The 121,896-nt window shown below is 38.5% G+C and overlaps 2 protein-coding genes and 1 non-coding gene across 3 annotated transcripts; 2 read left to right on the forward strand and 1 right to left on the reverse strand.

Moving 5' to 3' along the window:
• Window positions 1-6,642: 6,642 nt before the first annotated feature.
• Window positions 6,643-18,829, forward strand: LOC138814279 (vomeronasal type-2 receptor 116-like). Its single transcript, XM_070003284.1, has 7 exons — window positions 6,643-6,884; window positions 7,243-7,296; window positions 12,436-12,724; window positions 13,839-14,645; window positions 15,332-15,559; window positions 16,458-16,581; window positions 17,913-18,829. Exons 1-7 carry the CDS (start codon window positions 6,643-6,645, stop codon window positions 18,827-18,829), a joined length of 2,661 nt encoding a protein of 886 aa, XP_069859385.1.
• Window positions 18,830-45,433: 26,604 nt separating this feature from the next.
• LOC138814363 (small nucleolar RNA SNORA29) lies at window positions 45,434-45,566 on the reverse strand. Its single transcript, XR_011367949.1, has one exon. It is a non-coding gene; the product is annotated as a small nucleolar RNA SNORA29 (small nucleolar RNA).
• A 16,544-nt stretch (window positions 45,567-62,110) lies between these two features.
• LOC138814281 (vomeronasal type-2 receptor 116-like) lies at window positions 62,111-116,294 on the forward strand. Its single transcript, XM_070003285.1, has 7 exons — window positions 62,111-62,424; window positions 84,445-84,733; window positions 86,335-86,721; window positions 92,101-92,328; window positions 93,426-93,549; window positions 94,445-95,330; window positions 116,093-116,294. The coding sequence occupies exons 1-7, from the start codon at window positions 62,111-62,113 to the stop codon at window positions 116,292-116,294; spliced, it is 2,430 nt and encodes an 809-aa protein (XP_069859386.1).
• The last annotated feature ends 5,602 nt before the right edge of the window (window positions 116,295-121,896 follow it).

Below are 121,896 nucleotides of genomic sequence, written 5' to 3' on the forward strand. Positions count from 1 at the left end.
AAAGGATGGAGTAGAATTTGTATAAACTAAGTGCCCAGTTGGCAAAGATGTCATCTGTATATTGTACATTTGATTTTTGTCTGGGAATCAAATTTTATGAGTCATGGATAGCATTATAATACAACCTGGAATGGAGCCTTTAGAACTGGTGGTAAAGCAAAAAGGAGTTCCAATATCTGAAGCTGAGATATCTCTCATCTTTGTGTGCTGGATGAAGGGATCGGGAGCTGTATAGAATGCTGATCTATTCACATGAATGATTACTTCAACTCCCTCCCAAGTTGTAGGGTGCACAATCGGGGGATCTGGCACGTAAGCCCAATGTGTCAGCATTTGTGTCATCTGAATGAGTCTCCACAATCCTAACGCAGCGTTCAGGCAACCAGCGGGCGTCATTTTCTTCCTGCGAGAAAACACAAACATGTCCTCGACCCCAAGTTAAAACCAAATCGGGCCCATGCCAAGCACCTGTTAAAGGATCCTTCCACTTTACTTGAGCAAAAGCTCTTTGCTCTCTTTTTTCCCAAAAACGCTGTGCTGCAGTAAGGCCATTACAATCTATGTTAAAAAATTTAGTACAAACAAAGCATGAGAAAGAATATTAACAGGAGAGATGGGGTATAATTCCCCACCTTTTAATTTAAAAATTTGATGTTTGAGCAAACCATTAGCTCATTCAACAATTCCTTGACCTTGAGGATTATACGGAATACCTGTAGTGTGAATAATCTGATAAGATTTACAAAAATTTTGAAAAGCTTGTCCGACATATCCCAGACCATTATCAGTTTTACTATGTTTAGGAAGTCCCATAGTGGCAAAGCAGTGTAGGGAATGGGCAATACAATGTTTGTTAGTCTTCCCGTCAAGAGGAGTAGCCATAATAAAATTAGAGTAGGCATATGGTAACATAGACAAAGCAAAGCCATCCAAAAGATGGAATCAGGCAGGAGTTTAGTCTACTTTTTCCACGGTGGAGGTGGTCAGGGTAACGATGTAGATTTTCTCCAGGTGACTGTCAGGCTGTAGCAGCAGCAGCAGCAGCAGGGTCTCTCAGTGGCTCCAAGGGACTGTCACACCTCGTGTTGGGCTGTAAATTTCTATACAGACTGGTTAAGGATACAAGTAATATATAGGCTTGGCAGGTTGTGGCCCCACTAGTCTTTAAGACTATTTAGACAATAGCCCAGGACAATTTACCAAGATGACAACTTTTTTAACTAGATAGTTCTTTTAATAAGGCTGATTTTCTAGGCAGATATAGAGGGCTCAGGCCTGTACTACTATTTTACATGTCTTTTTCTTTTGTCTATTTTGTCACCTTTTTTTTATGACTCTTGTCCCTTGTTCTAAAAAGGAGATGATGGACGAAGATTCATCTTCTGTAACTTCTTCAAGCTGACTCAGGGGTGTTGTCCTACCTAGCCAGGAACCTATAACCTTAGTCTATTTTACAAAGAGGTTACCAGGGTTAGATGTCATTAAGAACAATATTTTAACTTTTGACAAATGCACAGACTTTTTCTCTGGCTACAGCAGTGTAGCTTGTTTCACACTCTGGTTTGTAAAAGCATCTTTAGGAATGTGATCTCTAGTGACTCTAACAATGCCTAAGTCACCTGTGCAGGCCTTTAGACAGATGTTAATAGAAACACACTCTCAGGTTTTCAAACTTTTTTCTTGATCAGATAAATTTTATGTAGCTGGTGTTAGCTCAAAAGTTACTGTCAATTAAAGCTTTTGGCACATAAAGGGGTTGAGATTTAAACTATCCCCCACATTTTATAACATTAGCTTTTTACTATTATAGAGGACTGGCAAGTTTTTGTCCCTTACAAGGTAGTCATGAACATTAGGCATGCTTACAAACTATCTCCCCATGACCTCCCGGCTCTGACCAGTTTTGAAGGGCCACAGAATGACTCTAGGATCTGACATTTTTGCCATCCAAGCAGTGGCTTACTGCCTCTGCATACTCCTCCATCGCTTTTGTCCCAGGAGTGTCTTCTCCACAATGGGATAAATGCCTCATTGGCATTTTCCTTTAGCTGGTTGCTGGACTTGAACTCGGGGCTTGGGCACTGTCCTTCAGCTCTACAGCTCAAGGCTAGCACTCTGCCACTATAAGTCCCAAAGCAACTATGCTTGCTCTTTCAGCACTCTGCTGGCTGAGTAGAGGTGACAGTCTCACAGGGACCTTTTTCTGCCCGGGCTGGCTTTGAACCAGTTTGCAGATCAATGAGTCTTATAAAAGGCCACTTTACTACAATTAAAAGCAACAAGGTGGTCAACATAGAAGTAGCTATTAAGCATGCTCTTACCTGAAACTTGTTAAGAGCCAAAGTTACATCTGACAAACTTATAAGAATCTTCTGTGCTTTGCTCTTGGCTTGCTGGAAACTTAAAAAACCTATAAGAGCAAACTGGAATAGCAATTAAGCAATTATTTTAGTAATCCTGATTTTTTCACTTTGAGGCAAATGTTAAGAACAAGTTTACTTTTAAACTTTATATCCAAAAATCCATTCCTATTTTTTAAGCCTCCTATTAATCTCTTTTAATTATTTTATATTTTAGTTTTTAGTTACATTAAAAAAATCCCTTAAAATCTTGAGGCCAAGTGTCATTCATTGTCTCTTGGCTGCTTGTTTTAAAACAGATACACATTAAAACTTTTAAACTCAATTTTTTTCTAAATGCAAGAATTACAATCACCATCACTGTACCAAGAAGTTAAACTTAACACATTTATGACCTTTAAAAACATATCCTAATTATAGAACATCACTGAAAGCAAGTCACATTATACAAAAACATTTTTAACACCCTTTTTTAAGTCCAAGGGGCAGTTTTAGCAATACTAGTCAGATCATCACATCACTAATTTTTACCATCATGTTTCTAGTATTTATCTGTAGAGAAAAAGGACAGAACAAAGCTGGGCCACTTGGCCCCTCCTATGGAATGGGCACACACCTAATCTCACTCTTTAGGGTTAGATGAACTGCGTTTGTGCCAGCTTGTCCTCTTTCACCATGCGTGGACTCCTCCCATGGCCCGTCCCACCATGTATGACCAGCTGAACTGCACTTTTACCTGTTTACCCCTTACCCCTAAAGATAGGTCTTTTGTTGGCTTTAAAGTTTTTTCCTTTTCTTATCTCTTGACTTTTGAATGAAAATACACAGTTTTAGACAGACAGAACAGGTAATGTCTTTTACAATGTTAAACAAACTTTTATATTTAAACTTTTAATATTTATCCCCAAATTTTAGCCAAGAGAACTAAATTTCAAACAGTCAATGCATTTTTGTTAAGCCAGATAACTTGATTAGTGAAAACAGCCTTATGCATTTTAAAATACCAGATTTTTTTTTACGTTAAAGAATCCTTAAAAAGTCATTTAAAACAATGTGAAAATTCTTTAAAATTTTTGGTAATGTCCAAACCTCATAACCTTTTGAATTTTAAACTTAAACTCGCCCAATTGTTACAGCATGCTGATAATTTTTATCTTGAACATGTTCACAAACACATACAAAACAGACACAGATCTTAAAGCTCGCAAAAATCAAAATCAGTTGTACATACATTTAAAACTGGTACCAATTCTAAAACAGAACTAGACAAGACAACAACCAAAGGCTGAGTTGGGACTAATGGGCCCCAGTTTATCTTTATCTCTACCAGAACTCTGTGCTGTTTTCACTCAGCAAGCTGAATCCAAAGTCTCTGAGTGAGCCTGCCACGCTCACCCAGAACTTCCCTACCTCAGAAAACATAGAGCAAACAAACACACTAAAGTAAACAAGACAAACAAGTGGCCACAAAGACAAAATCAGGTCTCAGTGAGTGGGGCAACATCTCACCACCATTCACAAGTGAGACTCAAACCCACTTACCAGGGGACTCGGCCCCGGGGTCTCGGACCTCCTCTACTCACCTCCAGAGGATTTTTCTTTTAGATTCCTGCAAACATTGACCCAGGGGCTTTCCAAGGTGGAGGAGAATTCCCAGTCATCTTGGGGCAAGGGAAAGAAGTCCCTAGTGGCCGTCCCCTCAGACTGACAGGTTCTCCCTCATACTCAGACCCCCTGGACCAAGGCCCGAGGCTAAGATCATGCTAGTGTCACTTGCAGGTGGTCAGTGGCAGTTTTATCTGGCTGCGAGTTCTCCCTGCCGGCCCCTTTTAAGTTATTGTTAGATCCTCCAGGTTTTTCACCACCCATCACTCCCCTACTTCTGGATCCAGAGAGGGTGGAGGAGGTGCAGTGAAGGGTAGAAAGGGGGTCAGTTTAAAGTGTAAGTAAAAAAGAAGGAGCTAGAGAGAAGCAGATATTGAGGGGGTGTTAGCCAGTTTCCTCCAGGCTCTCGCATCAGGATGAATCTGAGAGAAGAAACATTCCAAGAATTCCAAAATACATACACAAACATTGAGAAAAAACACATTTACAGCATGCGCGTTGTAGGCTGTCAGACAGAAGGTGCCGGACTACAGACAGGCCCAAATGTCTGCACTAGTGCATAGTTTACCCTGATGGGGATCCGGGGGATGTCTCCCACCGGCCCAGTTGGCTGTCTTACAGCGCGTCCGCCAAGACTCTTGCCAACCCCAATACAGAACCTGCAGGCTACACAGATATCAGACAATTACAAAGCAGCAATGTTTTAACTTACAGGCCATTTGCATCATGGTGTCCCTGAATCCTTTTTTCCAAAAAAAAAATTTTTTTAAGTTTTAAAACTAATGGTTCCTTCCTCCGGAAACCAGGGGTATACTTCCTCAACAAAGTGAAAGAAACATTCTAACTGACTCTGTCTAACTTTCACTCCGTGAGCGTGAAGCATACCCTTGAGAGCCTGCACGTATAACGTGCGGCTGTTTCCTTGCCCCATAATTTCTTACTCCCGACTATACTATCACCCGCTCTTTTTCCGGACGCATCCTCTTACCTTAGAGGGGTCCTCTGCCTTGATCCCAGGTTTTCAGGGTCCCTGTTCAGGCACCACTTGCCGGAACCAGCCAGCAACAAAAGGGTCTCCTGATTTAGGGGGCGAGGACAGAAAAATAAAGACATAAGACAAAAGATGGGGTCGGGAGGTCTGCAGCTCAAGACTGCAGCCCCGTTTATTTTTAACTCTCCTTATTTATACTATTAGAAGTCAAGAGGTAACCTAAGGTCACCATAGTGCAGAAAAGCAAGGAAAATTTTAATAAAAACAAGGGTGCAGAAAGAAACAAGACAAAGTCAACTGATAGAAAGTAAAACAAATTCTACAGACATAGCAAGGCAAACCCGGACACCGGGTGTTATTCATGAAAGCCAGTTCCTTGTACATGCCTTCAAGTGCGCACAAGGGACAAGATGACCTTGGAGTTTTACTGTCGGCTCCCAACACCACATTACTGCCAAAGGTTTAAATCAACTCAAATAGCTTAGGTGAGGAATATGTAAGATTCTTTAAGTGCATGATCATATTGTCTGTAAAGAAGGATAGAATTACTTTTTAGCTTTTTCTCTGACAGCTTTTGGGATTGAACTCTAATTTTCATCCAGTGTGTTCTGTTAGGATTAAAGGGAGAGAGAACAATTTTTTAAATTTGCACAGGTTTGCTTTGTTACCTAACATTTGGCCTATTTTGAAGGATTGCCATGGGCTGCGGAGAAAAATATATATTCTAATGCTGTTGGGTAAGAGTCTGTAGATGTGTGTTCAATCTACTTGGTTGATTTAGTTTATAGTTCTAAGGTCGCTTTGGTGAGTTTTGCCTAGTTAATATACTCAGAGATAAGAGTAATAAGTTGAAGTCTCCAGTTATCAATGTGTTTTGACTATGTGTATTTTTAAATCAAGTACTATGTGTTTGATGAATTTGAGTGCCCCAGCCTTTGAAGATATTCAGAATTGTCATATCTTTTGTATAGTTTGTTATTTGTTTAGTTCGTGTAGTATAATCAGTGTATAGTATATACAGTATAATTGGAATATATAGTATATACTATAAAATTCATATATATATATATCAAAATACAGTATAATTGTATAGTTCTCTTTATTAGTATGTAATGATCTTGTTTCTCTTTCTTTACTGATTTTAATTTGAAGTCTATTTTAGCATATTAGGATATTAGGATTGGTACTCTATCCTCTTTATTCCAAACTATCAATTGGAGAATGCTCTGTCAGCAAGTTTTGTCTTGTGTAAGGAACAGATGGACAGATCTTGCTTTTGGATCCAAGTAGTCAGTCTATGTCTTTAATTGGAGAGTTAAGTCCATAAATATTGAGGGTTAGAACTGAGGGGTGTCTGGTAATACCTGCTATGCTATTTCCAGCTTTAGGGGTTGTGAGTTTTTCCTGTTCTTAAATAAGTAAGGATCTTAAAAAAGTAAGGATCTCTCTTCAGTGTGCTAGAGATCAGGGCTGCTCTGCATTGCAGTTTCTAGGGGAATTGCCTAAGTTGGGATGCCTTTAGAGGAAGAGCCTTATTCCCAAATTGTGATTTGACCCTTCTTGATACTGGAGCTACATTCAGCTGCTACCAGAAGTGATGCTGTGTAGGAAATGTAATAGGGGAGGTAATAGTTTTTAGCCTTCTTTCCTGTGTAGAGGTGAGTTCTGGTGTTCCCAGGTGCCTCCATGGAGGCATGTGTTCCCTATGTGTGTTGCTGTCTGCTGGTGGGAGTTCTCATCAGAGTTTGGGAGTTGAATTTTGTTGGCACAGGTGCAGATCATAGAGTTGTTTTCCCAGTTGATTCCCTGGCTACATGTAGCATTGCTACCCCCTGGCAGGAGTTTGGGAGAGATTTTGGAGTTGTAGTTTCCTGGCAGAGAGGCAGAGCTAAGTCTCAGGGGACTCCCCTAGTAGTGAATGACAAACAGTATGGGGAAAGAGTTTGGTTTCTTGCCCTCTTTAAATATGCTCCCTCCTCCTTAGGCAGGGGATTCAGTCAGGGCATTTCAGATAACCACAAGGAGCTGGTCGTCCAGGGATGGTCCCAGATGAGGATTTACCGTTTTTGGAGCCTGTTCTGAGCTGGCAAGAGCAGTCTTCATGAGGGGCCTCTGTGTCTGAATGTGGCAATCTCAATCTCCTCTTCATCCCCGCCCCCCATACACACACACTGGTCCTGTGATTTCTCTCCCTTCCACTGTGTTGTGGCAGCTGCAGCAGCCTCTCAGTAGGGGTCCTCAAAGCTGATTTCAGATCTGACCTGTGTTTCCTCTTTGTGTTCCTAGGGTTACTGCAGTGTGGTGTGATTTCTTCAGCATTACACTGGTCTTCTGTTTAAGGTGTGGCATTTCAGGCATGTCCTTCTGAGTCTCCCAGGGCTGCCTGGGGAGGCAAGGGGCCTAGGCTGCAGATGCTCAGCAGGAGTCTGCATGCTGTCTTGATGTTTTCTGCTTTTGTGTTTCTGCCAGGAGATTTCTTCTTTATTAGAATGAGTCTCTGTAACAGAGGGACCCATCAGCTGCATTGGACATTGACCAAAATGAACTAAGCAACTCAATGGCAGCAATGGGAAGGAGGGAACAAGTGGGAAAGAGGGAACAGCTGATGCTATACAAAACAAAGAAATGTACATATCACCCAATGTGGAAGAAATAACTGTATCGCAAAGATCATAGAACTCATAAATGTTATAGACCGTGATAGACAATTTGCACCAGGAAAGTTAGAATGTGTTTGTGACTTTAACTGAGTATCACAATCCCATAATGCTGTGAAATTTGGGGAATTATGTAACCACTAAATCACAATAAAAAATTAGGAAAAAAAAAAAAAGAATGAGTCTCAGGCTGGGAAGGTGGCTCAGTGGTAGAGCGCTTGCTTTGCACGCTAGAGCCCCTGGGTTCGATTCCTCAGCACCACATAAGCAGGGGAAAAAAAGATGGAAGTAGTGCTTTGGCTCAAGTGGTAGAGTGATAGCCTTGAGCTGAAGAGCTGAAGGACAGCACCCAGACCCAGAGTTCAGGCCCCAGGACCGGAGCCAAAAAATATATATATATATACATACATATATATATATATATATATATATATATATATATATATATATATAGAATGAGTCTCTCTGTAAAGTTTGATTGGAGTGCAGCTCTTAAGGTGACATATGTGCTGGTAAGCTAAGTGTCTGTTTCAGCAGATGCATAGGGAGTTGACTTGTGATGATGCACCTTCTTCCCGAAAATGTCAGGTCTGTCTTTGAAGTGCAATCATTAGGGTATTGACTTGAGATTTTCTGATGTTGATATAAGCACGTGCAGACATGAATTGTCCTGAGAACTGCCTTGTTGTGTGCCACATTTGATATTTTATGTATTCTTTTCCATTGAATCCCAAAAACAATTAAATTTCATTTCTTTTACCTGAAAAACCTACTGAAGACTATGCAATGAATTCTTCAGTTTCCATGAGCAAGTATTTTCTGTGATTGGTGTTGCTGTTGCACTCACTTTTATTGAATTCACAGAATACAGGATATACAGCCTTGTATATTTTTATTTTTCTTTTGGACTGGAAAACTTACGTTAGTATTGCTTGTAGGAAAGGTCTAGTGGAGATACAATCGCTTACCTGTGCTTCTTTGGGAATATTTTTATTCTTCCTTCATTTCTAATGGTATCTTTGCTAGATAAAATAATTTTGTTTGATAATTATTTTTTAATCTTCTGTACTATAATGATCTCCTGCCCTGTTCTTCTGACTTATATGGAATCTGCTGAAGAGTAAGCTTTTAGAAAAATGGGGGCACACCTATATAATATGGGTCCCATTTCTATTATACTTTTGAGAACCTTCCCTGAATATACATTTCAAGTGTGAGTGCTTCATCATAAGACAGCTTGCTATAATGTCATAGTCAAAAGTCTGATTATCCTTTCATGTTTAGGTCATTGAATTCTTCTCTACATTGAATTCTTCTCTACATTTGTTTTGTTTTTTTTTTCAAAATACTTTTGTCAACTTTTATCAAACCTTTTCCATACATTCTTGCTTTTTCATTCATAAATATATATGTGTTTAATTATAATTTTCCTCAACCTCACTATACTTTCCTGTTTAGAATACTTCACAAAAAATTATAGGCTTTCTTTGTGATCATTTCATATGTACCTACAGTATATGTTGACTAAGGTAATCCTTTCATTAATATTTCAAATGTGTCTTCATTGTTTCCTCTTAAACAATGCCAGTTAATTTCACTAATGTCTTTAGGATACATACAAGTGAATGGAGGCACTTGAACATGTGAACACACAAATACACACACAAACACACACAAAAGACACCAGAAAAAGGAAAAATACTTTGAGCCTATTTATTTTGCTCTCTTGGCCTCTTTTCAGTTTTTCACTCTAACTATATTGGGAAGAGAGTAATGATCACTGCATTTTTACCATGGGGGCCTTGGAACTGGGATTTGAATGTAAAGTTGTTTACAATTCTCTCTTCAACTCTCATATTGTGGGTTCTTCTCTACTTAATGAGTTCCTTGGAATTGGATGCATCCCTTTTGTTTTGTTACACAAATAAAAATAAAAATCCCTCACCAGATATTAGAGCTCTGGTTCTGCTGGTTATTGCAGTAAGAGCTGTTCAGTATGCTGGGTATATGAGCACAGCTTGCTACAGGATAGTTCACAAATAACACTTTGCTTCTGAAAGTAGCACTCAAATTGAACATTGATTGATTAGCCCAACCTGCCATATAAACACATAATATCTGGTGACAGAAATGAACCCAAAGACATATATCCATCTAATCTTCTATAAGGGAGATTAAAAAAATAGAATCAAAGAAAGACAACCTCTTCAGAAAATGGTGCTGGCAAAATTAATTAAACACTTGTACAAAACTAAAGCTAGATCCTCATATATCACTCTACACCACAATTAAGGCCAAATGGATCAAAGACCTTGGAGTCAAAGCAGAATCCTTGAAAATATTACAGAATGGAATAGGAGAAATCCTAGATCTCCTTGGGACAGGCCAAAATTTTCTTAATAGAGTCCCAGAAAGACAACAAATCAAAGAAAGGTTAGACAAATAGGTTTGCATGAAGCTGCAGAGCTCCTGTATGACAAAGGACATACCTAGCAAGATCAATAGAAGATCCAGGGATTGGGAGAAGATCTTCACTAGTCATAAAATGGACAGAGGTGTCATATCTAAAATATACTTGGAACTCAAAAAAATAAATCCCCCAACAACAAATCCTCAAAGAAACAACACCCAATAAACAACTGGGCTAAAGATTTCAGAGAAACTTTTCTGAAGAGGAAATAAGAATAGCCAATAGACACAGGAAGATATGCTCAACCTCTCTAGCCATAAAAGAAATGAAAGTCAAAACAAAGTTCATTTTTCGACATAACGTCTTGTACATCTCATTGTTGCAATGGGTCCACCTGTATCCCTATTTAAACAATCTGTTTTTTTCCCTTCCCCTCCACAAATTATACCAACATCAAATACAGTGAAAACAGGGGTTATACCATGGGGAAAGAACATACAAAGCAACCAAGAAATCATCTTATAAATATGTTGGAAACAATCCCAAGAAAGAGAAAACATTTGAGTCCTTCACTTGGGGTTCATTTCGTCTAACATCGACTTATCTGAACGTTTCTGCTTGTCTCAGACATATACTAGATATTGCAAATAAGGGAACCCATTGGACCTATGTATCTTTGGGCCTGGCTTACTTCATTTAGTATAATTTTTCCAACTCTCTCCATTTCCTAACAAATGGGGCAATGTCATTCTTTCTGATGGAGGCATAGAATTCCATTGTGTATATATACCACATTTTCTTGATCAATTCATCTACTGAGGGGCATCTGGGTTGTTTCCATATCTTAGCTATGGTAAATAATGCTGCAATAAACATAGTTGTGCTGGTAGCTTTAGTATGGTCTTGTTTGTGATCATTTGGATAAATGCCCAAAAGTCGGATTGCTGGGTCGTAGGAGAACTCTACGTGGAGTCTTTTGAGGAACCTCCACACTAATTTCAAAGTGGTTGAAGAAGCTTACACCAACAATGCAGTAGGGTTCCCTTCTGTTCACATCCCCTCCAGCATTGACATACCACCTCAACCTAGATAGAATGGCTGTAACCAGAAATAATAAGAGCAGATGCTGGAGGGCATCTTGACAGAAGGGAACCTTACCACATTGTTGGTGGGAATGTAAACTTGTTCAACCACTTTGGAAAGTAGTATGGAGATTCCTCAAAAGACTCCACATAGAGCACCCCTATGCCCAAGCAATCCCACTTATTGGCATTTACCCAAATGATCACAAACAAGACCATAATAAAGCTACCAGCACAACTGTGTTTATTGGAGCATTGTTTACCATAGTGAAGATATAGAACCAACCCAGATGCCCCTGCGTAGATGAATGGATCAAGAAAATGTGGTATATATACACAATGGAATTCTATTCTCCATCAGAAAGAATGACATTGCCCCATTTGTTAGAAAATGGAAACACTTCGAAAAAATTATATTAATTAAAGTAAGCTAGGCTCAAAGAAATATAGGTCCAATGCTTTCCCTTATTTGCAATAACTAGTACATATACTCTGAGACAAACAGAAAAGGTCATATAAGATGATGTTAACTTTAATTAACCACAAAGTAAGGACACAAGAAGTTTTTCACTTCTTGCTGTTGTTTCTAATGTATTTATAAAGTACAACTTGGTTTTTTGTTGCTTTGTATGTCCCTCCCCCACTGTATAACCCCTGTTTTCACTGTATTTGATGATCATATAATTTGTGGAAAGGAAGGGAAAAACAAATTGTTTAAACAGGGATACAGGTTGACCCACTGCAACAATGAGATGTAGAAGATGCTTTCCAAAAAATGAAATTTTCAATATTGGCTGGGAGTGGAGGGGATTTGTGGAGATGGTAGGGAAGAGATGGTAAGGGGTAAACAAATGAGGAGACAACAATTCTCGAAAAGGAATGGACTCATTGCCATGCTCATGTAACTGTAACTTGTCCTCCGTACAGTATTCTCACAATAAAAATCTTATTAAAAGTTAAAGTGGGTGACAAAAACACAAGATTTATTTTTCAAACAGGTGTAGCTAGTTGCCCTAAGATAAAGGCAACAGAATATTTCCTTTCTCATAAAAATCTATTCTACCAGATTTTGGCTGTAGTGAAGGTTTGGTGGTGGTGGGGAAGCAAGCTCTCTCTCTCTATCTACTTAACTGAGTTTCTGAATCGTATTCATGACAAATGCCCTTCATGTCTTCATCTAATTCTCTGTACAACCATAACACATTACATTCATATTCCATCCCAATTGGGGTAATAATTTAAACAATTCCTTGGCAAAGAAGCAAATATTTACTATACTAAAGTCATAAGTTTTTAATAATCCTCCTATATGTCTATGCCAATTATGCAGGTTTGTGTTCAAGAACTATCAGTTTGTGTTGGCTTTGGCTTTTGCTATTGAGGAGATCAACAAAAACCCTGATTTTTTAAGTAACTGGACCCTGGGATTTGACGTCTATGATGTTCAATTCAGAGATTGGACAATGCTTAAGAATCCCTTCATCTGGCTTTTTGGGAAGTACAAGATTCCAAACTACTCCTGTATGAAAGACAGCAGGTCTATAGCAGTACTTACAGGACCATTAGGATTCACATCTGACAAAATTGAAACATTGCTGGGACTCTACAGATTTCCACAGGTAAGAATGGTGGTGTCAAAAGTTATAAAAACATCTAGTTTGATGTCATTTCAGGTGTTAGAAGAGAATGATAGGAGAGAGACCGGATTTATAAACCTATGAAATTTTGTGGTATCAAAGAATAAGTACTTACAGATATGTATAGATATATATCCACTGTTTGAAAAAGGATATGGAAAAGTTAGAGAAGACAAATAGATAATTTATTGTTGCAAGCCTATCAATAATCTCCTTTGAAAGAATGAGTGAATGTAAAATGAATTGGCACTGTGAATATATTAAGCAGAGTACTAATGGTCCACACCAGTAATTCTAGCAATAAAGGAAACTTGTATCTAGAATTAACCAGCAACAAGCTGGTAGACCAAAATGTTGGCTCAAGTGGTACACCAGTCTTGAGAGAAAAATCCAACAAAGTGCATGAGGACATGAGTTTGTGCCCCTCTACAGGCATGTATATGCACAATCATACATACACACAAACACACACACAAAAACACACACACAAGATATTATGTTAAATGAAGTAAGCCAGGCTCAGATTGAGATGGGGAAATGTGTTCTCTCATATGGGAGAGCTAGATCTAAAATATGAACATGTAACACACACATAGCTCTCTCTCTCTGTGTGTGTGTGTGTGTGTGTGTGTGTGTGTGTGTGTGTGTGTGTATAATCAACCTGAATAAAGCATGGTATATATACAGGTAGAACTCGATGCTATCCTTTTCTTATCTACTGACAGTACAATAATAAACACCATAAACCTGAAGCATAACTGAGAAGGGTAAGTGTTGAGGGAAAACATGAGAGGAATAGGGAATAGATGGGATGGAATACACAGAACACTCACTGTACATATGTGAAAATGGAATTAGTGAGTTGGTGGGGTTGATATAGATGGGAGGAGCTTATGGAAATAGTGACAAAGATCAAGAGACATTTTACAATTTATATGTTATACAACTCCTCAAAAACAATTAAAACATTTTTTCAAAAACTAAAATGAAATCTACCTTCCACCTACTTCAACTGCTTCTTCACATATATAAAGATTCAAATTTGCTGGATGGCAATGCTCTAATTCATAAAGCAACCAATTTCCTTTCCCTTTAGCTTACTTTTGGGGCATTTTCTCATGCCTTGAGTGACCATCACAAGTTTCCTGCTCTCTATCAGATGGCTCCAAAGGACACATCGATAGTGAAAGCCATGATCTCCTTAATGCTTCACTTCAGCTGGAACTGGGTGGGACTATTGAACTTAGAAGATGAGAATGGTTTGTGGTCTCTTGCTGAATTGAAAGAAGAGATGGCCAAGAACAGAGTTTGTGTAGCCTATGAGCTAGTGATCTCAAGCCAATCAATATCACATATACTCCAAGCCATGGCAGTTTATAATGATATAAATAAATCTTCAGCAAATGTCCACATCATACATGGTGATAATGGTTTACTAAGAGCTTTAATCGTGTGCATTGAGCAACTTTTAATAAAAGGCAAGGTTTTCATTATGAACTCACAGTGGGATTTCACCATGAAAAGGAAATATTTCATGGTAGGCTCATTACATGTACCTCTCATTTTTTTACACCATCAAAAAGATGTTTCTGGATTCACAGATTTTGTCAAGGCAGTTAATCCTTCCAAATACCCAGAAGACATTTTCCTTGCTAGGATATGGTTTCTGTCTTTTAATTGCTCAAATCCTCAGTCTGACTGTGTGACATGGGACAACTGTCCTCATGATGCCTCTTTGGATTGGTTGCCTGGGCGTGTTTTTGACATGACTATGTCTGGACACAGTTACAATATATACAATGCTGTGTACGCTGTGGCCAAGGCTCTCCACGAGATGCTTCTTCATCAGACAGAACTTCAAATAATGGGAAATAGAAAAGGGACACTGCCTTCCCCTGCACAGGTAATTTCATCTATGTGGATGGCACATACTATGAGCAGAGGCACTTCCTAGAAGGTGTGTTATTCTCTGAAGTTGAATGTTTCAACTATTTTTGCAAGTCTCAAGCTTTTAAGCCCAGTCTGGTTTAAATTGTCATACTCATATCTCAGCCTCCTGAGTAACTGGGATGACAGGTGTGAGTAACCAGTAATCAGCTTATAAATTCATTTACTTATAAATAACCACAACGTGCCCATAGCTAATCTTTTGAAAACTAAATTAGGATTATCCCTATACATTTCTTCAGGAATACCAAAGGATGACATGCTGAACAGAATTTTCCATATTTTTCATATGAGCTCTAGATTCCCTCAACTTTGGTAATAAAAATGGAACATTCTCAAATTATAGACATTAATAAAAATAGAGTTTCTGATAAACTGTAGCAGTGCAACTGAGAATTGTCTCATTTGTGGCTATATAGTATAGGTTTCTCTTGAACAAAGGCTTGTACTCCTTTTCTGAGTGACCAGGATTCAGAAAATTACTTTTATTCCTCCTTAGATTGTTTAGACAGATACTTCAATCATTCTCGGTGCTATTCTTGAATTCAGAATTGCCTTTAGGTAATGAGTAGCATTTCTTAATTAAGATTTTCTGTCTTATCTTTGGGATGTACTTCACCATAATATGATGTCTCCCTTCAGTTGCTCCATTTTCTGAAGAACATCCAGTTTCACAATTCTGTTGGACATCAAGTGATTTTGGATGAGAAAAGTAACTTAGAGCCAGACTATGACATTCTGAACATTTGGAATTTTCCAGAAGGTCTTGAACTTGAGGTGAGAGTAGGAAAGTTTTCTCCCAATGCTCTATGCGGTAATCAACTGTCTTTATCTGAAGATATGGTAGAGTGGGCAACTGGAAATACAGAGGTGAGTTGGGTCTAGTCCTAATAATTTTATCAACACACAAATAAACAAAAGTCACCCTTTACATTTACACTTGACTGAGTATCAAAAACTTTCTCCCATAAACCTACCTACTCAGATATTTGAGATCTGAATATCATGATTTAAAAGTCAGCTCAAACAAGAAGGTCTGTGAGTCTGTTGTCTCCAATTAACCAACAAAATCTGGAATTTGAGCTGTGACTGAGTAATGCCATAATAACTTTGAGCAAAAAATTCTCAAGGCCAGTACCTAGACATTGGGTTCAAGCCCAGAATGGGAACTAAAAATATTACATGTGTTCCTAATTTTTGATTCAGAATATTGTCAGGTTATACTTTACTATTTCCTACACTGGGATAAAGTACCTGACACATAAATTTATGGGCTCCGAACCTTTATTGGGTTCCATTATGTAGAGTTTTCATTCAATGGTTTTAGGCATCCTTGGTGAAAGGAATGACTGAATATGCCATTATGAAGATTCATTCTTCATCACCACTGGAAACCTAAGAGGAAAATATGATGGGCCTATAAAAGGGAGGTCATCCACCAGGCTTTTCCCCTTGTCGCAGATAAGTAGGAGACAACATGTAATGACATGAGTTTAAGAAAATTCTGTAGGGTTATAAATGACAACTTATTTCCTCACCACAGGGTTCACCCTTTCAAAGATCCCATACTGTTCTATAGTTCAACGGGCTAGCACATAAGTCTTTAGAAATCATGGGATATGGAGTCTATAACACAATTCAATTTATCGACTGCACTTAGCTACATAGCAACATTATGCTGAATAACCAATTCTTTCCAACAATGGGTTTTTGGAGTTTTAGCTATGAAAGTTTGAAGAGTTATGGACAGATACCTGATTTTCCTCAGACTCCTCGCTCTGTCTGCAGTGAGCCTTGTGGTCCTGGATTTAGGAAATCTCCTCAGGAAGGAAAGGCTGCCTGTTGCTTTAATTGTACCCCTTGCCCACAGAATGAGATTGCTAATATGACAGGTAAGTCTGAGACTCTCTTCAGTTTTCCTCAACCAAACAAGTCAATGCAAAACTTGTACATTGTGATTGCAGACCCCTTTTTCCTTTTCTCTGTTAATAATTTAATTTTGAGGGGCTGGGAAGGTGGCTCGGTGGTAGAGTGCTTGATTTGCAGGCATGAGGCCCTGGGTTTGATTCCTGGGTTGATTCCTCAGCACCACATGAGCAGAACAAAAGCCAGAAGTGGTGCTGTGGCTCAAATGATAGAGCACTAGCATTGACCTGAAGAGCTGAGGGACAGTGCCCAGGCCCAGAGTTCAGACCACACAACTGGCCAAATAATAATAATAATAATAATAATAATAATTTGACAAGTGGTGGTACTGTTAGGTGAAATGTGACAGTTCATGAGCTTGAATTGCATATTTCAGTAATATTTTCTACTCTATTGCAGCAGGCAAACATAGCTCCAGAAATCCCATTTATCACTAAGAGTTAAGACAAGTATAAACCCTAAGATGAAAGTAAACATGTCTTATTGGACAGTGCTCACCTTTTTATTCACACAGGAAACATAGATCTTGCATATATTTATTTCTCTCTGCCCAGCACTGTTCATGGCACAGAAATAGTACTCGGAAAGGTGGATTTTTTTTTTTCAGTCCAGTCTTGGGGCCTGAACTCTGGGCCTGCAAGCTGTCCCTCAGCTTTTCAGCTCAAGGCTAGCACTCTACCACTTGAGCCACAGCACCGCTTCCGGCTTTTTTCTTTTTGCTTATGTGGTGCTGAAGAATCGAATCTAGGGCCTCAGGCATGCAAGGCAAGCGCTCTTCCACTGAGCCACCTTCCCAGCCCCTCAAAAAGGTGGATTGAGTTTAAGAAGTGAGCATGACTATAAAGGGCCCAAGAAGGTTTTCTCTCTTCCTATTCCTTCACAGATGAGTTGGACAGAAAAATAGGATGAGATAAATTCAGGAATGTGCAATTGGGATAAAATTAATGTTTTACAAAGACATGTAATTAAGTGTCACCCATAGTATTTATTGTGGATTGCACGAACAGGTAATAAATGTTAAGCCGTGTAGGAAATTGTTGTTAGGACATGAGAATGACCCAAAGTGCTCATTATCAATACATATGATAATGACTGAAAGAAAAAGGAATTGAATGAAAAAGTCTGAATAAACAAGTAGATGGAAATGGGAGGAGGTTATGATTTAGAAAAGATATAAATGTGCATTAATATTTACTAATGACATGTTATCATTACATCTAAGGGAATAATTTCCTAATTTATTTGAAGTAAAAGAAGTTCAAAATAAGAACTAATGATAGCTTACACTCTTTATCAGCGATGGAGCACTGTGTGAAATGTGCACATCATCAGTATGCCAACACACAGAGAAATCAGTGCCTCCTGAGAGATGAAAGTTTCCTGGCTTTTGGAGATAATTTGGGCATGGCTCTGGCCTGCATGGGTATTTGCTTCTGTATGCTAACTGCTGCTGTTTTGGGGATATTTGTGAAACACCAAGATACTGCCATTGTCAAGGCCAATAACCGGACTCTCAGCTACATCTTGCTCATCTCCCTCATCTTCTGTTTCCTCTGTTCCTTGCTCTTCATTGGCCGTCCCAACACAGTCACCTGCATCTTGCAGCAGATCACATTTGGACTTGTCTTCACTGTGGCTGTTTCCACAGTGTTGGCCAAAACAGTGATTGTGGTCCTGGCCTTCAAGTCCATTTGTCCAGGAAGAAAAATGAGGGGATTGCTGGTATCAGGGGCTCCTAACCTCATCATCCCCATCTGTACTCTCATCCTGGTGACCCTCTGTGGACTTTGGCTGGGAACCTCTCCTCCCTTTGTGGACATAGATGCACACTCTGAACATGGTCACATCATCATCCTGTGCAACAAGGGCTCCCTCACTGCATTCTATTGTGTCCTGGGATACCTGGGCTCCCTGGCCCTGGCCAGCTTCACTGTAGCTTTTCTGGCCAGGAACCTGCCTGACACCTTCAACGAAGCTAAATTCCTGACTTTCAGCATGCTGGTGTTCTGCAGTGTGTGGCTCACCTTCCTGCCTGTCTACCACAGTGCCAAGGGGAAGATCATGGTGGCTGTGGAGGTCTTCTCCATCTTGGCCTCTGGTGCAGGGCTCCTAGGCTGCATTTTTGTCCCCAAATGTTACAATATATTATTAATGCCCAATAGAAATTCTCTGCATGGCTTTAGGGAAAAACATCAACATAGTAGGAAAAATTAGCTTTCTTATGAAGAATATCCTATGTTTGATTATGGTACAGAGTCATTTTCCATTGTTTTATTACATTGTAATGTGGATTTTAACTTCAGTGAATAAGGGTATTTTTCTCATTTTTCTTTTTTTTCATTTTTTATTGCACAGAGGGGTTAAAGTTAAATGAATAGAGTAATGAACACATTTCATAGCAAGTGTTGTTACCTCCTCCTTTATTTTTCCCCTACCAAAACTTCCCTCCCTGTTTCCACAACTCATCCTACTACTCCCCACCCCAACATTGTAACATTCATTTTCAATATAGGGTCCTGTACATCTTGTCCTCACAATGGGTCAGCCTGCATCCCCATTTAAGCATTCTGCAATATCTCTTCCACTCCCCAAATTACAAAAATATATATACAAGGTACAGAATACCAGCAATAAATCCAGTGAAAACAGGGGTTATACCATAGGGGAAAAACATACAATAAATAGAAAGAAAAGGATCACATAGTGCATTGTATCTACATTAAACACACTAGCATGTAAGGAAAAAAACCTCTTATGTCCCTGTCTTTGGGTTTATTTTGCTTAACATTATCTCATGTGGTTGTATGTACATACTTTTGACTTTCTCTGCTTGTCCTAGACATGTACTAGTCACTGTAAACAAGAGAAACCAGGTGACCTATGTTTCTTTGGGCTTGGATTGCTTCACTTAATATAATTTTTTCCAAGTCTTTCCATTTCTTAACAAAAGAGGCAATATCATTCTTTCTGCTGGAGGCATAGAATTCATTTTTTTTTCTTGATTCATTCATCTACTGAGCCCATATGGATTGGGTCCATATCTTAGCTATGGTAAATAATGCTTCGATAAGTATGCTTGTGCTGGTAGTTTTGGTATGACTTTCTTTACAGTTTTTTGGGTAAATGCCCAAAAGTGTGATATGTAGGTCATGTGGAATCTTTTGAGGAACCTTCATACTGCTTTCCAAAGTCATTTAACAAGTTTACACTCCCACCAACAATGCAGTAGGGTTCCCTTTTGGTCACATCAACTCTAGCATCTGTTGTTACAGGATTTCTTGACTATACCCATTCTAGCTGGGGTGAAATAGAATCTCAACATTATCTTGATTTGCATTTCTATTATGGCTAGAGAGGTCCAGCATTTCTTCATTTGTCTATTGGTCATTCTCATTTCCTCCTCATACAAGTCTCTATTTAAGTCTTTAGCCCATGTGTTAATCGTGTAGTTGTTTCTTTGAGGATTAGTTGTTGAGAAATTGAGTTTTTGGAATTCTAAGTATATTTTAGATATGAGACCCTTGTCTGTTTTATGGCTACTAAACATCTTCTCCAAGTCTGTGGGCTTTCTGTTGATCTTGCTAGCTATGTCCTTTGTCATGCAGAAGCTCTGCAGTTTCATGCAGTCTCCTTTGTCCAACCTTTCTTTGATTAGTTCTCCTTCTGGGTCTCTATTAAGAAAATTTAGGCCTGTGCCAAGGAGCCCTAGAGTTTCTCCTATTCCTTCCTATAATGTTTTCATGAAGTCTGCTTTTATTTCAAGGTCTTTCATCCATTTGGAGTTGATTCTGGGTACGGTGGTATATACGGATCCAGTTTTAGTTTTCTACAAGTGTTTAACCAATTTTGCCAGCACCATTTACTGAAAAGACTGTCTTTCTTCTTTTCTATTTCTTTAGCTCTCTTGTCAAAGATTAGGTGGCTATAGGTCTGTGGGTTCATTTCTGGGTCTTCAGTCCTATGCCATTGGCCCTCAGGTCTGTTCTTCTGTCAGTACCAAGCTGTTTTGATTACTAGGGCTTTTTGGTAGAGTTTGAAATTTGGAATTGATATTCCTCCAGCACTATTCTTTTTAGTAAAGATTGTTTTTGCTATCCGTGGTTTTATTGTTCCATATGAATTTGTGGATTGCTTCTTCTATTTCATTACATAATGAGGTTGGAATACTGATAGGTATCACATTGGCAGTATTGCCATTTTCTCAATGTTAATCCTCCCAATCTGGGAGCATGGGGGAGAGGGGTGTTTCCACGTGCTTAGGTCTGTTTTAATTTCCTTTGTCAGATTTTTAAATTTATCATCATACAGGTCCTTCATCTCTTTTGTTAAGTTAACTGCTAAGTATTTTATTTTTTGTGGAGCTATTACAAAAGGGGTTGCTTTCTAATTTCAGCTGCACTCTTCTCATTATTGGCATACAGGAAAGCCATTGAGTTTTGAGGGTTAATTTTATCCCATGCTACTTTGCCAAAGTTTCTGATCAGCTCAAGTAACTTGGGAGTGGAGTCCATGGTGTTCTTTAAATACAAGATCGTGTCATCTGCAAAGAAGGAGTTTTACTTCATTCTTTCCTATTTGGATTCCCTTTATGTCTGCATCTTGTCTTATTGCTGTAGCCAGGCATTCTAATACTAGGTTGAAGAGGAGCTGGGAGAGGGGACACTCTCATCTCTTTCCTGAACTTAGATGAAATGGCTTTAACTTTTCATCATTAAGTATAATTCTGGCTGTAGGTTTGTCATATACAGCCTTTACTGTATTGAGGAATGTTCTATGGATTCCTATATTTTCCAGAACCTTCATCATAAAGGGGTATTGGATCTTGTGAAATGCTTTTTCTACATCTATTGAGATAACTGTGTGGTTCTTATCCTTGCTCTTGCTGGTGTGATGAATTATCCTATTTGTTTTGCATATATTCAACCAGCTTTGCATCCCTGAAATGAATCCTGTTTGATCGTGGTGTACGATTCTTTTGATGAGTTGTTGAAGTCGATTGGCCAACATTTTTTGAGAAGTTTTGAAAGATATTGAACAAAAAAAAATGTGTCTATGGTTCACGTTCTTTAATGAGTCCCTCCCTTGTTTTGGGATGAGGGTTATGCTCGTTTTATAAAAAGAATGTGGTAGTGGATTTTTGCTTTCCTTTTTATTAAAGAGAGGAAGGAGTATTGTTGTAAGATCTGCTTTAAACACCTTGTAAAATTCAGCTATACATCCATTAGTTCCTGGACTTTTGTTGGCTGGGAGCTCTTTTATTTCTGCTTCTATTTTGATGCTTGATAAGGGTCTGTTGTTTTAAATCATCTTAGTTTAGGGCATGTCAATATTTGCTACAAATTTATCCATATCTTTCAGATTCTCAAATTTATTAGCATAAATGTTTGAGAAGTATCCCCTTATTATATTCTGAATCTTGGTTGTTTCTTTAGTGATGTTTCCACTGTCATCTCTGAGTTTCATTATTTGGTTGTGTTCTCTTCTTTTTCTGATAAGATTTGCTAAGGGTCTGTCAATTTTATTCATTTTACGAAGAAGGAACGCTTTGTCTTGTTCATTTTTTCTATAGGTTTTTGTACTCGAATTGATTTACTTTGGATTTAATTTTTTTTTTTTTTGGTCGGTCGTGGGGCTTGAACTCTGGGCTTGGGTGCTGTCCCTCAGCTCTTCAGCTCAAGGCGAGCACTCTACCACTTGAGCCACAGTGCCACTTCCGGTTTTCTGGTGGTTTATTGGAGATAGGAGTCTCACGGTCTCTCTTACCCTGGCTGGCTTTGAACCGCGATCCTCAGATCTCAGCCTCTTGAGTAGCTAGGATTACAGGCGTGAGCCACCAGCGCCCGGCTTTGGATTTAATTTTAATTATTGGAGTCTGTCTAGGAGATTGGGGTTTAACTTGTTGTTGTTTTTTTCTGTTTTGGTGGTGCAGGAGCCATTCGTGAGGCCTGGGCACTGTACCTCAGCTCTTCAGCTCAAGGATAGTGCTCTACCACTTGAGCCACAATGCCACTTCTGGCTTTTTTTTGCTTATGTGGTGCTGAGGAATCGAACCCAGGGCCTCATGCATGCAAGGCAAGCGTTCTACCACTGAGCCACCTTCTCAGCCTTGTTGTTCTTTTTCAAGGAGCTTTAGGTGCTTCATTGAATTGTTCATTTCAGGTCATTGCAATTTGTTGATATAGGAACTCAGAGCTATAACCCTGCCTCTGAGTACTGCCTTTCCTGTGTCCCAGAGGAGCTGGAAATTTGTGTGATCATTTTGTTGAATATCACGAACATATGAATTTCCTTTCTAATCTCTATCACTCAAGATTCAACAGTGGGTTGTTAAGCTTCCATGTGTTACAAGATTTCCTTTGGGGCTTCTGGTGTTGAATTCTAATTTAATTCCCTTGTGGTTTGGGAGAATGCAGGGTATAATGAAGGAATTTTTATGAGGGCCTGCTGTTGAACAAATGAACATGTAAGTATACTTCATTTCCAACTTCCTCCCTATGGTAATCCAGATATGGTCAAAATACTTTGTCAGTTTCTAGAGTTTTGTCTAGCTTTCTTACTTTACAATTTCAGTATCAGATTTGATTTTATATTACTGTGTAAAATACTGAATCCTCATTGTGTTATATGAAGTGGATGGGAAAATATTTGATTTTACTGTTTGGCATAGTTTTGTGTAATTCCTGCTAATTTCATCTTAGTTGAGATTTCAGTAAATTCACACAACCCTCTTTTCTCTTAAATGAAGGAATGGAGACTATGAATACATGGATGGTTTGATGTGTTGAAGCAAGTTTTTATGGATGCCATATGGATGCCATGCAGGCAGAAAGTCAATGGCACATAAAAGAGAAGTTCAAATATAAATAGGACAGAATCGAATGAGGAAAACAGATCTACATGAAATTAGATTTCTTTTGTGCCCCAAGAAAACTTCATTCATAAAAAGCAGGCTGGATTTGACCCGTGAGATATGATTTGCCTATCTTGATTTTGTGGAGGACAGGGCATAATTGGGGGCCAAATGCTATATAAAAATTTTTATCTGCTTTTCTGTACCTTTCAAAAGCTTTAGATATATTTTATGAAAACATGAGGGATTTTACATGCATGAATAAAATAAAATGCTGCAGGCCATTAGGATCATTTAAAATAGCAGAGGAACAAAACAATGGATAAACGCATATGAGATCCAATCAATTTATGGGTCCATATAAAATTATTGCAATGAAATCCATTTTTACCATATATCCTAGAAACTTTAAAGTAATACAAAAATTACATTTAAAAGTCAATCTATTTGGAATTGAAAAAATAACTTCTCTTTTATCTGTTTGAGCAAACTTAATTTTTAACACATTAAATAAAAATAACTAAACTCGAAATCACAATTGATTTCATGAATACCTTCAAATATTGGGTATAAAAAATACCTAGCATACAAAACCTAAGAAAAGACCTGAAAAAGACCTCTATGCTAAAATAAATGCTTTGAAGCAAGAGGGACTCATCAAAGAAAGAGAATTATATACCTATTTCGTTGATGAACAGTAAAGGCTTCTCAATTAAATTCTGACCAACTGAATTTAACAACTAATCAAAAAAATCATACACGATGATCAAACAGGACTCATTCCAAGAATGCAAAGCTGGCTCAATATATGTAAGGCAATTAATGTAATTCAACACAACAACAGAAACAAGGACAAGAACTACATGATCACCTCAATAGATAACAAAAAAGCATTAAATAAGACCCACTAGCCCTTTATGGTAAAAGGTAGGGAGAAGCTAGGAAACCATGGAACATTCCTCAATATAATAAAGATTGTATAGGACAGACAGACAGAATGATAATTTACAGTGAAAAGTTAAAACTATTTCCACCAAAATCAAGAATGAGACAGGGAACACTACTTTCTCCCCTCCTCTTTAATATAATATTGAAATTCCTACCTAACTCTAGGGAAGGGAAGAGACAAACATAAAGGGGATCCAAATATGAAAAGAAGTGAAACTCTCCCTCTTCCCAGATGGCATGATCCTGTATTTAAAGAAACCCACAGACTCCTGTCCCAAGTTACTTAAGCTCATCTGAAGCTATGGCAAGGAAGAAGGGTCTGATATTAACCAACAAAAATCAGCAGCTTTTCTTCTTTTTTAATATCTTTATTATCATGTGAGGAACAGGGGGGTTACAAATACAAAAGAAAAGTAATAATTACATTTGTTCTTAAAGACTGTCACCCCCAGGCTGGGAAGGTGGTTCAGTGGTAGAGCACTTGCCTTCCATGCTCGAGGCCCTGGCTTCGATTCCTCAGCACTACATAAGAAAAAAGAAGGAAGTGGCACTGTGGCTCAAGTGGTAGAGCACTACCTTGAGCTGAAGAGCTGAGGGACAGTGCCCAGGCCCAGAGTTCAGGCCCCACGACCGTGACCCAAAAAAAAAAACTATCACCCCCCTTATTTTCTCCTGCTTACCCCTCCATATTACATTCCCCCCAATTGTATACTTCATTTCCAATAGTGTCAAGTGAGTAACACTGCTGTATTTGATCAGCCTTTCTCCTTATTTTTCTATGATTCACTTTCCTTTCCAAAGATCACATAAACTCGTTTGCAAGAGAAAGAGAACAAAAAACTAAAAAAAAAAAAAAGATAAACAAATGACTATACACAGGGCATTTCAAGAAGAACAACTTGTTTTCAATTCTTGGAGTTCATGCTGATATACTTCATTACATATGTTCCTATGCACTTAGCAATTGGGCTATTGAGATTCCGTCTTAAAAATATCATAGATATATTCTAGTTAGTACAAAGTAGGGAAGCCATGCAACCTTCAGTAGCTTTGATGAATGCCAACAATGAGAATAGCAAAGCTGAAATCAGGAAAGCATCTACTTTTGCAGTAGCCTCAAAAAAATTAGTAATTAATTTAACCAAGGATGTGAAGAACTTCTATGGAGAAAACTTTACAAACATGAACAAAAGGAAATCTAAGAAAATTTTAAAAAGTGGAAAAACTGGGCTAGGAAGGTGGCTAAGGGGTAGAGTGCTTGCCTTTTATGCATGAGGCCATGGGTTCAGTTTCTCTGCACCACATAAGCAGAAAAAGCCAGAAGTGGTCCTGTGTTTCAAGGGGTAGAACACTAGCCTTACTCTGAAGAGCTGAGGCACAGTGCCCAAGCCCAGAGTGCAGGCTCAGAGCCAGCAAAATAAGTGGAAACGCCTCCCATGTTCCTGGATTGGGAAGATTCATACCATGAAATGACAATACTGCCCAAAGCTCTCTACAAACTCAATGCAATACCCATCAAAATCCCAACAACATTCCTCATTGAAATACAAAACACAATCCCAAAATCCATGTGGAATAATAGAAGACTAAATAGCAAAAACAATCCTTACCAAAAAGAACAGTGCTGGAACAATGTCAATACAAAACTTCAAACTCTATTATGAAACTGCATTTATAAAAATACGTTAGCACTGGCACATGAACACACATCAGGATTAATGAGTAGAATAAAGGTCCAAGAAATAAATACAAAGAACTTCGGCCACCTAAACTGTGATGAGCGAACAATCAACACAGGATGGAAGAAAGCATATTCAACATATGGTGTTGGAAGAATTGACTATACAAGTGAAGAAAACTGAAGCTAAACCTTTATATTTCACCTTGCACCAGAATTCATCTCAAATTATGAATAAAACACCTCAATGTAACACCAGATACTCTGACAATATTTCTAAAGGCATAGGGGAAATAGCAGGGCACTTTGGCACAGATCAAAACTACCTAAATAAAGATCCAAAGCCACAACAAATCAAATAAAGGCTGAAATCAGAAAAACAATTCCATTTGTAATACCCCACAAAAAATAAAATACCTAGGAATTAACTTAAACAAAGAAATGAAGGACCCATATGATGAAAACCTGAAAAAGGAAATCAAAGCCAAACTTAGAAAGTGGAAATACCTCCCATACTCCTGGATTAGAAGGATCAATACCGTGAAAATAGCCACACTTCACAAGGTTATCTACAAATGGAATGTGATGCCTATCAATATCCCAACCTCATCCTTCAATGAAATAGAAAAGTGAATCCAAAAATTCATATAGAACAATAAAAGACCATGAATAACAAAAATGTTCCTTAACAGAAAGAACAGTCCTGGAGATATATCAATTCCAAATTTCAAACTCAACTACAAAGCCATCGTAATCAAAACATCTTGGTAAAGGCACAAGAAGAGACCTCAGGACCAATGGAATACAACCAAAAGCACAGAAAAGAATCCACAAACCTACAACCACCTAATCTTCTATAAGAGAGATAAAAAAATAGAATGGAAGAAAGTCAGCCTCTTCAGTATATGGTGCTGGCAAAATTGGTTAATCACCTGTAGAAAACTAAATTAGATCCTTATATATCACCCTACACCAGAATCACCTCCAAATTCATCAAAGACATGGGAGTCACAGCAGACACTCTGAAAACATTAAAGGATGCAATAGGCAAAACCCTAGGTCTCCTTGGCACTGGCACAAATTTTCTTAATATATGCCCAGAAACACAACAAATCAAAGGAAGGTTTGAAAAATGGGATTGCATGAAGCTGCAGAGCTTCTGCATGACAAAGGACATAGCTAGCAAGATCAATAGAAAGCCCATAGATTGGGAGAAAATCTTCACTACCATACAACGGACAAGGGTCTCATGTCTCAAATATACCTGGATCTCAAAAAATTAAATCCCCCAGCAACAAATCTTCAAAGAAACAACTGCCCAATAAATAAGTGGGCTTACAGAGAAAGTTCTCTGAAGAAGAAGGGTGGCCACTATTGGCATGAGGAAATGCTCAACTTCCCTAGCCATAAAAGAAATGCAAATCAAAATAACAGAGATACCACCTCAGCACAGTTAGAATGGCTGTAATCAAAAACTCTAATAACAACAGATGCTGGAGGGCATCTGGAGAGAAGGGAACCCTACTGAATTGATGAAGGGTGTATAAACTTGTTCAAGCACATTGGAAATTGGTATGGAGTTTCCTCAAAAGACAACACAGCAATTCCACTTTGGGGCATTTACCCAAATGATCACAAATAAGACCATACAAAAGCTACCAGCACAATTATGTTGGTTGCAGCTTTATTTACCATAGCTAAGATATGGAACCAACCCAGATGCCCCTCAGTAGATGAATGGTTCAAGAAAATGTGGTATATATACACAATGGTATTCTATGCATCCGTCAGTAAGAATGATATTGCCCCATTTGTTAGGAAATGGAAAGACTTGGAAAAAATTATTTTAAGTGAAGTAAGCCAGGTCCCATGCCTTCCCTTATTTTCAAAAACTACTATATGTCTGAGACAAGCACAAACGATCAGATAAGTTGATGTTGGGCAAAATGAATGCCAAGATAAGGACTGAAATGCTTTTTCTTGCTTGTTATTGTTACTAACATATTTATAAGATGATTTCTTTGTTACATTGTATGTCCCTCCACCATGGTATAATCCCTGTTTTCACTGTATTTGATGTTGGTTTAATTTAAGGAGGGGAAGGGAAAAAACAAATTGTTTAAATAGGGATGGTTTGCAACAATGAGAGGTACAAGAGACTATGTTGACAAACGAATGTTACAATTTTGGTGTGGGAGGGTTGGGGAAGCTGGTTCAATATATGCAAATCAATTAATATTATTCATCACATCAACAGGAGCAAGAATAACAACCACATGGTTATCTCAATAGATGCAGGAAAAGCATTTGACAAGACCCAACCAACCCTTATGATGAAGGTTCTGGAAAAATTAGGAATCCATGGAACATTCCTCAGTACAATAACCTATAGCCAGCATTATACTTAATGGTGAAAAACTAAATCCATTTCCTCTTAACTCAGGAATGAGACAAGGATATCCGCTCTCTCCACATCTCTTCAATCTAGTGTTAAAATGTCTAGTTACAGCAATAAGACAAGATGCAAACATAAAGGGAATCCAAATAGGGAAAGAAGAAGTAAAATTCTCCCTCTTTGCAGATGACATGATATTGTATGAGCTCTTCAGCTCAAGAGGAGCACTCTACCATTTGAGTCACAGTGCCACATGTGATTTTCTGGTGTTTTATTGGAGATAAGAGCCTCATGGAAAGCCAGGCCCCAGTGGCTCACATCTGTAATCCTAGCTACTCAGGAGGCTGAGATCTGAGGATCATGGTTCAAAGCCAGCCCGGGCAAGGAAAGTCCATTAGACTTTTATCTCCAATAAATCACTAGAAAACCAGAAGTGGTCCTGTGGGTCAAGCAGTAAAGCACTCGCCTTGAGCTGAAGAGCTGAGGGATAGCGCCCAAGCCCAGAGTTCAAGCCCCAGGAACAACCAAAAAAAAAAAAGAGTCTCATGGACTTTCTTGCCCTGGCTGGCTTTGAAACGTGATCCTCATATCTCAGCCTCCTGAGTATTTAGGATTACAAGCCTAAGCCCCCACGCCCAACTAAACTTAATTTTTAATCCATTAAATAAACTAAACACTAACTCATAATTGAACTGTCAGCTTTACGAAAAGAATATAGGATTCAAAGCCTAATGGAGGTTCTGTAAAAGACCTCTACACTGAATGTTAAAGCTTTGAAGTTAGAAATTGGAAAAACAGAAAACAGAAAGAATTCTTATGTGCACAAACTGGCAGGATTAAAACTATGAATGTGGATATGTTCCCAAAAGTACCCTACAGATTTAATGCTATTTCCCTGAAAATTGCTGGGCATTTTTTTGCTGGAACAGAAAAACAATAATCCTAATCCAAAAGCAATCAAGAACATCTATAATCATGGTAAGAATGTGAAGAGATTTGTCTGAACCCAGGAGAGGCAAAAATTTTTTGGGTGGGATGTCAGAGATCTGTCATCTCAGCTCTGTAAGAAGTAGAGATGGAAGGAATCCGAGTTCCAATCAGGCACTAACATCTTAGTGTTAGTGTCCACAGTGGTGCATGCATGAAATAACAGCTATGATAGGAATGTAAAAACGGATTGAAATTCTGGACTATGTTTGCAGTATGTGGGGCATAGCCGACTAGTGTCTTGGTCTGGTATGTGTCTGGGGTAGGCTGATGCCTACTGGGGGTTACTCAGTATGCCCCTGGTCATGAATTAGCATCTATTTCTTGAGGTGTCAGGAGCAGCCTTCCAGCACCCAGATATCATTTGATATCTGGGAAGGAAGGCACTGGTCCCCACTATGCTTTAATGGGAGATTGTCTCTGCACCAGTCCTGGGTTGGCAGATGTTGGCCTCAGAAGGGACGGGCTCCCACGGGCTGGTGCAGGAGACTGTCTTCACTTGTATCCTAGGCTGGCATCTTACTTGTCCCCAGCTAGTTTCTACTTCCCATAGAGGTAGGGGTGTGGCCCTGGACTGGCAGACTCTTGGTCCAGACGTAGCGTGCTTGCATCTGGTTGGTGACAAATAAAAACCATACACAACAAGAAAAATGGAAACAATTGATCTCCACCAAACCAGAATTACAAAAAAATACTCAGACATTCTGCATATAGAAAACCAACAAGAACACAATATTGACAGAGAAAACCGTATCAGAGAACCAGATAAATATATAAGAAAGGAGAGGGCATAGCACCTAAGAAAATGGATAACATGGCAGGAACTACTCAGTCCTAACTCTCAATATTAATGAACTTAAATCTCCAATTAAACAACATATATTGACTAGCTCAATCAAAAAGACCTATGGCCACCTAAACTCTGATAAGAGAGTAAACAACAAGACAGCCTCTTCAACACATGATGCTAGAAGAATTGACTATACACATGCAGAAAACTGAAGTTGGATCCTTATATATCACCTTGTACTAGAACCAATTCCAAATGGATCAAAGACCTCAATGTCAGACCAGATTTTTGTACAATATTACCAGAAGTGCTAAGGGAAACAATAGGGTTTTTTGGCACAGGTCAAAATTTAAGTAAAGGTCCAGAAACACAATAAATCAAAGAAAGGCCAGATAAATGTGATTGCCTTAAACTAATGAGTTTCTGCCTGGCAAAAGCTGTGTGAGTCTGCGGGGCTAAGGGCTCAGACCTCTAAAACCTTCATTGAAGAGCACATTGAGCTTCTATGCTGGAAAATGGGTGCTAATAGATTCAATTCGGCAGTAAAATCTATCAAATGTCACCCAATGCCTTAAAACTGTCACTTTCAAGAAATGGACTGAAAATTGTGCTATTTTAAAAAATAATCACAAAATCAAGTTAAACACATTCAGCCAAGTCTACAAAATAGCAAGCACCAGACGGAGGAAGAAGTCAGGAAAATCATCAACTTCCACTTGCCAACACAAAGTATCTGAAATACCTAGGAATAAACTAACCAAGGAATTGAAAGAGCTCTGCCAAGAAATCCAACAAAGCAACACATACAAAGAAATAAAATATCTCCATTGGTCATGGTTTGGGAAAAGCAATATTGTGAAAACATCTGTATCACCCAAAAGGATATATAGATTTAAAGCAATCCTTATAAGAAATCACAAAGTCACTCTTCATAAAACTGAAAATTCAGTCCAAAAATCATACAGAAGCATTAAAAAAAACCAAAACCAAAGCGATCTGAAACAAAAAGAGTAATGCAGGAGTGATTGTAACACAAATTAATAGAGAGACCTACTCACATACTCAGCATTGTACTTGCCCAAACTCAAACAATTAAAGCCAACAATACAGATCAGATGACCTCAAAATCAATTTGACAAAGGAGTCCCCCATGCCCACTCATAAATATGCACACTCAAGGGTGATAAAACTGGATAAAAGTCAGAAAACTGTAAAGCAGAACTCAAGAAGTAGAAAAACTTCCCATGCTCCGGATTGGGAGGATTTACATCATGAAAATGGCAATACTGCAAAAGGCTCTCTACAACTTCAATGCAATACCCATCAATATCCCAAACTCATTCTTCAATGAAATAGAAGAAGCAAACCAAAAATTCATATGTTGCCACGCCTACTCCGGTGGAGTCTGCTTAGCATGGAACTCCTGCTTTCAGACCTGAGAATGGGCTTCACAGACGCCTACCTCTGAGAATGGGACTTCACCGAAGTCTACCTCAGAGAACGGGGCTTCAAAGAGGCCTACCTCTGAGAATGGGACTTCACCGAAGTCTACCTCACAGAATGGGGCTTCAAAGAGGCCTACCTCCTGGAAAGGCTGGCAAGCCCCTGGGAAAGATGTGTTTCTGTTCCTGTTTTTCTTTTCTTCGCTGTATAGGAGTGCCTATTAATCTTTTACTGTTCCTGCTGCTTGCTCTACTTACTCATGCTCAATGTTCCCTTATTCAAGGCTCTTTCTTAAAAGTGTTGATGACTCCAACATCCGATGAGTGTCCTGAGAATATGCCTAACTCACCAGAGTTAAGTGCTACCCTAAAAGCCCCTCTTATGGAGGCTAGTAGACAAGTCATAAGTAAATATAAAAGTATTGGGGGTTTCATGATGTCACTTCAGCAGAAGGAATTGTTTGTAAGAAATTTACAAGAAGCTGTAGGCACGGCTAGAGCAGAAAGAGTGTATGGCTATTGAAGACTTCCCTTTAATCCTGAAGCATATACAATAGACCCATATAGATATCATGTAGATAAGAAAGATGTAGAGGGATATTTAGACCAAAAGCTAAATAAGATTCCTAAAAGGTTGGTAGATGGAAGGTGGCAATGGTTTATTAGAGGAAAATGGTTTATTAGAGGAAAATTATCTAGAGGACCCCAAAGACTTCCCCCAGATCCATAGCCTTTTACAGGTGTGTATGATAAGGAAGGCAACCGTTGGGAAAACTACTTAGGAGAAAGAACTTCCTATTACTCTCTTCCATTTACTGAGAGACTTGCTAGATCTAGGCCTCCTTGGTGCTTACTATCAAAGAAGGAACAAGAAAGATCTTATGAGACAGTTAAGGCCTCTATGAAGAAGAATAAACAATTATGTCAAAGGGTTACAGAGAAGACACTATGAGCTTAAATTTGATATATGGCCAGATTTAACTAAGTATACTGAATATCATGATTTTTAGCCACAAATTGGGGACCCTCTAAAAAATGGCAAAGAAGCACAATTGCTTAAAAAAGATTTAAAACACATGAAGTACAAAACTAAACAAAAGTAATAATAAAGTACTAGAGTTCATGCCTTTCTGTCCAGCACCTTGCCCATATGCTCTGGTTAATGGTTAATAGGTAATAAACATCGAAACCAATTGTATTTCTTAAAAATAGAAGTAAAGGGCTGGGAAGGTGGCTCAGTGGAAGAGCGCTTGCCTTGCATGCCTGAGGCCCTGGGTTCGATTTGCCAGCACCACATAAGCAAAAAGAATAAAAGCCGGAAGTGGCGCTGTGGCTCAAGTGGTAGAGCACTAGCCTTGAGCTGAAAGGCTGAGGGACCGCGCCCAGGCCCAGAGTTCAGGCCCCATGACCGGACCCAAAAAAAAAAAATAGAGGTAAAGCCGAAAACAAGTGCCTATCGTCATAACTCGTCATCCAAAAGACAAGATCAGCGACCAGCTGGTGACCACCCAAGAACAAAGCCTTGCAGCAAGATTGTGTAACCTTTTGCCCTTTCTCATGGAGACTTTTGCTATAAAAGCTTGTTGTCCTCTGCAATAAATCGCACTCAGCATTCACTCCTCTTGTGTGTGAGTTGTCTGTTTGCCATCTCCCCACCTATTCCTGTTACTTCCACTAGGTGTCCTCTGTCATCCCGACAGAGCTGGTCCCCCGCAATATGTAACAATGAAAGATCCTGAATAGTCAAAATAATCCTTAACAGAAAGAAGAGTGCTGGAGAAATATCAATACCAAACTTCAAACTCTACTACAAAGCCATAGTAATTGAAATGGCTTGATACTGGCACAAGAACAGACTTTAGGACCAATTAATAGAACTAAAGACAAAGAAATGAACCTGTAGACCTATACCCACCTAGTCTTCAATAAGGGAGCCAAAAAATAGGATGGACAAAAGACAGCCTCTTCAGTACATGGTGCTGGTAAAATTAGTTAAACATCTATAGAGAACTAAAGTGAGATCTTTATATATCATACTGCAACATCATCAATCCCAAGTTGATCAAAGACCTCAAAGTAAATGCAGACACCCTCAAAACATTATAAGAAGGAATAGGAACAAATGTAGCGCTCCACAGCACAGGTTGAAATTTTCTTAATAAAGACCCAGAAACACACACATCAAAGAAAGATTGGACAAATGGGATTGTATGAAACTACAGAGCTTCTGCATGGCAAAGGATATAGTTAGCAAGATCAACAGAAAGTTCACAGACTGGGAGAAGATCTTCGCTAGCCAGACAATAGACCAGGGATTCATAACTAAAATATATTTGGAACTCAAAAAATTAAATCCAAAAATACCCCAAAATCTTCAAAGAGACAAGCACCCCATTAATAAGTGAGCTAAACATTTAAAGAGAGACTTGTCTAAAGAAGAAATAATAATAGTCAATAGAGACACAAAGAAATGCTCAACCTCTCAGACCATAAAATATCAAAATCAAAACATCAAGATTCCACCTCACCCTAGTTAGAATGGCTATAATCAAGAATTCTAGTAACAACAGATGCTGGAGGGGATGTTACCAAAAGGGAACCTTACTGCACTGTTGGTGGGAGTGTTGGAAACCAGTATGTAGATTCCTCAAAAGACTACACATAGACCCCTACTACCCAGCAATCCCACTTCTGGGCATTTATCCAAATGATCACAAATAAGGCCACACTAAAGGTACAAGCATAACTATGATTATTGCAGAATTGTTCACCGTAGCTAAGATATGGAACCACCCAGATGCCCCTCAGTAGATGAATGGATCAAGAAAATGTGGAATGCTGTGCCTTCACTGGAATGAATGACACTGCCCCATTTGTTAAGAAATGGAAAGACTTGGGAAAAATTATATTAAGTGAAGTAAGCCAGACCCAACAAAACATAGGTCCCATGGTTTCATTTATTTATAGTAACTCGTATACATCGAGGGTAATCTTACAAGACAAGCAGAAAAGTTGAAAAGCTATGTAAATATGGCCATATAAGACGATGCTTAGAAAAATGAACCTCAAAATAGTGACACAAGAGGCTTTTTCCTTGTCGCTGTTGTTTAAAATGTACTATGTAATTTTTTTTATTTCTTTTGTATGTTCTTCCCTCATAGTATAACCCCTGTTTTCATTGTATTTGATTCTGGTGCTCTGCATCTTGCATATACATTTTTCTAATTTTGGGAGGGGAAGGGAAATAAAATGCTGGAATGAGGATACAGGTTGACCCTTTGTAGCAATGAGATGAACAAAGACACTGTGTTGAAAAAGAACTTTACAATTTCGGGTAGGTAGGGAGGAGGTGAGGCAGTGGCACAGGAATGGATGGTAGGGAACAAACAAAGGAGGGAGTAACAATGCTCAATAGGAAATATACTCATTACCTTACTCAAATAAGTGTAACCCCTCTGTACAGTATCTTTACAATAAAAATATTTAAACAACAACAATATTGAAATTCCACCACACCCCAGTTAGAATGACTATAATCAGGGAAGTGATAATAGTGCTCGAGAAGAAATGTACTCATTGTCTTGCTCATGTAATTAACTGTAAGCACTCTTACAGCATACTTACAATAAAATACATTTTAAAAAAAGAAATCTAATAACAACATATTCTGGAGGGGATATGGCCAATAGGTAACACTAGTGCACTGTTGGTGGGAGTGTAAACTTGTTCAACCACTCTGGAAAACAGTATGGAAGTTCCTCAAAAGACTCCACATAGAGCTCCACTATGACCCAGCAATCCCACTTTTGGGCATTTACCCGATGATCACAAAGAAGATCATACTAAATCTACCAGCACAACTATGTTTATTGCAGCATTATTTACCATAGCTAAGATATGGAACCAACCCAGATGCCCCTCAGTAGATGAATGGATCAAAAAAATGTGGTATATAAATACATGGAATTTTATGCCTCCATCAGAAAGAATGACATCACCACATTTGTTAGGAAATGGAAAGACTTGGAAACAATTATATTAAATGAAGTAAGCCAGAACCAAAGCAACATAGGTCCTATGGTTTCCCTTATTGCAATAATTAATATACGTCTAGGACAAGTTTTAGGGTTCCAGTGAGCAGTCCTAGCCTAGAGAATCACACCAAGTGTGATCACAGTACAGAGAGTTTGGACAGAGAGGGAAAACCCAAGAGGAGACAGGTCTGAGGACTTCCAGTAGCCTCGGGTGCAGCAGCTGTGGGGGGTATGGCAGCTGTAGCCACCATACCTACAACAGAGAGAGTCCAGGACAAAGGCGCCAGATCAGCAGGGGAGAGGATTCTACACAACACCAGCAAGAACTGACAAGGAGCAGGTATCTTCCTCCTGCAGATCGCACACCAGAGACGGCCCAGGAACCAAGACGCTGTGAGTAGAACCCTGATATCCTCACTCCTTCTCAGAGAACAGAGGAGGGAAGGCTGCCCCTCTCCCACCACCAGAGATCTCCACCTTTGATGCTGACAAAGGCCAGCTGAGCAGCTAGGTCCAACTCAGCCCTTGGAAGAAAACAAGAGTCATTTAGCAGGTCACAGGAACCTGATCTGACCTGCCAGGATCAGCCCCACTCAGGGGAAAGTCACCCAGCCCAGGCAAAGGAAGCTCGACCCCGGAGGAGTGACTTTCTTCACTGGGTAAACAGAGCCAGAGGCTACCCCTCCCTACACCAGACTAGACAATCAATTGAAATTCAATAAACATAAACCCTGAGAATGGCTCCAGGCTGGGCTCTGTGAGTGTCTCAGGAGCTAGCCCCTCAAGAAAAAGCTACTGTTTGCTGAAAGGTCCTAACCCTACCCAGAACCTAACCTCATCACAGTATCTCCAAAATAGAGGAAACAGCTGTCTCCCTCTGTTGTGATACTCAAAGCAGATCTCACTCCCACTGAACTAGCCTGGGAGGAGGATCACAAAATCCTTGGTACACAGAGCATTTTTTTGCCTACTCACACAAACTGACTTAAGAAACGAATCAAGCCACAGGAAAACCAAACACCACAAGCAAAGCACAGACTCCATCAAGAGACTGGTTACAGACACAGTGGAGATACAGGATCTTCCAATTCCCCCTACCCCCCACCAAAAAAAATCAAAGAATTCTTTTTTTGAACCTTTCTTAATTTGTTTTTTTGTGTGTGAAAATACTGTACAGAGGGGTTACAATTACATTGGCAAGATAATGAGTACATTTCTTATCAAGCATTGTAGCCTCCTCCTTTGTTTCCCCTTCCCATCCCTTCCCATCCTCCCCTCCCGCCCCCCCACCCAATTCTCCCCGCTACCTCCCCCACCAAGGTTGTAAAGTTCGTTTTTCGACATAACGAATTGTACATTTCATTGTTGCAATGGGTCCACCTGTATCCCTATTTAAACGATTTCTTTTTTCCCCTTCCCCTCCACAAATTATACCAACATCAAATACAGCAAAAGCAGGGGTTATACTAGGGGAGGGGAGACATACAAAGTAACAAAGAAACAATCTTATAAAGGTGTTAATTTTGAAGATTTATTTTTTAAAAAAATTGTTTTGTATTAATCTATTTTTCCTTTCATAATTTTTATGTTAGGTGTAGGTGTGTGTGTGTGTGTGTGTGTGTGTGTGTGAAAAATTGTTTTGTATTAATCTATTTTTCCTTTCATAATTTTTATTTTAGGTGTAGGTGTGTGTGTGTGTGTGTGTGTGTGTGTGTGTGTGTGTGTGTGTGCTTTTTTTTCATCTCTTTTTGATCTTTTGGTCCTTTTTTATTATTCTTTTCACTTTTTTCTCTTTATTTTTTTGCATGACTTCATTGCTGTTCTGCTCATCCCCAGATATACTAGTTATTGCAAATAAGGGAAACCATGGGACCTATGTTTCTTTGGGCCTGGCTTACTTCCCTTAATATAATTTTTCCAAGTCTTTCCATTTCCTAACAAATGGGACAATGTCATTCATTCTGATGAAGGCATACAATTCCATTGTGTATATATACCAAATTTTTTTTTGATCCATTCGTCTATTGAGGGGCATCTAGGTTGGTTCCATTTCTTAGCTATGGTAAATAATGCTACAATAAGCATAGTTGTGCTGGTAGCTTTAGCATGGTCTTGTTTGTGATGGGTAGATGCCCAAAAGTGGGACTGCTGGGTCATAAGGAAGCTCTATGTGGAGTCTTTTGAGGAACCTCCATACTGCTTTCCAAAGTGGTTGAACAAGTTTACACTCCCACCAACAATGCAGTGAGGTTCCCTTCTGTCCACATCCCCTCCACCATCTGTTATTGTTAGAGTTCTTGATTATAGCCATTCTAACTGGGGTGAGGTGATATCTCAGTGTTGTTTTGATTTGCATTTCTTTTATGGCTAGGGAGCTTGAGCATTTCTTCATGTGTCTATTGGCCATCCTTCTTTCTTCTTCAGAGAAGTTTCTCTTTAATTCTTTAACACACTTATTTATTGGGCAGTAGTTTCTTTGAGGAATTGTTGTTGGGGGATTTAATTTTTTGAGTTCCCAGTATATTTTAGATATGAAACCCTTGTCTGTTGTATGGCTAGTGAAGATCTTCTCCCAAACCGTGGGCTTTCTATTGATCTTGCTAGCTATATCCTTTGCCATGCAGAAGCTTTGCAATTTCATGCAATCCCATTTGTCCAAATTTTCTTTGAATTGTTGTGTTTCCGGGTCTCTATGAAGAAAATTTTAGTCTGTGCCAAGGAGACGTAGGGTTTCTTCTATTCCATCCTGTAATGTTTTCAGAGTGTCTGCTTTGACTCCGAGGTCTTTGATCCATTTGGAGATGATTCTGGTACAGGGTGATATGTAAGGATCTAGCTTTAATTTTCTACAAGTAGTTAACCAATTTTGCCAGCACCACTTACTGAAGAAACTGTCTTTCTTCAATTTTATTTTTTTAGCTCCCTTATCAAAGATTAGATGGCTATAGGTCTGTAGGCTCATTTCTGGGATTTCAATTCTATTCCATTGGTCCTGAGTTCTGTTCTTGTGCCTGTACCAAGCTGTTTTAATTACTATGGCTTTGTACTGGATATTGAAATTTGGTATTAATATCCCTCCAGCACTGTTCTTTCTGTTAAGGATCATTATTGTATTCAGCGTCTTTATTGTTCCATATGAATTTTTGGATTGCCTCTTCTATTTCCTTGAAGAATGAGGTTGGAATATTGATAGGTATCACATTGAATTTGTAGATAACCTTGAGAAGTATTACTATTTTCACGATGTTAATCTTTCTTTTTTTTTTTTTTTTTTTTTTTTTTTTTTTTTGGGTCCGGTCGTGGGGCCTGAACTCTGGGCCTGGGCGCTGTCCCTCAGCTCTTCAGCTCAAGGCTAGCACTCTACCACTTGAGCCACAGCGCCACTTCTGGCTTTTCTTTTCTTTTTGCTTATGTGGTGCTGAGGAATCGAACCCAGGGCCTCGAGCATGCAAGGCAAGCGCTCTACCACTGAGCCAACTTCCCAGCCCAACGATGTTAATCTTTCCAATCCAGGGTTATGGGAGTTTTGCCACTTTATAAGTTCTGTTTTGATTTCCTTTTTCAGGTTTTTAAAGTTTTCATCATAGAGGTCCTTCACTTCTTTGGTTAAGTTAATTCCTAGGTATTTTATTTTTTGTGGGATTGTTACAAATTAAGTGACTTTCCTGATTTCAGCCACGCTTTGCTCATTGTTGGCATACAGAAAATCCACTGATTTTTGAGTGCTAATTTTATACCCTGCTACTTTGCCAAAATTTTGAATTAGCTTGAGTAGGTTGGAAGTAGAGTCTGTAGGATTCTTTAAATACAAAATCATGTCATCTGCAAAGAAGGAGAGTTTTACTTCATCTTTAACCTATTTGTAATCCCTTTTATGTTTGTGTCTTGTCTTATTGCTGTAGGTAGGCATTCTAATACTAAATTGAAGAGAAGTGGAGATAGTGGACATCCTTGTCTCATTCCTGAGTAAAGAGGAAATGGCTTTAGTTTTTCACCATTAGATATGATGCTGGCTATTAGTTTGTCATATACAGGCTTTATTGTGTTGAGGAATGTTCCCTGGATTCCTAGTTTTTCCAGAACCTTCATCAAAAAGCGGTGATGGATCTTGTCAAATGCTTTTTCTGCATCTATTGAGATAACCAAGTGGTTCTCATCCTTGCTCTTGTTGATGGATGAATTATATTAATTGAACCAGCTTTGCATCCCTGAAATGAATCCTGTTTGATCTTGGTGTATGATTTTTTTTGGAGTGAGAAGGGAGGGCAGGGATGGTAAGGGGAAACAAAGGAAGAGGCAACAATGCTTGATAAGAAATGTACTCATTACCTTGCTTATGTAATTGTAACCCCTCTGTATGGTATTTTTACAATAAAAATTTAATTAAAAAATTTAGCAAGTTCAAACTATATACGTTCATAAAAAATGTGCTTGTGTTAAACTGTAGCTAGGAAAAATTGTTGCATTCATGACTATGTCATATTGATTTCGTTTGAAAAAAGGCTTGTACTCCTTTTAAAAGTGACAAGGAATCAGAAAGATTACTTTTATTCCTCCATAGATTGGGGGGGGCTGCAGTAGTTTTTGGTGCTAATTTTTAATTCAGAATGAGATATTAATGGCGATCAGGAGCTTTTCTTTTTAAAGAATTCTTTTCTTGTAAGCACGATGTACAGAGAGGTTACAGTTACTTCAAAAAGCTAATTAGTACATTTCTTGTATAGTATTTTTATCCTGTCTTTTGTTTTTCTCCTACTATCCCTTCCTGCCCTCCCCTGGAACTTTTCTTTTCTTTTTTATTGTGAAAATACTGTACAGAGGGGTTACAATTACATGAGTAAGATAATGAGTACATTTCTTAACAAGCATTGTAGCCTCCTCCTTTGTTTCCCCTTCCCATCCCTTCCATTCTTCCCCCCACCCCCCCCACCCCGCACCAAAGTTGTAAAGTTCATTTTCGACATAACGACTTGTACATCTCATTGTTGCAATGGGTCCACCTGAATCCCTATTTAAACAATTTGTTTTTCCCCTTCCCCTCCATAAACTATTCAAATGATTTTTTTCTTTCATGCAATTGTTTCTAACACATTTATAAGATTATTTCTTTGTTCCTTTGGAGCTTTTCTTCATTCAAATTTTCTGCCTATGTCTGGATGTACTTCCTCATAACCTAATGTATCTCTTCTGCTGCTACATGTTCTGAGGAACACTCAGTTTTATAATCCTGTTGGAAAGCAAGGGATTTTAGATGAGAAAAGGAAATTGGAGCTAGAGTATGACATTCTGAACATTTGGAATTTTCCAGAAGGTCTTCAACTGGAGGTAAAAATAGGAAAGTTTTCTCCATATGCTCTCCATGGTAATCAACTGTCTTTATCTGAAGATATGTTAGAGTGGGCCATAGGATCTACAGAGGTAGGTTGGCTCTAATCATAATGATTTTAAGAACATATATTGATGAAAAAGTTGGCCTTTAAATTCATGCCTGGCTGAGTCCCAACAACTTTCTCCTAAAATCCAAGCTACTCAGAGAGCTGAGATAAAGGTATCATAGTTTACATCTGGACAAGCAGGTAAGCCTGTAAGACTCTTATCTCCAATTAACCACCAAAAATCTGGAAGTGGAGCTGTAACTCAAGTAGTGTAACGATAACCTTAGGCAAAGCATGCTCAAAACCAATCTTCAGTTCAAGCCCCAGGATTAAAATTTTGAAAAATTAAATACTATGTCTTGATTCAGAATATTGTAATAAATTATAGACAGTATTTTTCTACTAGTTTTCTTACATTGTTGTAAAGTACCTGAAGTATCACTTTATGTGATGGAAAGCTTTGTTCTGTTTCCAAGTGTAGAGGTTTCATTTAATGGTTAGTTAACCTGCTATTTAGGCATCTTTGCTGAAAAGAATCACTGAAGGCACCTGTATTAAGATTCATTCTTCATGGCCACTGGAAACCTAAGAGGAAAATATGATGGGCCTATAAAATGGAAGTGATCATCTGCCACGCCTATTCCGGTGGAGTCTGCTTAGCATGGGAAACCAGCTTTCAGACCTGAGAATGGGGTTTCAGAGACCTATCTCTGAGAATGGGACTTCACCAAAGTCTACCTCAGAGAATGGGGCTTCACAGAGACCTATCTCTGAGATTGGGACTTCACCGAAGTCTACCTCAGAGAATGGGGCTTCAAAGAGGCCTACCTCCTGGAAAGGCTGGCAAGCCCCTGGGAAAGATGTGTTTCTGCTTTTCTTTTCTTCACTGTATAGGAGTGCCTATTAATCTTTTACTATTTCTGCTGCTCATTGTACTTACTCATGCTCAACGTTCACATATTCAAGGTTCTTTCCTAAGAGTGTTGACTACTCCAACATCTGATGAGTGTCTTAAAAATATGACTAACTCACCAGAGTTAAGTGCTACCCTGAAAGCCCCTCTTATGGAAGCTAGTAGACAAGTCATATAAGTACATATAAAAGTATTGGAGGTTTCACGATGCCACTTCAGCAGAAGGAATTGTTGGTAAGAGATTTGCAAGAAGCTGTAGGCGCGGCTAGAACAGAAAGAATGTATGGCAATTGCTGGGATAACTACTTAGGAGAAAGAACTTCCTGTGACTCTCTTTCATTTACTAAGAGACTTGCTAGATCTAGGCCTCCTTGGTGCTTACTATTAAAGAAGGAACAGGAAAGATCTTATGGGACAGTTAAGGCCTCTATTAAAAAAAAAAAAGGTAATGGTTAATTGGTGATAAACATGGAAACCCATTGTATTTCTTAAAAATAGAGATAAGCCGGAAACAAGTGCCTATCAGGCGACCAGCTGGTGACCACCCAAGAACGAAGCCCTGCAACAAGACTGTGTAACCTTTTGCCCTTTCTCATGGAGACTTTTGCTATAAAAGTTTGTTATCCTCTGCATTAAATCGCACTCAGCATCTACTCTTATGTGTGACTTCTCTGTTTGCCATCTCCCCACCTATTCCAGTTCCTCCACTAGGTGTCCTCCATCGTCCCGACAGAGCCAGTCTCCGGCAATCATCCTGGCTTTTGCCCATGTCACAGATGAGTTGGAGACAATATAGAATGTCATGAATTTAAGAAGTTCTGTAGGGTTGTAATCTGGGACTTACTTCCTCACCACAGGTTTCACCCTTTCAAAGATCCCACATGGTTCTATAGTTCAACAGGCTAGAAATCAAGGTTGTAGCACATAATTCCTTAGGAATGATGGGAATTGATAACACAATTCAATTATTTGACTGCACTTAGTTACATAGAAGCATTGTGCATAATAATTTGATTCTTTAAAACAATGAATTTTTTTGGAGCACTAGCTATGTAAGTTTGAAGAGCTACTGGCATACTTGATTTTCCTCAGACTCCTTGCTCTGTCTGCAGTGAGAGTTGTGGACCTGGATTCAGGAAATCTCAGGATGGACAGGCTGCCTGTTGCTTTGATTGTACCCCTTGCACAGAGAATGAGATTGCTAATGACACATGTAAGTCTGTGACTTACAATGAAATTTTTCATCTCTCCTCAGTTTTCTTCAACCAACCAAGTCAATGAAAAACTTGGGCATTATGATTGCACAGCAGTTTTTCCTTTGCTCTGTTAGTAACTTAATTTTGACAAGAGATAGTATTGCTTGTTGAAATGTAATAGATCATGGCCTTGAATTACATATTTTAGTAATATTTCCTACTCTATTACAGGCTAACTTAGCTCCAGAAATTCCTCTTATCATGAATAGTTAAGATAAGTGTAAACCCAAACATGAAAGTAAACACAACTCTTATTATGACTGTGCTTACATTAAAATTTGAAATTTTTTACACAGGAAACATAGATCTTCCACATCTTTATTCCTCTCTGCTTAGGACTGTGATTGGGGGGTGGGAAGGGATGGTAGGGGAAAAACAATGCGAGATAGGAACATATTCATTACCTTACTCATGTAACTGTGACTTCTCTGTACAGTATCTTTACAATTTAAAAAAAAATGTATTGCAAAAAAAAAGGGAGCTGGGCTCCAGTGGCTCATGCCTATAATCCTAACTACTCAGGAGACTGAGATCTGATTCAAAGCCAGCCTTGGAAAGGAAGTCTCCACTGGAAAACTAGAAGGGGTGCTGTGGCTCAAGCGGTAGAGTGCTTGCCTTGAGCTGAAGTGTGCAGGGACAGTGACCAAGCCCATAGTTCAAGCCCCACAACTGACAGAAAAGTTAAAAAGAAAAAAATAGAACTGTTTTTTGCACAGAATAAGTATTCAGAAAGGTGGATTCACCTTAAGAAGCACGTGTGACTTTAACCTGTCCGAGAGTGGTTTCTCTGCTACACAGATGAGGTGGAGAGAAAAATAGAATGACATGAATTCAAGGAAATGGAACAGGAATAAAATTAATGTTTTGCAAACACATGTCAAAAAGGTAAGCTGTATTGGATTGGAACACGGGGCACAGTTCTAACTGTTAATAAGAGTTACCACAAAGTGTAGGAAGCCGTTGTTAGGAGATAAGAATGCCCCAAGTGGCACATTACCAAAACATGTGATAATCACTGAAGGAAATAAAAAGTTGGAGGAAAAAAAAGCCAGAATAAAAAAGAAGACAGAAATGGAAGGAGGTTATGGTTTAGAAAAGAAATAAAAGTGTATTTATGATACTTAATAATGACATGGGGATTATATCTAAGATACCAATTTTTTCCTAATTTCTTGAAGTGAAAGAAGTTCACAACAAAAACTAATGAGTTTACACTTTCCGATAGATATGGAGCACTGTGTGAAGTGTGCAGATTATCAGCATGCCAACACACAGAGAAACCACTGCCTCCTGAGAAGATGCAAGTTTCCTGGCTTTTGGAGATCCCTTGGGCATGGATCTGGCCTGCATGGCTCTCTGCTTCTCTATGCTAACTGCTGCTGTTCTTGGGATATTTGTCAAACACCAAGACACCGCCACTGTCAAGGCCAATAACCAGACTCTCAGCTACATCTTGCTCATCTCCCTCATCTTCTGTTTCCTCTGTTTCTTGCTCTTCATTGGCCATCCAAACCCAATCACCTGCATCCTGCCGCAGATTTGGAGTTCTCTTCACTGTGGCTGTTTCCACAGTGATGACTAAAACAGTAACTGTGGTCCTGGCCTTCAATTCCATTTCTCCAGGGAGAAGGATGAGGTGGCTGCTGGTGTCAGGGGCCCCTAAATTCATCCATCTCCCTCTGCACCGTCATCCAGGTGACCCTGTGGACTTTGCCTGTGGACCTCTCCTCCCTTCTTGGACACAGATGCACACTCTGAACATGGCCACATCATCATCCTGTGCAATAAGGGCTCCCTCACTGCTTTTTACTTTGTCCTGGGATACCTGAGCTCCCTGGTCCTGGCCAGCTTCACCCTGGCTTTTCTGGCCAGGAACCTGCCTGACACCTTCAATGAAGCCAAGTTCCTGACTTTCAGCATGCTGGTGTTCTGCAGTGTGTGGGTCACCTTCCTGCCTGTCTACCACAGTGCCAAGGGGAAGGTTCTGGTTACCGTGGAGGTCTTCTCCATCTTGGCCTCCAGTGGAGGCCTCCTGAGCTGCATCTTTTCCCCAAAGTATTACAACATCTTGTTAATGCCAAATAGACCTACTATGCATGGTTTCAGGGATAAAAGTCATAGTAGGAGAAATTAGCTTTCTTATGATATTTTTTCTCCTGTTCAGACATTTCATATAGAAGGAGGGCACTTCAGAACCCTCACCCTTCAGATCATGGCAACTTTAATGTATCCCATAAGCATAGTCACTAAAGTCTATTTTTAGGATACCTTTCTTATGATTAAACTCATATATTTGATTAGCATACAAAAGGTCTGATCAAATCTACAGGAATTTTGCATTGTTATATTAGTTAATGTTGTAGAATTTATACTTCAATGAATAAGAGTCTATTGCTCATTTTTCTAATAATAATGGTCACAAGTGGTTTTGATAGCCATTTAAATTTAAATTTTTTGCATAGTTTTGTTTCCTCTTATTTATTTTGAACTTAGTCCTATTATTCCTCTTCTCCAGTTCTTTTCACTGTTGCCTTTCTCAATCATTTTTCTCAATTGTCAAGTATAAGAATTTCCTGATTTTAAATTTTTGTCCTTCCGGGAAGATGGCGGAGGAGAAGCTGGAATCTGAACAAGCTCTCGCATAGAAAGTAGGTTTAGAGTTCCAGTGAACAGTCCTAAGCCAGAGAACCACACCAAGTGTGCCATCACAGGACAGAGAGTTAGACAAGAGAGGGGAAGCCAAGGAAACGCACCAGCTGCCGCTCCGGCGGCGGGGTCGCGGCGGCGACCACCGCCACGGGAATCATACCTGAGACACAGAGAGTCGGGGACGAAGGAGCCAGACGCAGCGGACGAGCGGATTCTACTCAACACCAGCAAGAACCGACAAGGAGCGAACATCTTCATCCTGCTGTTTGCAGACCAGAGACGACCCAGGATCCAAGACTCGGCGTGAGTACAAGCCCGACATCCTCACTCCTCAGGGAGCAGAGGAGGGAAGGCCACCCCTCCCCCCCCAGCACCGGTGATCTCCATCTTGGATACCGACAAAGCTCGGAGTTGCTGCTAGCTCCAGCTCAGGCCTTGGAATAAAACGAGTCATTTAGCAGGTCACAAGAACTTAACGGCGAAGTGACCTGCCAGACTCAGCTCCATCCAGGGAAAAGTCACCCAGCTCAGGCGCCAGCCATCGGAGTGCCTAGCGTCACTGGGTAACCAGAGCCAGAGGCTGCCCCTCCCTCTAGCAGCCACCACAATCAATTGAAAAACAGAAACCCTGAGAATGGCTCCAGGCTGGGCGCTGTGAGCTCTATCACAAAATAGCCCCAGGGAAAAGCTACTGTTTGTTGAAAGGCCTCAACCCTACCCAGAACCTAGCCTCATAACCACATCCCCCTCTTTTGTGACTCTCAAAGCAGACCACCCTCCCAGAAAACTAACCTGGGAGGGGGATCTCAAAATCTTGGGTAAAGCAGAGCATTTTTCTGCCTCTTCCAACCAACCGACTTAAGAAACCAATCAAGCCACAGGACCTCAAGCTGACCAGAGACTACATCAAGAGACTGGTCGCAGACAAAAGGGAGATACAGGATTCTTCCCACTCCTCCCCCCCCCCAAAAAAAAAAATCAAAAGACTTTTTTTTCTTTTTTTTTTCTTTTTTTTTTTCTTCTTCTTCTTTTCTTTTTTTTGCTTGTTTTTTGTTTTTTGTTACCTTATATATATATATATATATATATATAAATTTTTTCCCTTCTAAAACTTTTATTAATCTTTAATTTTTGCCTCTTCTGAAAAAATAATTGTTTTCCAGTAATTTTTTTTCTCATCTTATAATTTTTATTTTAGGAATACGTGAATGAGAGTTTTCCTTTCTTTTCTTGTCTTCTTTCTCTTTTTCTTTCATTCTTAATTATCTTTTTGTTTTTTATCTAGCTCTACTGAACTTCTGATCTTTTCTTCTCCCTTTCCCATCCTTAAAGCTTTCCACATCTCCTCTATGTCCCTCCCCTTCCCTGAACATATTCACATTCCTCTCTAAATAGACGGTCTTTTAACCTCTATAATAACATTAATTTTTACGTTTCTATTCTTTTTCTGGTCTCTCTTTATTCCCCTTTCCGTCTCTTCTTTTTCTCTCTCTCTCTACTTGCATCCTACCCAACCCATTTCCTGCACTGTGATTAGGACATAGTTAACTCTCCCTGTGCCTCCCCACACCAATCTATTCCTATTTTTTACCTACATCTCTCCCTAATCCTAATAATTTCTGGTTTTCCAAATTCTTTTCTGCGGTTCGAAGTCCTTTAACATATAGTCGTTTGATGTTGAATAGATGTATCTGTTGAACTAGATTGTATCTGTAGACTATTGACTGTACAAATGCAAACTTTGGTTGATGGTTGCCTTAAGATAGTGTTCTAGCACAAAACTGGTGCAATCTGTATCTCAAATGGGCCGAGTAAGCCGGAAAAACACAAGAAAAATGGCAAATTCGGGTATCTCAATTCCCAACCTTGATAATCAGGGATTAGAACAGATAAAGAATAATCCAGAGGAGAGTTCCCAAATAGCTCTACAAACACTAATAGCAAACATGATAAATGAGAAGTTTGACAATGTACAAAGGACTCTGTATGAGCGTGATAGGGAGAGAGAGGAGGCATCCCAGAAGTTTATACAGGAACATCATAAGCGTGAGGAAGCTTCTCAAAAACTGATACAGGATTTGCGTGAACAACTTGAGAATACTCAAAGAGAAAGGGAGGAATGGCGTGAGCAGGCAGAGAACACTCAAAGAGAACTGCAGGAATCCCACAGAAGGGAGGAAACTAATCAAAGAGTAATTCACGAATTAAGAGACCAGGTAGAGAATACACAAAGATCACTAAAGGCATTCATGGAATCCATTAACAAAGAGCTGAAGGAAGTCAGGGAGACCACAAAGGGAAGGCTGAATGGAACCCAACAGAAGGAATGGGAGTCCAAAGAAACCATAACCAATCAACTAAGTGATTTGAGAACAAACACTGAACACCAAATTAAGGAAGTAAAGAAATTCATACAAGACCTAAAACAGAGCTTCAACAAAGAACTTGAAGCCATCAAAGCTGACCAATTAGAAGGAAAAGAGATAAAAAACAAAGTAGAGAGTCTTGACAGCAGGTTAGACCATGCAGAAGATCGAATCTCAGGGATTGAAGACAGCCTAGATATTATAGAGAAAGAACATACAACCATCCAAGACAAGTCCAAGAAATATGATAGGTCTATCCAACACCTGGAAGACACCATCAGAAGGCCCAATCTAAGGATAATGGGTGTAGAGGAGCACCTAGAAACAGAAGTTAATGGTCTAGGAAATTTGTTTAACAGGATCCTAGCAGAGAACTTCCCAAACATACAAAAAGATAGGCCTATTCAGATACAAGAAGCTTTTAGAACCCCAAATAGACCAGACCAGAATAGGACATCCCACCGTCACATTATAATCCACACAGGATCAACCCAGACCAAGGAAAAGATCCTTAAAGCTGTCAAGGAGAAAAGGTTAATCACCTATAAAGGGAAACCAATTAGAATTACCTCAGATTTCTCACCAGAGACAATCAAAGCAAGAAGAGCCTGGAATGATGTATGCCATGCCCTAAAAACAAACAACTATCAACCAAGAATACTGTACCCAGCTAAACTCTCCTTCATAACTGAAGGCCAAATAAAAACCTTCCATAGCAAAGAAAAATTGAAACAATACATCTCCACCAAACCAGCCCTGCAAAAGATTCTTAAAGATGTCCTACACATAGAAAACCAACAAGAACGCAACAAAGGCCAAGAAACTGCACCCAAACTGAGAATCCAAGAACCTTAGGAAGAACCCAGTTTTCACAGCCCCCAAGAAGGTGGATAACATGGCAGGAACTCCCAAATACCTCTCAGTCCTATCTCTTAATGTTAACGGACTGAACTCTCCAATTAAGCGACATAGACTGTCTAGTTGGATTAAAAAACAAGACCCTTCTATCTGCTGCCTGCAGGAGTCACATCTTGCCCGTAAAAACAAACATATTTTCAAGGTTAAAGGCTGGAACAAAATCTACCAAGCAAACGGCCCTCATAAACAGGCGGGAGTTGCAATCCTAATATCAGATAAAATAGACTTCAAATTAAAATTCGTGAGAAGAGATAAAGAAGGTCGCTACATACTAATTAAAGGATCTCTCCTTCAGGAGGATATTACAATTCTAAATATCTATTCGCCAAACAATGGAGCACCCAAATTTATCAAAGAAACACTACTTTCCCTCAAATCCCAGATAGATCCAAAGACATTAATCGTTGGGGATTTTAACACACCACTCTCCCCACTAGATAGATCAACTCGGCAAAAACTCAACAGAGAAACCGCAGATCTAAACAGCTGCATAGATCAACTAGACTTAACAGACATTTACCGAACATTTCACCCAGCAGCATCAGAATACACGTTCTTCTCAGCAGCACATGGAACGTTTTCTAAAATAGACCACATTTTAGGCCACAAAGCAAACTTGTCTAAATTCAGAAACATTGAAGTTATACCTTGCATTCTCTCTGACCACAAGGGAATAAAATTAGAACTCAACACCAAAAGCCACCAAAGAACGTCCGGTATCACATGGAGGCTGAACAACACACTGCTGAATCATGAGTGGGTCATGGAAGAGATTAGAAAGGAAATTCAAATGTTCACGCTATTCAACAAAAATGAACACACAAATTACCAGCTCCTCTGGGACACAGCAAAGGCAGTACTCAGAGGCAAGTTTATAGCTCTGAGCTCCTACATCAACAAATTGGAGAGATCGGAAACTAATAATTTAATGACACATCTAAACCTCCTTGAAAAAGAGCAGCAAGATAAACCCCAATCCAGTAGACGGAAAGAAATAATCAAAATTAAATCAGAATTAAATGAATTAGAATCCAAAAAAACTATAGAAAGAATCAACAAAACAAAGAGTTGGTTCTTCGAAAAACTTAACAAAATTGACAGACCCTTAGCAAACCTTATCAGAAAAAGGAGAGAACACACCCAAATTAATAAACTCAGAGATGAGAATGGAAACATCACCACAGAAACAACCAAGATTCAGAACATTATAAGGGAATACTTCTCAAAACTTTATGCTAATAAGTTTGAGAACTTGACAGAAATGGACCTTTTCCTAGCAAATATTGACATGCCAAAACTAAACCAAGATGAGTTAAACCAGCTTAACAGGCCCATATCAAGCATCGAAATAGAAACAGCAATAAGAGACCTCCCAGCTAAGAAAAGTCCAGGACCAGATGGTTTTACAGCGGAATTTTACAAGGCCTTCAAAGCAGAGCTCACACCAATACTCCTCCAACTCTTCAATGAAATTGAAAGAGAAAGCTCACTACCGAACACATTCTATGAAGCCATCATAACCCTCATCCCAAAACCAGGCAGGGACTCATCAAAGAAAGAGAACTATAGACCCATTTCTTTGATGAACATTGATGCAAAACTTCTCAACAAAATTTTGGCCAATCGACTTCAACAATTCATCCAAAAAATCATACACCATGATCAAACAGGATTCATTTCAGGGATGCAAAGCTGGTTCAATATACGCAAATCAATTAATATTATTCATCACATCAACAGGAGCAAGAATAAGAACCACATGGTTATCTCAATAGATGCAGAAAAAGCATTTGACAAGATCCAACACCCCTTTATGATGAAGGTTCTGGAAAAATTAGGAATCCATGGAACATTCCTCAATATAATAAAGGCTGTATATGACAAACCTACAGCCAGCATTATACTCAATGGTGAAAAACTAAAGCCATTTCCTCTTAACTCAGGAACAAGACAAGGATGCCCACTCTCTCCACTTCTCTTCAATCTAGTATTAGAATGCCTAGCTACAGCAATAAGACAAGATGCAGACATAAAGGGGATCCAAATAGGGAAAGAAGAAATAAAACTCTCCCTCTTTGCAGATGACATGATCTTGTATTTAAAGAATCCCATAGACTCCACTCCCAAATTACTCAAGCTGATTCAAAACTTTGGCAAAGTAGCAGGTTATAAAATTAACCCCCAAAAATCAATGGCTTTTCTATATGCCAACAATGAGAAAAGTGTGGCTGAAATTAGGAAAGCAACTCCATTTGTAATAGCCCCACAAAAAATAAAATACCTAGGAATCAACTTAACCAAAGAAGTGAAGGACCTCTATGATGAAAACTTTAAAATCTTGAAAAAGGAAATCAACACAGAACTTAAAAAATGGCAAAACCTCCCATGCTCCTGGATTGGCAAGATTAACATCGTGAAAATGGCAATACTTCCCAAGGCTATCTACAAATTCAACGCGATACCTATCAAAATTCCACCCTCATTCTTCAAGGAAATAGAGGAGGCAATCCAAAAATTCATATGGAACAATAAAAGACCCCGAATAGCAAAAACGCTCCTCAACGGAAAGAACACTGCTGGAGGAATATCAATACCAAATTTCAAACTCTACTATAAAGCCATAGTAATCAAAACAGCTTGGTATTGGCATAAGAACAGACCTCAGGACCAATGGAATAGAATTGAAAACCCAGAAATGAACCTACAGACCTATAGCCACCTAATCTTCGATAAGGAAGCTAAAACAATAGAATGGAAGAAAGACAGCCTCTTCAGTAAATGGTGCTGGCAAAATTGGTTAACTACATGTAGAAAACTAAAGCTAGATCCTTATATATCACCCTGCACCAGAATCAACTCCAAATGGATCAAAGACCTTGAACTCAAAGCAGACACTCTGAAAACATTACAGGATGGAATAGGAGAAACCCTAGGTCTCCTTGGCTCAGGTCGAAATTTTCTGAATAGAGACCCGGAAGCACAACAAATCAAAGAAAGGTTGGACAAATGGGATTGCATAAGATTGCAGAGCTTCTGCAGGGCAAATGACATAGCTGGCAAGATCAATAGAAAACCCACCGATTGGGAGAAGATCTTTACTAGCCATACAACGGACAAGGGTCTCATATCTAAAATATACTTGGAACTCAAAAAATTAAACCACCCAACAACAAATCCTCAAAGAAACAACTGCCCAATAAATAAGTGGGCGAAAGACTTAAAGAGAAGCTTCTCTGAAGAAGAAAGAAGGATGGCCAATAGACACATGAAGAAATGTTCAACATCCCTAGCCATAAAAGAAATGCAAATCAAAACAACATTGAGATATCACCTCACTCCAGTTAGAACAGCAAAAATCAAGAACTCTAATAACAACAGATGCTGGAGGGGATGTGGACAGAAAGGAACCTTACTTCATTGTTGGTGGGAATGTAAACTTGTTCAACCACTTTGGAAAGCAGTATGGAGGTTCCTCAAAAGACTTCACATAGATCTCCCCTATGATCCAGCAATCCCACTTTTGGGCATTTACCCAAATGGTTACAAACAAGACCACACTAAAGCTACCAGCACAACTATGTTTATTGCAGCATTATTTACCATAGCTAAGATATGGAACCAACCCAGATGCCCCTCAGTAGATGAATGGATCAAGAAAATGTGGTATATATACACAATGGAATTCTATGCCTCCATCAGAAAGAATGACATTTCCCCATTTGTTAGGAAATGGAAAGGTTTGGAAAAAATTATATTAAGTGAAGTAAGCCAGGCCCAAAGAAGCATAGGTCCCATGGTTTCCCTTATTTGCAATATCTAGTATAGGTATGAGTCAAGCGGAAAAGGTCAGATAATGTGATGTTAGGAAAATGAACCCTTAAATATGTATTTTAATGTTTTCGTTTCTTTCATGCATGTATTTCTAATGCATTTATAAGATTATTTCTTTGTTGCTTTGTATGTCCCTCCCCCACAGTGTAACCCCCGTTTTCACTATATTTGATGTCAGTATAACTTGTGGAGTAGATGGGGACAAACAAGTCGTTTAAGGATTCAGGTGGACCTGTTGCAACAATGAGAAGTACAAAATGTCATGTCAAAACCAGCTTTACAATGCCGGTGTGTGGGGGGGAGGGGGGTATAATTGGGGGGGGAGGGGGGTAAAATTGGGTGGGGGGAGGGGGGAGGCGGGGAAGGGAAGTGAAGGGTAAACAAAGGAGGAGGCTGCAATGCTTGGTAAGAAATGTATGCATTATCCTGCCCATGTAATTGTAGCCCCTTTGTACAGTATGTTCTCAAATAAAATAAAATACAATTAAAAAAAAAAAAAAAGAATTTCCTGTGTGCCTACTCCCATGTTGCATAGTTCTCTAATACATTTCATTAATATTTTCCTCTTCACAGAGTCTCAGCTTTTAATATCATCCTTAGAGTCTGTTTTGTTCAATACTTGCATATGTCTATGAAAACATTCATCTTTTGCAATGATCCTGAGTTTCTTTAGTGTGACTTTTCTCTATGTGTCTGTCTCTGTCTCTGTCTCTGTCTCTCTCATTCTCCATCTCCTTTTCTCTCTGCCTCCTTCCTCTCACTTTTTCCTCATATGGCTTTAGTAATAACTAAGCTATGTAAAAATACTCTTCAATTTAAGATTACAATGTATATTTTTGGCATTTCTCTTATGATTAAAGTAATGCATCATAGTTTCATCCACCGTGTTTTCACATAACTTTCAATTTATTCTTGTTTAATCACTCCTTATTAATTTAGTACAAGGAAATTTCTGCATTAAATATACATAAGAAAGTTTATTAATGGTATTATTTCTTACAATCTGTTGACACATGAACATTTTCATCTGCCACATTTCAAAACTCTTAATTTGGTAAGGAAAGCATCATTTACTGTTTCCAATAGGTTGACTTGGTGGCCTCTATACTATTTCTACAGAATCACATATTTAAGACATATAGCTAATAGCACTCATTTCTTGTCTGTTCCAGTGGTCATTACATGATTCTTCTGAAATTAATTAAATGTATTCTTGAACTCAGGGCATAGACTGTCCCTAACCTTTTTCACTCAAGTCTGCTTTACCACTTGAACCACAGCTTCATTTCTAGCTTTTTCATCTTTAATTGGAAAGAAGAGTCACATGGATTTTCCTGCTCAAGATGACTTTGAATCTCGTCTGATATTTTCATTTCAAATATAAAAGACCATGAAACTGACTATTAATTTGTACTAATAAAATTTTAGTTGACAAGAAAACCATGTATTGACAATAAATATTGTGTGCATAATCTATTTTTTGAGTGTGTGCTGTTTAACCAATGTAAATGTAAATATACTATATTCACAACTTCATCAGTATGGTAATCAAGATATAATTAAAATACTCATCAGTTTCTATTGAATTTTTCTCTTTCTTATTTGTTTTACACTTCCACTGCTACAGTTGTGTTTATATTATTGTGTATAAAACAGTCCTCATTGTGTAATGTGAAAATATTTTATTTGGGGGCTTTTATATAGTGTATATATTCCTTGTTAATTTTTCTTAGTTGAGATTTCAGCAAAGTTACCCAACAATCTTTTCTCTTAAATGAGGGAATGAAAAGAATGTATACCCACTTGGGTTGAAGAGTTGAAGCAAGTATGTATGGGTGGCAGGCAGGGAGAGAGTAATGGCACATAATAGGGAATCTGACAGATAAATAGAAGTACAGAAATATAAAAAATGGAGCCAGTAAAATGGAGCCATATAAAATTATTTTTCTTTTGTGTTATAATAAAACTTTATTCATAAAAGGAAGGCTGGATTTGGCCCCTGAGTCAAGGTTTCCCTATTTTTGTTGTTGTGTGTGTGTGTGTGTGTGTGTCTGTGTGTGTGTCTGTGTGTGTGTGTGTGTGTGTGTGCACTCACGTGTGTGCGGGCATCTGTCTGTATGCCTTTCTGTCTGTGTCTGTGTCTGTGTAAAGTGGTATTGGGAATGCAATGCCAAATGAAAATTTTATCTTATTGTTGTTGTTTTCAAAGGTTTAGATATATACTGTGAAAACACTAGGGATTTTCTATGCATGAATGAAAATAAAATACTGCAGGTCATTAGGATAATTTAATGTTTTAGAGAAAATAAAAAGTAATGGGTAAAGATGCATCAGATGCATCATGAATTTACACCTATTTTTTGAGGGGCCAGGAGCAGCCTTCCAGCATCCAGATATGATATCTGGGAAGGAAGGCACTGGTCTCAATTATGCTTTAATGGGAGGTTGTCTCTGGACAAGTGCTGGGTTGGCAGATGTAGGCCTCAGAGGAAGTGTCTTCACTTGTATCCTAGAGTGGCATCTTACTTGTCCCCAGCTGGTTTCTACTTCACATGGAGGTAGGGAGTGTGGCCCTGCACTGGCAGGCTCTTGGTCCAGACATGACTTGCTTGCACCTAGTTGGTGGCAAATGATTGGCCCCAGTCTGGCTCATGAATGACAAGTGGCTTGTGCTTGGCCCTAGGCTAACTCACACTGGGTGAACTAGTCTGGCTCAGCCCCAAGGCTGGCAAGCTCTTCTCTGATGGGTGGGTACTTTGTATGGCATGAGGTTGGGGCTGTGGGGACTAAATTCAGGTGTCAGGGGTGGGCGTGAGATATGGAAAGGACATGATCCCATCAGTTGAGAGTGAGATTATCAACAGTGTCTTTTAGCAGATCAGCGTTTTCTACAGGCAGCGAGGGCTGGGTAGAGTGCTTGGTCCTATTGCTGAACCAGTTTTAGTACCGGGGTCTCTCGTTGGAAGCAGACAAGTGAAGGGTTTGAGGAAGTCTTCTTTGTCTTCTTCAAGTATGGTGTCTATAGAGGTAGGAGTTGGGCCTAGCACTCTGGGTTGCTAGCAATGCTGGCAGTCCCAGGAGATTGGTCCCTAGCATGGTACTCACAGTTCCTGGCGCTCATTCTGGGCTGACAGGCAGCACTGTGAAGGTTTTCTGCCTCAGGATGCTGCAGTCTCATGTTGTTGATCTGTGTCCCAGGGTGCACGAGTCAGGATCTGAGTATTGTGAACATTTTCTGCATCTGGATGCTGTGGACTCACATTGATCTGGGTCAATGTGTGTGTTGATTAGGATCCTGGCAGTGGGAAATTTTTCTGCATGTTGACACTGTGATTTCACATTGTTGATCTGTGCCACTGTGTGCTCTGGTCAGGATATTCTTAGCAGAGGATCACAATGGCTCAATAGTTGTGTCTATATGACTATATAACACAATACTTATTGAAATCAAATCAAAAGAGGGTTTTTTATTGTATGAGTTGTAGACACTTCTTTTTTCTTTCTTTTTCTTCCTTTTTTATTCCCTGTTGTCACATTTTTCTGTACCTTTTCTCTTCCATATAAATTCATCCAATTTGGGAAATGGAAGAGGAATCACAGAGACAGTAGGACAAAAAGTGAAACAATTCAACAGTGGTACTCACCAGACACTTCTGAAAATGAACTCTATAAACTGAGGGCAGGGAGTCAGAGGCACAGTGGGAGAAAATGGAGTGGCTAACAATGTTCAAAAAGAAATGTACTCATTATCTTACTTATGCAACTGTATCCCTTGTACACCATCTTTACAATAAAACTTAAAAAAATAGAATTCCAATGATGGATGGTTAGAGTCTATGTAACTTCCCCTAAATTTAGTCTTACAATGAATTCAATGTATGTACAAATATTTGATGAAAGGTATAGGCAAAATAGTGCTACTTTGCTCAAACATGATTGAAAGTACTTCCATAGTTACTCTTTAGTACATTATAAATATTACTTTTATGAAATAGATGCATATAGCAATTCCTTGTTATATCATCAATTAATGTTTTTAGGATAGGCTTATAGCTTGAAAACCTTTATCTCAAACAATTTAAATAACTCATTATGGAAAATATTATCATACAAATTTATTGAATTCTGCTTTATATAATCATATGACTATCACACATGGTCACATAATGGCATTTCTTTCTACTCTCTTTTTTAAATTCTATTTTCTGGTAAAGATGCTGTACAGAGAGGTTACGGTTACATCAGTAAGGTAGTTACATTTCTTGTCAGGCATTATTACCCTTCCTTTGTTTTTCTCTCACTATCTCCCTCTCCTACCTCCCCCCACTCTATTCTCTTCTCATTTTTTAAATTATTGTAAAGGTGAAGTACAGGTGGCTTTCTCTTCTATTCATCACTTCCTCTTTCTTATCTTTCATATTGCTAGTACTATGATTGATTAAATATCCAATTGTGGAACTCTATTATTTTTACTGCTGTTGCAATATAACAATGTTTTAGCAAAAAAAGTGTCAATGTTGCTTTTTGAGGTGGTATTGAGTGTATTCTTATATTTGTAACATCCTCAATATATTTATCAAGTTATGGTTAAGATATTTGTTTCTAATTAACTTATTTTTGATAATCCTTCTGATGTAAGAAATTTTATTAATGGAATTGAACACTTACTACTGGGTAAAACCCTAAATCCAGATTTTTGTGATGTGCTTTATGAGGCTACTGGCAGAATATTTTAAGCCTTTTGTATAATTTTTGTTAGTCTAGTGGCTTCAACCCTGGGCCTGGGCACTGTCGCTGTTCAAGGCTAGTGTTCTATCATTTCAGCCACAGCTCCACTTCCAAAATTTTAATTGCAGATGAGAGTATCATGGACTTTCCTGCTCAACTTTACTTTGAACAATGGACCTCAGATCCAGTCACCTAAGTAGCTAGAATTAGACATGAATCACGGATCCCAAGCTCTTGTCTAATATTCTAAGGACACACTCAATAGTATCCCTTCCTACATTCTTCTTTGCAGTTTTAAGGGAACTTACACAATAATTACACTCTGAAATGTTAAGGATTAGGACTGAGAGGTGATTGTCTGCTGCCACGCCAACCCCAGTAGAGTCTGCTTAGCATGGGAAACCATCTATCAGACCATGATAGGGGCCTCGAAACCTATCTCCAAGTTTTGGGACTTCACCGAAGTCTACCTCGGAGAATAGGGCTTCTAAGAGGCCTACTCCTTGGAAAAGGCTGGCAAAAACCCCTGGAAAAGATGTGTTTCTGCCTATCTTTTCCTCATAAGAGTGCCTATTAATCTTTTACTGTTTCTACTGCTCATTGTACTTTCTCATTGTCAACGTTCCCTTATTCAAAGCTCTTTCTTAAGGGTGTTGACGACTCCAATATCTGATGAGTGTCTTAAAAATATGACTAACTCACCAGAGTTAAGTGCTACCCTGAAACCCCTCTTATGGAGGCACGTAGACAAGCCATAAGTAAATATAAAAAAGTATTGGGGGTTTCACAAAGTCACTTCAGCAGAAGGAATTGTTTGTAAGAGATTTACAAAAAGTTGTAGGCGAGGCTAGAACAGAAAGAATGTATGGCAATTGCTGAGATAACTACTTAGGAGAAAGAACTTCCTCATTTACTAAGAGACTTGCTAAATCTAAGTCTCCTTGGTGCTTACTATTAAAGAAGGAACAGGAAAGATCTTAATGGGACAGTTAAGGCCTCTATAGAATAAAGTAGTGGTTAATTGGTGACAATCATCGAAACCATTGTATTTCTTTCTTTTTTTTTTTTTTTTTTGGTCGGTCGTGAGGCTTGAACTCTGGGCCTGGGCGTTGTCCCTCAGCTCTTCAGCTCAAGGCGAGCCCTCTACCACTGAGCCACAGCGCCACTTCCGGCTTTTTTTCTTTTTGCTTATGTGGTGCTGAGGAATCGAACCCAGGGCCTCGAGCATGCAAGGCAAGCGCTCTACCACTGAGCCACCTTCCCAGCCCACCATTGTATTTCTTAAAAATAGAGGTAAAGCTGGAATCAAGTGCCTATAAGGCTACCAGTTGGTGACCACCCAAGGACGAAGCCCTGCAGCAAGGTTGTGTAACCTTTTGCCCTTTCAGGCGACCAGCTGGTGACCGCCCAAGAATGAAGCCCTGCAGCAAGATTATGTAACCTTTTGCCCTTTCTTATGGAGACTTTTTGCTATAAAAGTTTGTTATCCTCTGCATTAAATCGCACTCAGCACTCAGCATCCACTCCTAATGTGTGTGAGTTGTCTGTTTGCCATCTCCCCGTCCTATTCCAGGTTCCTCCCCTAGGTATCCTCCGTCGTCCCGACAGAACCCGGTCCGCGGCAGTCTGCCCCTACGTTTTTTCCCATATTTTGAGGGGAAACTGTGCCTTGCCTGTTCTTGTTGTGATTATCTATTTCTGTTTGTGGACTGCTTCATTGGCTATATTCTGTCATTGTTGGTTTTCTATACATAGAACGTCTTTGAGGATATTTTGGAGAGCTGGCTTGATAGAGAAATATTGCTTCAGATTTTCCTTGCTGTGGAAGATTTTTCTTTGTCCTTCTGCTATGAATGAGCGCTTAGCTGAGTAGATTATTCTTAGTTGGTAGTTATTTGACTTTAGGGCGTGGCATACCTCTTTCCAAGCCATCCTTGCTTTTATGGTGTCTGCTGAGAAGTCTGAGGTAATTCTGATTGGGTTTCATTTATATGTGATTGTTCTCTTCTCCCTGATAGCTTTAAGAATTCTTTATTTACTGGCTATTGTGCTGCTATGGATTATAATGTGGCGGTGGGATGACTTGCTCTGGTTTGGTCTATTTGGGGTTCTAAAAGCTTCTTGTGTCTGGATGGACCTGTCCTTTTGTGTATTTGAGAAGTTCTCTGCTAGAATTCTGCTGAATATACTTCCTAATCCATTGGCTTCCCTCTCCAAGCCCTCTTGTATGTCTATTATTCTCATATTAGGCTTTCTGAATGTATCCTGTATTTCCTACAGTAATCTGTCATGCTTCTTAGTTTTGTTCTGAATAATTGTGTGATCTTTCTCTATGGAGTCTAAACTGTCTTTAGGCCCTGATAGTCTTTTTCTTCATCTTCCTCCATTCTAGTTTGAAGGCTTTTAACTTTTTAACTTTGCTTCTTGCTGGTCTTTCTTAATGGTGGCCAGCTCCTTATTAAGGCTTTCTTTTAAGTCTTGAATAGATTGCCTTATCTCCTAGAGTTGGTTCTCAGACTTTTTTTCCCACTCCTTAATCTGGGTTCCTATTTTTTTATTAGCTTTTTTCTGTGCTAGAGTTCCTCTATCTTTTTATTTGTGGAGGTCATGAAGTCATCTATTAGCTTCTGGTTGGCCTCATGGAGTTCTCTGATAACAGTATGCAAGGTTTCCAAATTTTCATTTAGCAGGTTTACCAGCCATGCTTTTAATCTATCTTGAGCATTATCCTGTAGGGTATTCTAGGACTGCTCTGTTGCTTGTTTATGTGGACATGGTGTTGGTGTTTGCTGATTGGCCATGTTCCTTGTTTCTGTGGTTAGTTCTACCCATTTGGAAACAAGAACCACACTGATACAACAGTAGGACAGGTTTTTTTTTTTTTTTTTTGGACTGGAGCCAATCCGGTGTTGTGCAGATGTACAGACCTTAGGTTTTCATGTGTACGTGTTTTCCTATTTAGCTCTCTTTTTCTTTGCTTGGAAAGAGATATTGTGGTTTCAGGGACAAGATTACGTATAGTTTTAACTTTTGAGACAACCCAGGTTTGGCTGAAAAGTAGTCTGCTCCTTAGAGTTAACAAGATGGGCCCCTTGTACTCAAAATAGCCAAATGGAATTAATTTTATGGCCAAATATAGAACCATATTTAAGTTGAGTCAGATATAAAACATTAAGGATCAGTGAGCTGGTGTAGGTGGAGAAGTGAAGGGTTAGAATTGGAGAGATATGAGTTCAAGTTCAGAAAAGGACTTGGGTATAATGATAGTAGAGGGGTAAGAACAGCTTAGAGAAGGGGTATATGTAGTAAGAGGAGAATAAAGACCTTGTTACTGTGTGTAAGAGGTGGAAAAGAATTTGAAGAAAGGTTATGTAGGGAATAGCTTAGAGATCGAGATGAAGGTAAGAAAAATAAGTTATATATAAGTGTACTTGGGAGACTTGCTGAGATTAGAGAAAGATTATTCAGATATTAGTGGAGAGTTGTTTTAATCTAAGTTAACCCCTGTAATTATTGTTTACATACATAGAAGGAGGCCTTACTTTGTGTATAGAACTGGGCGGGGTAGCTATGATGGAGTAGTAGTATAAAGTGGAGAGAAAGGAGAAGGGGAGAGTCAGAGGAAAAGAAAGAAGAAAAGAAAAAAACCTTACAAATTAGGAAATTGGAAGGTGGGAGGAAAAAACACATAATAATGAAAAATAGAAGCTTTTAGTGGAATAGCAAATCCGAAATCACAATATACATAAGTAACATAGAAATAAAAACAAACAACAAATGACCAGAGATGAAAAACTAACAAAACAAAACTAAAACAAAAACAAAAAACTAAAGAATGGATTTTTTGGCTTCTTGGGGGAGCTTTAATCTCCCCGTAGTCCTCAGAGTAGATTCTTGATAGAACCTTGTATGCCTTGCTGTAGTCCACCTTCCTTGTGACTTGGTTGTGAGCAGATGGGCTCTTGATAGGGGACCCTGCCTGTTATCTGTAGTCCTACTCTCAAGCCTGGTGGAAGGGAGTTTTGGGGGTTTCAGGTTTGTAGACTGCTATCATAAGTCTGGAACTGTGTTCCCAGGCTTTCCCAGGTAGCCACAGGAGCCTTAGGAACAGAGCTCATTTCTGTCTTCTATCCTGGTATGATCCCTCCCTTTTGCAAGGGGGCTTGGGTCAGAGGGCTTTGGGATTCTGCAAGGAATTGCCAGCAAGGAAGTGGATCCAGTTGGGTTACTCATGTGGTCTGCTGGTGGTGTGCTGGATCACAGAGCCTGTGTTGTGGCAGGTAGGATGGGGTTGGCAGGTTCTCAGTCAGAGGGTCTGGGTGTTGGAAGGTGCAGATGGGGGTGGCTCTGCTGATGCTGAAGGGTCTCTGCTGTAGTGGCGTGGGGAGTCCTAGTGCTCGGGGAGCCAGGTGGAGGTTAGTGCAGCCAGGTGTTGTGGGTTGTGGTGGCTGTGCTGGTCTGCAGCAGAGGCGGTGTGAGGTGGCCAGCTGGCTGGCAGCAGGCAGCCTTGTGGGTGGCTGCTTGCAACTGCTAGGTGCATCTGCAGAGATGCCTGTAGCAGCTTGGTGGTGCCTTGGCTGTAAGAGCCTGGGGTTACAGCAGCCCCCATCTGCACCTGTGTCCTCAGAGCAGATTACTGATAGAACCTTGTATGCCTTGCTGTAGTCCACTTTCCTTGTGGCTTGGTTGTGAGCAGATAGGCTGTGTCCCTAGATCTTCTTCTTTTTTTGGTCAGTCGTGGGGCTTGAACTCTGAGCTTGAGTTCTGTCCCTGCACACTTCAGCTCAAGGCGAGTGCTCTACCGCTTGAGCCACCATGCCACTTCCTACCACATTTTGTTGATCCATTCATCTACTGAGGGGCATCAGGGTTGGTTCCATATCTTAGCTATGGTAAATAATGCTGCAATAAACATAGTTCTTCTGGTAGCATTAGTATGGTCTTGTTTGTGATTATTTGGGTAAATGCCCAAAAGTGGGATTGATGGGTCATATGGGAGGTCTATGTGGAGTCTTTTGAGAAACTTCCATACTACTTTCCAAAGTGGTTGAACAAGTTTACATTCCCACCAACAATGCAGTAAGGTTCCCTTCTGGCCACATCCCCTCCAGCATATGTTGTTATCAGAGTTCTGTTTATGTTGTTTTTTTTTTTTTAATTATTGTGAAAATACTATACAGAGGGGTTACAATTACATGGGCAAGATAATGAGTACATTTCTTATCAAGCATTGTGGCCTCCTCCTTTGTTTCCCCTTCCCATCCTTCTGCCAACTCCCCCCCCCCCCCCCCCGCTCTTTATCAGAGTTCTTGATGATAGCCATTCTAATTGGAGTGAGGTGGTATCTCAATGTTGCTTTCATTTGCATTTCTTTTATGGCTAGGGAGCTTGAGCATTTCTTCATGTGTCTATTGACCATCCTTTCCTCTTCAGAGAAGTTTCTCTTTAAGTCTTTAGCCCACTTATTTATTGGGCAGTTGTTTCTTTGAGGATTTGTTGTTGGAGGATTTAATTTTTTGAATTCCAGGTATATTTTAGATATGAGGTCCTTGTCCGTTGTATGACTAGTGAAGATCTTCTCACAATCCATGGGCTTTCTATTGATCTTGCTAGCTATATCCTTTGCCATGCAGAAGCTCTGCAATTTCATGCAATCCCATTTGTCCAACCTTTCTTTGATTTGTTATGTTTGTGGTTCTCTTTTAAGAAAATTTTGGCCTGTGCCTAAGGTTTCTCCTATTCCATTCTGTAATGTTTTCAGAGTGTCTGCTTTGACCTCGAGGTCTTTGATCCATTTGGAGTTGATTCTGGTGCAGGGTGATATATAAGGATCTAGCTTTAGTTTTCTACAAATAGTTAACCAATTTTTTTTACCAATACCATTTACTGAAGAGGCTGTCTTTTTTCTGTTCTATTTTTTTTAGTTCCTTTCTGGAAGATTAGATGGCTGTAGATCTGTGGGTTCATTTCTGGGTTATCAATTCTATTCCATTGGTCCTGAGGTCTGTTCTTGTGCCAGTATCAAGCTGTTTTGATTACTATGGCTTTGTAGTAGAGTTTCAAATTTGGTATTGATATTCCTCCAGAACTGTGCTTTCTGTTAAGGATTTTTTTTTTTTGCGCTCTCCAATTAATTGACTCTCCAATTAATTAACTCTCCAATTAATTGACATAGATTGTCCAGTTGGATCAAAAAGCAAGATCTTTGTGTCTGCTGTCTTCAAGAGACACACCTTTCCCACAAAAATAAACATATTCTGAAAGTGAAAGGGTGGAACAAAATATATCAGGCAAATGGCCCCCAAACAGGCGGGAGTTGCAATCCTAATATCAGATAAAATAAACGTTAAATTAAAATCAATGAGAACAGATAAGGAAGGTCACTACAGGGCTGGGAAGGTGGCTCAGTGATAGAGCGCTTGCCTTGCATGCATGAGGCCCTGTGCACAAGCAAAAAGAAAAAAGCCAGAAGTGGCACTGTGGCTCAAGTGATAGAGCACTAGCCTTGAGCTGAAGAGCTGAGGGACAGTGCCCAGGCGCAGAGTTCAGACTCCACGACGGGACCCCTCCCCCCCAAGAAACAGAAGGTCGCTACATACTAACTAAGGGATCTCTTCTTCGGGAGGATATTACGATTCTAAACATCTACTCACCAAATAAAGGAGCATCGAAATCTCACATAGATCCAAAGATATTAGTTGTGGGAGACTTTATTACACCACTATTCCCACTAAATAGATCAACCTGGCAAAAACTCAACAGAGAAAGCTCAGATCATAAAATCTGCATAGATCACTAGACTTAATGGACATCTACAGAATATTTTACCCAGCAGCATCAGATTAAACCTTCTTTTCCACAGCCCATGGAACATTCTCCAAAATAGACTACATTCTAGGCCACAAAGCAAATCTGTCCAAATTTTAAAACATTGAAATTATGCCCTGCATTCTCTCAGACCACAAGGGAATAAAATTAGAACTCAACACCAAAAGGTACCAAAGGAAATCCTGTAACACATGGAGGCTGAACAACACACTGTTGAATCATGGAAGAGAATAGAAAGGAAATACAAATGTTCATGATATTCAACAAAAATAAGCACACAAATTACCAGCTCCTCTGGGACACAGCAAAGGCAGTACTCAGAGGCAAGTTTATAACTCTGAGGTCCTACATCAACAAATTGGAAAGATCTGAAATCAACAATTTCATGAGGCACCTAAAGCTTGAAAAAGAACAAGTTAAACCCCAATCCAGTAAATGGAAACAAATAATTAAAATTAAATCTGAATTAAATGAATTAGAGTCCAAAAAAGTATAGAAAGAATTAACAAAACAAAGAGTTGGTTCTTCAAAAAATTAATAAAATTGACAAACCCTAAGCAAATCTTATGAGAAAAAAGAGAACACACCCAAATAAACAAACTCAGAGATGAGAATGGAAACATCACTACAGAAACAGCTAAGATTCAGAATATAAAAAGGGGGTACTTCACAAACTTTTATGCTATTATGTTTGAGAATCTGAAATATATGGACAAATTTCTAGCAAATATTGACATGCCAAAACTAAACCAAGATGAGTTAAACCATCTTAACAGCATTGAAATAGATACAGCAATAAGAGACCTCCCATCTAAGAAAAGTCCAGGACCAGATGGTTTTACAGCAGAATTCTACAAGGCCTTCAAAGCAGAGCTCACACCAGTACTTCTCCAACTCTTTAATGAAATTGAAAGAGAAAGTTCACTACTGAACACATTCTATGAAGTCATCATAACTCTCATCCCAAAACCAGGCAGGGATTCATCAAAGAAAGATAACTATAGACCCATTTCTTTGGTGAACATTGATGCAAAACTTCTCAACAAAATTTTGGCCAATCGACTTGAACAATCCATCCAAAAAGTCACACACCACGATCAAACAGGATTCATTTCAGGGATGCAAAGCTGGTTCAATATATGCAAATCTATTAATATAATTCATCACATCAACAGGAGCAAGGATAAGAACCACATGGTTATCTCAATAGATGCAGAAAAAGCATTTGACATGATCCAACACCCCTTTATGATGAAGGCTCTAGAAAAACTAGGAATCCATGAAACATTCCTCAATACAATAAAGGCTATATATGACAAACATACAGCCAGCATTATACTTAATGGTGAAAGTTAAAGCTATTTCCTCTAATTTCAGGAACAAGGGCTGGGAAGGTGGCTCAGTGGTAGAGCACTTGCCTTGCATGCTTGAGGCCCTGGGTACAATTCCTCAGCACCACATAAGCAAAAAGAAAAAAGCCGGAAGTGGCGCTGTGGCTCAAGTGGTAGGGCGCTAGCCTTGAGCTGAAGAGCTGAGGGACAGCACCCAGGCCCCGAGTTCAGGCCCCACGACCAGACCCAAAAAAAATTTAAAAAAAAATTCAGGAACAAGCAAGGGTGTCAGCTCTCCCCACTACTCGTCAAACTAGTATTAGAATGCCTAGCTACAGCAATAAGATAAGATGCAGACATAAAGGGGATCCAATAGGGAAGGATGAAGTAAAACTTTCCCTCTTTGCAGATGACATCATCTCATATTTAAAGAACCCCATGGACTCCACTCCCAAGTTACTTGAGCTGATTGGAACCTTTAGCAAAGTAGTAGGGTACAAAATTAACCCTCAGAAATCAATGGCTTTCCTGTATGACAATAATGAGAAGAGCACAGCTGAAATTAGGAAAGCAATCCCTTTTGTAATTAGCCACACAAAAAAATAAAATATCCGTTGAGGTGCGTTTTTGCTATTCGGGGTCTTTTATTGTTCCGTATGAATTTTTGGATTGCCTCCTCTATTTCCTTGAAGAATGTGGGTGGAATTTTGATAGGTATCGCGTTGAATTTGTAGATAGCCTTGGGAAGTATTGCCATTTTCACGATGTTAATCTTGCCAATCCAGGAGCATGGGAGGTTTTGCCATTTTTTAAGTTCTGTGTTGATTTCCTTTTTCAAGATTTTAAAGTTTTCATCATAGAGGTCCTTCACTTCTTTGGTTAAGTTAATTCCTAGGTATTTTATTTTTTGTGGGGCTATTACAAATGGAGTTGCTTTCCTAATTTCAGCCACACTTTTCTCATTGTTGGCATATAGAAAAGCCATTGATTTTTGGGGGTTAATTTTATAACCTGCTACTTTGCCAAAGTTTTGAATCAGCTTGAGTAATTTGGGAGTGGAGTCTATGGGATTCTTTAAATACAAGATCATGTCATCTGCAAAGAGGGAAAGTTTTATTTCTTCTTTCCCTATTTGGATCCCCTTTATGTCTGCATCTTGCCTTATTGCTGTAGCTAGGCATTCTAATACTAGATTGAAGAGAAGTGGAGAGAGTGGGCATCCTTGTCTTGTTCCTGAGTTAAGAGGAAATGGCTTTAGTTTTCACCATTGAGTATAATGCTGGCTGTAGGTTTGTCATATACAGCCTTTATTGTATTGAGGAATGTTCCATGGATTCCTAATTTTTCCAGAACCTTCATCATAAAGGGGTGTTGGATCTTGTCAAATGCTTTTTCTGCATCTATTGAGATAACCATGTGGTTCTTATTCTTGCTCCTGTTGATGTGATGAATAATATTAATTGATTTGCGTATATTGAACCAGCTTTGCATCCCTGAAATGAATCCTGTTTGATCATGGTGTATGATTTTTTGGATGAATTGTTGAAGTCGATTGGCCAAAATTTTGTTGAGGAGTTTTGCATCAATGTTCATCAAAGAAACACTGCTGGAGGAATATCAATACCAAATTTCCAACTCTACTATAAAGCCATAGTAATCAAAACAGCTTGGTATTGGCATAAGAACAGACCTCAGGACCAATGGAATAGAATTGAAAACCCAGAAATGGACCTACAGACCTATAGCCATCTAATCTTCGATAAGGAAGCTAAAACAATAGAATGGAGGAAAGACAGCCTCTTCAGTAAACGGTGCTGGCTAAATTGGTTAACTACATGTAGAAAACTAAAGCTAGATCCTTATATATCACCCTGCACCAGAATCAACTCCAAATGGATCAAAGACCTTGAACTCAAAGCAGACACTCTGAAAACATTACAGGATGGAATAGGAGAAACCTTAGGTCTCCTTGGCTCAGGCCGAAATTTTCTGAATAGAGACCCGGAAGCACAACAAATCAAAGAAAGGTTGGACAAATGGGATTGCATACGGTTGCAGAGCTTCTGCAGGGCAAATGACATAGCTAGCAAGATCAATAGAAAGCCCACCAATTGGGAGAAGATCTTTACTAGCCATACAATGGACAAGGGTCTCATATCTAAAATATACTTGGAACTCAAAAAATTAAACCACCCAACAACAAATCCTCAAAGAAACAACTGCCCAATAAATAAGTGGGCGAAAGACTTAAAGAGAAGCTTCTCTGAAGAAGAAAGAAGGATGGCCAATACACACATGAAGAAATGTTCAACATCCCTAGCCATAAAAGAAATGCAAATCAAAACAACATTGAGATATCACCTCACTCCAGTTAGAACAGCAAAAATCAAGAACTCTAACAACAACAGATGCTGGAGGGGATGTGGACAGAAAGGAACCTTACTTCATTGTTGGTGGGAATGTAAACTTGTTCAACCACTTTGGAAAGCAGTATGGAGGTTCCTCAAAAGACTTCACATAGATCTCCCCTATGATCCAGCAATCCCACTTTTGGGCATTTACCCAAATGGTTACAAACAAGACCACACTAAAGCTACCAGTACAACTATGTTTATTGCAGCATTATTTACCATAGCTAAGGTATGGAACCAACCCATATGCCCCTCAGTAGATGAATGCATCAAGAAACTGTGGTATATATACACAATGGAATTCTATGCCTCCATCAGAAAGAATGACATTTCCCCATTTGTTAGGAAATGGAAAGGCTTGGAAAAAATTATATTAAGTGAAGTAAGCCAGGCCCAAAGAAGCATAGGTCCCATGGTTTCCCTTATTTGCAATATCTAGTATAGGTATGAGTCAAGCAGAAAAGGTCAGATAATGTGATGTTAGGAAAATGAACCCTTAAATATGTATTTTAATGTTTTCATTTCTTTCATGCATATGTTTCTAATGCATTTATAAGATTATTTCTTTGTTGCTTTGTATGTCCCTCCCCCACAGTGTAACCCCCGCTTTCACTATATTTGATGTCAGTATAACATGTGGAGGAGATGGGGGCAAACAAGTCGTTTAAGGACTCAGGTGGACCTGTTGCAACAATGAGAAGTACAAAATGTCATGTCAAAACCAGCTTTACAATGTCGGTGGGGGGGAGGGGGGTATAATTGGGTGGGGGGAGGGGGGAGGCTGGGAAGGGAGGTGAAGGGTAAACAAAGGAGGAGGCTGCAATGCTTGGTAAGAAATGTATGCATTATCCTGCCCATGTAATTGTAGCCCCTCTGTACAGTATGTTCTCAAATAAAATAAAATAATATTAAAAAAAATAAAATAAAATAAAATATCTAGGAGTTAACAAAAAAGGTGAAGGACCTGTATGATGAAAACTTTAAAAACTGTCAAAGGGAATTAAAGAGAATTAAGCAAGTGGAAAAACCTCCCATGCTCCTGGTTTGGGAGGATTAACATCGTGAAAATGGCAATTAACCAAAAACTATCTACAAATTCAATGGGATACCTATCAACATTCCAACTTCAGTCTTCATTCAAATAGAAGAAGCAACCCAAAAATTTATATGGAATAATAAAAGATCCCGAATTGTATAAACAATCCTTAGTAGAACCAACAGCACTGGAGAAATATCAATACCAAATTTCAAACTCTACTACACAGCCCTAGTAATCAAAACAGCGTGCTACTGGCACAAGAATAGACCTGAGGACCAATGGCATAAGACTGAAGACCCAGAAATGAACCCACAGACCTATAGCTACCTAATCTTTGACAATGGAGATAAAGAAATAGAATGGAAGAAAAGACAGTCTTTTCAGTAAATGGTGCTGGCAAAATTGGTTAGTCACTTATAGAAAACTAAAACTAGGTCCGTGTATATCACCCTGAACCAGAATCAACTCCAAATGGATCAAAGACCTCAAAATAAAAGCAGACTCAATGAAAACATTACAAGAAAGAATAGAAGAAACTCTAGGGCTCCTTAGCACAGGTCAAATTTTTCTTAATAGAGACACAGAAGCACAACAAATCAAAGAAACATTGGTATTGCATGAAACTGTAAAGCTTCTTCAAAGCAAAGGACATAGCTAACAAGACCAACAGAAACCACGGATTGGGAGAAGATCTTCACTAGCCATACAACAGACAGCGGTCTCATATATAAAATATACCTGGAACTCAAAAAATTAAATCTCCCAACAACAAATCCTCAAGGAAACAACTGCCTGATTAGAAAATGGGCTAAAGACTTAAAGAGAGACTTCTCTGAAGAGGAAATAAGAATGGCCAATAGACACATGAAGAAATGCTCAACCTCTCTAGCCATAAAAGATGCAAATCAAGACAACGCTGAGATTCCACCTCACCCCAGCTAGAATGGCTATAATCAAGAAATCTAATAACAACTATGTTTATCACAACATTATCTACCATAGCTAAGATATGGAACCAACCCAGATGCCCCTCAGTAGATGAATGGATCAAGGAAATGTGGTATATATACACAATGGAATTCTATGCCTCCATCAAAAGAATGGCATTGCCCCATTTGTTAGGAAATGGAAAGACTTGAAAAAAATTATATTAAGTGAAGTAAGCCAGGCCCAAAGAAACATAGGTCCCATCCATGGTTTCCCTTATTTGCCATAACTAGTATATGTCTGAGTCAAGCAGAAAAGGTCAGATAAATTGATGTTAGGAGAATGAACCCCAAGATAAGTATTCAAATGGTTTTTTTCTCTTTCATGCAATTGTTTCTAACATATTTATAGATTTCTATGTTTCTTTGTATGTCCCTCCCCCATGGTATAACCCCTTCTTTCACTGTATTTGATGTTGGTATAATTTGTGGAGGGGAAGGGTAAAAACAAATCGTTTAACTAGGGATACAGGTGGACCCATTGTAACAATTAAATGTACAAGTCGTTATGTCGAAAAACGAACTTTACAACTTTGGTGGGCAGGAGAGGATTGGGGGGAGGTGGGGAGAGTATGGGAAGGGACAGGAAGGGGAAACAAAGAGAAAGCAACAATGCTTGATAAGAAATGTGCTCCTTATCTTGCCCATGTAATTGTAACTCCTCTGTATGGTATTCTCACAATAAAAAAAAAAAAAGAAAGAAATCTATTAACAACAGATGCTGGAGGGGATTTGGTCAAAAGAGATCCCTACTGCATTGCCGGTGGGAGTGTAAACTTGTTCAACCACTCTGAGAAGCAGTATGAAGGTTCCTCAAAACACTCCACAGACCCAGCAATCCCATTTTGGGGCATTTACCCAAAAACTTACAAACAACTTCGTACCAAAGCTACCAGCACAACCATGTTTATCCCTGCATTATTTATCATAGCTAAGATATGGAACCAACACAGATGCCCCTCAGGAAATGAATGGATCAAGAAAATATGGTATATATACACACACACATATATGCATATATATATATATATATATATATATATATATCTTTGAATTCTATGCCTCCTTCAGAAAAAATGACATTGCCTCTTTTCTTATGAAATGGAAAGACTTGGAAAAAATCATATTGAGTGAAGTAAGCCAAGCCCAAAGAAACATAGGTCCACAGTTTGCTTTGTTTGCAGTGACTAGTGCATGTCTAGGACAAGCCAAGAAGGTCAAAGGCTATGTACATACGACCAAAGGAGAAGTTAACCAAAATATACTCCAAGACAGGGACACAACAGCTTTTTTTCTTTCTTGCTAGTGTTTTTAATGTACTTACAATACACTAATTGATTCTTTTGCTTCTATTGTATGTTCTTCCCCCATGGCATAACCCCTGTTTTCACTCGATTTGATGCCAGTGCTCTGCATCTTGTATATATATATTTTAATTTGGGGAGGGGAAGGAATGTGGCAGGACACTTAAATGGAGATGCAGGTTGACCATTGTGACCACAAGATGTACAGGACACTATATTGAAAACGAACTTTACAATGTCCAGGTACAGGGTGGTGGGAGGAGTTGGGAAGGTGGGGAGGGAAGTGATGGTAGGGGAAAAATAAAGGAGGAGATAACAATGCTCTCTTTGAAATGTACTCATTACCCTACTCATGTAACTGTAAACCCTCTGTACAGTATTTTTACAAAAAAAATACTAAAACAAAAAAATATAAAAATGAAAACAACAGCAGTTAATTTATAGTTGTAAAAAAATTTAATTTCTCTTTTCTTTGCTCTGGCCTAAACCTACTAGAGGACCAAGACCTCTCCTTATGCCTCCCCTCAATCTATCACCAGAACCCAATGACTGAAATATATTCTTCCTTATTCAGAACTTGAACTTTCTCAATCATCTCCATTTTCCCCATTGGTCATGCCCTTTTTTCTACCTTAGTCACTACATTGAATATTTAATTAACTTTCTTTTACCAAACTTGCTCTAAGGAAGGAAAGGTAAATACTTTCCATCCTTACACATTATTCAACAGAGTTTGGAATAATTGGCATAAATGTACAATACCTGACAGTTTCTGGAGCACTTTCTTTGTCAGTCATGAATTTGAAGTTTGGGCCTGGACGCTGTCCCTGTGCTCTTCAGCTCAAGGTGAGCTCTCTACCACTTGAGCAGCAGTGTCAATTCCGGCTAGCTGGTGGTTAACTGGAGAAAGAGTCTCACAGACTTTCTGCCCAGGCTGGCTTTGATCCGGGATCCTCAAATCTCAGCCTTCTGAGTAGCTAGGATTACCAGCGTGAGCCACCAGCACCCCAGGTGTTTCTTGCTTTTTTTATTCATAAGGCATTATTTTTCCTAACTCATCCTAGAAATTTCTAGATTTGCAGACTCCTCTTCCCTTTTCTGATTCCCTCTGAGGAAACTGACCACACACATTTTTGTGGTTCCTTTGGGCCACAGTCACACATGGTGGTTCCTCACTTCTCACTGGGAAAATGACCACTCCCCTGCTTCTGTCTATGGCAATTTCCCACCTGAAGTCTGTTGAACACTTTAAAATGGTAGGTGGAACCTTTTCAACAATTCAGAAACTCTGGCAAGTCTATTTTTAAAACACCTGTAAAAGGCTCACCTGTACCCAGGTCACAGTGCCATTGTTTTGCACACAAATGGCATTGGGAATGAAAAATTCAACACACAATGATTCTAAGGAAATGGAGAACCTGCACTTTTTACTTATGTAAGTAAAGGATAAATTCTTTCATGTTATCTGCGCATATGATTATGAGAAAAAATCCACTAGGTTTCTTCATAGAATACCTGGAAAATTCGGAACATTAGCTCTATCTGACACAGTTTAATTCTTAAAAATACTAAGTGGAAAAAATGATGCACTGTAGAAGATTACTTTCTCCACATCTTCAAAGCAACTTCTGTCTGCAAGGAGACTTCTAGTCTATGATCCAGGCAGGTTACCTATGGTTGTTTCTCGTGTGTACACACAAGCACAGTACATGGGCTGATTAAGGAGGTCCAATAACAGAGCTGATCCCCTAATTTGTGATTGATCCTTGTTTTCTTAGTCCTTGGAAATTCAGAAGCTAAAACTTAAGATAAAGTTCTACTGTACACATCACAAAAACTATGAAATGTTTTGTATAAGCTGTCACTTCCTAATTAAATCTTTAAATAGCTCAGTAAATAAGAACAAGAATTTACAGATGGGATTACATCAAACTAAAAGCCTTTGGCAAAACCAAGCAGTCACTGGACTGAACAGATGACTTACATAATTTGCCAATTAAATATCCAGCAAATGATTCATAACCAGAATATACAGGAAGCTCGGAAAACTAAACTCATAAAGTACAAACAAGCCAATGAACAAACTGGGAGACAACTTAAATACACTTCTCAAAACCAGAAGTATACATGGCTAGTAAAGGAAATTCAAAGCCAAACAATAGTTAATTATGTCTCATTCCACTGAAAATGCTGGTAAGGATGTTGGTAAGAATGGAGGGAAAGGGCATACTTACACACTATTCATGGGAATGTAATTTCATTCAACCACTGTGGAAATCAGTATATAGGCTCCTCAAGAAACTATAGCTGTATGATATGAACTAGTGCCACCACCTTATGAGACTAAAGCATACATATACACAGGTAAATAAACCATCTGTCCTGATAACATAGGCTACTAAGAATTTAAAAGTAAGTGATCAAATCCTATGTAATTTAATCAATAGACAAGTGTGAAAGCCCCTTGGAAATATCATTAGGAAAGGTTTTTATTTCTCCTGAACTTCTAAAGTATGTGTTGTATATTGTCTGAGACCCAGTGCATGATGATGGTTAAGTGTACCCAATGTGCACCCAACACTACAGCTTTGTACAGACTGTTCACTGTTCTGAAGTCTCCACATGGAATTTGGATCTAACATATGTTGGCAACTTGAAAACATAGAGTTGCTTTTGATATTGGTCTGTTTGTGATAGAGAAGACTTTCCTCTATTATTACAGGTTCTCTGACCATTCCATCATGGAAAAGTCTTGATGTATGTTAGCATATTTAGTAATAATTATCTGTTGAATGCAAAATGGAACTCAATCTCAGCACTGACTTTGAGTTATTCACATGTAATTGCTAGTTTCAGGAGCATCATTGCTTTCTCAGGCAACAATAAATGGGCACATTTCTGGATTCCTCTGTATATGGAATTCATCTTGAAACCTCCCTGCATCAACCACCATGTTCTGTGGCTATTATGGACATTGTGTGTGTGAACACACCCTCTGGCTATGATGCCTTCATAACTTCAGTTGATATCTCACAAGCATAGACTTTGTGTGAACATTTCACCATGTACTGGGCATGGCATTTTTTGAGGCAATCCAGTTGCATCATCACAACTGGCTTTCGTGAGCATAGTTTCTTGGCACAGATGTTGACAAAAAAACATTCAAGATAACTCCATCTCTGGAGCCTCACTCTCTGCGGTCTTGGATGAAATCATAATTCCTGGGGTGAAGAAGGCAAATATACAAACATGTTTTCCAACTCATGTTTTTCTCCTGAATGAAAGTTACAGATGTAGAGCCCCAGGAAATACTTTTACACATGACTTCGGTGTATTCACAAGAGTCTTTGATGAAAGGAGAGCTGTGGTGCAGATCTCTATCAATAAAAAGACACATATGCACACATAAAAATGTATATGAGTATACATACCTGACATGAGGTCCTCACTTCTAGACAGAATTTCAGTGAGGCAGAGGCTTCAGTGATGTATCTTGTGTCTTTCATACTCCTTCTCCAGCTTCCCCTCCCTCTCAGGTCCTTGGCTGGCACTAGCTGCTTCTCTACTATGAAGCACCGAGCACATATGGATGGAGATGTGATGATCACTGGGTTTTTCCCTCTCTACACTTTGGGAATCGATCATAGTAATAGCAATTCCACCAGACAAGACCACACACCGTAAGTAACTCTTCCTTTTATTCCCATTTACTGTTTTGTGAGGATGGGCAGTGGCTGAGGGAGCTCTGGGTGCACACATCAATGTTCTGTCTCCTCTCCACTGACCTCCTGTCCTATTGCACCAAGAACAGCTCAATTTCATGATTTAGCGTTATTTCTACTGCTAGTATGAGAGGACTCTATCTTGTTCCACGTATCTTCTACTTTCCAGGCTAGTAGGGTCTTCACTTTAGTCCAGAATCTCTGCATCTTCTCCATCCCAGCTGCCGTCACAGAAAATGAAGGAATGTTATTACAATCAAGCTGAGTCCCTGGAATGAGTTTGGGACTAAAAGGCTGAAGCTACATTTTCTGTCCCCCTGCGACAGTAATTTGAGAACTTTTCCTTTTTAACACCTGTATTTTGAAGACATTGATAAAAATTCTTATTGGAGACTGGTGGCTCATGCCTGTAATCCTAACTACTCATAGGGCTAATATCTGTGGATGGAGATTTGAAGCCAGCCCAGGCACAAAAAAAATCTGTGAGACTTTTATCTCCAATTAACAAGCCAAAAGCTGTCAGTGGAGATATTTCTCAACTTACAGAGTGATGATTTTGAGAAAAAAAAAAAAAACCTCAAGGACAGTGTCCGATGCTGATTTCAAGCCCTAAGATTGCCACACACAGACACATACACACACACACACACACACACACACACACACACACACACACACACACACACACACACACATTATTAATATAGTCAAGTAGATACTGTTCCAAACTAAGCATTGTGTCATTATTTCATGTCAGAGGTGCTCCACAATCCAAGCCTTTACTAGGCAGCTCAGCATTATCAAAGATCCCTTATTGGAGAATTTTATCAGCCCTGAAGAGTTCTACTTTACTTGTGCACATGCATATTCTTGGCTTTTAGTTGGTACGAGAGAGTCTCAATAGCAAATAAAGAAAAAAAAATGAGTGTAAAGAACTTCAGGAAATGTTAGCAAACTATCTGATTCCTAGTGCAAGGAAAACTGTCATTTTTTTTTATCATTTTCACTTCTTTCCAAGGACCACTATGACAATGAAAGCCGAAGGTAGCTGCCCAAACATGAGAGTGTAATCACAGGACAGGAATTTCTCTCCTGCTATCAAAGATATGTATCCTTGTCTTACAGGTGTGCTTATCTTTCTTTCTTTTGTGGTGGTCCTGGGAACTGTCCCTCAACTGTTTTGCTGAAGGCTAGTACTCTAGCATTTGAGCCTCATCTCCACTTCTGGCACTTTCTGGTGGTTTAATGGAGATTAAAGTCTTACAGACATCCCTGCCGAAGCTGGCTTCAAAACACTATCCTCAGATCTCAACCTCCTAAGTATCTAAGAATACAGGTGTGAATCACTAGTGCCTGGCTTAGTTTATTCTTTTATTCCCCACTGTTTAACCATATTTAGCTAATTTTCATTCTCTTAATTTTTCAAAATGTTTGAGTACTTTTGTTAGTGTGTATTATGATTTCAGCCAATGGAGGTTTCTTATCTGCCCACAAATATGAAATGAAGTATGGTCTGGGCTAGTAAAATTTTATGCATGGTAATGACTATGGACAGCAGTATTTATCCATGAAGACTTTCTTGTAGCTAAATGGAGCACTGTGATTAGACATCAGTGGGTGAAATATTTGACTCACTTCTGCACTCACTGATGTTACAGCAATGTTCCTCAATTTTTACACAATATGGTGCTTATGCTAATTATCTGGTTCATATTGTAGTTCCACCATGCATGTCTCATACTTTCAGTAGAGTCACTCACTATATTTATAACCATTTCAAATATCTTGTCTCATGTCTTTGTTCACTCTGCCACATCTGTCATTTCTTCTGCTCACTTTCAGAGTCTTGAAATAGCTAGGATTAGAGGCAGGAGCCATAGTGACTGGCTTGCTTTACACTCTTGATTGGCTTTTTCTCTCAAGGCTGATCTATCATTTGAGCTATATCTCCACTTCTAGCTTCTTGTTGGTTAACTGGAGATAAAGAATGTCATGGACTGTTCTGCCCAGCAGGCCTTGACTCAAGACTCTTGCCTCTCAGCCTCCTGTTCAGCTAGGATTGCAGGCATGAACCACCAGTGGAGGTAGTTTTAATTTCTTGAGGAATCTCCAATCTTTAAGTTTTATATACCATCACCAAAACTATAATCTGTGTCTGAGTTGGTAGGCAACCCATTATAACTTTGATTTGTATTTTCCTGATTGCTCAAATAATTGAACCTTTTTCTCTTAATTGATTTTCCATTAGTACTTTTTCATTTTTAAATTATCTGTTCCTTGATTGGATTATCCATACTGTTTTCCACTATGCTATTATTCCTCTGTGAGATGCATAGCAACCAAGATATTTAACAATGCATTTGGCTAATTCACCATTTCTTTCATTGTGCTGAAGCTTTTCAATTGGATACAACATCTGCTTTACATTTCCAGTGCTGGGAGTACAATTCAGGACCTTGTGAGTGAGACAAAGTATTCTACCAACCCCTTAGTCAAATCCAGAGCCTAATTCTTGATTTCATTTATGAACTATTTGACTTGTATTTAAGTTACCTTTCTTTGTACATTTCCTTTCATTTTGTCTATTACTTGCAAAGTTCCAGGCTCTATTAAGAACTGACTGATTTTGAGTTTAAAAAAATACTGGTGGAAGGGTAGAGACTATTATTAGTGTGCATATGGAAAACCAGTTTCACAGTTCCACTCCATACTAATAGTGCCATCTTTAGGCCATATATTATTTGGCAACTTCTCTAAGAATGAGATACCTGTAGTTGTTTGCAATTACTCCTTGGTCTTATATTTCTTTGATCCATGTGTCCGTTTGATCAATTTTTTCTGTTATTATGGCACCACAGTATAGAAAAACAGATGTAAGGATACTTCATTATTTTTCTTCTGCCTTAAGACAGTGCTGGCTAATAGAGGATTTACTTTTTCATAAAATTTAGTCTTCTCTTTTCTATTTCTGTAAATGAAGTGATGGGAAATTTCGATCACTGCACTGCATCTGTAGATGGTTTTTCAATAAAAATGACTATTTTCACCATACTGATTCTCACATCCAGAATTATGGGGGGTTTGTGTTGGTATGTGTAATTTTGTTGCTTTTCCCTCTGATTGTTCATGATTTTTACTTCAGTCTGATCATCCTGTCATTTATGTAGAACCTCCTCTTTTCCTTATTGATTATTACTACTGTGTTTATTATTCTTTGATACTTTCTTCTACTGATTACTTCAATTTCTTCTACTGAGTTGTGATTTAGTCTCCTAGTTTCTTGATATACAATATAGGGCCTTTAGTACAGTATCTGCACTCCTGATTTAACCAAAGACTGTTACGGTTTCCTTTTTCCTTTTTATATATGTACAGATTCTTATATTGTTTTTATTTTTGAAAGGAAATTTGCCTTGAAAAACAAGTCATTTAATCATGTACTGATCAGTTAATTAAATTGAATACTTTAATTTATTTATTCATGGTTAAAAATAATTCATTTCTAAGGTAATGTGCATATTTTCTGGGTTTTTGTGTGATCTGCATATGTGCATGATGGATGCAATATTTTAAAAATCTGGTTAGTTTTGTGTACTATCCCATCATCTTTCCTGGAAAATTCTCAATAGGTTCACAAAAGATGATTTCTTCAGACTTTGGGTGAAATGTTCTGTAGATGTATGTGAAGCTCACCTTGTCAAGGGTGAAATTGAATTCCAGTAACTCCATGTTGATTTTCTCAATGATCTTTCCATAACTCCTCAGTTTTTATTGTGTTGAGGACTATTTTAAAGTCTGCTTAAAATAGTTAAATGCTTGGAGAGTGTGTCAATATACATTTAGAACTGCTATGTCATCTTGTTGATTTGATCCCTTCATCATTGCATTACAATCTTGTCACATTTTGCTGCTTTGATTGAAGTCTATTTGATTTTATTTGTGATGGATACTTCTGCTTTCTTTTATCTTTCACTTGCATGGACTGCCTTATTGTATTCTTTTTTCATTCATTGTATATTATTATTATAAAACTGATGTACTACCTACAGTTACATAAGTTAGACAAAGAGTACTTTGCTTTTTGACCATTGTCACTCCTTTCCTCACTCTGTCTTTCCCTCCCATCCTCCCCCACAAGTTGTATAGTTCATTTTGAATATGGTGTCTAGTGAGTACTATTGTTGCACTTGTTCATTCTTTATTCCATTGTTTTTGTGCCCCCATTCCATCCCAAAAACATATGAATGAACAAAAAATAAACCAAAACAGCAGCAAAGAAAAAGAACCTCTAGTTTCCATTTCCTGGAGTTCATTTCAATGAATATTATTTTATATGGTCAGATGCACATAGGTATTGTGCCTTTGCATTCCTCTCCTAAGAATATCCTCCCTTATTCTCATTGTGCAGAATGCCTAGACACCTGTAAAATATATCATGTCTCAATGGGGTTTTTGTACAGTTAGTTTACTTGTAGATTTATATGCACATTCCATATGCACATTCTACTACAATGAGGGAAACCATGTTTCTCTGGTTCTGAGTTACATTCCTTTATTCCAGTCATTGAGGGACATTGATGGTGAATTGGGTTTTTTCAAGTCAACAAATTGTTTGGCCTTGAGTTTTCATTCATTCAGCTATTCTATTATTGGTAGATTTTTGTATTTCCATCCCAGTTATTACTGACAGATTACATCTCACAACTGCCATTATGTACCTTGTTCTCCAGGTTTCTTGGTTTCTTCCATACTTTCTCTCCTTTTAGAATCTTCAATGGCTATTAAGTTCAATAGTACAGAATGTGGAATTCTGGATTAGGAGTTTCCATTAGTTTGTTATGGATTTTCTGGTCCTTAGAGGGAATAAAATAGATTACAACAAGCTCTTTTGGGAAAATGAAAACAATTCATGATGATGAGGATGAAAGAAAAAGAGAAAATACAAATTGTACCAGGTTATGATCAAATCCATAAGTAAATTACAGAAAGGTTATAATGAAATTTTTCAAAGTGTGTGAATAAGCTGTCAAAGCTGGTCTTAGGTTTTTTCCATGCCAACCTAAAGCATTCCCCTCCTTTCTCGCTCCTTTTCCTTGTTTACATGTTGTGTGCACTTTGCCTTATTCACCATCTTCCCGGGGTTCAGAGAAAATAACACAAAAGGAATATGATTCTTGTGTATCCATTAGTGGCATGTTGAAAATTAGTTCCATCCCAGGAAAATTGAGCTTCACCTGGCTTGATTCTTAACTCTATACATTAAAAACTGAGCTAAGTCTCATCCAAGCCTTAAAATTATAATTTTCTTCTTGTTCTAATGTTTTAAAAGTCACTCAGAAAATGTATTGTAGGAGATCACAGGTGGGTGGTGGGTGGAGGTTGTCTCAGTGATCCCTTAGGACTCCATTCAGAGCCTAATCCTGTTGTGCTACCTACAGACACAAACCCATAATGTTGCTGCTCTTTCTAAGTTTCATTGAAATATTGAACATTTCAAGCTTCCTCTTAAATTCAACTTCTTCCCTAAACCAAAGATAAAGAAAAGTCCTGGGGACCTGTGATTCCCCAACACACATACAACACCCAATGGCTTCCTTCTGCTACAGCTGAAGAGTCGAGAAAGGGCTCCCACCCTCCCATACCCCTCTCAAGAAAAAAAAATTAATGAAGAAAGAAATCTACCTCAGTTGACAGGATTCTACCTTTAGGGTTTATTCAACTCTATGTCTTACTGTTGAGTGTATTTCTTCGTTGCTCTTGCTTTCTTAAGCAAGCTAGTGAGGCATGATGGAGCGGGTATGTAAATGTTCCTTTAAAAGGCCTCTTTCTAGCATGTTGCAGGTTTTATTTTTAATAAATTGGTAAGTGATATGAATGTAAAGCTAATTGTGTATGTTTTAAACATGACAATGAAAGTTTAAGATGTAGCTTCCGTACTTGTGCATAATTCCAAAGTATTTTATTTTATCAGTGTTAAATAGCTTTTTGTACAGGTTGCAATCCATTTTTCTGAAGTGTGCTGTTTTTTAATGAAAATAACTAAAATCTTTTTACATTCCATGAAACTGCCGTTTACACATACAATTTTTTAAACTTACCATATTTTTCAGAATTAACTTTTGTGGAGGGAGGAAATTACCCACTTGATAAAAGATTCTAAACTGTTTAGGCTATTATGATTAGGTCCTCAGATTTTTATGTAAGTTTAGTCTGTAGTTTCTTAGGTTCTTCGCAAGAATTGATTGTATATATAAATATAAAATGACCCTTAAATTCTTTTAAATGTCTGGATTTTCCACTAATGAACACTCTGGTGAACATTTTGTTTATGCATACTTTCACCATTAAATTTAAAAAGTCTATCTCAGTTCATGTGAACCCTTTGTTTTTGTTATGTTCTGGGGAAATGATATTTTCATATACTTTCTGTCTAAATCAAGCAAGCTCCACTGTTTTAATTTTTAAATGTCAAAAGTTGGTGAGATTTTAATATGCCTAAATTTGAGTGGTAGTTTAAAAAGAAAATCTGGGATTTGTTGCTGAAACTCCATAAAGAAAAAGTAATGATACTTAATATTTTTGACCAATAGAATGGATACCAATGTCAATCTAGTGTCAATGTGTGGATTTTTTTTCTTGTTCATCATTACCAACAAATTATCTTGTTCATAATTGTGTTATTTTGGTCCACTTTTTTGTGGCATTTGGTGCAATAAATCTTTGAATTATCTTGAAAAAACAAGAAAGAAAAAGAGAAAATACAAATTGTACCAGGTTATGATCAAATCCATAAGTGAATTACAGAAAGGGTATAATGAAATTTTTCATTAAATTTTAATGAACCTTTTTTATTTTATATATACATGTATATGTATATTCATATACATATACATGTGTGTACATATATATACATATATATGTATATATACATATATACATACATATATATCTACACATATATGTGTACATATATATATATATATATATATATATATATACATACATATATATGAACTCTGGTCCTGAATGCTTTCTCTTAGCTCTTCAGCTCAAGATAAGTGCTCTACCACTTAAGTCACAGCACCACTTCCAATTTTCTGGTGGTTTATTGGAGATAAGAGTCTCGTGGACTTTCCTGTTTGCTGGATCTCAGCCTTCTGAGTAGCTAGGATGACAGGTGTGAGCCACTGCCACCCAGCTTTCATTTACTATTTTAAGATACAATATTAAAACATACAAATGAAAACTGTAACTGCCTTGCATTCCACCTATCATTAGTAATATTGGATATCCAATTGTACTTTGTTCTATAGTAATTACTACATGTATTTGATTTTTCCCCTCTTTATAAGAACTAGCCTTTCAATTTGTCTAGCACATTTACTATGTTAGAACATTCTCAGATCTGTTGTATAGTCACTCTTACCAATAAGTTTTATACATATTTTAAATCTTATTTTCTTTAGGTACTAGTATAAAGGAATTGATATCAATGTAAGAGTTTATGAACACACTGCCTCTTGCTCAATGTCACCCCTTTTAACATTCTTACCCACCCCTCCCACACCACTTCTTCCTTCACTTTCTTAATTTTAGATTATGTGTTGAATTTTGTCATTTAACAAAGCAATTTATGTATATAATATGTTTGATCATTGTCATCCCTTTAATATGCCCCCCTATACCCATCAGTATTTTCTCAGTTCTGTGGCCTATACAATGCATTCTTGCCTACATTCTACTCATTTCCCCTATTCAGACTTCTATCTCTCTTCTGTTTCCTACCCCCCCGCAACACACACAGGTATTCCTAGTACTCATTTTGTTGTGCTTTGACATTATATTTCTAAAGAATTATACTAAATTCATTTATAATGGCTTGGGTGCTTACTTGCATTAGTGTTACTGAATCCCCGAAACACTAATTTTGCTTTTCTGAAACACTGTTGTCAGCATTTAAAAAAATTTTTATTAACACGCTTCACTCTTGCTTCCAGTTTCCTCCTCCTTATGTGTATGATCAGTCAGCTTTTCTTCAAGCTATTTTCTTCCGTTTAGAAGATAGCACTCACATGATAGGCTTCCATGGGGATAATTTCATATATGACTGTATAAGTCAAACAAGTCTATTCTTTCCTTTGTATTTCCATCTTGCCTTCATTGTTCCTTTTTAAAAATGTGTGCTGATTTCATGATATTAATATCTTTATAATGCACATTCACACACACACGAACACATACAGACAGGACAGAGAGAAAGAAAAGGACTTTGATTCTCTTTACTCCTCTTTATTCTTTCTTTTTGGGATTTCAACCTAAATATATTGGGAAGAGGGTAGTGATCATTGTATTTTAGCATAGTGGTCTTGGAACTGGGAGTTCAATGTAAAGCTTGCTTACAATTCTTTCCTCATCCACTGTGATTGAGATTCCTCTCTCCATGAGCTCATTGAAGTTGGATGCATCCATTTTTTAAAGTTTTATAAAGAAGAAGAAAATTCCCTTACCTGATATTTGAGCTCTCCTTCTGGATGATATTGAAGAAAGAGCTATTCAGTGATTTGGGTCTGTGAACAGAGGTTGCTACAGAATTTTTCACAAATAACATTTTGCTTCTGAAACTTGCTCTTAAAGTGAACATTCATTAGTTAGCCTGGCCTGCCACATAACATAAATTGGGTGATTAAACCACAAGATTTCTTTTTCACACAGGTGGAACTAGCTATGTTTTGATACAGGAAACAGAATATTTGATGTTTTATGAAAGCCTAATCCACATTTAACAGACAACAGCTTTTTGTTGTGGTGCATGTGGTAATGAGGGAAAAGTGTGCTCTTTTTTGGCTTAAATACATTTCTAAAACTCATTTATGGCATATTCCCTTCGTGTCCTTATCTAATTCTATATACAACCATAAGACACTACATTCACATTCCATCCCAATTGAGGATAATATTTTAACATGTTCATCAGCAAAGAAGCAAGCATTCAATCCAGCAAAGTCATAAGTTTTGAAATACTCCTCAATTTCTATCCTCATTATGCAGATTTATCTTCAAGAACTATCAGTTTCTTTTGGCCTTGGCTTTCGCTATTGAGGAAATCAACAAAAACCCTGATCTTTTGCATAACTTGACGCTGGGGTTTGATGTCTATGATGTTCAATTTGGAACTTGGAGGATATTTAAGACTCCCTTCATTTGGCTCTTTGGGAAGTACAAGATTCCAAACTACTCTTGTATGAGAGATAGCAAGTCGATAGCAGTACTAACAGGATCATTTGGAATAACATCTGCCTGCATTGGGACATTGCTGCAACTCTACAGATTTCCACAGGTGAAGGCGGAGGGATACAAAAATGTCTAATTGGCGCCATTTTAGGTGTTAGAAGAGAATAATAGGAAGAGCCTTGATTTATGAGCCTATCCAATTTTTTTTGTCGGTCGTGGGGCTTGAACTCTGGGCTTGGGCACTATCCCTCAGCTCTTCAGCTCAAGGCGAGCGCTCTACTGCTTGAGCCACAGCGCCACTTCCGAGTCTATCCAATTTTATGATACCAAAAAGTAAGCACTCAAAGACAGTGGGATATATATATATATATATATATCTATATATATTTATATATATATATATATATATATATATATATTCCTATTGTTTGGGGGAAGAGATAGACGAATTAGACAAACAAATGTATTACTTATTATTTCAAGTCTTACCAATAATTTCCTTGTGGTGTGAAGATATGATGAGCAGAGTACTGATGATTCACTCCTGAAATCCTAGCTACTCAGGAAACTTACCTCCAATTAACCAGCAAGAAAACAGGAAGTGAATGTGTGGCTCAAATGGGAGAGTACAAGCCTTGAGGTAAAAAGTAAAGCAAGTGTCTGACACCTTGAGTTTGTACCCATGTACTAGCATGCACATGCACACAAACACAAGCACATACACACACACACACGTAAGATATTATGTTGAGAACAACAAGTCTGGTTTGGGACCAGAAGTGGAAATGTTTTCTCTCACATGTGAAAGTCAGATCTAAAATGTTAGCATGTAGTATGAACCAAAATGGGACATTACATAGCCATTTGCATACATACATGATCAAACTGACTACAGTGCGATATACATAGTGGTGAAACACCATGGTGGACTTTCATGGTGGAATCCAAAAAGATGAAGCATATCATGTGAGGAGGGTAAATGTTAAGGGGAAAAGGTAGGGAATAGGAAATGGATGGGAGGGAAAAATAACACAATACTCAATGTACATATCTGAAAATGGAATGAGGACAAATGAGTTGATAGAAATGGGAAGGTGGCTCAGTGGTAGAGTGCTTGCCTTGCATGCATGAGGCCCTGGGTTCAATTCCTCAGCCCCACATAAGCAGAAAAAGCCCGAAGTAGGGTTGACACTCAAGTAGTAGAGTGCTGGCCTTCAGCTGAAGAGCTGAGGGACAGAGCCTAGGGCCAGAATTTGGGCCCCATGACTGACCAAAACAAAAAAAAAAAAACAGTGACAAAGATTAAGAGGCATATTATAAGTAATCAGATAGGTTGCACAAGTATTAAATAAAAATTCAGGGGTTGGGAAAGGTGGCTCTGTGATAGCGTGCTTTCCTTCCATGCAAGAGGCCCTGAGTTAGATTCCTCAGCACCAAATAACAAAACAAAGCTGGAAATGGTTCTTGGCTCTAGTGGTAGAGTGCAAGCTTGTGCAGAATAGCAGACGGACAGTGCCCAGGCCCAGAGTTCAGCCTCACAACTGACAAAAATATATAAATAAATAAAAATTCAAATATTTCTTTCAAATATTAAACCAAAACCCTAGCTTTCACCTACATCAACTGCTTCTTAACAGACTTCAAGACTAAGATTATGATGGATGGCAATTTCCTCACTCATGGAGCATCCAAATTTTTTCCCTTTAGTTTACTTTGGGGCCTTTTGATCATGCCCTGAGTGACCATCACAAGTTTCCTGCTCTCTATCAGATGGCCCCAAAGGACACATCGATAGCCACTGCAATGGTCTCCTTACTGCTTCACTTCAGCTGGAACTGGGTGGGACTGTTCACCTCACAAGATGAGAATGGCTTGTGGATTCTTCCTGAATTGAAAGAAGAAATGGCCAAGAACAGCGTTTGTGTAGCCTATGAGCTACTGATACCAAGCAATGGCATTGCACATATAAACAGAATCATGGCAGGTTATAATGAGATAAATAAATCTTCAGCAAATGTCCTCATCATATATGGTGACAATGAATCACTACTAGATTTAATGCTATTTATTGAGCACATTTTAATGAAAGGCAAAGTTTGTATCATGAACTCACAATGGAATTTAAAAACAAGGAGATATTTCATGCTAGGCTCATTGCATGTACCTCTTATTTTCTCACACCATCATGCAGATGTTTCTGGATTCACAGATTTTGTCAAGGCAGTTCACCCTTCCAAATACCCAGAAGACATTTTTCTTGCAAAGCTATGGTTTCTCTCTTTTAATTGCTCAGACATTGAGTCTGATTGTATAGCATGGAACAAATGTCCTCATGATGCCTCATTGGATTGGTTGCCTAGGCGTATTTTTGACATTTCCATGTCTGGGGACAGTTACAATATATACAACACTGTGTATACTGTGGCCCAGGCTCTCCATGAGATGCTTCTTCTTCAAACAGAAGTTCAAACAATGGGAAATAGAAAATGGACAGCACCTTCCCCTGCACAGGTAATTTCTTGTATATTGGATGGCACATATCATCAGCAAAGGCACTTCCTGGAGAGTATACTGTATGAAATTAAATATTGGGTTGTTTGGCCAAATCCCAGGAAATTACTTTTTTGTTTGTTTGTTTGTTTGTTTTTAATCTGTCATGGAGCTTGACCTCTGGGCCTGAGCCCTGTCTGTCAGCTCTTCAGCTCAAGGGTAGCACTCTACCACTAGCACCACTTCCAGATTTCTGGTGGTATTGGAAATAAGAGTCACACAGACTTTCCCACCTGGGCTGGCTTTGAACTGCAATCCCCAGATCTCAGCCTCCTGAGTAGCTAGGAATACAGGTGCGAGAAACCAGCACCAGGCCAGGAAAATTTTTTCCTTTTGGTTTTTTTTTTGGGTACAGTTTTTATTCTAAAAATACCTTACAGAGGGGTTACAGTTACATGAGCAAGGTAATGAGTGCATTTTCTATCAAGCATTGTTGCCTCCTCCTTGGTTTTTCCCCTACCATCCCATCCCTCCAAACTGGACAACAATACTCCCCCATTGTAAAATTCATTTTCAACATAGTGTCTTGTACATCATATTGTTACAATGTTTCAACCTGTTTCCCTATTTAAGCATTTGGTTTTTTCTTTCCCTCCTCGAATTAGAGAAGTGTATATACAAGTTGCAGGACAATGACATCAAATACAGTGAAAACAGGGGAAATACCATGGGGGAGAAACATACAAAGAAATAAAAAATAAAAACCAAATGGAACATCATAAATAAATTAGAAACAAAAGCAAGCAAGAAAAAAAGATTATGTCCCTATCTTGGGGTTCATTTCCTTTAACATCATCTTATATGGTCATATGTACATAGTTTTTCATCTTTTCTGCTTGTCCTAGACATGTACTAGTTATTGAAAATAAGGGAAACCATGGGACCTATGTTTCTTTGGGCCTGGATTACTTGACTTAATATACTTTTTACGTCTTTCCATTTCCTAACAAATGGGCTGTTATGTTATTCTCTCTGACGGAAGTGTAGATTCCACTGTAGATTCCACATTTTCTTGATCCATTCATCTACTGAGGGACATCTGGGTTGGTTCCATATTTTAGCTATAGTAAATAATGCTGCAATAAACATAGTTGTGCTGGTAGCCTTTGTGATCATTTGGGTAACTGTCCAAAAGTGGGATTGATGGGTCATATGGCAGCTCTATGTGGATCCTTCTGAGGAACCTCCATATAGCTTTCCAAAGTGGTTGAACAACTTTACACTCCCACCAACAAGGTAGTAGTGTTTCCTTTTGGGCATAGCCTCTCCTGTTGACTATAGCCATTCTAAATGTTGTATCTAAATGGTATCTAAATGTTGTCTTGATTTGCATTTCTTTTATGGCTAGAGAGGTTGAGCATTTCTTCATGTGTCTATTGGCCATTCTTATTTCCTCTTTAGAGAAGTTTCTCTGTAAGTCTTAAGCCCACTTTTTTATTGGGCAGTTGTTTTTTGAGGATTTGTTGTTGGGGGATTTAATTTTTTGATTTCCAGGTATATTTTAGATATGAGACCCTTGTCCATTGTATGGCTAGTGAAGATCTTCTCCCAATCAGTGGGCTTTCTATTCATCTAGTTAGCTATTTCCTTTGCCATGCAAAAGCTGTGCAGTTTCATGCAATCCCATTTGTCCAACCTTTCTTCCATTTGTTGTGTTTCTGGGTCTCTATTAAGAAAATTTGGGCCAGTCCCAAATAAACATAGGTCCCATGGTTTCCCTTATTTGTAATATCTAGTATATGTATGAGTCAAGCGGAAAAGGTCAGATAATGTGATGTCAGGAAAATGAACCCTTAGATGGGAATTTTAATGTTTTTTTTTCTTTCATGCATGTGTTTCTAACGCATTTATAAGATTATCTCTTTGTTGCTTTGTATATCCCTCCCCCACAGTATAACCCCTGCTTTTACTATATTTGATGTCAGTATAACTTGTGGAGGAGATGGGGAAAAACCAGTTGTTTAAGGATACAGGTGGACCTGTTTCAACAATGAGAAGTACAAGTTGTCATGTCCAAAACTAGCTTTACAATGTCGGTGCGGGGGGGGGGGGGGGGAGAAAGATTGGGATTGGGGGGAGGGGGGAGGCTGGGAAGGGATGTGAAGGGTAAACAAAGGAGGAGGCTGCAATGCTTGGTAAGAAATGTACGCATTATCCTGCCCACGTAATTGTAACTCCTCTGTACAGTATGTTCACAAATAAAATAAAATTAAATTTCAAAAAAAAAAAGAAAATTTGGGCCAGTGCCAAGGAGCCCTAGAGTTTCTCCTATTCCTTCCTGTAATGTTTTCAGGGTGTCTGCTTTTACTCCCAGGCCTTTGCTCCATTTGGAGTTGATTCTGATGCAGAGTGATATAGAAGGATCTAGCTTTAGTCTTCTACAGGTGATTAACCAATTTTTCCAGCAACATTTATTGAAGAGGCTGTCTTTCTTACATTCTATTTTTTAGCTTCTTTATTGAAGATTATGTGGTTATAGGTCTGTGGGTTCATTTCTGGGTTTTCAATTCTATTCCATTGGTCCTGAGGTCTGTTCTTGTGCCAGTACTAAGCTGTTTTGATTACTTATGGCTTTGTAGTAGAGTTTGAAATTTAGTATTGATATTAATCTATCACTGTACTTTCTGTTAAGGATTGTTTTTGCTATTTGGGGTCTTTTCCTGTTCCATATAAATTTTTGAATTGCCTCTTCTATTTCCTTGAAGAATGAGGTTGGAATATTGATAGTTTCGCATTGAATTTGAAGATAGCTTTGGGATGTATTGCCATTTTCATGATGTTGATCCTTCCAATCCAGGAGCATGGGAAGTTTTTCCACTTCGTAAGTTCTGCTTTGATTTCCTTTTTCAGGTTTTTAAAGTTTTCATCATAGAGGTACTTCACTTCTCTACTTAACTCATAGATATTTTATTTTTTGTGGGGCTGTTACAAAAGGAGTTGCTTTCCTGATTTCAGCCGCACTCTTCTCATTATTGGCATACAGAAAAGCCATTGATTTTAGGGCTAATTTTATATCCTGCTACTTTGCTAAAATTTTGAGTCAGCTTGAGTAATTTGGGGGTGGAGTTTGTTGGATTCTTTAAATACAAGGTCATGTCATCTGCAAAGAGGGAGAGTTTTCCTTCATCTTTCCCTATTTGGATCCCTTTTATATTTGCTTCTGGTCTTATTGCTGTAGCTAGGCATTCTACTATGAAACTGAAGAGAAGTGGAGAGATTGCACATCTTTGTCTTGTTCCTGAGTTTAGGGGAAATGGCTTTAGTTTTTCAGCATTGTGTGTGTATAATACTGTCTGTAGCTTTGTTATATACAGCCTTTATTGTATTAAGGAATGTTTCCTGGATTCCTAGGTTTTCCACAGCCTTCATTATAAAGCGGTGTTGGATCTTGTCAAATGCCTTATCTGCATCTACTGAGATAATCATTTGGTTCTTATCCTTCCTCTTGTTCATGTGATGAATTATATTAATTGATTTGCATATATTGAACCAGCTTTGCATCCCTGAAAGAATCCTGTTTTATCGTGGTGTATGATTTTTTTGATTAGTTGTTGAAGTGGATTGGCCAAAATTTTGTTGAGAAGTTTTGCATCAATGTTCATCAAAGAAATGGGTCCATAGTTCTCTTTCTTTGACAAGTCCCTGCCTGGTTTTGGGATGAGGGTTATGATGGCTTCATAAAGAGTGTGGTAGTGAATTTTTTATTTCAATTTCATTGAAGAGATGGAAGAGTATTGGTGTGAGCTCTGCTTTGAAGGCCTTGTAGAATGCTGCTGTAAATCCATTCAGTCTTGTACTTTTCTTAGATGGGAGGTCTCTTACTGCTGTTTCTATTTCACTGCTTGATATGGGCCTGTTAAGATGGTTTAACTCATCTTGATTTAGTTTTGGCATATCAATATTTGCTGGGAACTCGACCATTTCTTCCAGATTCTCAAAATTATTGGCATAAAGATTGGAAAAGTATTCCCTTATAATGTTCTGGTATATAAAATCCTGGTTGTTTCTGTGGTGATATTTCCATTCTAATCTCTGAGTTTGTTTAGTTGGGTGTGTTCTCTTCTTTTCCTGGTAAGATTTGCTAAGGGTATGTCAATTTTATTAATTTTTTCAAAGAACCAACTCTTTGTTTTATTGATTCTTTCTATGGTTATTTTAGATTCTAATTCATTTAATTCTGACTTACTTTTAATTATTTGTTTCCATCTACTGGATTGAGGTTTTAGCTTGCTGCTCTTTTTTAACGAACTACAGATGTCTCATTATTCCCTTTGTGCATTCCCTTTGGGGCTTGCCTGGATTCCTTGAGCTGTCTATTTATGGATTCCATGAATGCCTCCATTGATCTTTGTCTATTCTCATCCTGCTCACTCAATACCTGTAATACTCTATGACTATTCTCAGCAGTTCCTGTGTTAATCTTTGACTAGCTTCCTCATGCTTATGACATTCCTGTATTAATTTTTGGTTAGTCTCATCATGCTTGCAAAGTTCCTGTATTAATCTTTGGTTAACCTCATCTCATCTTGTTCCCTATCAAGCTCACACTGAATCCTTTGTTGGTTTTCAATCTTTTCATTTACCATTTTTACCAGTAGTGTTTGTAGAGCTTTTTGGGAACTCTCCTCTGGATTATTCATCAACTGTTTTGTCACCTGTAGCTAAACAACTTAGTATTGTCTCACTTCTGCCTGTTTGCATGGTATTGGTTTTCCTAATTATTTTTAAAAAGGCCTTCTGATCCTTTTCTGACAGATTATTTTCATTCCTACATGGAATTTCTCCTCCAATACTTCATTAGAGGGCTGTGCTACTCTTGGATTCAGAAACAGAGTCTGAAGGCAATCAGGAGCTTTTCTTACTTCCAGTTGTCTGTGTTAACTATGGGATGTACTTCACCATAAGATGATGTATCTCTTTTAGCTGCACCCTTTCCTGAAAAACATCCAATTTTATAATCCTGCTGGAGACCAAGTAATTTTGGATGAGAAAAGGAAATTGGAGCCAGAGTATGACATTCTGAACATTTGGGATTTTCCAGAAGGTCTTCAATTTGAGGTGAAAGTAGGAAAGTTTTCTCCATATGCTCTCCATGGTAATCAACTGTCTTTATCTGAAGATATGATAGAGTGGGCCATAGAAACTGCAGAGGTGGGTTGCATCTAATGCAGATTTTTTAAATGTTACTTTATTGTAAAGATGCTAAATAGAGGTGTTACAGTTACATGAATAAGGCAATGAGTACATTTCTTATCGAGCATTGTTACCCCTTCCCTTGTTGTTCTCCCACTCTCCCTGCTCTCCCCCACATCCCTCAAATAATAATAATTTTAAGCACATATATGTAAGTAAAAGTCATCATTTAAATTTATACTTGCCTGCCTGCCAGAAACCTTCACCTGTAAACTAGCTATTCAGATAGCTGAGATCTGAATAATCACCATTTAAAATTAATCCAAACATGAAGGTCTTTGAGACTCTTATCACCAATCAACCACCAAAAATCTGAAAGTGGAGCTGTGACTCAAGTAGTGGCATGGTAAACTTGAGCAAAAATGCTCAAGTTCACCACTTAGACCTTGAGTTCAAGCCCCAGGTCTGACTATCATCAAAAAAAATTAAATGTGTTCTTAAATGTTGATTTTGAATATCATCATAAAAATAAGTAATATCTCCCTTAGTAAGTTTCTAACACTATGATAAAGTACCTGATGAATCACTGTATTTTCTTCAAAGGTTTATTTTGCGCCATTCTGTGGTGTTTTTTCATTCAATGATTGGTTGGCCTGCTACTTAGGCATCTTCAGTAAGAGGAATCATTGAAGGCATGTGTGAGAAAAGTCTCACCTCGTGGTTGTTGGAAATCAAAGAGAACGATATGATGGGTCTGGGGTTCACAAAATCCTATAAAAAGGAGGTTTTCCTCTAGGTTCTTCTCAATTTTACATGAGCATAGGGGACAACACATAATGACGTGAACTCAAGCCAGTTCATTAGGGCTCTGCACTGGGACTTTCTTTCTTACCATTAATTTTCCATACTTTTCACAAGTTCAACTGGCTAAATATCAAGTTTATTAAGAATATTAAGAATAATGGCATATAGAATCTATAACAGAATTCAATTAAGAGACTACATTTACCCACATAGAAACATCATCCTTAATAATCTGATTTTTTTAACAATGGACTATTGGGAAAGTTGGCATGAGTCTAAACAATTACTGACACACCTGTGACTTTTGTCAGACTCCTCACTCTGTCTGCAGTGAGAGTTGTGGTCTTGGATTCAGGAAATCTCCTCAGGAGGGAAAGCCTGCTTGTTGCTTTGATTGTAACCCTTGCCAACAGAATGAGATTGCTCATGGGACAGGTAAGTCCATGTCTTCGGAAGGAATTTTTCAATTCTCTTTAGTTTTCCTCAATCGAACCAAGTCAATGCAAAAATTGTGGATTAGGATGACAGAGCCCATTTCTCCTCTCTCTGTTATAGTGTAATTGCTAATGAAATATGATAGATCATGATTTTGAATTACATATTTAGTAATATTTTCTGGTATATTTCAGGCAAAGTTCTCTCCAGGAATGCCTCTTAACAAGAATCATTAGGACAAGGGTAAACTCTGAAATGAAAATGAATATGTCTTATTAAGGACGGTGATCATCTTAAAAGTTGCATTTTGTCCACACAGAAAACATGAATCTTGCATTTTATTATTTTTCAGTACCCACAACAGTTCTTGGCACAGAACAAGTGTTCAGAAAGGTGGATTCAGTAGAAGAAGTGAGCATGACTATAGAGTGTCCAAGAATGTTTTCTCTGTTTCTACTCTTTCACAGATAAGTAAACAAGAAAAACATAACTAGGTGAATTCAAGGATGGGCCACAGCAATAAAATGGTTTTACAGAGACATGAACAAGACTGTAACATGTACAATTACAATTTTCAATAGGATTGCAGAATAGGGCACATTTCTCTTAATAAGAGTGAGGAAAAGTGTAGAAAATTGTTGATAGGAAATTCCAGTACCCCAAATTTCAAATTATTAATATTTGTAACCATCACTGAATGAAAAAAGTTGAATATAAAAGCCTGGATAAAGAAGTATATGATAATGGGAACAGGTTATTATTTAGAAAGGAAACAAAATTATTTTATTTTAACTGCTGACATGTTAGGATAACATTTAAGTGAACAATTTCCTAAAATCTTTGAAGTAAAAGAAGTTCACAAAAGAAACTAATGATAGTTTACACTTCCCACCAGATATGGAGCAATGTGTAAAGTGTACAGATCATCAGTATGCCAACACACAGAGAAACAAGTGCCTCCGGAGAGATGAAAGTTTCCTGGCTTTTGGAGATCCCTTGGGCATGGCTCTGGCCTGCATGGGTATTTGCTTCTCTGTGCTAACTGCTGCTATTCTTGGAATGTTTCTCAAACACCAAGACACTGCCATTGTCAAAGCTAATAACCGGACTCTCAGCTACATCTTGCTCATCTCTCTCATCTTCTGTTTCCTCTGTTCCTTGCTCTTCATTGGCCGTCCCAACACAGTCACATGCATCCTGCGGCAGATCACATTTGGGCTTGTCTTCACTGTGGCTGTTTCCACAGTGTTGGCCAAAACAGTAACTGTGGTCCTGGCCTTCAAGGTTATTTCTCCAGGGAGAAGGATAAGGTGGCTGCTGGTATCAGGAGCTCCTAACCTCATCATCCCCTTATGCACCCTCATCCAGATGACTTTCTGTGGATTCTGGCTGGGAATCTCTCCTCCCTTTGTGGACACAGATGCACACTCTGAACATGGCCACATCATCATCCTGTGCAACAAGGGCTCCCTCACCGCCTTCTACTGTGTCCTGGGATACCTGGGCTCCCTGGCCATGGCCAGCTTCACTGTGGCTTTTCTGGCCAGGAACCTGCCTGACACCTTCAATGAGGCCAAGTTCCTGACCTTCAGCATGCTGGTGTTCTGCACTGTGTGGCTCACCTTCCTGCCTGTCTACCACAGTGCCAAGGGGAAGATCATGGTGGCTTTGGAGGTCTTCTCTATCTTGGCTTCCAGTGCAGGGCTCCTAGGCTGCATTTTTGTCCCAAAATGTTACAACATCTTGTTAATGCCAAATAAAAATTCTCTGCATGTATTCAGGTATAAAAGACATAACAGGAGAAATAAGCATTAAGATTATACTTATATGTTTAATTAGTAACAATTTCTGTACTAAATCTACAGTAATTTTCTCTTGTAATACTATTATGAAACTTTTACTTCAATTAGTAAGATCTATTTTGCATTTTTCTTTTTTTTTTTTTTTTTTTTGGGTCCGGTCCTGGGGCCTGAACTCTGGGCCTGGGCGCTGTTCCTCAGCTCTTCAGCTCAAGGCTAGCGCTCTACCGCTTGAGCCACAGCGCCACTTCCGGCTTTTTTCTTTTTGCTTATGTGGTGCTGAGGAATCGAACCCAGGGCCTCATGCATGCAAGGCAAGCACTCTACCACTGAGCCACCTTCCCAGCCCTATTTTGCATTTTTCTAGTAGTGATAGTCACAAGTGATGTTGATCATCATTTAAACTGGAATTTTTTTCTATATTTGGGTTCCTCCTATTTAATCTACATTTGATTCTATCACAGACTCTTCATGTCTCTTCAATTTTGTCTCTCTAATTCACTTTTCTAAATTTTTATTATATTAACTTCCTGTCTGCATACCACCATGTTGCAGAGTCGTCTAACACATTTCATTAATATTTTACTCTTGACAAATGTTGATCTTTTAATATCGTCATTAGAGAATGTTTTGTTCACTACTTGTATATTTCTACTCTCGCATTCACCTTATGCAAGTTTCCTGAGTCTCTCTCTGTGTCACCTTTCTCAATGTGTCTGTCTGTGTCTCTCTCTTTGCCATTCTCCATTTCCTTCTCTCTTATCAATCCTCCCTCTCATGCTGCTTTCATCATATGGCTTTAGGAATGAGTTTGGTTAAGTTTCAGAAATATTCTTCACTTTAAGATTACAATGTAGAGGATCTTCTGACTTTTCTCTAACATTAAATTCTGTAATGTGTAATGCATCATAGTTTGCTCCTGCATACCTAAATATACTTCTTAATTTATTGTTGATTAATCATTTTTTACTAATTTGATACGCAGGATTGTGAATAATAAATATATATGATTACTTTTTGTAATGTAGCATTTATTACAATCTGTTGAAATATGAACATTTTTTAATTGTTGTTGTTGTTATTGGCTGTGGGTCTTGAACTCAGCCTGGGTACAGAACCTGAGATCTTCAGCTCAAGACAAGCACTCTACCATATGAGCCACAATGCTACTTCCAGTTTTCTGTGGAAATAAGTTGGAAATAAGAGTAGTCCCACAGACTTTCCTGCCCAGGCTAGCTTTGAACTGTGGTCATCTGATCACAGTCTCCTGAGTAGCTAGGATTACAGGCATGAGCCACCAGCATCTGGCTATAACATGAACATTTTTATCTGTCACATTTCAAAACTCTCAATTTGATAAGGAAAACATGACTTACTATTTCAAATAGGTTGATTTAGTGGGTTCTATACTATTTTTACAGAATCATATATTTAAGATATATTGACACAATTGTACTCACTTCTCATCTCTTCTAGTGTCTGTTACATGTTTCATCTTACATTAAATTCATTTTGCATGCTTGAACTCAGGGCCTATACTATGCCTTACATTTTTCAATCATGTCTGCATTGCTACTTGAACCACAGCTCAATTTCTAGCTCTTTGGTCTTTCCTTGAAAATAATAATCATATGGACTTTCCTGCCCAGACTTTGAATACCTTCTCACAATTACATATCTGATAGAGAAATGACTATGTAACTGACTCTAGTTTGCTATAAATTAAATTTTTATTGAAAATATAACAATGTTTGGCAAAAACTGTGTGCATGTTCTTTTGTTGAGGGTACACAAATTAAATTAACAAATTAAAATTTAATTAATTTCCAACTTCTTCAGTATGTTCATCAAGATATAAACAAAATACTCATCAGTTTCTATTGAGTTCTTTCAATCTTCCTTATTCATTTTAGAAATTTCATAAATAGGGGTGAGTTTATATTATTGAGTGTGTGTGTTTATGGAATTGGGGATCATATGTCATATATTATATGACTTTTGTTGCTTTCAAAAACTTTAGATATATTCTATCAAACACTGCAGATTTTAATTCATAATTGAAAATTAAATAATGGAGGCCATTAAGATAAGTTAAATTTTTAGAAAAAATAAAAAGTAATGGACATAAGCATATTTGGATATGTTTGTGTGCTCATATAATAATATCATAATGAAACCCCATTTTAACTATATATATGAGTAAAAAATTAAAGTAATACAAAAAATAAAATTTAAAATCAATCCTCTAGCTGGGAACAGGTGGTTCATGCCTGTAATCCTAGCTACTCAGGAGGCTGAAATCTGAGGATCACAGTTCAAACCCAGCATAGGCAGCAAAGTCCCTGATATTCTTATCTCCAATTAACCACCAGAAAACCAGAAATAGAGCTGTGGCACAAGTGGTAGAGTGCTTGCCTTGTACTCAAGAGCTGAGGGACAGAGCCCCGTACCAGAGTTCAAGTGCCAAGGCTGACAAAAAAAAAACCAGTTTACTGCCGAGTGCCAGTGGCTCATGCCTGTAATCCTAGCTACTCAGGGGTCTGAGATCTGAGGATCACAGTTCAAAGCAAGCCCCGTCAGGAAAGTCCCTGAGACTCTTATCTCCAATAAACCACTAGAAATCCAGAAGTGGTGCTGTGGCTCAAATGGTAGCGGGCTCGGCTTGAGCTGAAGAGCTGAGGGATTGCTCCCAAGCCAAGAGTTCAAGCCCCATGACCAAACCAAAAAGAAAAATCAGTCTACGTAGAGTTGAAAAAAATAACATCTCTTTTTTCAATTTGGACTAAAAAAAAAATTAATCCCTTAAGATAAAACAAACTAAAGATGAACCCAATGTTGCTTTCACATAAACCTTCAAATGTTGGCTTTACAAAAACAAATACCTAGGACTCAAAACCTATGAAAAGATCTCTAAAGACCTGTACAATGAAAACTAATGCTATGAAATAAGAAATTGGATAACAACCAGAAAATGGAAAGACATCTCTCTTCAGAGATGGGCAGAATTAAAATTGTGAAAGTGACTATATTCCCAAAAGTAAACTATAGTTTCAGTGTTATTTCACTGAAAATTAGAGTGCATATTTTGCAGGAATAGAAAAAAATAATCCTAAGCAAAAAACCAGTGATGAGCACCTATAATCCATATTGAGAACAAGAAGACCCTCTCTCAATCCAGTCTGGGATAAAAAGCTTAAGGGACCTCTTACCTGGGTGGAATGACAGATGTATCATTCCATCTCTGTAAAAGGTGGAGATTGAGGGAATCAGAGCTCCTGTACAGTCATGTGCAGATGTTAGTCTCAGTAATGGTGTATTCCTACAATCACTGCTAACATGGGAATGTAAAAAAGCACTGAAATCCATTTGCTGTCCTACTAGGAAGTAAACACTTACCACAAAAAAGAATGCACAAGCCAGGCGCCAGTGGCTCACACCTGTAATCCTAGCTATTCAGGAGGCTGAGATCTGAGGATCTCGGTTTAAAGCCATCCCAGGCAGGAAAGTCTGTGAAACTCTTATCTCCAATAAACCACCAGAAAACCGAAAGTGGCACTGTAGCTCAAGTGGTAGAGCGCTCATCTTGAGCTAAAGAGCTGAGGGACAGACCTCAGGCCCGGAGTTCAAGCCCCACGACCAACAAATAATAATAATAATGCACAGAGCAAGCTAGTGTTGGTGATTCATGCTTGTAATTTTAGCTACTCAGGAAGGTGATATCTGAGCATTGTGATTCAAAGCCAGCCTGGACTGGAAAGACTGTGAGCCTCTTTTCTTCAAGTAACTACTAAAAATCTGGAACTGGAGTTATGGCTCAAAGTGGTAAATCACTAGAATTGAGCACAAAAAAATCAACAGCTGTTCCCAATATTGAGTATCCAGAAATGGTATCAAAAAAACAAAACTATAGAAACAGAGAATAGAAGAGAAGAGACATAGCAGGGTTGTGATGGAGCTATATTACCTTTTAGTCTTCATTGTGGGAACCCTATAGTAAAATAGCCAGTCTCTCACATGACTCACCACAGAAGAGCTAAGAAAATGAGGACTGGAAGCAAAATAGTTTAGAATTAATCAACAGCACCAGAGTGGATTTCAGGTCGGGTAAACATGACCATGGCAGCTATTCTACCTCCTGAACTCCTACATCCCCACAGACTTCCTTCAGCAGAGAAACAAAGAACACACCTACATAAAAGCTGCCAGTGAAACAAGATGAGAGGCCTCAGGTGGGCAGGACATTAGGGCCAACTACACACAGCTACATCACAGCTCAGCAGCTTCCAAGGAGGAAAACAAAGGCCAAGAGCAGCATACACTGTGAGTGGATGGTAAATAAAGCCCACAGGTTGGTAAAAACTGAATGAGCCTGGGGGCGGGGGTGCTAAGGGCTCAGACCTCTAAAATGTTCATTGAAGATCATATTGAGTTCCTATGTTCGAAAATGGGTGCTAATAGACTCAATTCCACAGTAAAATCTATCAAATGTTAACCAGTACATTAAGACTGTCACTTTCAAGAAATGGACTGAGAATTATGACATTTAAAAAAATAATCACAAAGCAAGTTAAACATGTTCAGCCAAGTCATCTACAAAACAGCAATCACCAGACTGAGGAAGAAGTCAGAGGAATCATCAAAGTCCACTTCCCAATGCAAAGTTTCTGAAATACCTAGGAATAAAGGTAACCAAGAAAGTGAAAGAGATATTCCAAGAAAACCAAGTAAGCAGAAGACATAAGAAGAAATAAAATATCTCCATTGGTCATGGTTTGGGAAATGAATATTGTGAAAACATCTGTATCACCAAAAGGATATATAGATTTAAAGCAATCCTTATAAGAAATCCCAAAGTCACTCTTGATAGAAATGGAAAATTCAATCCAAAAACTGATACAGAAACACAAAAGATCCCCCAAAATCCAAAGAGATCTGAAGCAAAGAGAGTAATGCACGAGTTATTACAACACAAATTAGAGCCCTACTAACATACTCAGCATTGTACTTACCAAACTCAGACATTCAAACCAACAAAACAGATCAAATGATCTCAAGATACATTTGACAAAGGAGTCCCCCTTGCCAACTCACACAGATGCACAATCAAGATTGGCAAAACTGCATAAAAGTCAAAAAACTGTAAAGCAGAACTCAGGAAGTGGAAAAAATCCCACACTCCTGGATTGGGAGGATTAATATAATGAAAATGGCAATACAGCCAAAAGTTATCTACACATTTAATGCAATACCAATTAATATCCCAAACTCATACTTTAATGAAATACAAGAAGCAAACCAAAAATTTATATGAACAATAAAAAACCCCAAATACCAAAAAACAAATCTTAGTAGAAAGAATAGTGCTAGAGGAATATCAATACCAAATCTCAAACTCTACTACAAATAGTAATGAAAACAGCTGGTACTGGCACAAGAACAGACCTGAAGACCAATGGAATAGAACTGAAGACTCAGAAATAAATATGCCAACTAATTTTCTATCAGGCTATATAACTATAGCCAACTAATGTTTGATATGGGAGCTAAAAATATAGTATGGATGAAAGACACCTCTTCAGCCTGGTGCTGGCTATATTGGTGAAACAGCTGTAGAAAATTAAGTTAGACCTTTATATATCACCTTGCACCAGAATCAACTCCAAATGGATCAAAGTCCTCAAAGTAAAAGCAGACACCCTGAAAACATTATAGGAAGGAATAGGAGAAAGTATAGGACTCCTTGGCACAGGCTGAAATTTTCTTAATAAAAACCCAGAAACACAACAAATCAAAGAAAGGTTGGACAAATGGGATTACATGAAACTGCAGTTTCTGCATAGCAAAGAACATAGCAAGATACAGAGAAAGCCTATGGATTAGGATAAGATCTTCAGTAGCCATACAAGAGACAAGGGACTCATAACTAAAATATACTTAGAGCTCAAAAAATTAAATCCAACAACAAATCCTCAAAGAAACAACTGCCCCACTAATAAGTGGACTAAAGACTTAGAGACAACTCTAAAGAAGAAATACGAATGGCCAATAGACGAGTAAAGAAATGCTCAAATATCTGGACATAAAAGAAATGCAAATCAAAACAACATTGAGATTCCACCTACCCCAGTTAGAATGGCTATAGTCAAGAAATCTAATAACAACAGATGCTGGAGGGGATATGGCCAAAAGGGAACCATACTGCATTGTTGGTGGGAGTGAAACTTGTTCAACCAGATTGGAAAGCATTATGGAGGTTCCTCAAAAGACTCCACATAGAGCTTCCCTATGACCCAGCAATCCAACTTTTGGGCATTTACCCAAACAATCACAAGCAAGGCTATACTAAAGCCACCAGCACAAGTATGTTTATTGCAGCATTATTCACCATAGCTAAGAAATGTAACCAACCCAGATGCTCCTCAGTAGATGAATGGATCGAGAAAAATGGTATAGAAAGAATGACATCACCCCATTTGTTAGGAAATAGAAACACTTGGGGAAAGTATATTAAGTGAAATAAGTCAGACCAAAGATACATAGGTCCCACGGTTTCCCTTATTTGTGGTAACTAGGATACATCTATGATAATCTTACCAGACAAGCAGAAAAGTTAGAAAGCTATGTACATATGACCATATAAGATGATGCTAAGCAAAATTAACACCAACATAGGGGCACAAAAGGTTTTTTTTCCTTGTCTCTATTGTTTTTAATGTACTATGTGATTTTTTCCTTTCTTTTGCATGTTCATCCCCCATGATATAACCCCTGTTTTCACTGTATTTGGTTCTGGCAATCTGCATGTATATACATTTTTCTAATTTGGGAGGAGGAGGGAAATAACAAAATGCTGAAACAAGGATACAGGTTGACCCATTGTAACAATGAGATGTACAAGACACTGTTGAAAATGAACTTTACAACTTTAGAGGTAGGGGAGGGAGGAGTTGGGGAGCTGACGAGGGAAGGGAAGCTAGGGGAAAAACAAAGAAGGGGATAACAAAACCCGATGTGAAATGCCTTACTCATATAAGTGTAACCACTCTGTACAGTATCTTTACAATAAAAAATTTTTGAGGGCTGGGATGGTGGCTCAGTGGTAGAGTGCTTGTCTCTCATGCATGAGGCCCTGGGTTCGATTCCTCAGCACCACATAAGCAGAAAAAGCCAGTAGTGGTGCTGTGGCTCAAAATGGTAGAACTGTAGCCTTGAGCTGAAGAGCTGTGGGACAGTGCCCAGGCCGAGATTTCAGGCCCTATGATGGACAAAAACAAATGGAAAAAAAACAACATTGAGATTCCACCTCACCCCAGTTAGTGGCTATAATCAGGGAGGGGGTAACAATGCTCCACAAGAAATGTACTCATTCCCCCAACAACAAATCTCCAAAGAAACAACTGCCCAATAAATAAGTGAGCTAATGACTTAAAGAGAAACTTCTCTGAAGAAGAACGAAGATAGACACATGAAGAAATGCTCAACATCCCTAGCCACAAAAGAAATGCAAATCAAAACATTGAGATACCACCTCACCCCAGTTAGAATGGCTAAAATCAAGAACTCTAATAACAACAGATGCTGGAGGGGATGTGGACAGAAGGGAACCTTACTTCATTGTTGGTGGGAGTGTAATCTTTTTCAACCACTTTGGAAAGTAGTATGGAGGTTCCTCAAAAGACTCCACATAGAGCTCCCCCATTATGACCCAGCAGTCCCACTTTTGGGCATTTACCCAAATGTTTACAAACAAGACCACACTAAAGCTACCAGCACAACTATGATTATTGCAGCCTTATTTACCCTTGCTAAGATATGGAACCAACCCAGATGCCCCTCAGTAGATGAATGGATCAAGAAAATGTGGTATATATACACAATGGAATTCTATGCCTCCACCAGAAAGAATGACATTGCCCCATTTGTTAGGAAATGGAAAGACTTGGAAAAATTTATATTAAGTGAAGTAAGCCAAGCCCAAAGAAACATAGGTCCCATGGTTTCCCTTATTTGCAATATCTAGTATCTGTATGAGTCAAGCAGAAAAGGTCAGATAAGGTGATGTTAGGAAAATGAACACTAAAATATGCATTTTAAATTTTTTTCTTTCATGCATTTGTTTCTAACACAATTATAAGATTATTTCTTTGTTGCTTTGTATGTCCCTCCCCTACAGTATAACCCCTGCTTTCACTGTATTTGATGTCGGTACAATTTGTGGAGTGGAAGGGGGAAAAAAGTCGTTTAAATAAGGATAAAAGTGGACCTGTTGCAACAATGAGAAGTATAAGTTGTCATGTCAAAAATGAACTTTAAATCTTGGGGGGGAGGGCTGGGGGGGAGGGAGGATGGGAAGGGATGGGAAGGGTAAACAAAGAAGGAGGCTACAATGCTTGATAAGAAATGTACTCACTATCTTGCCCATGTAATTGTAACCCCTCTGTACAGTATTTTCACAATAAAAAAAGAGAAAACAAAAAAAAAAGAAATGTACTCATTCCCTTATTCATGTAACTATAACCCCTCTTACATCATCTTTACAATAAAATGATTTTTTAAAAAAGGAAGTCTAATAACAACTAATGCTGGAGGGTATGTGACCATGTGGCCAAAGGGAACCCTACTGCATTGTTGGTGGGAATGTAAACTTGCTCAACCACTCTGGAAAGCAGTATTGAGGTTCCTTCCTCTACACTTAGAGCTGCCCTATGACCCAGCAATCCCACTTTTGAGCATTTACCCAAATGATTATAAACAAGGCCATACTAAAGCTACCAGCACAACTATGTTTATCACAGCATTATTCACCATAGACAACATATGGAACCAACTCAGATACCCTCAGGACATGAACAGATCAAGAAAATGTGGTATATATACAATGCAATTCTATGCTTCCATTAACCTCCATTTTTAAAGTATATATGTGATGTATATTTTCTGAAATACAGTGCATGATTTGGGTCTAACACATGTTGTCAGCTTAAAAACATAGAGATGTTTTTGATAGTGATTTAGGTTGGTGATACAGAATAATTTCCTCTGCTGTCACATATTCTCAACCAGTTCACCATGAAAATGTCTTCATCTCTGTTTGCATGGATAATAATAATAATCTGTGGGGCTGGGAAGGTGGCTCAGTGGTAGAGCACTTGCCTTGCATGCATGAAGCCCTGGGTTCGATTCTCCAGCACCTCATAAGCAAAAAGAAAAAAAGCCGGAAGCGGTGCTGTGGTTCAAGTGGTAGAGCACTAGCCTTGAACTGAAAGCTGAGGGACAGCACCCAGGCCCAGAGTTCAGGCCCCACGACCAGACCCAATAATAATAATAATAATAATAATAATAATAATAATAAACTGTTTGATGGTAAAATTTCAGAATGCAAAAGCAGAACTCAATTTCATCATTGACTGTGAGTTATTGACATATAATTGGTAGGTTCATTGACAACACTGCTTCCTCAGGCAATAGTAAATGGCTGTATTTCTGGAGGTCTCTTCACATGGAATTCTTATTGATAGCTGCTGGCATCAACCACTAAGATTCTATGGATGTTATTTACATTGTGTGGGGGAATCAGCCCTCTGGGTGTGATGCTCTCAGAACTTTAGCTGACATCTCACAGGCATAGACTTTTGATGGACATTTCACCATGCACAGGACATGGCGTCCTCTGAGGCAATTCAGTTGCTTCATCCCAAATGGCTTTCGTCCCTCTCCCCAAAGGTGATTATAAGGTATTGTAAATTTTGTTTGAATTTAATGAGGATAGGGAGTGTGTATAGGGTCTTTGACAGCTAAACAAAATGGAATATTAAAAAATAAAATCTATTGAGGTCTACGTATCAATTAGCTCTTAAAAAACCTAGATTCTGTTTTTTGTCACTCTAAATGAGGAACTCAGGTATAGAGAATTTAATTCAATGGCATGTGGATAGTAATGGAGGGTGAAATTGAATCAATTTGGCATTCAGTAAATATTAAAAAATAAATATAAGCCATACAATAAAGGGTTATACCCAAATATGGTTCAGAAATTCTGCTCAATGAATAACTATCTCTGTCTTATGAGATGCTTGGTTGTAATTATTTCATTTGCCTAAGAAAATAATCTTTAGGCAATGATACCTAGTGTAAATAAAAGGAATGTGCTCTAAGGGAATAAGAGTGCATCTTGTACATTTTGATACTATATTGTTAAGTCATATAAAAAAGAATATCATTGATATATTCTAATTTTTACAAATGAGGGAAATCCTGCAAGCTACTTTTCTTTGGGTCTCTTTTAATTAACTTAATAAAAATTTTCCAAGTCTTTCCATTTTCTTACAAATGGAGTAACTATTCTTTCTGAAAGAAGCATCGAATTCCATTGTGTTGTGTGGGCATGTGTATGTGTATCACATTTTCTGGATATATTCATCTATACTGAGGTGAAGCTGGGTTGGTTCCATATCTTATTTTTAATGAATAATGCTGCCATAAACATAGCTGTGCTAGTTACTTTAATATGGATTTGTTTATGATGATTTATTTAAATGTCCAGAAGTGGGATTGCTGGGTCATAGTGGAGCTCTATGTGGAGTCTTTTGAGGAACCTTCATACTGCTTTCCAGAAAGATTGAACAAGTTTACATTCATACCAACAGTGTAGTAGTGTCCCTTTCTGGTCAAATCTCCTCCAGCATCTGTTATTATTAGATTTCTTGACTATAGCCATTCTAACTGGGGTGAGGTGGAATCTCAATGTTGTTTTGATTTGCATTCTTTTATGGCCAGAGACGTTGAGCATTTCTTCATGTGTCTATTGGCCATTCTTATTTCCTCTTCAGAGAATTTTCTCATTAAGTCTTCAGCCCACTTATTAATGGGGCGATTGTTTCTTTGAGGATTTGTTTTTGGAAGATTTAATTTTTGCAGATGACATAATCTTGAAGCAGGATACAAAATTAATCCTCTAAACTCAGTGGCTTGTTTTTGTAGCATTATTTACCATAGCTAAGATATGGAACCAACCCAGATGCACCTCACTAGATGAATGGATAAGAAAATATGATATATATGTTGTGTGTGTGTATGTGTGTGTGTGTGTGTGTGTGTGTGTGTGAATGTGCATGTGTATCATGGAATTCTATGCCTCCATCAGAAAGAATGACATTGCCTCATTAGGAAATGGAAATAATTGAAAAAAATTATATTAAGAGAAGTAAGCCAGGCTGAAAGAAACATAGGTCCCATGGTTTCCCTTCTTTGCAATGACTAGTACATGTCTAGGACAAACAGAGACGGTCAAAGACTATGTACATGTGACCACATGAGGTAATGTTAAGCAAAATGTTCCCCAAGACAGGGATACAAGTGGTTTTTTTTTTCTTTCTTGCTAGTGTTTTTAAAGTACTTACAGTGCACTATGTGATTCTTTCATTTCATTTGTATGTTCTTCCCCCACAGTATAACCCCTGTTCTCACTGGATTTGATGCCAGTGTTCTGCATCTTGTATATCATTTTTGTAATTTTGGGAGGGGAAGGAATATTAGGGAATGCTTAAATGGGGATGCAAGTTGACCCATTGTGACATAGCTTCTGCATAGCAAAGGACATAGCTAGGAAGATCAATAGAAAGCCTGTGGATTGGGAGAAGGTCTTCACTAGCCATACAACTGACAAGGATCTCATATCTAAAATGCACTTAGACATCAAAAACATAAATCCCCCAACAATAAATCTTGAAAGAAACAATTTCCTAATAAATAAGTGGGCTAAAAACTTAAAGAGAGATTCTCTTAAAAGGAAATAAGAATGACCAATAAACACGTGGAGAAATGCTCAACCTCTCTAGCCATAAAAGAAATGCAAATCAAAACATCATTGAGATTCTACCTTACCCAAGTTAGAAGGGCTATTATCAAGAACTCTTATAACAATAGATGCTGGAGGGGGTGTGGACAGAAGGGAACCCTACTGCATTGTTGGTGGGAATGTAAAGTTGCTCAACCACTTTGGAAAGTAGTATGGAGGTTCCTCAAAAGACTCCACTTAGAGCTCCCCTGTGACCCAGCAATCCCATTTTTGGGCATTTACCCAAATGACCACAAACAAGACAATACTAAAGCTACCAGCACAACTATGTTTATAGCAGTATTATTTACCATAGCTAAGAAATAGAACTAACACAGATACCCCTCAGTAGATGAATGGATCAAGAAAATGGGCTATATATACACAATGGAATTCTATGCCTCCATAAGAAAGAATAGCATTGCCCCATTTGTTAGGAAGTAGAAAGACTTGGAAAAATATCTTAAGTGAAGTAAGCCAGGCCCAAAGAAACATAGGTCTCATGCTTTCTCTTATTTGCAATAACTAGTACATGTATAAGACAAGTAGAAAAGGTCAAAAGGTCAAAAGCTACGTACATAGGACCATGTAAGATGACTTGAAGCCAAATGAACCCCAAGATAGGAACAAAAATATTTTTTCTCTCTTTCCATTGTTTCTAACATATTTATAATGTACCATGTGATTTTTTTGTTTCTTTTTATGTTCGTCCCCCATGGTATAACACCTCTTTTCGCTGTATTTGATGTCCATGCCCTTCACCTTGTATATACAATTCTCTAATTCGGGGAGAGGAAGGAACAAAATAAAATGCTTAAATAGAGATACAGGATGACCTATTGTAACAATGAGATGTAAAAGACACTATGTGGAAAACAAACTTTACAACTTTGGCGTCGGGGAGGGTAGTTTGGAGGTAGGAAGGAAAACCAAGGAGGAGGCAACAATGCTCTACAGGAAACGTATTCATTACCTTCCTCATGTATCTGTGACCCCTCTGTACGGTATTTTAACAATAAAAAGGTACAAAAATGGAATGGAAGTAAGACAGCCTCTTCAGTAAATGGTCCTGGCAAAACTGGTTAATCACCCGTAGAAAACTATAGCTAGACCCTTATATACCACCCTGCACCACAAACAATTCCAAATGGATCAAAGACCTCGAAGTCAAGGCAGACACCCTGGAAACATTGCAGGAAGGAATAGGGGAAACTAGGGCTCCTTGACACAGGCCAAAATTTTCTTCATAAAGATGCAGAAACTCAACAAATCAAAGAAGGGTGGGACCAATGGGATTGCATGAAACTGAAGAGCTTGTGCATGGCAAATGACATAGCAAGCAAGATCAATAGAAAGCCCATAGATTGGGAGAAGATTTTCACTAACCATACAACAGACAAAGGTCTCATATCTAAAATATACTTGGAACTCAAAAAAATAAAATCCCCCAACAACAAATCCTCAAAGAAACAACTGCCCAATTAATAAGTGGGCTAAAGCCAGAAAGAGAGATTTCTCTGAAGAGGACATAAAAATGGCCAATAGACACATGAGGAAATGCTCAACTTCTCTAGCCATAGAAGAAATGCAACTCAAACAGCATTGAGATTCCATCTCACCCCAGTTAGTATGGCTATAATCAAGAACAGCAGATGCTGGAGGGGATAGGGACAGAAGGGAACTCTACTGCCTTATTGGTGGGAGTGTAAACTTATTCAGCCACTTTGGAAAGCAGTATGGAGGTTCCTAAAAAGACTCCACATAGCGCACCCCTATGACCCACCATTCCCACTTTTGGGCATTTACCCAAACGATCACAAACAAGGCCATACCAAAGTTACCAGCACATTTTTGTTTATCACAGCATTATTCACCATAGCTAAAAAATCGAACCAACCCCCTCAGTAGATCAATGGATCCAGAAAATGTGATACACACACACACACACACACACACACTCACACACACACACACACACACACACACACACACACACACACACACACACACACACACACACACACACACACACACACACACAATGGAATTCTATGCCTCCATCAGAAAGAATGACATTGCTCCATATGTTAGGAAATGAAAAGACATGGAAAAAATTATATTAAGTGAAGTAAGACAGACTCAAAGGGACATATGTCCCATGGTTTCCCTTATCTTCAATAAGTAGTATTCATCTAGGACAAGCAGAAGAGGTCAAAAGCTATGTACATATGACCATCAAACCTGATCCTAAGTGAACTGAACCACAAGATAGGGACAGAAGAAATTTTATCTTTCTTCTTGTTCTTTTTAATGTACTTATAATGTACTTTGTGACATTTTTTGTTTTTTGTATGTTCTTCCTTCATGTTACAACCACTATTATCACTGTAGTTGATTCTGGTGTTCTGCACTTTGTACATATATTTTTCTAATTTGGGTAGAGGAAGGGAAATAACAAAATGCTGATATACAGAAGGTTACTGCTACATGAGCTAGGTAATCAGTAATGAGGACAATTCCTTTTGAATAATGTCTCTCCTTCCATCAATCTCTCCCAGTTTTTCCCTCCCGTCTCCGCGAATGGAAAGTTCATTTTCCACACAGAGTCTAGTGAGTATCACTATTGTATTTATTCATCGTTGTTCCATCTTTTATGAGCCCTCCCTTACTCTCATTAATATAAACAAAGAAACAAGAGAAAAGTTAAAGAAAACAAGAGACAGAAGAAATGTCAAGTAAAAATGCCTTCTGTTTTCTTTTTTCGCAGTTCATTTGTTTGGGGGGATTAATTTTTAGCTGCATGTACAATTCACATATGAGGCCTTTGTCTGATGTATAGAGTGAAAATTTTTCCACAATTTTGTGGGCCTGTTTATCTTGTTAGCTACAGTCCCTTACTAAGCTAAAACTCTTTGATACAATCCCATTTATCCAGGCTTTCTTTTTTTTTTTGTGAAAATACTGTAGAGAGGGGTTACAATTATATAGGCAAGATAATGAGTACATTTCTTATCAAGCATTGTAGCCTCCTCCTTTGTTTCCCTTTCCCATCCCTTCGCATCCTCCCCCTGTCCCCCCCAACCAATCCTCCCCACTCCTCCTCTCCCCCCACCACCAAAGTTGTAAAGTTCGTTTTCGACATTACAACTTGTACATCTCATTCTTGCAATGGGTCCACATGTAATCCTATTTTAAACGATTTGTTTTTCCCCATTCCCTCCACAAATTATAACGACATCAAATAGAGTGAAAGCAGGGGTTATATTGTGGGGGAAGGACATACAAAACAACAAAGGAATAATCTGATAAATGTGTTAGAAACAATTGCATGAAAGAAACAAAACATTTGAATACATATCTTAGGGTTCATTTCCCTAACATCACCTTATCTGACTTTTTCTGCTTGATTCAGACATATACTAGATATGGCAGATAAGAAAACCATCGGAGTTATGTTTCTTTGGCCTGGCTTACTTCAGTTAATATAATTTTTTCCAAGTCTTTTCATTTCCTAACAAATGGGGCAATGTCATTCTTTCAGATGGAGGCATAGAATTCCATTGTGTATATATACCACATTTTCTTCATACATTCATCTACTGAGGGGCATCTGGATTGATTTCATATCTTAGCTATAGTAAATAGTGCTCCAATAAACATAGTCATGCTGGTAGCTTTAGTGTGGTCTTGTTTGTAAACATTTGGGTAAATGCCCAAAAGTGGGATTGCTGGGTCATAGGGGAGCTCTAAGTGGAGTCTTTTGAGGAACCTCCATACTAGTTTCCAAAGTGGTTGAACAAGTTTACACTCCCACCAACAAAGCAGTAAGGTTCCCTTCTGTCCACATCCTGTCCAGCATCTATTATCTAAATAGATGGAGAAATAGCATTCGACAAGATCCAACACCCCTTTATGATGAAGGTCTTGGAAAAATTAGGAATCCATGGAACTTTCCTCAATACAATAAAGGCTGTGTATGACAAACCTACAGCCAGCATTATACTTAATAGTGAAAAACAAAAGCCATTTGCTCTTAACTCAGGAACAAGACAAGGATGTCCACTCTCTCCACTTCTCTTCATTCTAGTATTAGAATGCCTGCCTATAGCAATAAGACAATATTCAAACATAAAGGGGATCCAAATAGGGAAAGAAAAAGTAAAACTCTCTCTTTGCAGATGACATGATCTTGTATTTAAAGAATCCCATAGACTCCACTCCCAAATTACTCAAGCTGATTCAAAACTTTGGCAAAGTAGCAGGTTATAAAATTAACCCTCAAAAATCAATGGCTTTTCTGTAAGCCAACAATGAGATAAGTGTGGCTGAAATTAGGAAAGCAGCTCCATTCGTAATACCCCACAAAAAAAAATACCTAGGAATTAACTTAACCAAAGAAGTGAAGGACCTCTATGATGAAAACTTTAAAAACTTGAAAAAGGAAGTCAAAACAGAACTTAGAAAGTGGCAAAAACTCCCATGCTCCTGGATTGGAAAGATCAACATCGTGAAAATGGCAATACTTTCCAAGGCTATCTACAAATTCAATGTGATACCCATCAAAATTCCAACCTCATTCTTCAAGGAAATAGAAGAGGCAATCCAAAAATTCATGTGGAACAATAAAAGAACCCGATTAGCAAAAATGATCCTCAACAGACAGTACAGTGCTGGAGGAATATCAATACCAAATTTCAAACTCTACTATAAAACCATAGTAATCAAAACAGCTTGGTACTGGCACAAGAGCAGACTTCAGGACCACTGGAATAGGACTGAAAACCCAGAAATGAACCTACAGACCTATAGCCATCCAATGTTTGATAAAGGAGCTAAAAAGATAGAATAGAAGAAAGACAGCTTCTTCAGTAAATGGTGCTGACAAAATTGGTTAATCACTTGTAGAAAAGTAAAGGTAGATCCTTATATATCACCCTGCACCAGAATCAACTCCAAATGGATCAAAGACCTAGGAGTCAAAGCTGACACTCTGAAAACATTACAGGAGAAAATAGGAGAAACCCTAGGTCTCCTTGGCACAGGCTGAAATTTTCTTGATAGAGACCCGGAAACACAACAAATCAAAGGTTGGAAAAATGGGATTGCATGAAGTTGCAGAGCTTCTGCATGGCAAAGGACATAGCTAGTAAGATTAATAGAAAGTCTACAGATTGGGAGAAGATCTTCACTAGCCATACAACACACAAGGGTCTCATATCTAAAATATACTTGGAACTCAAAAAATTAATTCCCCCAATAACAAATCCTCAAAGAAACAACTGCCCAATAAATAAGTGGGCTAAAGACTTAAAGAGAAACTTCTCTAAAGAGGAAAGAAGGATAGCCAATAGACACATGAAGAAATGCTCAACCTCCCTAGCCATAAAAGAAATGCAAATCAAAACAACATTGAGATATCACCTCACCCCAGTTAGAATGGCTAAATTGAAGAACTCTATCCAGGCTTCTTTGAATTGTTGTCATTCTGGATGTTTCCTTAGAAAATTTTGTCCCATGCCTAGGCAGCTTAGGTTTCCCCTAGCCCTTCCTTTAATATATGCGCAGTATCTGGTCTTACATTGAGGTCTTTGATCCATTTAGAGATAATTCTGATACAAGATGTTCTGTGGTATCTAGTTTCAGTTATCTGCACATAAATATTCAATTTTGCCAACACCATTTGTATAAAGGTTATCTATCTAACAAGCTGTGTTTTTGGTACATTATCAAATATTAGAAAACAGGACTACAGCTATGTGTTATGGATCTGATTTCTATTCTAGTCTAAAGAATCTTCCCTTTATATGCATTTCACTTATAAGGGCCTGAACATAAGAGAGATTACTGTCGATGTCAAGGTCAAAAATTTAATTATCCTTTCATCTTTAGGTCTATTACTTCTCTACATTTGATTTTTTTTAATTAGTCATCATCTTTTAACAACCCTTTTTCACACATCTCCATTCTGACTTCTTCATTCTTATTTATACATTATCACTCCATATATGTTTGTTCGAGTAGATTTTCCTCAAGCTCACTATTTCCATCTATATAGAAGACTTCACAAATAAGGCAGGTTTTCATGATGATCATTTCACATATACCTACATTATATACTGAACAAGTTAATCCTTTCATTAGTATTTCGAACATGATTTATTTGTTTCCTCTTAAACAATGCCAGTTGATTTCATCATTAATATTTTTAGAATATGCACATAGTGCTGCACACACAAACAAACGCACACAAACCCCGGAACACACAGACAGGACACAGAGATTGGAAGGAGGAAAGAAGGAAAGAAGGAAAGAAGGAAGGAAGGAAGGAAGGAAGGAAGGAAGGAAGGAAGAAAAGAAGGAAGGAAGGAAGTACTTTGCTCTTCTTTATTTTTCTCTATTGGTTCCTTTCCAGTTTCTCAATCTAGGGAAGGGATGGTATGGGGAAAACAAAGGAGGAGGCAACAATTCTTGACAAGAAATGTACTCATTAAATGGTGCTGGCAAAATTGGTTAACTACTTGTAGAAAACTAAACTTAGATCCTTATATATCACCCTGCAACTGAATCAACTCCAAATGGATCAAAGAGCTTGAACTCAAAGCAGACACTCTGAAAACATTACAGGATGGAATAGGAGAAACCCTAGGTCTCCTTGGCTCAGGCCGAGATTTTCTGAATAGAGACCCAGAAACACAACAAATCAAAGAAAGGTTGGACAAATGGGATTGCATGAATTTGCAGAGCTTCTGCATGGCAAAGGACATAGCTAGCAAGATCAATAGAAGGCCCACAGATTGGGAGAAGATCTTCACTAGCCATACAACACACAAGGGTCTCATATATAAAATATACTTGGAACTCAAAAAATTAAATCTCCCAACAACAAATCCTCAAAGAAACAACTGCCCAATAAATAAGTGGGCTAAAGACTTAAAGAGAAACTTCTCTGAAGAAGAAAGAAGTAGGGCCAATAGAAACATGAAGAAATACTCAACATCCCTAGCCATAAAAGAAATGCAAATCAAAACAACATTGAGATACCACCTCACTCCAGTTAGAATGGCAAAAATCAAGAGCTCTAACAACAACAGACGCTGGAGGGGATGTGAACAGAAGGAACCTTACTTCATTGTTGGTGGGAATGAAAACTTGTTCAAGCACTTTGGAAAGCAGTATGGAGGTTCCTCAAAAGACTTCACATAGAGCTCCCCTATGACCCAGCAATCCCACTTTTGGGCATTTACCCAAATGTTTACAAACAAGACCACACTAAAGCCACCAGCACAACTATGTTTATTGCAGCCTTATTTACCCTTGCTAAGATATGGAACCAACCCAGATGCCCCTCAGTAGATGAATGGAACAAGAAAATGTGGTATATATACATAGTGGAATTCTATGCCTCCATTAGAAAGAATGACATTGCCCCATTTGTTAGGAAATGGAAAAACTTGGAAAAAATTATGTTAAGTGAAGTAAGCCAGGCTTAAAGAAACATAGGTCCCATGGTTTCCCTTATTTGCAATATCTAGCATATGTATGAGTCAAGCGGAAAAGGTCAGATAATGTGATGTTAGGAAAATGAACCCTTAGATATATATTTTTTAATGTTTTTTTCTTTCATGTGTTTGTTCCTAATGCATTTATAAGATTATCTCTTTGTTGCTTTGTATGTCCCTCCCCCACAGTATAACCCCTGCTTTCACTATATTTGATGTCAGTATAACTTGTGGAAGAGATGGGGAAAAACAAGTCGTTGAAGGATACAGGTGGACCTGTTGCAACAATGAGAAGTACAAGTTGTCATGTCGAAAAGGAGCTTTACAACGTTGGTGGGGGGGGGGAGGGGGATGATGGGGTGCGGGGGTTGGGAGGGAGGCTGGGAAGGGATGTGAAGGGTAAACAAACATGGAGGCTGCAATGCTTGATAAGAAATATACGCATTATCCTGCCCATGTAATTGTAACCCCTCTGTACAGTATGTTCACAAAAAAAATTGAATTAAATTTAAAAAAAAAAGAAATGTACTCATTACCTTGCTCATATGATTGTAGCCCCTCTGTACAGTAGTTTCACAGTAAAAACTTATTAGCTGGGCACCGGTGGCTCACACCTGTAATCCTAGCTTCTCAGTAGGCTGAGATCTGAGGATCACGGTTCAAAGCCAGCCCGGACAGGAAAATCCATTAGACTCTTATCTCCAATAAAAACCACTAGAAAACTGGAAGTGGCACTCTGGCTCAAGCGGTAGAGCTCTCGCCTTTTGCTGAAGAGCTCAGGGACAGCGCCCAAGCCCAGAGTTCAAGCCCCTCGACCAAGCAAAATTAAATATATAAATAAATAAATTTGGAAGAGAGTAGTTATCACTGAATTTGGCAACTGAAATTTCAATGTAAAGCTTCCTTACAATTCTCTCTTTCACCCCCTCATGTTTTGGGCTCCTCTTCCCATAATGAATTCCTTGAATTGAGATGCATTCTTTTTGTTTTGGTGCAAAAGTAAAATAAAATAAAATTCCCTCATCTGATACTTGAGCTCTTGTTCTGGTTGTTATTGCAATGAATACTGTTCAATATGTTGGATCTGTGAGAACAATTTCCTATAGAATTTTCCATCAAAAAAAAAAAGAATTTTCCATCAATAACACTTTGCTTATGAATTTTGCTCTTAAACTGAACTTTTATTAGTTAGCTTGCCCTTCCATACGAACACATGAACAAGAGGCCTCCAGGAAGATGGCAGAGGAGAAGCTGGAGGCTAAACAAGCTCTTGCATACAAAGCAGTTTTAGTGTTCCAGTGAATAGTCCTAGGCAAGAGAATTACATCAAGTGTGCCATCACACTACAGACGGTTTGGCCAGAAAGTGAAAATCCAGGCAAGCAGAGTGATCTGAGCACTTGCCTGCAGCTGTGGCAGCGGCAGCAACAGCGGCTGTAATCGCTATACCTGCAATACAGAGAGTCTGGGACAAAGGCAGAAGATGTGGCGGGCAAGCGGATTCTACTCAACACCAGCAAGAACTGACAAGGAGCAGACATCTTCACCCTGCAGATTGCAGACCAGAGAAGACTTAGGAAACAACACTCCAGCAGCGTCAGTAGAAGCCTGACATCCGAGCTCCTTCTCAGGCAGCAGAGGAGGAAAGGCCACTCATCCTACACCCCACTACCAGAGATCTCCATCTTTGATAGGCCCAGTTGAGCAGCTAGCGCCAATTCAGGCTTTGGGAGAAAACCAGAGAGTCAGTTAGCAGGTCAAAGGAACCTGCCAAAACCTGCCTGGCTCAACTCCACACAGGAAAATATCACCAAGCCCAGGCAGAGGAAAATACCCCCCCTCTCCGCCAGTGGCTTTCTTCACTGGGTTTCTTCACTGGGTAAACAGAGCCAGAGGCTGCCCCTCCCTACAGCAGCCTTGACAATCCATTGAAATTTAGAAAAAATAAACCCTGAGAATGGCTCCAGGCTGGGCTCCTTGAGTGTCTCAGAAGTTAGCCCCTCAGGGAAAAGCTACTGTTTGCTGAAAGGCCTCAACTCTACCCAAAACCTAGCCTCATCACAGCATCTCCAAAAGAGGTAACAGCCATCTCCTCCCTCTTTTGCAATACTCAAAACAGATCTCACTCCCACTGAACTAGCCTGGGAGGAGGATCACAAAATCCTGGGTAAAGCAGACAATTTTTCTGCTTGCCCAAACAAACTGACTTAAGTAACCAATCAAGCCACAGGAAAACCAAACACAACAAGCAGACCAGAGACTCCACCAAGAGACTGGTTATGGACACAAGGGAGATACAGATTCTTTCCATCGCCCTCTCCACGCCCCCCTCCCCCCTCAAATAAAAAGTCAAAGAACTTTCTTGGTTTTTTGTACCTTATTTTTAATTGTTTTTTAAAATGTTTAACTTTTTTATTGTGAAAATACTGTACAGAGGGGGTTACAATTACATGGGCAAGATAATGAGTACATTTCTTATCAAGCATGGTAGCCTCCTCCTTTGTTTCCCCTTCCCATCCCTTCCCATCCTCCCCCGCCCCCCACCCAAACCTTCCCTCCCTACACCCCATCCCCCTCCCCCGCCCTGCACCAAAGTTGTAAAGTTCGTTTTCAACGTAACAACATGTACATCTCATTGTTGCAATGGGTCCACCTGTATCCCTATATAAACGATTTGTTTTTCCCATTCCCCTCCACAAATTATACTGACATCAAATACAGTGAAAGCAAGGTTATACTGTGGGGGAGTGACATACAAAACAACAAAGAAATAATCATAAATGTGTTAGAAACAATCGCATAAAAAAACCATTTGAATACGTACATTAGGGTTAATTTCCCTAACATCACCTTATCTGACCTTATCTGAACTTTTCTGCTTGACTCAAACATATACTAGATATTGCAAATAAGGGAAAGCATAGGATCTATGTTTCTTTGGGCCTGGCTTACTTCAGTTAATATAATTTTTTCCAAGTCTTTCCATTTCCTAACAAATGGGGCAATGTCATTCTTTCTGATATACCACATTTTCTTGATCCATTCATCGACTGAGGGACATCTGGATTGGTTCTATATCTTAGCTATAGTTAATAATGCTGCAATAAACATAGTCGTGCTGTTAGCTTTATTGTGGTCTTGTTTGTAAACATTTGGGTAAATGCCCAAAAGTGGGATTGCTGGGTCATAAGGGAGCTCTATGTGGAGTCTTTTGAGGAACCTCCATATTACTTTCCAAAGTGGTTGAACAAGTTTACACTCCCACAGAGGGATTACAATTACATGGGCAAGAAAATGAGTTCATTTCTTATCAAGCATTGTAGCTTCCTCCTTTGTTTCCACTTTCCATCCTTCCCATCCTCCCCCCCCCGACCCAAACTTGCAGTTTTCAAGGGTTTAAATTTTTAATTTTAAATTTTAGTTTTTCCATTTTTTCTTGTCTCTTTTCTTTCTTTTTCTTCTTCTTATTCTTTTCTCTCTCTTTTTTTCTTTTTTCTCTCTCTGCTACCATTCTGTCCAATCCATTTCCCTCTTTGAGATTAGGACTTAGTTAATTCCACTCTCCCTCACCTTCCCACTTCCCTCTCATCCTATTTTTCCCCACATTCTCCCTAAACCTAATAATTTCTGCTTGCCAAATTCTCCTTTGCTGTTCTTTGGCCACTAAGATGTAATTGTTTGATATTGAATAGATTGTATCTCTTGAACTAGATTCTATCTACAGACTTTTGACTGTGCAACTACGGACTTTGGTTGATGCTTACCTTAAAATATTGTTTTAGCACAAAACTGGTGTAACTCTCATCCCAAATGGGCAGAACAGGCTGGAAAAACACAAGAAAAATGTCAAAGTCCGAGGATCTCAACTCCCACTCATGAAAATCAGGGCACAGAACAGATAATGAATAATCCAGAGGAGAATTCCCAAAAAGCTCTAAAAACACTACAGGTAAACAGAGTAAATGAAAAGAGTGAAAACCTTTAAAGGTCTCAGTGTGAGCATGATAGGGAGAGAGAGGAGGCAAACCAAAGATCAATACAGGAATCTCATGAGCTTGAGGAAGCTACTAAAAGATTGATACAAGAATTTTGTGAGCTGATTCAGAACACTCAAAGAGAAATAAAGGAATTGCGTGAGCAGGTAGAGATCAGTCAAAGAGATAGACAGGAATTCCATGATCAGGTTGAGATCAGTCAAAGAGATACACAAGAATTGTGTGAGCTGGCTGAGAACAGACAAAGAGAAAGTCGGGAATGGCATGAGCAGGCAGAGAACACTCAAAGTGAACTACAGGAATTTCGTGAATGTGAGGAAGCTAATCAAAGAGAAATACAGGAACTGAGAGATCGGGATGAGAATAGGCAAAGATCTATGGAGGCATTCATGGAATCCAGGAACAGAGAGCTGAAAGAAATCAGGGAGACCATAAAGGGATTGCTGAATGGCACCCAACAGAAGGAAGAAGTCCAAGGAAACCATAACCAATCAACTAAGTGATTTGAGAATAAACACTTCCTTACTTCCTTAATTTGGTGTTATTAAGGAAGTAAAGAAGATCTTACAAGATCTAGACAAAGTTCCAACAAAGAATTTGAAGCCATCAAAGCCGACCAATTAAAAGGAAAAGAAACAAAAAAAGTAGAAAGCCTTGATAGTAGGTTAGACCATGCAGAAGATCGAATCTCGGGGATTGAAGACAGCCTAGATATTATAGAGAAAGAACATACAACCATCCAAGACAAATCCAAGAAATATGATAGATCTATTCAACACTTGGAAGACACCATCAGGAGGCCTAATCTGAGGATAATGGGTGCACAGGAGCACCTAGAGACAGAAGCTAATGGTCTAGGAAATTTGTTTAACAGGATCCTAGCAGAGAACTCCCCAAACATGCAAAAAGATAGGCCTATTCAGATAAAAGAAGCTTTCAGAACTCCAAATAGACCAGACCAAAACAGGACATCTGACCATCACATTATAATCTGCACAGGATCAATTCAGACCAAGGAAAAGATCCTTAAAGCTGTCCAGGAGAAAAGTTCAATCACCTATAAAGGCAAACCAATTAGAATCACCTCAGATTTCTCAGCAGAGACAATTAAAGCAAGAAGAGCCTGGAATGATGTATACCATGCTCTAACGACAAACAACTATCAACCAAGAATACGGTACCCAGCTAAACTATCCCTCATAACCCATGGTCAAATACAAACCTTCCATAGCAAAGAAAAATTGAAACAACGTACCTCCAACAAGCCAGCCCTACAAAAGATTATGAAAGATGTCCTACACATAGAAAACCAACAGGACCACAATAAAGGCCAAGAAACCACACCCAAACTGAAAATCCAAGAACCATAGGAAGAACCCAGTTGCCACAATCCCCAAGGAGGTGGATTAAATGGCAGGAACTCCGAAATACCTCTCAAAAGTCCTGTCTCTAACATTAATGGACTTAACTCTACAATTAAGCTACATAGACTGTCTGGTTGGATTCAAAAGCAACATCATTCTATCTACTGCCTTCACAGGTCACATCTTGCCCATAAAAACAAACACATTTTCAATGTGAAAGGCTGGAACAAAATATACCAAGCAAATGGCCCCCCATAAACAGGTGTGAGTTGCAATCCTAATATCAGATGAAATGGACTTCAAATTAAAATTTGAGAGAAGAGATAAAGAAGGTCGCTACATACTAATTAAGAGATCTCTCCTTCAGGAGGATATTACAATTTTAAATATCTATTCGCCAAACAACGGAGCACCCAAATTTGTCCAAGAAACACTACTTTTCCTCAAATCCCACATAGATCCAAAGACATTAATTGTTGGGGACAACACACTACTTTCCCCACTAGATAGATCAACTTGGCAAAAACTCAACAGAGAAACCGCAGACCTAAACAACTGCATAGATCAACTAGATTGAACAGACATATACCAAATATTACATGTTTTTCTCATCAGCACATGGAACATTTTCCAAAATAGACCACATTTTAGACCACAAAGCAAACTTGTTCAAATTCAGAAACACTGAAGTTATACCTTGCATTCGCTCAGACCACAAGGGAATAAAATTAGAACTCAACACCAAAAGCCACCAAAGAAAGTCTTGTACCACGTGGAGGCTGGACAACACACTGCAAATCACCAGTGGGTCATTGAAGAGATTAGAAAGGAAATTCAAATGTTCATGATATTCAACAAAAATGAACACACAAATTACCAGCTCCTCTGGGACACGGCAAAGGCAATACTCAGGGGCAAGTTTATAGCACTGAGTTCCTAAATCAACAAATTGGAGAGATCTGAAACAAACAATTTAGTGAGACATCTGAGCCTCCTTGAAAAAGAGCAGCAAGATAAACCCTAATCTAGTAGATGGAAAGAAATAATTAAAATTAAATCTGAATTAAATGAATTAGAATCCAAAAGAAAACACAGAAAAAAACCAACAAACCAAAGAGTTGGTTCTTTCAAAAAATTAACAAAATTGACAGACACTTAGCAAACCTTTTCAGAAAAAGAAGAGAACACACCCAAATCAATAAATTCATAGATGAGAATGGAACCATCACCACGGAAACAACCAAGATTCAGAACATTATAAGGGAATACTTTCAAAACTTTATGCTAATAAGTTTGAGAAATTGGCAGAAATGGACCTTTTCCTAACAAATATTGACATGCCAAAACTAAATCAAGATGAGTTAAAACATCTTAAAAGGCCCATATCAAGCATTCAAATAGAAACAGCAATAAGAGAACTGTCATCTAAAAAAAGCCCAGGACCAGACGGTTTTACAGCAGAATTCTACAAGGCCTTCAAAGCAGAGCTCACACCAATACTCCTTCAACTCTTCAATGAAATTGAAAGAGAAAATTCACTCATTCTATGAAGCCATAATAACCCTCAGCCCAAAACCAGGCAGGGACTCATCAAAGAAAGAGAACTGTAGACCCATTTCTTTGATGAATACCCATGCAAAACTCAACAAAATTTTGGCCAATCTGCTTTAACAATTCATCCAAAAACTCAGACAACATGATGAAATGGGATTCATTTCAGGGATGCAAAGCTGGTTCAATATACGCAAATCAATTAATATTATTCATCACATCAACAGGACCAAGGATAGGAACCACATGGTTATCTCAATAGATGCAGGAAAATCATTTGACAAGATCCAACAACCCTTGATGA

The sequence above is a fragment of the Dipodomys merriami genome, unplaced genomic scaffold (genome assembly GCF_024711535.1).
Source record: "Dipodomys merriami isolate MVZ:Mamm:240054 unplaced genomic scaffold, mDipMer1.0.p SCAF_6, whole genome shotgun sequence".
Taxonomy (NCBI): Eukaryota; Metazoa; Chordata; class Mammalia; order Rodentia; family Heteromyidae; genus Dipodomys; species Dipodomys merriami.

Bases quoted from the DNA above. Each gene is read 5' to 3' on its own strand.
- LOC138814279 (XM_070003284.1), top strand. From the start codon at position 6,643: ATGGAGGCATGTGTTCCCTATGTGTGTTGCTGTCTGCTGGTGGGAGTT. The intron at 7,297-12,435 runs GTGTGGCATTTC...CCAATTATGCAG, and splicing joins ACACTGGTCTTCTGTTTAAG to GTTTGTGTTCAAGAACTATC. The intron at 12,725-13,838 runs GTAAGAATGGTG...CTTTCCCTTTAG, and splicing joins GACTCTACAGATTTCCACAG to CTTACTTTTGGGGCATTTTC.
- LOC138814281 (XM_070003285.1), top strand. From the start codon at position 62,111: ATGGGGGTGGCTCTGCTGATGCTGAAGGGTCTCTGCTGTAGTGGCGTG. The intron at 62,425-84,444 runs GTATGCCTTGCT...CTCATTATGCAG, and splicing joins CAGATTACTGATAGAACCTT to ATTTATCTTCAAGAACTATC. The intron at 84,734-86,334 runs GTGAAGGCGGAG...TTTTCCCTTTAG, and splicing joins AACTCTACAGATTTCCACAG to TTTACTTTGGGGCCTTTTGA.